At 38.1% G+C, this 144,179-nt stretch overlaps 1 protein-coding gene across 5 annotated transcripts; it reads right to left on the bottom strand.

The window, feature by feature from the left end:
- Window positions 1-30,581: 30,581 nt before the first annotated feature.
- On the bottom strand, window positions 30,582-116,789 carry POT1 (protection of telomeres 1). 5 transcript variants are annotated; one of them, XM_030015203.2, is made up of 20 exons: window positions 116,061-116,302; window positions 106,667-106,800; window positions 102,265-102,337; window positions 100,663-100,754; window positions 94,064-94,174; window positions 92,009-92,056; window positions 90,650-90,764; window positions 77,817-77,947; window positions 66,265-66,555; window positions 62,245-62,400; window positions 55,825-55,985; window positions 51,829-51,917; window positions 50,658-50,702; window positions 50,058-50,214; window positions 46,903-47,108; window positions 44,007-44,142; window positions 41,104-41,198; window positions 39,409-39,500; window positions 35,754-35,859; window positions 30,582-34,726 (listed from the first exon to the last, which is right to left on the bottom strand). In XM_030015203.2, exons 2-20 carry the CDS (start codon window positions 106,787-106,789, stop codon window positions 34,614-34,616), a joined length of 2,340 nt encoding a protein of 779 aa, XP_029871063.1. In that variant the 5' UTR covers window positions 106,790-106,800; window positions 116,061-116,302; the 3' UTR covers window positions 30,582-34,613. The 5 variants fall into 5 exon arrangements, with proteins under 5 accessions (XP_029871063.1, XP_029871064.1, XP_040979567.1 ...); XM_030015204.2 differs by having other exon boundaries at window positions 116,143-116,302; XM_041123633.1 differs by lacking the exon at window positions 116,061-116,302 and adding an exon at window positions 110,627-110,648.
- Window positions 116,790-144,179: the final 27,390 nt, after the last annotated feature.

The raw sequence follows: 144,179 nt of genomic DNA, 5'->3' as shown, positions 1-144,179 counted from the left end.
TTCCAATGCTTTTTACAAGACTGATGATATCTTGACATTGAGAGTGCGGTCATTTCCCGTACCAGAAATGGCTTCACTTTAGTGGCGGGTGAATGACTTGAATAGCGGGACAAATTTTTTGCTGTGGCTGTTATTTGCTAATCAGGCCAGCAAAGATACAGGGACAGAGTTAAAGTAAACTGTCTTTTAGCTAGTTCGATTCTAAAGGTTCTAAAAACTGCTTTGTGGTTCAGGGATGCCCACAGAAATAGTGCTCTGGGCTGTTATCTGCAGGCCTCTTTCCTCCTGAGGGGTGTCACAGAGCCATCCTAGATGATGTTTGGCAATCAGCAATTTTCTTAAATCAGGAAAATCTCACTTGCCTTGTTTTAGCTGCTTTTTAATATGTGTATTTCATAGCATAAAGGGAAGGATCCAGTCTGGTTGCTTTAAAGACCTTTAGAAATGTGTTATTGACCTCCAAAAGAATTTAATTCCATGGGAGCCTGAACAACAGAGAAAGCTATATGTTTTCCAGGAGGAAAATATATTATTGGCTGGAAGAGGTGATTAAAATTGTTTTAAAAAATAATAATTCAAAATCCACCAAATAATCTAGAATCCCCTTTTAAATAGCTATGGTCTGAAAGAAAGCTAATGGCATTTATTTTTCTCTCTAGTTTTACTTACAGGCTGTAAGTTAAGAGTTATTATAGTCTAATCATGAAATGAATGTTATCTGTTTTGATATGCTTATTTTTTTGCTCCTAGCAGCCACTGTCAAACTGGTGCTGGCAGTGTTTGGGTGCTGGCAAAATGTTAGCTTACTGTAGAGTGAAACACATACACATTTCACATGAAACATGCATGCATCATATAGCCTGAGCCTGGCTGAATCGTACCTCACTGTGAGCTAAGGCTTCTGTCATGTCCCCTGCAACATTACAAAGGTAAGGGACAGTGGGAGTGCTTTATGTGAAGAATTTTTAAAATATATTTAATTAATATTTTAAAGAGGAAAGGGCTCTGCTTTCATGTTCATGAAGATGCTTCCTTCTGTTTTTGAGACTGAGCCTCTCTGAAAAGCACTCATAGTTCAGCTCGAGCCAACCACCTGAGCATTGCTTAAAATGAGGGGCTGCTCTTTCTAACCTCTTGCAGGGAAGGCTTTAGCTGGAGCCAGGAGACAGAGCACAACCCAAGCTGCCAGCTTGTTAGCGTGAGAATCCTGCCTTCATTGAAGTCTTTGGATTAATGACTTCAGACAGACAGATGTGAGACTCGGAGGCCATGTGTGGGGGAAGGGGTTTCTCGTCGGAGGGCCCTGGAGTGTTCTTGGTGGCGAGAGTAGCCTTATTCCCTGAAAAATACAGGGTGGTGACTGAGCAACTGTGAAGGAAGGCTGGCAAAACGGAAGGAAAAATAGGAATATTGCAGGTATCTTTGTGCTGGGAAGTAATGCACAGCAGCTACCCATAGTCCATCCGAGAAAACCCCGTGCTCTCTTTATGTTCACTGTACAAATCTTAAGCTAAAATGAGTTCCCAACATCTGAATATAGTAATGTTACCAATGCATCGTTGCTAATGGAAGTGATCTGAGTCTCCCATGAGCCATCACTGCAGGAGAACTGATTTCTTTGGGGTCGAAGATTTTATAAAACACCAGATCTGTCATAGCAAATCCATCAAGATTATCCCCTGCACACTAGCTTTCCTGCTATGCTATCAAAAATAAATAATATCAAATAAAATCTAAAAGTCTTCGTCAAACACATATAAATTAGGGGATACCTTCTGGGGCACAAGTCACAGTATGTGCATTTAACAATAAAATATTTACATATTCTGTGACATCTGTATAGTACAAGAGAGTATAATCTCGAATAGTATTTGTAATGCAATTGTGCATGTAGAAGAGCAAATAGAAATGCTACGCAGTATTTCATCGAATGCTTATAAAATTATTATGGGAATATAAAAATGCATAACACTGATATCCTGAAATCCATGTAATAGATTTTTTTGTACAGATTGCATAGTCCAATTTAATATTAATTACATTTTCATAATATATATGTCACAGTTTCTATTTTGTGTTGTATGTTACTGTTAAAACCAAGAAAGTAGAGGCATATTTTCAGTCTAAATTCATAACACTGGGAATGGATAAATGGGAACAGATGTGATATAGAAGGAATTTTATTCTGGAGGGCTGTCATAACAGAATTAAGCTATCCAGCTGACTTCATATTCAGTGGTAGAAACTTTCAGCAGTGGGTGGTGTATGAGCACAGAGGCACACCAGTTTAGAGCTCAGCGAGTAGTTCTTAAATATAGCCAAAGTAAAGCCTGGCGAAAGATTTAGAAATAATAAGCAGCAGCTGATGCAAGAAATTTGCTGGGTGGACATAATGTGTCACAATAGCCCATCACATTGAGATAATGTACAGCTGCAATGACGTCAACTGCCCTATCAAGAGTCCTGTGATGGCATCTTGGAATAATGCAACTGAATAAAAATAATAGAAAAGGTTCTGTTAGCATATGCAGTGTGATGATAGGCTGGGGACTTTTGAGTACCCTCTTGAGGTGTGTGATGTCTGCCAAGAACATGGGTCTTCTTGGGTTTGGGAATGAATAACTCCTGACACATTCAGTTAACGGTATCTTTCAAAAGTTCGCATGGAGCAGGCCCTGCAGCTACAAGGCCAGGAAATATATATCTTGCATCATCAGCATAATAGTAATACCCTGTCCTGTGCTCAGTAATGATCTCACCAAGAGACTTCGTATTTACAGCATGGGAAATGGGAAAGGAAAAGAGCCTTGAAGGGTGCCACATTTCAAATTCCTTTAATCTGACACATAATTACCCAGCAGAGCCAGTTATCTCCCATTTTTTAGACAGCTGGAAAAGGAAGGATGCTCTTATGGGTAAGACCTTGGGAGATACAAGCTCAGTAGCTGGCTCTGAGAGAGCTCTTTTAGTGTGCCCTTGAGCAAGTGCTGCAACTGGCTGCTATTTGGTACCCCTTATTTACAAGAGGATCACTATTTCTGGTCTTCTAATTGTCTTGATATTTCTAGGCCCTTGGGGGTGTGACTGGGTTGCAGCAAAACACCTATAAAGTGTCAAACGCACAACGTTCCAATGCTATTTGGACCTGTGTGCACTACCAAGCTGCAAATAATGAGCCGTGAATAAGACTACGGGAGAACAGCTTTAGAAACAGCAGCCATTTCCTCTGGTTGCTAAAATGAAATATTATGGATTAGAAGTATTATTTAAAAATTCCAGGAAAAATCTAAACAATACTAAACTTTTTTTAGGGACAGAACAGCCAATGACACCTATAATTGATGCTGCCCTTCAATTTAATTCCAGAGTTTTTCCATTTTCCTAGAAATCGGCAAAACAGTAGGATTATTTGCTTCAGGCTGAATTTTTAGGCTATTTTCTTGGAAAGTTTCTGGGTAGAGTATTAAAGAAACATTCTATTGTTTTGATCACTATGAAATGCTGACACCTGTTTCGTTTGGAAGCTTTCAAGAAGAAGCTTGAAATGTATTGCAGAAGGGCAGAGAAAGAGGAGGTTCCCTTTCATTATTTCCCTGAAATGTTATTCCACTTCAGCTGCTTTTTCAGTCTGCAAGATGCCTGGTGCGCGTCCTGTTTTCACTGCAGATGCTCCAGCACTCTGACCAAGCCATACACATGCCAGCACCAGTGTTTGTGCGCTGCACTGAACACTCACCAACCCAAGGGAATAGCGTCAAATCAGGACTTTGTAATTGCTCATCCCAATTGCTGGTGCTATGGAGATGGATCTGGCTGCAAAGACAGTGAGCGAAAGGAAGGAAATACTTTCTTCTACCATTCGGGTTCTTACTAATCTCCCTGCTCTAACCAGAGATCAGAAAGGAATCAGAAAAGAATCTCAGCATCAGAAAAGAAAGGAAGCAAGACAGGAGTTTTGCAGGGGAGGCACCTAGGGGCTGGGTAACTGGGCAGAAGGGGACAGGGGTGAGGATGAGGTTGAGGGAGTGACAAATCCTGTGTCTGGAAAAGGGGGAAGTGAGGCAGGAGACTGGGAGCTGACAGATGAAAGAGGAGATAGAGAAGGCCTGGATAGGATGGGAAGAGGCTGGGCAAAAAACTCTAGAATCTGGAGCTGAGCTCAGGAATCCTAAATTTCAGCAGCCCTTTGCTGTCCAAAACATTGGTCTTAAACCCCCTTGTGATGGAAAAGCTTTACAGAGGATAACAGCCTTCTCTTACTGCCACTCACCCATCAAACCCCAGAGAACTGTGCCAGGAGCGTAGTTATCTCCCATCAAGGTTCTGTCAGTGGAATCCCCCCTCCCCACTCCGAGGATTTTAGTGTCTTAAAAATACTGTGGACAATATTCAGAGAATTTATAAGATGCGTGCTCAGAAAATATTTGAATGAAGGCTACTTCCCCACTCTTAACCACCTACCGCCTGTGCATTATTGGGCAGCTTAATGTATTTACAGAATGGGGAGCAAAACTAACGTGAATTATTTTGCCAGCAGCCTTCCACGTTTCTCAAACTCTCTGACCTAGAGATTTGAAAAGACTCCTTCCAAACTGGATGTACACTTAAATGTGCACTTTCAGAAAGGGCAAGCTACCTAAATGATGACTGCCCATCCATGGGTCTACCTGACCATATGTTCCAACAGCCCATTTCTTATGGTAGGTCACTTCTGGAGCTCAGAAGAAGAACCTTTCTAGAAGAGACTCATTTTGGATTTGAAGCTAGTTTATAGTACTCACCTAGTCTTGCTAAAACTTAGAAAACTTTGGCTGGCAGCAACCATACATGTTCATATGTTTCAGACTTTTGAAGCAGTATTTGAAGTGAACTTGTCTTTTAAGCATGAGCAAAATAGAGCTGAGTTTAGCATACCTAGCTTCAGCCACATTTCAGTCAGGCATTTCTGATCAGGAAATGATGGGACCGTAGATTTTTAGGCTTGCTTGAATCAAAACCTATTCAACTGATTTTGCTTCAACTTTCCAGACTTTCTCATGGAGACAGACCATACAGATCTGAAATGCCAAGGGAGCTTGAGATAAAGCTCAGAGCAATGCAGGGGACAAGCTTGAACAAAAGCCACATGTCATAGTTAACAAGAAGAATTGTTACAACATACACAGTACGGTGTAGCACAAATGCAAAGTGTAGTGGAGGGGCAAACACACCTACGCTGAATGGGAATATGTTCAGAAGGAAGGTATAGTGGTATAATTCATCATTTGTCTCTCACAGACAGGCAAAGCATCAGAAGATGGCAAAGAAGTGGGGCCTGGACATCACTTTCAGTCACCAACACAGGAGAAGGGAGCTGGGACACCAGGTGTAGAGGAAAAGTAAGAAAAGAAAAGAAAAGAATAATCTACTGCAGTCCCATGCAAAACTTCTACCAAACCGCAGGGGACAAATAGGACCTCCTAAGTCTTAACTCATCCTGTGCCTCTGTGGCAACTGCATCCTCACTCTCTATTCAGGTCTCTGAATTGCTCGAGGAAGGCACAAGCATTTGTGTTAAAAAGGTTCACACAGAAAATGCTCCACTTAGAAATTATTCCAGGCAAAAATAGCAGTTGCAGCCCTCCACAGATACAGAAGTATTCCAGAGGCAAATCTCCTCCTGTTTCGGATCATTTACTATCAGTGTGTCAGTGGCAAGAGCGTGGTCTGGCCTTCTACAGCACAAGGGGGGAGAGAGGAGCAAGAAGAGTTCTTGACCCGAGAGCTTCTGGGCCACGAATACCTGCCGCAGGCAGGCAGCGACAGACCCCCCCGGAGCGACTGGCAGCTGTCTCGGCGCACCAGCTATCCCCAGAGACCCTCGTCGTTAGAGCCACGCGTACGCCGCAGAGCCAGCCTGCGCCCTTCTCTCTTGCTGATGTACGGGCAGGACCTTGAGGCTCTGCAGGCTCACGGCAGGGCTGCACCTGGAGTCCTCCCCTCGCACGCACACACGGGGACGCGTGCCGTCTCGGGTACCCTGCCCCGACATACCCCGTCAGGAAATTACTCTGTGTGCCTGCTGGTAACGGCAGCAAAAGTGTCAGTCACCAAAGAGAGAGGAAGAGGGGACGCAGGTGAAGTCAGAAGAGGCGATGCCAGTGAGCACTGCAGCAGCGGTAACGTGTGGGCTGTTCTGTGCACCCTGCTGAAACTGCGACGGCTCGATTGGCAGCTTCCCCCAAAGGACTGGCAGCTCCTCTAACCCCGTACCCGCTGCATACAGTGAATACACACTGAAATGGCTTGTGAGTCATGTGAAATGTAAGATCTTGCCCCTTCTGAGCAAAATGCCTCTCCATCTCAGCCATATATGCTGCTAAAGATCTTTTTCTTGAGTCTCTATGATTGGTATTCTCGGAGTGAAAGAGAAGGGAGTGGTCTTGGCTGCCAGCACGAAGGAGAAGCAGCAGGACCTTGGCTGCAGCGAGAGGTGTTTAAAAATCTGAATGCTAACATCTCCTACAGCACTTCCCTGAAACAATGCGCTGGCTAAAATAATGGGAGCCCTGCTACTGTTTTACAGACCAGCCTGTTAAATGAGTGACCACCCTATCAATCTAATACATTATTGTGTCTGAGTATCCGTTTTTGATGTATTTCTATCCACATATTCTAGACTGCCTTTTATATCAGACTGACATGGACTAATAGCATGGTAGATTCTCAGAGCAAGCAGAAAACAATTGAGAAAATTGTTGGTGCCTATTAATACAAGAATGCTAACTATTATGATAATTGTGTATTCACAAAAGAGCCAGAGGACAAATATATGGTACCTTCACGTAACAAAGTGTTTCAGTTGATGTTATTACTGATTACATTTGAATTCATACTTTTCAGAGCACTTGTGCTTTTTTATTTATGTGCTTGACAGCAAATTTCTAAGAAGATATTTGGTATGCATCCTGGTACCAACTGTACAGGGTCTGCAGTAATTTGTTATCCTAAAGAGTCACTGTCGTGTTGGACAACACAGCTCAGTGTGGCAGGACTTCTAGGAATGGTAATGTCATTTCATTAACACGTGCCCTAGTGCTTTATTTAAGGATACTGCTGACCACACACAAACACACAGAGTCATGAATGCTGCATTGCCCCTGTAGAAATATGTCTATCATATTTCTGCTAACTGTGACATTTTGTGTCACTCATCGGTGCCGGTACATGGCTCTGTATAACTGAGACACCAAGTTCCTAGTTTTTCTTGCTGGTTTTCCCTGCTGCATATAATCACAAGAAGTGTAAGAGCAGCTTTTTTTTCTCTCCTGTCGCCAGAATATTGCTGTTTCTGACATCTTAACGTGTAGATGTTGTAAGGGAAGACTAGACAAAGCAGTCTTGTCCTAAGCTGCCATGTTGGGATACCAGTATAGCATCCTCTTCTCTAGAGCTGGGGACTGGAGAAAGACCTTTAAAAAACCTCATTTTCCAGCAATGAGGTGAGTTAAATAATGACTGTATCTAGCGGATATTTGTGTAGCATGTTTCTAAAATTCTCCAGCAAAGATCTCCCAGCCTCTGTGGGAACAGCCTCAGAAAACACAGGATTTTTGCTTTACACTGAGATTTCAAAGAAGCCTGTTCTGGATTGCTTAAAGGTAAAGACCAAGTAGGGAGAGCAGTCCTGAGAGAACATAATGCACCTGCAGAAAAGTCTTTCTACCACACATGCGTTTTTTTCTGAGGCTACAATAAGTTGAAAAGAGATGACCTCTCTTAACAAGCAATCAAGGATGTTCAAGGGCTACTGGAAGATGCTCCTACTTGCTGATCATATGCTGTTGAATTTTTTACCTGACATGATTTGGCATGATTGAAAAAAGAAGTAAAGAAAAGAAGTCTGACATAAAATCGCTGTCAAAATGCGAAAGGGCGGGCAACACATTCTTCTCTTTCCCTGGGATCACAGCAATTAATTCACAAGGGTTTTTTAAATCCCACAGCAGCTTAGTCAGAATGATAGTGAGAGTTTTTAGCCATTTCTGCTGAGATGTGCTTTAAAAAGAGAAATGATGTTTCATGGGATACCTTGGCAGTTCTAAAAAAATATACTCACCTCATTGCAAGACTGATGAAGTTTGAGTACCATTAGCAATAGCTGTCTCTGAATATCCTCTAAGGATGCTACTGTTATTACCATTGAAAACTCCACAATCCTGCTGTAGCAGCATAAAAATTAAACTGATGAGCTGCAAGTTAAGTATTTAACAATAAGATATCAAGTGAACTATTCAAATATGCTGCAGCTTAGCAATTCATAGCTGTAACTAACGGAGAATGCAACAACAAGTATTAGAGACATTAGTGAGAAGCATACATGCAGTGTGAATGCTGGGGAGGGCATAATGGATGGCAGAAGAAATGAAGCAGCAAAGATAGATAATTACTGAAGAGACAAGAGATTTTAGTAGCTCTGAAGTTGACAGGTAGTAAAGCATTAAATGTCTGATCCAAACCGATTGAAGTTGATGATACTGTAGTAGTAGCAGCCAATTTTTCTGTTAAATTCTAATGGTTAAGGTACTTGGCCAGGAAGACGACTGTTTTCAGACCAGTGCAGCTCTTTTCTTCCTTTGTGTAGTCAGGAATGTAGGAGTTACAGGAACAAAAAGGAAAGAAGAAAGAGCGGCTCCAGAAATGAGGGCTTAGACGCTCATTTTTTGCATAACAGGTTAGTGACTAGTACCTTCCGTGGGGAAATAACAACCTACGCTGGGTTCCCTCCTTGGGGTCATTCAGACACCTATCTCCTGCCTACCTCACGTCCTAGGGCTAGGACTTTCCTGAGATGCAAGGGAACACAGCCCCCGCCTCTGCTCCCCAGGGCATTTCTGCACCTCACATTGCCTACTCACTCCGAAGTAATCCGCTCAGGTGAAAACGCGCGCTGCAGGAGCCTGCTGGTGACCGAGCAGTAGCCGAGCAGCTTGCTGCCTGTCCATCCACTAGCAGGAGGAAGCGCTTCTTGAGAGCTATTGGCAACAGAAATCTTAATGTGGATGGAAGAGGAGAATTATTTGGGATGGAGCGTGTGAGATACTTTGTCAGCTGCAGTCCAAAATGGGGAGCTGCCATCCTGGCAGTCCAGAAACCCTAGGAGTGACGGAGCTCTGCTGAGCTGCTGCTGTTCTCCTGAGGACCCGAAGGCTCCATTCGAAGATTCGGGTATTCGTTTCTGGCTTGAAGTCAGGCCACTACCTCTTCACTCTAAATGGGCATTTCCCAGAACCAGAAGAACACACAAAACCAAGAAAAGGATTTGACTGATCAGACACTTAATCTGACGCTTGTTTGCTGTTGATATTATTTTTCTTTGCCTCCAGCCTGTTTTTCCTGTTTTCACTCAGTCAAATAACCATGAGCGAAATCAGAGTCAAGCTGTTCACATTTAGCCAAAAGGATGGGTTTTTGCAATCATATTTAATCATTTGTCCATCTTGTGGAAACCCAAAACTGATGTATGCATATGATTATTTATCCTATTGCTGTTATTGCTTTGACTGACAGGAGGAACAAATAAAGCTTCATACCAAGGTCAAAAAAAAGGGTCCAGACATAGGTATTAGTTGGTTTTGAAGCTCCTGAAGCTCCTTTTTCTGAGCCAATAAAAACTACAATACAAAAGTGAAATGCAGAGGAATTTGTAACAGCGTATTTGTCATAAAACTGAGTGAATTACAGTAATACTTGCAGAAAAATACTGTACCAAGGATGGCACATAAATACCACTTTTAAAATGCAAATACTGGTCATGAATCTGTCTTATAAGAATGTAACACATTTGGGTTTTTTTTACTCAGAAAAGGCCTTAAAATGTAAGGCTATATCAAAATTATTTGTATATAGGTAATAAACAGTATTAGGTGGTGAACAACATTAGTTCCAAAGCAGAAGCAAGGCATGGCTATTTCTATAGCCTGAAGAACCTCTCTGTGTAATAATAAGCACAATTCTCATGGTTTTTTTCAACACCAATGTGTTCAATATAGACACAAATTGAGCTTTAAAGAGGATTTCACAAGCAATTTATACCGGTGTTTGTAGATGTTTTTGTAGGAGGAGAATTTGCACAGAAATAAAAAGTCTGTTAACATCTGTAAGTACAATTGCCCAAGAGAGAAAAAGGATAGAGAAGAGAAGGATGCCATTCAAAATTATGACAATCACTGTAAAAATTGTTCTTTCTCTATGTTCCGTAACAACCATCAGTCAGTATGAAAGTGAATCTGTTCTTTATTACAATTCTTTTCCTCCAATTTGCATCCAAGCTGGCTTGGTGAGATGAACTGGTGGGCTTCTGGCACTCACATTTCCCCTTTGGAAGCTAAAAAGAGAAAAAAAAAAGAATTTTAAAATTATGTTAACATTACAGAGCAAAAATGAGAACAGAGGAAGTTATATTTCAGCCCTACCAGTTTCAACAGTGTCTCCCTAATTTGAAATTGCAGTGGTTCTATGAACTTGTCACGTTTGGTTTTTTGCTTGGCCTTTTGTATGAAGAGGCAGGTGTGAGGGAATATTCAGTCCCCTATGAACATGTTATACTAATGAACACAGTCTTGCGAAGGGAACGCAAGGGTGGGGGCATGCTATAAACCCTAAGAAGTTATTTTCCGTTCCCTTGTCTCCCACCCAGAGAGTGTTCAGTGTTTCTCAGAAAGTGTTTAGCCAATACAATCTATCCTATTGTGATTTTCAATTTACAGTGCAAGTGATTGACTGATGTTGCTAGTTAATGTAGTGAATATGTTTCTGTATGTGTTTCATCTCTGTGGTTTAGGCTGTGTTGAAATCACATCAATTTGCAGCGTTAACTGTTATGCAGCATAAATAGGGCTTGCACAGAAATTTGAATTGGGAACTAAATGAAAGGAGGCAGAGAGAATTCCAGCTGTCACTATCAATATTTCCAAATGTTTCTTTTTAATGCACACTTCTCCCATTTTAAATACTAGTTTGGGGCTACGTATGGAGAAAACAGGAAACCATTTTTTGACTCAGGTTTTGCTCCCCCAGACACCACACAGGTGGATGAACTGATGTACACACAGAGCACAACCAACGTTGCCCACATTCTGACTTGCACAGAAGGCACTTGCTGCCTGCCCTGCAAGAAACACCTGTAATTCGCCCAGAGTTGTGTGCTCCTGATACTACAGATAAAGGCATTACCAATATACAAACAGCTTCTCCTTCAGCACTTTTGACTTTCCAACTCATAATTTAAAGGCCCTTACTGCAGCCTGCCTGTGGGGACAGACCGGCTGAGAGGGCACAAAGCTGGGATGGAAATCTTTTGCCAGGTGCCAACAAATAGGCAGGATTTGGTAGAAGAACTATATATATTTTTTAACGTTATATTTCATTTATGTTGGCAGTAAAAGATTGTGGCATTAACACCATCAAATGTGTGCAGACGCAGTTACCTGCGAACAGACCAGAAGGCTCAGCTAAATATTCCTTCCTCCCTAGACGAGGTGGGGATGTAGAGACAAAGCAAGTGTCTGGAACATGCTGTTAGGCTGAAGGTCTGCAGGAAAGAACATTTCCTCTGTTATTATCATCTCTATTTATCTGTTTTAATCTTGGAGGCAGAACAAAACAATATATGTTTCACAGGCATCCTTAGCTTATCCAGCATAGCTGCACTAGCTGCATGTTTCTCTAGCACACTGAATGATTTTTACACATCCATATCCTAAAATATGTAGGGAATGGCTCCCTCCCCTGCAAAATAGGAGGTATTACTGCAAGCTGTAGAGAACCAATCTTGTACCTATTCCTTAAGCGTTAAAGGGAAAATCAGCCTGTTTAATTGGATTGCAGTGGTAAATTCCACTTGCTGATCCATTTGCACAGTATTTCCTGTATATAGAGCATGTACTTTGTGAATTATAATTAGACATTTAGGTTGTAAATTCATTTACAAATATAATAAGAGTCTTTAAGAAACACAATAGAAACAGCTCATTAAGGAAATTCTTCCCTAAGAATAGACAAACTTTGCATGTCTTAGACTTCTCTGACTGGAGAACTTATACATTCTTCCAATAAAAAGAAGATTAAAAAAGCATCTGTTCCATAGTCAGCATGTAGACAGCATAATAGTGTAAGAATACAAATACTAGAAGAATTGCAGATGCTGGGTCAGTCCATCTATCATAATATCTTGTCTCAAAAAGTATTTGATGTCCAATGCTTTGAGAACCATGTAAGACTAGCATAGAAAGAGCAGTCTTTTCCTAACCCCCCCCCCCCCCCCCAAACCCACTTTCCTGCAAGACCAGGGCTTGATGCTTTAGAGTTCATTTTCATGAATTCTAACATGTCACATGTTTGCAAGAAAACATATGAAATAGTTTAACAGATTATGCATCCTCTGTAAGAGGTATGGCCTAAGAAGTAATTTAATGGGTTTACCAAAGATGAGAATTGTTTTATATAAGATTTTCTGCTTGCATTTGCTTAACTGGTGTTTGGAAATATCCATACTAATTGGGACCCCTGGGTGCAACAGCAATACAAATAATAAATACAATGTGAGCACTGATCAAAGTCCCCCTCTTCCCCTAGTGCTAAGATTAGAAGTATGAAATTACAAGAAACACTAGAATGGATTTCAAAACATTTGAAATAATATATACAATAATACACCTCTGTGTTGTTATCCAGCAAATTTGTGGAGGTATTTTAATGCTCAACAAAAGGTGCCAAGGCAGATTCAGACCAGCAGCTGAGAGGAGGCTATTTCCAGTCAGAATTTGGAAATTCTTTTTCTATCTGTCCCTTAGGTCACAAGATATTTCCGCATCTGGTTTTTTAAGGTACATCTGATCCTGGAGTGCTACTGATGTTAATAAACATATCATTAAGAGTCTGTTTCTCCTCCCACATGCATTGATTACACTGTAAGTAGCCCACAGCTAAATTCAAGTCCCTGGCATGTGGTCTGGGGTGGCCAAGAGTTTGTAAGGTGCTAGTCAACTGCTTACCTAAAACCATTCTAGTTCAGTTCTATTCTTGATCCAGGCTTAGACCCTCATATCAAAGACCTTCCCAGAATTAGCAAATTAAATGAGAAGACTATAATCTTGAGTATACTCCACTGATATCTGGGGAAGTTTTGCCATTAGCTTCAAATAACACCAGAATTAACCAGCCAGAGTCCTGGTGTAAATGGGTAGGTCCAGCTGTGTGGCATAAACGCCTGCCCACCCCAGAATCAAAATGATCCCCTTCTGGTGTACAGTGGGCAGGAGGAGTGAGACACTTGGATTTTAAAACTGAACAAAGAAGTTTACATGTTGACCTTAGTTAGAAATTAATATAAGTTTGCCAGATCCTATGCATTTTGCAGGCCCACAGTTGGAGAAGAATATTAACCTTGCTATATAGCACCTACTGAAGAGTCCATTATTTTTACTCCCACTAGTATCTTTCTTTTGGTTCTGAAAGTATGATTGTAAAGAAGCATTTCTTTACCTTTAGAAATTTAAACATTGGCTTTCAAAACATCCTCCTCAGAGTTACACAAGTGGGAATTGAGTCTGCTTTATTGAAAACAGTTATTAAATGCCAATTTCAGACCCTTTTGCTTGATTTTCTAAAGTGAATCTTACAGTGTTTATATGCATCATTCTCAACATATGCTTAATAACAAATAATGTGCAACCCACTAGTACGAAAATGTAGATCCAGACATATGTTATTTTGATAAGAAGCCATTAAAACTGTCTGTCAAATATGAATGTCAATCATTTTCCAGCATTTGATCTGCAAAAAAGCAAGGCATGTTTCGAGCAAAAGCAAACTGCTAAGCTTGTTGTTTTGACCATGATATATGGCACAAGAGTCCTTGTGAAATCCTCACTTTTGCAATTGGTAAAACATGCACATTTATGGAGAAGTTAGCAGAAGGAAACTTGACTATTTTAAGAACAACAAAAAGATCATGATGAGCTAACAGGTTTCATCTCTATTCTCATTTCCATGAGAACTGGCTATTAGGCAGGGTGCAGGATATAAAGCACTTCAGGTCTCCACCTGTCACTGCTGACATGTAACATTCTCTGACTTTTCTTTGCTTCCCGACGAATCCTCCCAGATGACAAAGATGCAATAGCAATTAAGATCGGATCAGAGTCATTACCAAATTATTACTGGAATTAGAGAAGTAAACCTGGCAGAATTAGTAACATGGAGTTCTTGATGGACTTTGCTTTGTTTCCTTTTCTTTTTTCATCCAGCAAATATTTTAAAACCCACAATTACTTTTTGGTGGTGTTGGTACTATTTTAGTGGGTTGCACATCATATTTCTGGAGTCTGATTTGTTGGCCGCAATATAGGGCATAACGTTACTGAGATTGATTATGCTGTCCCAGTTTCTTTCACATGACACACTGGCCCATAGCTGAGGACAGTATGTATACATATAAATTTATCTATAGCTTGCAGTGCTGCATATCTGATCTTTCAAAGATATCCCTTTAGCAAAGACAAAATGGTGAGAATAGTTGTTCATACAAGAAGCCAAACACATTTTATAACACAAAAGAAGTCTTTTTTAAGAAGTTTGAATAGATGGATGGCCATTTAGTTTATTAACTGTTGAATAAATACACTCTAGTCCTGTAAAAAAAAAAGACAGTAATGTCTCATTAAGAATATTACCTTCTTTTGCATTATAAGAACTAGTGGTAAACTCTAATGGAATATGCTGAAACTTGTGAGGAGTGGCTGAGGTCACTTGGTTTGTTCATCTTGGAGAAGAGAGGGCTGAGGGGTGACCTCCTGGCAGTCTGCACCTTCCTCACGGGGGGCAGCGGAGGGGGAGGTGCTGATCTCCTCTCTCTGGTGACCAGCGATAGGACACGAGGAGATGGAATGAAGCTGTGTCAGGGGAAGTTCAGCTTGGACGTTAGGAAAAGGTTCTTCACTGAGAGGGTGGTTGGTCACTGGAACAGGGTCCTCGGGGAAGCGGTCACAGCACCAAGCCTGTCAGAGTTCAAGGTGCGTCTGGATAACGCTCTTAGTCATATGGTTTAATTTTAGGTAGTCCTGCGAGGAGCAGGGAGTTGGACTCGATGATCCTTATGGGTCACTTCCAACTCGAGATATTCTATGATTCTATGATTGTAAGCAATGTGAGCTAAAGGAACAATAGGTACACTCATCATAAAGTTACAAGGAGAATTGTAAACTCTCAACCTTTTTCAGTTTTCCTCCAGATGTAATTGCAAGACAATTTCAAGTCAATTAACTGTAAAAATCTGATAAGATATAGCATCTGACAAAAGCTGAGGAAGAGTATAAGAAACAGTGCTAATGAATAATGTCCTTTGATGTGCCTTAGTGGTTTAGGGATATGCCGTGCCAGAGAGTTCATATTTCTAATTAGTCAAGAATAGCCTGGAAGTAGAAACTGCTAAGCAATTAACTGTGGGCATAAATCCCACCAGGAGTTAAGCACAGGCAAGTTTTTGGTGAATTCCAGCCCTTCTTGAAATTGAAAGCAAAACACACCTATTGATTTCAGCAGCATCAGCAATGTATTGACTACATCATTTACCAGTTCATCGGCCATTTTGCTCTCAATCTGTTTGCTTTTCTCATCCTTAATGCATCCAGTGTGAAATTCACCTGCCATTTCATGTTAGAAAGGTGGCATGACCAGCGGCTTTTTTAATTCACAAGAGAAAATGTTGAGAGTTTCAACAGATGGCCTAAAATGATGGCTAAATTCATCTAGTGTCTCCTGAAGTGAAGTGGTGTGGTTGCAGTGGGGTAACACCAACCTTGGCTGCGAAGCAATCTTCATTACTTGTGGCCTTTGGAACTGAAAAAAAGTTAAAACCAAAAGGAACAGTATGAACTTAAGAACTATGTCACCTCTGGTGCGTTGCCTGAGAAATCATTCCCTGTGACACTGCGTAGACTAAGGACCCTGTGCTGGCAATAAAAGGACAGGTGGGCTTGTGTCATGACAGCATTCAACTAAAAGTTGTTGCCTTCTACTTTTTTTGTTGATGGCAACATCCAGAAAGTCCCTAAATATTTAAAGGAAAAGTGAAACGTGTTACAGATTTTTCACAGTCTTTACACTGGGAAGAGTTATGTGCAACATTAAGCTCAAACTGATTTTCAGTGTTTGAGCACTAGCCTGGACAGTGGGTCTAATTAGTATCTGCTGTTATTTAAATAACAGTATTGAATGCCTGGGTTGCAACAGTTCCCATCTTGGGTTAGAATTATGTTTTGTTATGGAAACTCTTCTTGTTCTTCTGAGAGATGAACTTAATGGGGAACTTTAAACATCAAACAAAATTTGCTTTTGTTATTTAAGCTGTGATAGTTTTGCCCAATTACTCAGCTGAGAAACAAGCAATGAAAACAGAAGCTGAGCCACAGAAAAACCCGGCTGCCATAAAACACATCTCATGGGAACCATAAATCTATATTTATAAAGGGCTTAATTTTGCCATGATCCTTTGTTAATAGACTTGGCCTTTGGATGTCTTTTTCACCAGCTTTGTGCAAAGCAGGCAGAAAACTGGCCCGAGTGGTTCCTGTGGATCATCAGGAAATGCAAATCCACTATATCCTCCATCACAACTCCTTTCTCCATCCTCTGTAAAGAAGGTATTTTGGGACAGAAAAACTGCTAAGGTGGGGCCTGGGAGGGCTGTGGGTCTCTACTTCATGTTCACCTAAGAAAACAGTCCCATGGGAGCTGGCACATGTTAAATGAACCAGTCGAATCAGAGAAGAAAGACACCTGTCTCCCCTTGTGTTGCACTCCTTAGCCACTAGTCACATTTAGAAAAAAAATTCTATGTGGCTATTCATGCTCATTTCCTTTCAGAGTGAGGAAACACGACAGATTTATAACTAAGTATGTATGACAGACTTCTCACCTAATCCTCCAGCTTCTGAGTACCCTCAGTTCCCATTGAGGGCGTGTGAAGTACAGGAGTGATAGCACTTTGCAAATGCACATTAAGAAAGAGTGTTCAGGGGTTCAAGTTCAACAGAAGCACTGACAGAGCTTTGGTACGGAGGTAACACCAGGGATGTCACACATTTTCCTTATGTTTTTGTTGCATTTACTTTCTGAATGAGTCATATTTAGATATTTTTTTTTCCTCTCCACGAGTCATTATAGAATTATAATGGTAGAAAAGTGTAATTTCAGCCTCTATGCTTTGAGTGATGCTCCTCTAATTTGCAGTCACTTAATTAAGGTCTGACATGGCTCAGCTATTCTTTACACTTACAGTGGCTGGCCATCTGGGCTTCACTAATAAATAAGCACTTTAATGGCTGAACTACTTAATAAACTTTCAGTGAGAGAAGAGGGAAATTAAGTCAATTCTTTCATTATGAAAATATGCTGTGCCATCTAATTGTTCAAAAGCAGATGTCACTCAAATTCAATTAAGCTGTTTAATGACCTGCGTGCTTATTAGTACCTTGACTGAAGGTTTGACACAGTTAAAGTAAATACAAATGGCTGGTAAAATTTTAGCTTCTCACATTTCTGCTTTTTGCTACTTCCCCAAAATAGCCACTTCAATCTGTGTTTTTTTCTTATGATACATGACAAATTTGCACTGTCTGGTCTGAAATCAGGGTTTATGCAAATTGTTAACAAACATATTTTTCTTATTTTCACTTCCAAATGTGTAGTTTTGGTCTCACAAAGAATGTGTCAAATGATTCAAATGTAGGGCAATCATGAATGTTGGTGGTTAGATAGACAGCAAAGCTCCCCAAGCAAGATCTTTGTTTAGTGATTTAGCTTTTTTTTGTTAGTGACAGACTGGGAGAGATATTAAGGCTGCTTTTTCTCTGTAAACAATTTCTTGTAATATGCCAAGTTTTAGAATATGTTCATGAAATCTATATATAAATTCCTCCTGGATTATTAAGAAAAAGACATGCAATATTCACTGATCATTAAAATGTTATTCAGCACTTCGGTTTTTCTAATGTGCTTCCCTCGTGCTTGTTTCCCTCATCCTCCTGACTTTTTTTAATTAGCTAATTATTGCTTAGTACTTATTACTTACACAAAATTCAGAATGGATTATCTCTGTTACAAACTTAAATCCCTGTTGCAGATTTCATGGACAGATATGTATTGTAAGGTGGCTCACCCAGTCTTTCCCGACAGAAATATGAAGTTGTGTTGATTAGATGCAGGTCATCCTGGCTATGCAGTGGTATAGACTTGAAGAAATTCTACAGATGCTGTGCCTCCCACAACAACGGGTACGTGTTGACTGTTGCCGTGCTGCATAACTCTACCTCACAGTATTCACTGTCCAAGTCCTTTTCTTGACCTTGCCATGGCCAGTAAGGTCAGTTACAGCTGGGCAAAGGGAACATTTGTAGGAAAGGTCTAGGCATATCAAGTCCTGCCTGGAGGTGGGAGGACTGGATGACCTTTTCAAATCTGATTTTCCACTGGATCCTATGCAAGTGTCTATTTATTATAAGCAAATGAAGTTTTTCAGATGTGCTGATATTTCCAAAATGGTGACTTAAACCCAAAAAGAAATGCTGAAGTAAACCCTACTGCTGATGCTGTGGATGGATGGCTTCCTGCTAAGGAGCGAGAAGCCTATCCTTCAGACGTTCGCCTCAGGTCAAGGCACTTTTGATTTCCAGACCCCAGGATGGGAAGCAGAAAACCTGGGAGCCCTGGAGGCCCAGAGCCTTCCACATGGTGATGCAGCCCTAAAGCAATAGACCCCGAAAAACAAGGCTCTTCAGCATCTGGTGCTGCCAGGCAGCTGGCAAGCCTCCAGCTAAGCATTGTCTACGTTCCAGCAGAACGGTTTGAATGGAAGGCGTTTCTGCAATATATTTTTGTTTAGAGTTAGTTGGCATTTTCCATTTTACTAAGCAATTCTTAGCTTACTTTTCCCACATCACAGCTCATATTTGTGTTGAGTCAACAACCCAACTTCTGTCCATTTCTCTAGCCTTGCAGGAATATGGGGCTACCTGGAAAGCACTGCTCCACCCTCTAATCCTTAAATGTGTCTGTGTGTTTCGGAAAATAGCCAAAGGTACTCCTTGGATAAGGGCTTTGCCCCATAGATTTTGAGGCCATGGCAATTATTTTTTTATTATTATTTTTTTTAACTGGCTGTAAGCTGTTTGGACTGGAATTCACCTCTTTTGTGTTTTCCTGTGTTCAGAAGTCATCCATCTCTGTTAGGAAGTAGGTACTCTTATTTCCCTATCAACATACTAAAAGCAAACTTGTAATTGTGAGGACTTTACAGTTCAGACATGGCTAAAACTTGTGATGTGGAAAATGTTTTAAGTTGCTCTGGAGGAAAATACAGATATTTTAACTTGGAAACGTGAAAGAGCATAGCCAAATCCAACTCACTTGAAGACCAAGTACCAGAGATTTGCTAGAAACCCTTCTGAACAGCTAAAAAATGCCACAAATCAAGAGCAACAAATCCAGTGACTCCATCAGTGTATAACGTTTTCCTTCACTTTGTCACCTCTGCGGCTACGATCATTGGCTGCAAGTCACAAGCTTTTTTTGGAAGGTGAATCACAAGCACATAAAATATAATGGTCTCTTTTGCTCTATCATCTCCTCTGTTTTCTCTATTTTGTACAGTTTATACTTCAGTGAGCTTCTCTGAGGTTTAGCCAATACAATCCTACTGGATTATTCTAGGACACAGATGCTCCTTAAGAAAGTTGCTTTTCTTTCCTTGTTTACATTCTCCTTATATATACTCATCTGGGTGAAATGTCGCTTATATGGACTCATCTGGATGAAATCTCACTCTGCCTTCTTCAGAGTTCAATGCAACAAGGGTCTTTCTTTTCCTAGGGCAAGGCTACCCACATCTTAAAAAAGACAATGCTTTCTGCACTAAGTGCTGTAATTGTTCAGCAGAGGAATCAGTCTTTCACTTGGGGTATTTCACAGGAAAAGGTAAAAGTGTCCTGCCAGTGCTCTGAGCTGAATGAAATCCATGTTGGCATAGTTAGTACAGTTCTGAGCTTGGTCTGATCATTCACTGTCCTAACATATTCCTGTGGCTTTTGGCCAGCTCAGAGTAAGGCTGGTGTATAGCCTGTGAAGCATTGTAAAACACTGTGTTTTTTCAGTCTGAAGAGAAGGGTTGATATTATCCAAGAATATTCTTTTTGAAAACCACTCTGAAATTAAGAGAGACAATTTTGAAACTTGAACAAATCTCCAAACGTCCTCCAATACCACAGATTTTAAGAACTAACCAGGAGTTAAAACAGAAAATTAGTACGCATGCTTTGTGGTACGCTAACCAAGGCTTGCCCTATCTACTTTGTCTTTCTAGATGCGGTTACATTTCCCTATATGCTCATCAGCCAATCCAGTTTAAGAAGTTACCTCCACTACTGCTGTTACTTACTCCTACTCCTTAGTTCTGGTAACCCAACTTTTTATGTGAGTTCCCACAGCTGCACTTGTGGAATAACATAGACTAAAGCGATCACTTCTTAACATTTCTTTTTAAGGATTTTTTTTTAAGCCAATAAATTTAAAAATTGTTTGGCAAGTTGCCATGCTCAAATCCAGAGGACATGATAAACTTTCAGAGAGGGGATATAGGAGAACACAGCTGGGTACAAATATAAATCTGGAAATGGATTTGCTGCCAATAAAATAGCAGCTTGTGTGGAGAGAAAGCTGCTTCCCCTTAGCTAGTAATTCACTGCAATTTAAAAATTGAAAATTCTCAGTTAAGCTCTCTTTTCACCAGGTTTTGATGGGGAAATTCTCAAAATTCAGAAAGAATTTGCAGAACAGAACAGTAAAGAAGAGCTGCCAGGCTCTTAATGGCCCCTGGAAGTGAGAAATAATCCAGCAGGTTCTGCTGATTAATGAACCCAAGACATTAAAGATGAAACCTCTTTCTCTGTAGATTGTCAGGGCAACCCTACTAAATATGAGTACCTAAGGAAAAAAAGTCACATTTTCTATTCAACAGTGAAGGAAAGTGCACAGATCTTCTAAGTGCTATTTTGCCCTTCACTGTGCAGCAAAGGAAAGAAGAAGAGGTAGAAAGAAAGAAGATTCAGTGTGAAGAAGCTAGAAGTCAGAGGCTAAGGACTAGGCTCAGTAAAGAACTTCAGGCCCTCAAGATTAGCTCTGTATAAACACTTGCATTCCCACAATCTCAACTCGGAATGGCTCATGGCGGGTGCACTGCTTGCAGCCAGCTGATGAGAACCAGGTTATATGTGACCTCCTGCTCTTCTAGTGCAGCACCAAAAGGGTCCTAATCTCTGCTCTCTAGACTGTTTCTGTTTTTTATGTAATAGTTGTTCAATATATATGCATGCATAGAACTAAACTCCTTATTGAACTTAGCCGTAAAATATTTGTGTTCCTGCCTGCAGGTCAACATCTGAATACAAATATTTTCTCTGATATTCAGTATCAGGTTGTCGAGAGAGTCTCTAGCACAGATTTGCTTTTGGCCTACAAGAGAACTCTCTTTTTGTATTGAACAAATTTTCTCTTTATATTGGTGATGATTTTGAGAAGGCTGTTTTTAAGGTATATTGTATATATCTTATGAGATTGTAGAAATTAATTCAGCAATTGCAGTTAGTGAATCTCTTGCAGACATCTGTCATCATCAAGAAAAACACCTTATCTAGTTATGATATCATGAATAAGCAGCTGGGACAGTAGTAAAAGGTTTGCTCTAGGTTAAAACATTCTTTGATTTTGAAAAGTGACTGTAAAACTGGAATCTTGAAGCTGTGTGTGTACTGCGAGAGGACTTTAAGAGCAGAGATGGATTTATAGGTAGCTGCTAAAGCCATTGCAGGACATGGAGTTACTGTGCAATAGCAAGGACAATGCAAGCAGAGTATTTGCCTGCCTGGTATCCTCCAAAATTTATGTTCTTCTCCTTACCTCCAAAATTAAATAGATAGATAGATAGATAATAAAGAAAAGAAAATATCTAAACTCTGTAGTTGAGAAGTGAAAGCAAGACAAATATAAAGCAGCACAAGAATTGCTCCCTCAGTTTGCAGGAAGACAACGTGAAGTAAAAGTCCTGAGACATGTAAGTTGCACTCGTCTTGGCTATGACAAGCTAATGAGAGCAATTTATGGTCATATTCTCAATGACTTTACTGTTGATCAAATCACACTAAAAGGAGAAATCATGTTGCACAGTCCACTGTGAACGGCAAATCTTTACGGCAACAAGAGGAGGCAAATCTCAGCTTTTTCCAGGAGCTCTGGAGAGCCAACCATTAGTACTATTTCTCCTACAATGGCCCCTGGCTGGACACAGTTTCATAGATTTCTTAATTGCTTAAGTCCTAAGACAGTAATGCTTCCAAAATGGATCGTTGCTCCCTGCATCTGCCTCTTCCCTCCTTTTCTGTCTCCCTGCAAAGATTAGTTTTGAGTTACATCAGGGAGCTGATGAGCCAGATCATGCAACCCTACTACTACCAGCATGAAGGATGGCTTGGGAACTTATGACCAGAGACAAATGCAGGACTCATCATTTTGGTAGCATCATGGACTTGCTGGGGCTTAAGTGATTTATGAAGTTGCATCTTCAGAAAGAATTGTGTCTGTGCACAGCCTGCTGACGCACAGGGCCTTCCGTGGAGATGTTAGAGAGGGCAGCAATTGTTTTCAGGATCCAGTGGTATTATTTCAGGGTATCAGTGGTGGTGTCTGAGAGCAAAGCAGTAAGCTGGATTCACAGAACCCTGACGAAATTCAGAGGACCTACCATCTAACGTTAAACATCAAGTAAGCACTATCAGTGTGGGATCCTTGAACCCGTGCTGTCCTTCCCAGACCAGCAAGTGACTGCTACACTTCCACCAAATCGCTTCTCAGAGTGAGGCAGCATTTCAGAATGCAGTCAGGTAAATCAGACAGGGGCAGCTCCACAGAGCTTGGTATCAAGCCAGGGCTGTCAGCTCCTCTTGCATTCAGGTGCACCAATTCCATCCATGTTCTATGTTACAGATGAAGCGATTTTAAATGAATTTCTGCAAGAGCACTAAACCTATTAAATATATACACACAAGCTCCTTTTTCTCAAAAAGGTAGAATGTAATGGATAACTTATCTGTTAAAGGGATAAATCTGTTGGATTGTTTTCCATGTACCAAACTAACACATAATAGACTAGAGGGTTTGAGATACAATAGTTGCTGTCTGTATTGGGAAGAATTGAGCTCTAGCCTTTTGCCAATGAAAAAAGTTTCAAAGTTGTTTCGTCTGTACTGGTATAATAACTATACTTACTTTCTCATTATGATTTTGGTAACTGTGCCACTCTAACAAGATTAATAATCATAATCATGAAAGCTTTTCTGTGTGTTCACATAAGGTTTTGTTTTTAAGGCCAAATGTCTAATTAGCAATCAGCTGAGGCAGTCTGAATCCAACAGTAAATCTTTGCTATAAAGTGCAATACGTTTAGCTCTTCTTTCCATTATCTAGAAAGAGCCATCCATTGGGGAATCTGATTCACATGAGTGGTCCAACCTATCTGTAGTGTAACTGCTTTAAAATTGCCATAATTACACAATGGATGAATAAGGCTCACTGAGTTTAAGGAAGCAACAAGAGGACTCATCTCCGTATTTCCAAAGATAAAATGTTAAAGATGGTGATCACTCATCAGCATTCAAAGAAGGGCTAAGTCGATCTCAACTCAAAGTCTAAGACTGCTGGCATAAAAAGGTGTTTGAAAATGAAAACCAGTACTGGACACTTTGGGCAAACTTTCAAACTGCCTCACTTGGATGTGCACAAAAAGTGATCACAAAGTTGTAAAGATCCAGTTTTTAGCTACTTTTCACACCCACACAGCATTATGCACAAGATCAAGACTCTGGTGTATAATCCCAGAAGTTAGGAGCTTTTTCTATTGCTTTTAGAAGTATTAAGTGTTGAACTTTAATCGGACTTGGTTTTCTCCACATACAATACTTTTCCTGCTATATTTTTAACACAGAGGAAAGGTCTATTTCATACTTTGTGTGTGATGCCCTGTTGCTTTAAGTCTGTTTCCGTAGGGAAAAGTAATAATTCACTAGTGTTTCAGAGCTCTGAGTGGAAGCTTTTTAACAAAGTCATTGGGCAAAACCCTTGCCACCTTTTCATAAGACAAGCTGAACAGCTCTCAAAAAAAGTGCTTCTGAAAACCTAGTTACTTTCTCAAGTGGGAGATGAGCAGTATTTGAAACCTTGATGTGTAGCAAAGCTGAGAAAGGAAACTAAATCTCTTGTACTCAGTGGACTTGAAATGGAATGACTCTCCTTCTGGGAAAATGGGCATGATGAGCTGGCCTGTAGCTGCTATGCAATTTTGTTAATTACACTGTTATCATGACATCCTTTCTTTCACATCCTCCCCCATTCATCTGTTTCATTTATGTGTTGCATCTGATCATAAACATGAACAATCTACAACAAGGACTGTCTCCATATGCCTGTCTGTGAGAGGCATAACACACATGATACCCAACTCTGGCTGTGGTCCCTTGCTTGACTGGCTTAAAAATAATGTGTATTACTCAGATGTTTTCTGTCCATGGAGATCAAATAGCAAATACTTCAGATACACTTCTAACAAGATAACATGATTGATCAGGCTGAGGTCTTACTCTTTTAAGTAAGTTAATTACAGTGAAATATGGTTGCTATTGTGATTGTCTAAAGGCAATTTTTCTGACTAATCCCTGTTCCCTTTCAGCTCATTGTGTCAACTAATTTTTTCATTCCTGTTCTGTGTTTGAATCTCACTTGATGTTCTCAGCTAAGTTTGAAGTATGACTACAGTGAATTAAAATGCTTCTCGATCACTATGCTGATGCTGGTAAAAAAAAAAGCAAGTAAAAATCTTGCTTTCCAAATAGTATTAAATCTAACACATTTTTCATTCAGAGCTGTTATTGTTTACTGCAGATATTAGCAATTTCTTCAGAAACTGAGGAATAGTTTCACCTTACTGCTCGTTTCATTTAACTGTCCTGAATGACTATCTGAATTTACTGGTATACCTTGAAGCTTCTTGTTCAGGTTCACAGAACTCTTTGTATCTCTAGTGGCTGTGAAAGATAATAGCTGAATAAATGGATTGGACTGCCCAGATGATAGCCACCGCCTTAAGAAATACTGTATAGGTTTTGTCTTTGGATTTTACCTAAGTGGACACATGGCTAGCCAAATGAATGAGTCTGTGGCAAAACTTAAAAAAAAGTCATAGTCTTGTTGGACAGTACTGCAGAAGGACTCACAAAAGGCTTACTGGAATTGTATCTATGCTTGTCTCTTCTCTTCTCTAGAGCCAACTTTCAGTCATCGTCTTCAATCTGCGTATCTTTAAAATAGGTTTCCCTTTGAAAGCATCTTGATGCAACAGAAAAATAAGAGTAAACAAGAAAAGCTTAAACATCCTCCAGATATATGCTGAAGAGATTCCCATTACAGAATAAAGGGAAGAGTAAAAGGCTCACGCTAGAGAGTTTGTCATGAAGATCTTCTTTACATGAAAAGCACTTATTATACAATATCTGCAAATAATAATAAAATCCAGATTAAGAGAAATCTGTGGAGAATTTCCCAATTCCTTCTTTTACACATTTATAAATGAAACAACATTTTCTGTCAGTGAATACATACGCCTTTGAGGCTGCAGTAGTTCCAGAACCATTAAAAGAGGAGATGTGATAATCATTTGCTCAATTATTTGAAGTCTTTTCCTTCCACTTGCATGTTGCTTAGTACTAGATGAGTTAATGGATAGTAGTGCCACTGCCTGAAGTACAGCTGGGTAGAAGTGGCAACAGATTGTCTAATTTCCAAGGGGTTGATTTAGCCTTAAAAATATCACTCTGGTTCTGCACTGTACAAGACAGATGGGTTATCTGTACGATTAGACCTTAAGTGTTAAGTTCTTCTCTTGATTAAAATGCCCGAGTCCTCTGTTGCCAACTACCATTTAAGTTGTGCGCATCTAGTACAGGGAAGAATATACCCTTAAGTGTTTAATAATGTGTTTTTCAGATAGCTGGGGAAAGAAGGGTAGAACACTGCACTTTTCTGTCCCACATTATTTCTGCTCTTCATTTGGGAAATCGAACTATTTATGGATCATAACCAAACATATTTGTGTTTACCAAAACCGCACACCTCATCAAGAGCCTGGCTCTGCTCCATCAGTGAACAGGCTAGAATTTGGGGATTAATAACTTTCCACATTATTTATTATGCTGTCAATTTTCGTGCTGTTCACTAAAATCAGGACATCTCAGCCGCCAATGGCAAGACGTCAGCGTCTTAGTGTGTGTGAGCCTGCTCCTGTGCCTACAAGGTCAGACGTTGTGCTGGGCGCAGGCGCTGGCAGCGGGGGCTGCGGGGCGGGCGGCCTCTGTGAGGAGCGGCCGGGGCTGCCCCGTGCCGGACACAGCCGGTTCCAGCCGGATCCAACCCGCCCGCCCCGGGGCACCGCTCAGCCCCGCGGCCAAGATGGCTGCGCCTCTGGGGAAATTTAGTTAAGAAAGGGCAAAACGCCGCACAACAGCGAGGGAAAAAGCGTGAGGAACAGCCCTGTGACACCACGGTCGGAGAAGGAGGGGAGGAGGTGCTCCAGGCGCCGGAGCAGAGATTCCCCCGCAGCCCGTGGAGAGACCGTGGTGGAGCAGATATCCGCAGAGGACCCCATGGCGCAGCAGGTGGGTATTTCCTGAAGGAAGTCTGGCCCCTGGAGAGCCCACGCTGGAGCAGGCTCCTGACAGGAACTGCAGCCCATGGGAGGGACCCACACTGTGGAGCAGGTTTATCCCAGAGGACTGCAGCCACACTGGAGCAGTAGGAAAGTGTGAGGAGGAAGGAGCAGCGGAGAGGAGCTGCTATGGACTGGCCCAAACCCCCATTATGCCCCTGTGCCGCTCAGGAGGGGAGGAGGTTGAGGAGCCACGAATGGAGGAGTGAAGTTGAGCCTGGGAAGAAGAGGGGGGATGTGAAGGTGTCTTAGTTTTTGTCTTTGTTTCTCATCATCCAACTCTTTTTTAAATTGGCATTAAAAATTTTTTCCAAGTCAAGTCTGTTTTGCCCATGATAAGTGACCTCCCTGTCTTTGTGTTACCTACGAGCTTTTCCATCTTTTTTTCTCCCCTGTCCTGCTGAGGAGGGGGAGTGAGAGAGCAGCTGGGGAGGGCTCTTGCAGCCAGCCAAAGCCAACCCACCGCAGCCAGGCAGGGAAATGGGAGCCCCCCACCCGTTCCACCATGACATCAGCATAGGTGTAAAGGTGTGGAAATTCATACAGACACAGATTTGGGTACTCTGTCTGCAAAGGTGAATAAACCTCTTCCTTCCTAATTTGATTTTAAAAAAGCCTCATCTTTTTAGAGTAGGGAGGCCGGGTCATCAGGACATTCACTGTGATAAAATCTCACTGTTTAAACCAAATAACTCCATCTCTCATTTCCACCAGTCTCTCCAGTCTCCATTAAGCAATAGTACCAGTCAGACTGCTGTACTGTTTTCAGGTGCCTTTGCATTTGCTGTCAGTACTATGCCTCTATGCCTTACGCACATCCACATCCACCACTCCAACTACAAGAAGCTTGAGAAACTTTGATGGGTTTTTTTGTTTGGGTTTGGGTATTATTTGTTTTTTATTTTTTTTTTAAATTTTAAGTAAAAAGGGTAACTAGTGTGAGACAGTGGGGAAGCATTTGTTCTTTCAGCCACAACATTACTGTGGGAGACAGGAAGCACTGGTCCATTCCTGGCTTGAAATAAATTTGTTAAGAAAATATGACTAAATCATAACATTGTTAGGCCTGAGTTTCACTTGTCTGCAGTGAGAACGCTGCATGTAGCCCATCCCCCCACTCCAGTCTGCAATGTAATATGGTGGGATACTGGGTAGGCTTATTGAAAATATATCTATTACCACTGATCCCACCTGTTATGGCACCTAGTTCTTTACAGTCTTCTAAAAAAATAAGCTTATCAAGACTCAAACAGTGCCAATTGGCAATTGTTTTCCTCTACTCCCTATGCAAAGATTAGAAATGTAATTTTTTAACCAAGGAAATTGGTTAAAAGTAATTTTTTACCCAAGAAATTGCTTTTACAACAAAATAACACGTGGAAGTAAGCACAAATTGAAAAGGAGGAATTATGGGCTGTATTACCACAGTACCACCTGGCATTACGCACGCTCGTCCATACATGTTTTGCAACTGTGCAGACACAGCTATTGTAAGTTGCGATTTAATCTGCTGCTGCTATTTTCAACTTGTCAGTGTTCTCTTTTCGATCAAGACCAACTGTTGCATTTTTAAATATTCAGGCTTTGTGGATGAATTTGAGGGAAAACAGGGGAGTACTGGTATGTTCTATGAAAAGTGATGGTGTTTTGCACGGAGGAGGTGCCAGTTCTTTTGGGATCTCAGTAAGAAAGGCACTGACACTCAAAGCTGGTTAGATGATTTATTAAGAATGGAAATTCTAGAAAAGGTGACAGCAATCTTACGTCTCTCTGGACGCTGGGAAGCGCAGCTGTTGCAGAACCAGACGAGCCCCTCCTTGTGGGTCACAGCATGCTGCACCGCGTTCCGGTCCACGGTGGGATTCACCAGCTCTGTGTTCACTGGCACTCTTAGGTGCAGAGTCATCAGTCACTGACAGCTGTCAGGTTTGGAATCTCGACTCAGCTGTGATGAGTCCCTTGGACAGTGCACTCCAACACTCTTGTCTCAATAAAGGTACGGTTCCCAAAGAGGTGCATATATTATTTGAAGTGCACAAGATAAGGCACTATGCATACAATTATGATTGAATACATATCAAATATATGCAAATTGCTTACTTATGCATTTATTATGTATACCTTCATCAGTTATGCTATTGTATAAAGCAGTTGCATGGTATCCACGACACAGAGGCATACACATGAGTAATCATGGATTACTCTGTTGGTAAGCACAGGCTATTCAGAGTGCACCTTTATACATGAGAGGTGTCATGGTTTAACCCCAGCCAGCAACAAGTGCCATGCAGCCGCTCGCTCACTCCTCCCCCTGCCCGGTGGGATGCGGAGGAGGATTGGAAAAAAAAGTTAAACATGTGGGTTGAGATAAGAATAGTCTAATAATTAAAATATAATATAAAATAATATTAATAGTAATGAAAATGAATACAACAAAAAAAAAGAGAGAAATAAACCCCAAGAAAAGACAAGCGATGCACAGTGCAATTGCTCACCACTTGCTGACCGATGCCCAGTTAGTTCCCAAGCAGCGACTCCTCCCAGCCCCACTCCCCCCAGTTTATATACCGGGCATGACGTCACATGGTATGGAATACCCCTTTGGCCAGTTTGGGTCAGCTGCCCTGGCTGTGTCCCCTCCCAAATTCTTGTGCCCCTCCAGCCTTCTTGCTGGCTGGGCATGAGAAGCTGAAAAATCCTTGAATTGGTATAAACACTACTTAGCAACAACTGAAAACATCAGTGTGTTATCAACATTCTTATACTGAATCCAAGACATAACGCTATATCAGCTACTAGAAAGAAAATTAACTCTATCCCAGCCAAAACCAGGACAGATATTTAAGGGGCACTCCTCATTCCTAGCTGTCCTCTCATGTGTAACTTCTGGCCTATTTGATCCCTTCAAACAAAGCTTTTCAAGCTTTCTTTTCTGCTGCTTTTTCCTGCAAGAAGGACCCAAGCCGCAGCACATTGCTAATAAATGCTTTGACTGACCTGTAGGGGAAAATCAATTCTTCGCTCTTCTCCTTACTTCTAATGCTAGTTGGCTTACCCGTGACAGAACACAGCAAATAGTGTAAAGTAGTCGTCTCCCTTGAAGACAACTGTAGCTTTATGAGCAGTGAGACCTTATGCCTATCACTATATGTACCAGGGTACCTATGCATGACGAGAAACCACAGGGCAGCATGTCAAGATGACCTTTGACATCTATTTATACTGTGGATTTATGTCAAACTCAATCACTGCAACTGCTTCACTTTTTTTCATGGGATTTTGCACCTTTAGCATAGTAAATGGTGATAGGAAAAGAGTGTCCTTCAAGATGGAGTATCATATGGATGTATGCCAGAATAACAGCATTACACACTGCTGCCTGGTGCAAGCCCCTTACCCACGCCCCTATTAAAAACAATTAAAAAAGCCCCTCTGGTAATACACATCCCGCCGATGACTGATCATATTTGTCATCTGAAACATTGCTTCAGAGGGGCTTTGAGTTTCTTAAGGGGTCATCTGTAGACAGAAGAAAAAAGAAATAAAGTCTGCACTTAAATCTGTCCCATCAGCAGATTTCAATGTTCAGTTTTGCCACTTTTAGTCACAAAATTCAAGCAGCATTCTAAACTGCCGTCATTTAGAGAATTCCTTTCAGTGAAGTAACACCTCCATAATTCAAAGCTACCTGATAGTCAGTCTTCAAAATTAGAGTTAAACACGGACTCAATTATAAAGGTATAGCTTGTACTTCACAAAACTGTATTTTTTTAACAGTAGTTGTCCACAGGCTGTACACACACAGGAGAAGGTACAGAACAAATTTATGCTCAAAGCTTTGCATGTAATAGAACAGTTCTGAGACCAAAAAAAAAAAAAAAAAATCATTTTTTCCTCTCTGGCACATATTTCCATATTAAGCATATTTCCTCCTAGTTTCCTTGCAAAAATCCAAATTAAAACAAGTTATCTCCTAAAAGTAGATTTATTCCTAGACTTTCAATTTGTTTGGTTTATGCAGACAAATTGTAATATTGGAGCAGTTTTATGGACCTACCGCTGTATGCATGTGTTGGAGTTGTAGCAGAAAACAAGAAGGAAAAACACATTGGAGCACCATTTTGGGGTGAAGTCCACCCATAGCTTTACCACAAATATGAACTCATTAATTATAGCATAGTTCTGCTCTACATTTTTCAAGCACTTTGGATCTGGTAATCCTTCATCAGATGGATGTTTCAACAAACCATAGTTCTCACTGGGAATTTCATGTATAGGAAACACTGTGAACAGCAGCTGCAGCAAACTGTCTCATAAAGACTCTCTATTACCACTTCTTGCCTTTGCTACTGTCCTCTGAAACTGTTCTTTCCCTCTCTCTCCTTCTTCTGCTGAACGTCCTTGTTTCCAATTCTTAATATTCACTGCTCAGTACACTTGGAATAATGCTTATTTGAAGTAAATTCTTATTTGAAATTTTTTCTCTCCTCTACTGAAGAAAATTTTCCGCAGTGCTCCCATTCCATCTGAAGAACTTGAACATACATATTTGCTTAATTTTTTCACAATTCCATTTCTATAGTTGGCCTTGCGCCTTATTGCAGTGCCCCAGTTCCTGCTGCTCAGTAGCCAAAGGATTAGTATTAAGCAAAGCACTTCAAAGTCTTGACTGTAAATCTCTGGATCCCGTAACAGCAAAAGCTGATTGCGAAAGTTCAGTCACCACTGAACAGCAGGTCACCTGTCAGGAATGCCTCCTTGTTTCTGCAATATATGTTATTTATTTACATTCTATCTTTCCAATTGAAGTTTCAAGAGAGTGCGAGACATCCAAGAGCTTAAATTCAACTGACTTTGGAGAGACTTCCAATCTTAAATTTTTAAACCCCCTTAAAACAAGGACTTCAAGGAGCCCAATCATACAGGCACCCCCGAAAACACTATTCCACATTGTTTTCTGTTTTGTTTTTTTTCCCCTGAAAACTCTCTTTTTTTAAATTACAATTTTACCACTTTTATGCACTTACTTGTGTAATTGGGGGTGGGTGGGCAGGTGGGTTCATGTTCCTTTATTGTTCTTTTATAGTTTTATTATTTCCCCTCACAGCTCCTCCTTTACCATCAGATATTCTTTGCCCTTGCCCATGGTGATGTTGCTGTGTGCTATGTATACTTCACATTCCATACATATTTGCCATTTAGCCCACATTTCTAGTAAAAAGCTGATGTTTTGATGCAGTTACCTGTATGCTCGGATGTATGTGGATGGAGGAAGATGAGACACCAGGATGACATGCCTGGAGTTTTCACTGGATCTGAGTACCAGTGTTAACCTGATCTACTGTTGGTTCAACTTTTGAGTGTTTTAAATACTTACGATCTATGTCAGTAATTTTTTTAAACTATTAAAATAGACATTTAACCTTTTATTAATGTTTTAGAAATTTAAATCACATACCTGGTCAAGAAACTGACCAAGGGAAATGTGACTTTTCTTTCTATTATGGAGGTTGCTAGTAATGGCTAAATGCCATTGATGCCTGAGATGCTCAGCTTTCAGAAACTGGAGCCTGTTGGTGCTGTAAGTTCAGGACACAGCAACCTCAAGATTTCCATCCATCAGTCAGCTACTCACAGGCCTCACCGTTGACCAGGACAAGTAACTAAAGGTCTGAGTCCCATCTCAGTGACTTCCATTGCTCCATAAAGGCTACCAATGAGACACACACATTTTCAACTGTCTGTGCATTAATTCCTTTCTGTACGGTGATCTTTAGTATTGCCAAACACATAATTTTAAATTACCAATTAAATTATTTCTATGAATTGTATTTAGAAAGAGAATTAAACATGTACTTTTCAATCCAACAAACTATACAAACATTCATTTGAAACATTTTGTTGGATAAAGGCTATTGATGACAAATTTTTCAGAGTCTTATGAACTAGGAACTAGAAGTCAAGTACAAGAAAAACTGTATTTGGAAAAATCTTTATTAAACATTTTAATACAATATTCAATAATAAAAAAATCAAGTGATGCATATGCAGAGTTTTCTGGCAGGGATCTCAGACAAGAGATGTAGTGAAATTGATTTATTTTACACCAAAGTTCAAAACAAATTCTTATTACTTTACAAAGACTTAATTTAGAAAAAATGTGCAATATCAATATCTGAGTTAACAAAAATCTAAAAATAAAAACATTCTATTCCAATGTTTTCATACACTATTTACAAGAAAAGCAAAAAAGATTGCCTTCAATTTAACCCCTAGCTTCTGAAATCCTCTGGATATGGCCAGTGTCTGAAGTTCTGTAATATTAATTTAACAACTTTGTACAACTATTTTTTGTTTATGCATTTATTCACAGATTCAGGCAAGCTTTCATAAGCCAGTACTGCTCTTTAGTAAACTGCTTGTTCAATTCCAAAGTTGATTTTTTTCATACTATTTAAAGGAAATATCCACTAAGCACTTTTAATGTTGGTTCTCCCTATACACCAATCAATAAAGAACATCTCCTGGTTTATGACAGATAAACCCAGTATAATTTTTTTAGAGTACCAGAAAATTATCAGAAGATATTTAGATGAAATTTTAAATGACAAATTGCATAATCTACTTAACAGCCCTGAAAAATGAATAAATAAAATGTCATCTACTATCAAAATAATAATCTATTTACAAGTATTCCATCTTGCTTCTGAACTCCCTTAAAAAACAGCTGTTGTAAATATTAAGTAATTTTGCTCTGATGGAAAGCATTTGATTTGTCGGGGATTTCTACATTAATTATCCTCGGAGAAATGTCCTGAATTTGTCCTACAGACTTCTGAATGCAAAGTAAAACCACTGAGTAATTTTTCTACTCCAGCAGTATTTTGAAGTCATGATATCACTAGATTAGTTCTGTATCTTTAAATTTAGTCATACAATCTATGTAAGACAGAAACAGCAGATCTGGGCAGTGTAATCTGACAGTAAATTTAGCCAGATACATGAGAGCCTTAGAAAAAACAGACCCAGCTAATAAGCGTGCTAACAACTTTGGTACCCAATAGAGCCACCTTAAAAATCATTACGACCTAGCGAATGTCAATACTCATTTTACAATTTTACACTACCTTACTTTCATGGTTTGACTTTAATTTTAGTGATAAACATTACATGGTCGCATGCATAAGTCCATCAAAATCTACAGTACTGGTACACATAGCAGTTACCTTGGTATGATTAACAGGAAGAGTTCTGTCTAAATGTACCTATAAGTGCAAAATCAAAGAAGTCTCTAAAAATGGACAACAACCCTGTTAAACTGGCTGAGAACAGCAACATATGCTTGCACAAAGTAGTCTGAGAGAAAGTTTACTGAAGAGCTCCTTTTCCGTATCTGCTGAGATCATTTAACACAGAAATGAACAAAGCAGCATCATTCTGACTATATTTTCTGAGTAAAACTCACCAGTTTAGAGTAACCTCATCATTGCCTTTCTGAAGGACAGATGGATACCAGATTGCTTCCATCAGCCTGAGCCAAGCAGGCTCCAGTGAAAAGCTTAGCACCTCCATTTGCACTCAGATCGTAAGGCTGTACGCCAGGAAAGTAGTAAATACATCAAAGCATAATTGCCATTCACATTAATATACAAACTAAAACTTCATACGTACAGGTCGAATTCCTAAGAAAGGAACAAAGATTTTTTTTATACAGTCTCTGATTCCCCCAAATCGTATATATACTGGATTACTTCCTATTAGCAACACATCACTATACAACATCTTCAGCAACTGTAGTGTCAAAAATTTGGTAATAAACTTGGTGTTTCATCGCATCTCTGACATTATAGGACTTGATGAAGCATTCCAGCCATGGCAAGTCATCTACAAACAAAACCCAAATTACTGTTTAATTCTAATTTCTAACTTTTATAGAAGAGAAACATAACTTGAGCAGGATCTTACCTAGGATATCTAAATGTATACAACAGTTAATGGGAAGAAAAATAAATTACTAGTTTTAAAATTCCAATTTGTATCTCAAAATTTCCCGCAGCATCTGAAATGGTGTTCAGTGACAATCTTTCAAGCCTCGCCCTCCTCACCCCAGCACCCCTCCCAAAACACCTGGTACCAGTAGTTGTACCAAGTATAGCACATATAAAGACTTTCCAATAATAAAAACTTATCTCCATGTGTCTCAACGAGACAATTTCATGGGTCTCAAAGGGAACAACCTTTACAATAGGGCCACTTTTTGTAGGCATGGTCAAGACTCCAAGTGTGGTTGTGGTGGTCACTGACAGCCATGTACTTAGAGGGAGTACACTGCAGAGGTCAGAGCTGTGGCAGAGACATATAGCTACCTTGGACGTGTGTAGTTTAGGCAGAGCTACTTCCTGCCACAACAGAACTACTGCACAAAAACCTCTGTGACTGGATTTGGATTAAGGTTTTGCTCAATTTTCATGGATGTTTCCTGTAGCAAGGGATGCTCTAAATCAGCATGTGCATTCAAAAGTAGAATCTCACCCAAAGCATGTGCCAGAAGCTGAACTCCCTTTCAGTTTTCCCTAACGTACTGTGACATTCAGTACGAGGGTGTTCTGGTTAACTTCCATATGAATACATATGACATGTTAGTGCTTGCATAGTCATGACTGTATTCACACATCACTGCATGCTACATGAGAATTTACTGAACTATTACTTTTCTTTCTCAAAAGGGAGTTCTACTATTACAGAAATGTATCAAAACAAATTAATTGGAACTCTCCTTACAGACTCCTGCATTTCTCTGTTCTGAGTTTTGCCCATGCATAAGTTGAATTCTAAGACTTTGCATGTGCAATGGCAGATTGAAAGACCCTTTCCTTTCCCACCCCCCCTTTTAAAATAATAGCAATCTGACCTAATTTTCTTCCTGGAGGACAGAGCATATTCATGGTCATCTGCATCTTTTGCTGAAGAAAATTATTAGTTAAGATTTCAGAGGCAGGAATTTGGAAAAAATTTTCCTGGAAGAGAACAGAAAAATATGAGGCACTGGAAAAGGGGTAAGAAATCATCAGCCGGAACCCTGACTGCATGTTCTTTTATCATTTAAGGAACTTAAAATTATCCAGATAGGCAACACAACAGAAGAACAATACTATTTCTAAAACTGTTCAGATACAGAAGAAAACCAAAGCTGTCTGAAAAAATTAATAGTCTGTATTTCAGTACCCCTGAGTATTCAGGGACTACAGCCACCCAGAAAGCACACATGTAGGTCTGTATACATAACTGGCAGATATTCCTCATAAACCTCCGTAACCAGACAATGTTATAGCCAGAAAGGATGGTCAGTCCTCCTCAACAGTCCCTCGCTACAGTGAGCAGAACATTTTGAGAGGAACAAAGTCACTTGAAAACAAGGGGGCACTGCAACCTGGCTTCATAGAAGTGGAACTCCCTTAGTTTGAGTTTCATTTTTTGATAGTTTTAGAAACTATGGAGAAAGGCTTATACTGTGGGATACATTTCTGAATGAAGGAGCAAAATAAAGAATGGAACACTGAAACATTAAGTAAACCTTTTCTGTGTATTTTTAAACCATATACAGTAAGCATGACTGACAAAACTCCCATTTTATTCTTTCCAAGTTTGTTACCTGATTTTGTACCTCTAACGGCTCATCATCTTACACCTTGTCAAAGTGAGCTAAAGCTTCTGATAGCTATTTCTCCTTTTTGTTAAAAGATAAAAATACAGAATAATCTGCCTTTGTATAATTTTTGTCTGATACATTTAATGGAAGTGATCAGAAGTTAGCAGATAATCCAGCAGCAAAATTGACAGAGATAACTACTTTTTCCTCTCACTCTTACAATTCCTCTTCTGACTATAGAACTTTTCAATCTTTTCCTTCAATGACTTTTCCTATAAAGAGGAGAGGAAAGAAAAGAACTGAGAGCATTCCTACAGAAGTGTGACTGGAAGCTAGTGTAAAGCTGCACTTCAAAGTAGCCCAGTTCTTTCTCAGGTGGTGCTGAAGGTCCCAAGTTAAGGCTTGGAAGGTATTGGCTTGTCTTTGAAGTACCACCAGCAGGAATGCTAGCAGCTGGCACTTCAGAAGAAATTGTGGGGTTTTTTTCTGCAGCTAAGCTGTAGTACTGAGCAGTATCTGATAAGAATCTGAGCTACCACGAAGTAGAGATTTTTGGAATTCTGCATCAAGAGATGGTTTCAAATCTTTCCCCCCACCTTCTTTTTGCAGTTTAGTTTCTTGATATAAAAAAGAAAAAGGACAGTAGAAGGAAAAGGTGACTAGCTGAAATGGGGATTGCAGCCTTTGACCTCCTTTGCTGCTAATACACCATGTATTTTAAGAAAACACACTTACATTTTTTCCAATATTGTTTTTACTTACAGTCTTAAAATTAAACACGGAAGAGTACTCCCTTCAAAGTCCCACTCAAAGTCATTAAGTACAATGGTGGAAAATATATACACATTATATACAATTGCTGTGGGGGAAAAAAAATTCCCACTGAATTGTTTCTCTGTCCCATTTTGGACAAAGTTATAACTCTGAAGTGCCACTACACTGACTATTTTCCACTGGGGTAAACAGATTACTCTGAACGTGTATTGTGAGATCCTGATATTCCCAGCCATGAACCGCTGGAATAAGAAAACACACAAATGCACTTATAGAAGGAAAAAAGGTACAATGTAATACTAATGTATTTTAGATAATAATTCTATTCTTTACCAAGTTCTTCTCACTTTGTTATTATTTTCTCTTTTCAAAACGATTGACATACCATCTCAAAATTTAGGACAGTAATTAAAATGGGTGTGTGTAAGTGTGTGTAAAAAAACAAAACAAAACCAAAAAAAACCCCCAAAGGTAAAACAAAAGGAAAAAACCCATGAAGTACATAGCAACAGATATTTCTACTGCACGCAAAAATAAATGTAAAGGAGTAAATTCACTAAGGAGGATACTAGACTTATACAATTCATATTCAGCCCTAAATTGGAGATGTAGGAAGCAATGACCAGCTCTTGTCAGCCAGAAATCCTCCACCTTCCGCATCACAAAAAATTCTTACTCAAAGCATCTTTGTGCATTAAACTGCTAATCTAATAATAAAGCTTATGAATTAGAGTAAAAAGGAAAAAAATAAAAAAAAATCCCTGAAGAGTAATTGGTAGTTTACTGTCAAAATAGGAGATGTCCAAAGTGGATTCCGCAGGTGATTGTCCAAAGTCTGGTGATTTTGAGAATTTTCAGTAGTGACATGCTTTATGGAATAGCAAATAGGCCCACTATGTTTACAGACAAAACCAAGCTGGGGGAACTGCAAGTATACAGGAGTAAAGAATTAGAATTAATTTTTGACAAACTTGAAGGCCAGTAGGACAAAAAAAAAAAAAAACAAACCCCAAAAAACCCCAAAACAAAAACCAACGAACACCCCCCCCCCCCCCCCCCCACTTTCCACCAGATACATGTATAAAATACTGCTTTTAAGCAGACCAAATCAACAGCTCAAAGAATGAGGAATAATTTCTTAAAGCTCAGGTTCTACTCAGAGATGAAGGGATTATACCATGAATCAGTAACCAAGAAATTAAGTGATCCCCATACTGGTTTATACATATAGAAGCATTATCTGGCAATGCCTCGTGCTAGGGTACTGTTTTAGCACTTTAAGGAAGATGTGGGCCACCTGGGAAGAATCCAGAAGAACAACAGTGAGGATGGTCAGAGTTTTCAAAGAACTCTGATATGGAAGAAAAAACTCTGATATGAAAAAAACTCTTATATGGAAGAAGATAGAATGAACAGGTTTTTTTTAGCCTTCAGAAGGTAAAATCATTATACAGTATGTAGTGACAGGAAAACCATCCATTCTTCAGTGTCTCAGGTAGCAGGAATGGTCTTAAGTTGCTTCAGAGAAAACTGAAGATAGGTTAATTCTAAGGTTACCAAAGTAGTTGAATAAACTGCTTCTGAAATCAAAGATAAATATCTGCATAGCTATAGTTGAGTCCTGCCTAGGTTCAGGGGAAGGAAGGCATCTTCTACCTCACGGTCGTATGAAAACAAAAATCAAGAGTTAGTGAATGGATAGATTCTACTGAGAGTTGAAAAAAAGAGGTAATAAGATTTTGAACTAATCCAGAAGCTACCTGCCTAAATCCTGAAACGTTCCCATCATTCACACAGCATTCAGGCTGCCACAATTTAACATTGCCAATAAAAGAGAAATTCAGCCATGGAAATATATAGAAAACTATGGAAATACCAAATATCTATCTATAAGCTTCAGTTTTGTCTTTATGCTTTCATATTCTGTACTCTGATATTTGATTGAAAAATTACTAAAAATTACATTCTGTGCATCTTCATTGATGGACAGTATTAATAACATCACAGCACTTGTAACTGTCCCTGCAAAACACTGCAGGTAACATAGAATGAGTATTTCTATACATACATTTGCTATTTTAAAAACAAATAAAACCCAAACCCACATAATCTGTAGAGTCTACCTTCACCTGGATTTACTTACATAATCAAAAAGGTATACGTTTAGTGCTCCTGTTGCATCAACCAGTGTAAACTTCATAATAAAAACATACTGGAGCGGCACAATACCTAAAACTGGAGAAAGAAAAAATTGATCTGTTTCTTAGAGTGAATATGCAAGACAAACCATAACAACTCAAGCTCACAATATCCCTCCTTTAATAGTAACTGACTTTGAATACTGTCATTAAAAGTAAAAATTGACAGGCCAAAATATAGAGCCTCTGAATCACAAAATGTGGTTCTATTTTGACAGCACATTGCAATCTGCCTAGAAACACTTTAATAGATGAGTCTATAAAAATGCAGAAGGATTTTTAAGTACTTATTCTCATCCTAGTAAAAGAAATGCTAATACTTGCTTAGATCTTAGATCCTACACTGGTAGGATCCTCCTACTCCTGTTCTTTTATCCATGGAAGATTAAAGGAGACTTGCTCTTAATTCAGTGATAATAAGATAGAATTCCACCTGAAAACATATCTTCTGAGGAAAACAATTTGTTTCATACGATGTAGTAAAAGCTACCAGGCAAAGTCTTACTCAGAAAAACTTTGCTGGCAGTTCTGAAAATATTTCAGCTCAAGTAAATGACTATAGTAATTCTCTCACTGGCAGCAGTAACTGTTATGCTGCAAACATAAAATATCTTAAACATACAAAGTTAATGCAACTCTGCATCAGTCTCTCTGGGGTACATTACTTAAATTGGCTAGTCATTTTATGTTCAACTGATCTGATATACTTGCAGGTTATCATTTAGTCTGAAAATACAGATGATAAAATAATAATATACATAAAATAGTTTAAATGCCAGAAAGCATTTAATGAATATTGTTTTCATTTTGAGAATTAAATGTCAATCACAGGTGTTGTAACACTGCCAGTTATATATTACTTTACATTTATTTAATAGAATATAATTATGACAGTTTATTTAGGAGAACTACTGTATCACTTGAATAGTTTTTTTCTTTTATAAAGTCTTTACCAAGCTTAGATACTGCTAGATATTCCAACTTAATGTTAGAACATGAATCGATAAACTTGAAAATATTCTTTCTCCTTAATATGTTGTGAAGTTTTAAGCTCCATTTTACCTCCAGCATTTGAACATGTTGACTACATAAAGTAAAGCAAGGAACACACAAAGCATAGAACACACATATATGTTATGGTATAATTCCTTTCATTTGAATATTATTTCTTGCAGACTCTCTGGAATATGCTTAGCATTGATAAGGCTTGCAGGAGATAAAAGTCTAACTTGTACTAGTCATTAAATAGGACTCTCTTTAGTTCAGGTCAGAAAAACTTCATCTTCAAAAGGGAAAGCAAGACTAACTTCTAGGACTGCAAGCATGTACATAGTTTAAAAATGACATCTGCAGCCAAAAATTGATCACATCTGTACTATGATAGGTGTTACTAGTGACACCTATGGTAGAAGAAACTACTCAACATATAAAATCCTTTAATTCATACTGTAATGATTTCAAAAGTAAATATGTTATTTCAACTGGTAAAAGGTGAATAAATTTTACAGCTTTATACTCAAGCATAATAATAAATTACATGCTTTCTGTACAAAACTGCAACCCAGAAACCAAACTATTTCATATAAACACTTCAGAATTAAGGCACAAAAGTATTTCAGGACAATATCATGTCAGCTGACCTTGTGCTATTTCAGTTGGTTCCCATGATGGTCGTTGCTCTGCTGCAATGGAACTTAGACTCTTGATAGGCTTTGGAGTTGAACACTGCTTGCATCTAGCATTTAAAACAAGAAAGTGAGACTAACCAAACACTGATTTATTTATACTAGAAGCTTTCTGAAAAAAAAAAAAAAAAAAAAAAAAAAAAAAAAAAAAAAAAAAAAATCTGATTTCCTTAATCAGTGTGAGTGCAAAAATATTTCTATTGCTGTTTAAAATAACTATTTTACTAGACACACAAGCTTTAGACCACATCAAAACCCTTAATGCTGCTTTTGTATTGTGCCCAAGAAGAAATAAATCATTTTGGTCTGGAAAAGACCACCTCAGTGAACAGAAAGGAGGAAAACTGTACATCAAGGCTGAGAGCTGGGGCTCTTCAGCCTGGAGAAGGGAAGGCTGCAGGGAGACCTTATTGCAGCCTTTCAATATATAAAGGGGGCTTATAAGAAAGATGGAGAGAGACTTTTTACCAAGGCCCTTAATGACAGGACAAGGGACAATGGTTTTAAACTGAAAGAGGGTTGATTTAGGTTGTACAGAAGGAAGAAATTCTGTACTGTGAGGGTGGTGAGACACTGGAACAGGTTGCCCAGAGAGGCTGTGGATGTCCCCCCATTCCTGGAAGTGTCCAGGGCCAGGTTGGATGGGGCTTTGAGCAACCTGGTCTAGTGGAAGGTGTCCCTGCCCATGGCAGGGGGGTTGGACTAGATAATCTTTAAAGGTCTCTTCCAAGCCAAACCATTCTAAGATCACTACATTGCTAAACATATATTCCTATGTCACTGCTAAACATACATTCCTATGTCACTGCTAAACATATATTCCTATTCCTTCGTTGTTTAGCAATACAAACAACATTTCACTTTGTAAAACCAGGAATGAATCTGAACTTGTAGCACACTCTAAAAACACAACAGGGTTAGAGGAGAAATTTGGCTTTATCTATGTTAAAAAATACTAACTATGAGTTATTAAAACAATCTCTTTCATTACTGGTATATTTACACCAGTAATTATAAATTTTATACGTGACATAGTAAGAAAATGCTGCAAGTGGATGAAAATATTGAAAAACTGTTTTCAAAGTTGTTCTCATTTGCCTCAAGGAATAAAATTACAGAACAACTGTTTCTTCCAAATTAAGCTTCTGTGCTAGTATATTACAATTAGAACTTAAAATAGACATTTATTGTCTTTTGGAATTACATGCAAAACATGTCATAAAAATCAATTGCACTAGTTCTGCTCAAGTGATATAAAGGAGTGAAGTTACTTTTTTCCTTTAAAAAACCCACCCAAACTCCAATAAAGTAACTTAGCTATGAACTTTGTTTTTTATATGCAAGTGTGTGTGTTTATTTTTATATATATATATATATGAATATACATGCATATGCACACACGCACATAAATATTTATACGGGTATTCAAGCTCATTCCTACAGCAAAAATAACTTTGCTTTTCATTCTACTATACAGAATTTTTTTTAGACTTTGCTAAGTATAAGCTACTGATAAAAAAGTGCATGGAACAAAGCTCTGAAATGCCAACATCCTCGTGAAGTTCCTTCCTAAATATCCTGTAAACAATCATGGAATATCTTATAGAGCATTGGCTTTTACAGTACAGCCATTTAAACAGAGAACGATGTCTGAAGGCGAGTTGTGCATAGCTGGGGAAATACATGGATTATGAAGTGCAAGGGGAAATACTCTGTACTGGTGAAGATCCAGTCCCAGTAGGAATATCCATATATTGCCTTTATTTAAAAAAACTGTGGACAGCCATATCTGGAAAGGTCAAACAATATATGACAAAGAGAAAAAATTATCTGTATTTGTTTTATCAGGCCCTTATGGGAAACTTTAGGGTTCACATGAAACATGCAATATTTCTGCACAGAATTTTTTTTACTGCCTACAGGACTGAAGTAGTGCAACACAGTGCTCTGCTTGAACTTATTAGGGCTGCTGAGAGGGAGGACTCAGCTTGCATAAAGTAGACCATTATTTCTGAGCTCAGTAACTGCATGCTGCTGCTGCGCAGTACTGGGAGAACATACTGCTGCTAGCTCTCATTGAGCAGGAACATGGTATTGCATGGCATAGCACAGATACCAGACCTAGATATGTGTACCATATTCCACAGCCTTGAAACTGTGGAATTCAGAAACCCGATGAAGTCATCTCTACGGTGACTGACATCCACAAACAGGTAAAGGCACTTTACAGTGTTGTAGATCTCAATAAATGGCAAAGGCTGAGGAAAGGCTGTCCAAAATCCCTCATTTCTTCCAAACGCCAAACTTTCCCAACACCAGGAATGAGAGAGAATGAGACATGGATTGACAGCCTGAAATTATTTTCTGGGTCTCTATTTAAATATTACCTGTGTACAAAAAAAACCAGCATACATTTTTAAAGCAACATATGTTTTGGCTTTAGTCTAATGAGTAAGACCTGAAAATGGTATTTTTCTGGCCAGAAAATGGAGGATCTGGACTAAAAGAGGAAGATTTAGGCATTTTGCAGCCTGAAGAGACTCATATGTGCACTTCCATCTCTGTAGTATATTGCCCTACCCACACACCACAGGCAAGACTGAACCTGGGGTGCTGTGTAATTAAGGGCATAAGATTTATAGAGCAAGATAAAGCCCAACTGCAGTTAAGTCCTTTGATATGAGGTAGTAGTATGGCATTTCAATCCTGATCTCAGTACTGCTGATCATATTATGTATTTTGCATCAAAGAATCTTTGGGTAAGTTATCCCTTGAGCACTGCTGTTTGAATTACTGAAGAAAATGATATCTATCTATTGCTGCAACTATGAAAATATCAACAAATACTTTGAACCTACCCATAATATTTTATGTTCCCTTGTAAAAGAAAAGGAGCTGAAGGATCTAATAATACAAGATCATCTTCTGTGGATCTCACAGGAATAACACATTTAAATCTTTTTGTAAGCTTCCAGACTTCTTTTAGTGTTCCACCTATTAAGAACAGAAAAACATGTCTTTAAACTGTAATCAAGAATAAATTGAACAGCTTGCATTTCTTGGATGATTAGATGTTGATTTCAGGATCTTCAATAAAAATTGAGACCCACTATTGAAAACTGAAAAAATGGTCCATAACCTTCTCACTCTTACTCAACAACAGACCCAATAAAGAATCAAAGATAGGCATTTATCAGAGCAGATGCCTTAATAGCTATCATAGCCAGCACTGTAACCATGAGGTTGTATTTTGTTAATATCACTTTCATTTAATTTCTCCTATGATTTTATTAGCAATTTTCTTGGGGGAAAAAAAGAACAAACTGACTTTTTGTAATTGCTCCTAAGTAAGTGTTTTTTCAGCTTTTAACCAGCAGTTTATGAAAAAGTATTCAACCACATCATAATTGACATGAGGTAGGAAATGCAGAACCACCAAACTTCATGCTAATTTGAGTGCTAGTAACTTGGGGCCATGCTAGGAACACAGCAGAAATTTAATGTATTACAGCTGGAACCCTGAGATTTTCCAATTCCAGTGACAGGAAAAAGTTTTTTCAAATTTATTATAAATCACAGGATAACTTGCCTTCAGTCTCTGTACTATGGACTGCAGAATGGATTACGGAATCTTTTTGACAGTTTACCGATTCAGTGGAAATGTGGTAAATTTATTAATTTAACACACAGAGAACAGTTATTTGGAAATAGTTCAATAAATTATATGATTTAATCAGCTTGTGAACAACAATTAAAAAAAGCGAGCAAACTGTTCTAAAATAAATATATTCCACAACTGTGTTGTTTACCACTAACTATAACTAAGATGTTTCAAAGACTTTATGACAAGTAATTACAACACTGGATTCTAAAATATTTATTGCATATGTTTGTTACTTCTATTGCAGAGGTAACTAGAGAAGAAAATAAAATCAATAAAATTGCATTATTACTGGTGATGAAAAATGCACAACATGAAACCTCCTCAATGAACTTCTAATAAAAAAAAAATAAAGAAAACAGAGGCACAGATATTTGAAATTACTTCCCAAAAAGTTAGAAAACAAAGGTCCTCCAAGTACAGTCACACAGATAACACAACTCATATACATTTCAACTATTATTCAAGGGATTAACATACAAAATTCAGGGTAGTTTTACTGACATTGCTAAAAGGTCTTCAGAATTTCAGCTTTCCTGTAATATGAAGTTACATTGAGCAAATGTATTCTGGCTTCAAAGAGACTGGCATAAAACACAGAGAATTACTAGGGGCTGACAATCAGAGTGATTTCATGCACAAATAACGAGGATATGCAAGGAGCATTAATCTACTTGTTAACTGTAACATTTCACTCTTCAGTTCAACTAATCTATAGCAATGGTTATGGAATCCTCTCACTCCCTGTCGAGGGTCACATAAAATTCTGTCCATTATCCAACTACTTCCTCAATTCCAGCCCAATAGATGCCAAATACTCAAAAAGAAGTCCTTGCTTCAGCATAATGATTATGGGGAAGAATAGAGTATTGTGTGGTAGAAGAGCAAATTGCTTGTGTTTAACAAATGAGTAGAATCTAGACCATGTCTGTCTAATAAATGCCATAACGTGTTTGGCCTTTGAAGGTTGTCTGTATTTGGAAAAGAGCTGGGAAGATTTCTAGGGAGACTTCAAAATCTCCACATCCAAAAACTTAAAGATAAAAATTAAAATAGCATGTAGCTTTGGCAAGGTTCATGATCAATGTTCTCGGAAAGAAGTGCTAAAACACTGATTATGCCTTTTCCTTGTGCTCCAACATGAAGCACATATATCCACATACACACATACTGAGCTGCTGGCACTTTAATATCTGAAAAAAGATTTATCAAGTTATATTGTTCAGTTATTTTGGGAAAATAGAGTAGAACTAGATTCTCTTTTCTTTTGTTTTCACAAAGATAAGGTTAGATTGAAAAAAAAAAATAATCCAGTTTGGAACATGTCAGAAATAAAGTAGCTATCAGAACTAGTTGAATGTAAAACAAAGCAGAAAACAGAAGGGGTTTTGTCATTGACCCTTACACAAAGGACTACCTGACTTACATTTGCTTATTCATACCACTACTGGAGCACAACTGAAGACTTTGTTTTAAACTCAGAATGGTACTACATGCAATTATTTATTACTTTTATTCTATGCAAAACATTGCTTATAAGTATTCTTGCTAAATTGCTTTGTTTAAAGTTCAGTGGCTATTTCTCTTCCCTGAGGAAATCTGATAAAAACCAAACCAAACCAAAAAATCTCATGCTGTGAGAAGCTCTATTAATCTGAAACAACACTGACATCCAGAGGCTGACAAAGTTAATTGTAGGCTTGTATTATGAGAAGCCTTCCAAAACTTTTCCACTTCAATACTAAAAATAGGGGGTTTTTAGAAGACTCCGCGCTTTTTCAAATCAGAACTGAAAAATCAGTAAGCACAGCTTGAAAAAAACATTAACAAGATGTTAATTTTAGCAGAATCAACAATAAACTTATTGGTATGGTTTTAAAATAGACAGAAGCATCTTACACGACCTTCGCAGATGACATTTTTCTGTTTGCACAACAGTAACTTAAAGTTCCAGCTGAGTTTTTCTTTTCTTTGAACACGCCTTTATGATCATCACTACTTACACTGAATAAAACTTCAACATATCTTAACTTTGTAGATACTTAGAGTGGACACTGTGACATAAGCAGTGGTATATTTGCAATTTATCTTACCTTCTATCATAAGCAAAGTATCTTCAGGTTGTTGAAGCATTTCATCATGCTTGACAAAATGGATAGCTATTTTCCTTTGTTTCTGGTCTTGTGTAGTCCACATTACAGAATCATACCAGGATGTATTGTGTAATTCTGGGTTTGGGGCAGTAACAGCAGAGCCTTGTAAAATAAAGTCAAAGTCATCTCCATCTGGAACTTCTTGCCTAAAACCATTTCCAAAATGAATAAGTAAATTCCAACAGCTTCTCCTTAGGCAATGTAGCAACAAGGACAACAGTACTCCAAATAAATATTAAAATATAGTCATGAGAGTTAAAGTATATACAGGAAAAATAACTTTGTTGTTACATCAGTTTAAACATTTGGAGCTGTATAGCCAATTACGACAAGATTATTCATTTCCATGTTAATAAATATGCTAAGTAATCTAATCTTACCTAGGAGCAGAGGCAGCCTAGTGGCTCCATCCACACATATGTAAATCCATGGAAAAACAAATATATCAGATTTATGTTATTTCAGTTGGGCCTTAAAAGGGCCACACAACTGCGTACCACTTCACCAGAGTGAAAAGACTGTATAAGCTCATATAATTTCAAGTTTTATGTTCTAACCTATTTTACTTTGCATATTTTGAGGGGGGAATAAGAAGAAAAAAGGGCAGGAACAGAATAGCTTCACGTATGTACTGTAAAGGGAAAACCTGCAACTCTGCGCTACAGTTTCTTTCCAGTCCTGCTGGAGCGCACCATTTGTGCATTTCCAGTTGTGATCCACAGAGAAGTAATGCAGGCCATTCAAATTTTACCAATACTATCAACAACAGGCAAAAAGCCAGTGGTTGGTACGCAAATTAAAAATACAGTAGAATGTCTTCTCCTAAGCAAGACAGACCTGCTGGCTTCAGGTGGAATATGAACCGCAACAAAAAGGATAATGAAAAAAAAGGCAAAAGCTTGGGCTGTTTCATAAAACACTGAAAGAAAGTAAGTGCCAAGCTTCAGAGTGGAGCTGAAGAAAAAATACCATCAACTCCTGCAGATTATTCTGATGATTTCACTTTCAAACCCAAGAGCAGCTGCTTCCACCAGTGAATAGAACAATTCCTGCCTATGAAACCAAACTTTGACATTATTCTGCTATGACTGTAGAACTGGCACACAAGAAGTCTTACTGAACATGAACTTTCATTTTAGGAACTGTTCACATTAACTCTTTCCACCTGTGTTCCTGGATTACTATTTCAAATGCAAAAGCAATGGACCTAACATAACAGGTCATCTTTCCAGACATACCCATTAAACTCTTCCAGCCCCTACAGCCTGCCTGTAGATTTCCCGCAGAGGCAGGAATGGAATGAATTGGTTTGAACTAAGCTACGCATGAGGATTGAAACTTCTGTAATGTGGATACACGAATAAAACTACATACACAATATATCAATATTTTGCTATTTACAGGAAAGCTTCCAGTTGAAGTCTAAAAACCAAAAATACATCTCTCTCAAGGATTTTATACTCCAAGCGTTATATGCATCTTACTGCATACAGTGTTAAAGGATCAAACTTGCACTGAACTTTGTTCAGTCAGGCTCTTCAGCATATGCTAAAACATGAAACAACTTCTTCTGCCACAGCAGAACATGTAGGAGAGAAGGATGCCCCTAAAGCATATTTCCTTTGTGGGCCTCTTAACCCACCCAATCCAGGCTGCAGTACAGCTCCACTATATTTCACTGATTCCATCCACCTGATGCACACAGTTGAGAAAAGAGAAGCTAAATTTCTGGGAAGCACTGCAAGCAGTCCTATCACTGCAGCAGGACAGTGGCAGTAGTAGTAGAAAATAGGCTAACTAAAGCCTCACAAATCTATCTGGTTAAAAGTCTACCCTGATTTTGTGGCAAAGAGAAGCCAGCGATATGTGAAACAGGAGAAGACTCAAATGAACAGAAATGAAGATATTAACAAGTCAAAAATATATAAAAAGGCTATAGCAGTAATGGAAAATTGTGGGATAAGGATGAATTTCATAAGCAACAAAAAATTCTATCAATTGTATCTGCTTATTACTATACAGAGTTGGCAAATATATCAATTAAGTGACAAAAGTGGCAGAGAGAGTTGGTAATTATCTCCTTTTTACACTTGGTAATAAAGACCATGTACTTGTATGTTGTGAAGATGATGAAGCACTTCCTCTTACATTAGCAACCAAGAGAATGTTATAACAACATCTGATAAGGACCACTATTTTTAAAGCTGCAAGCATGCTACTTTGCATGCAAAAGCTGTAAGAGAAGGATAGTAGGGGCATTTTCTTCTCTCAGTGATGTTTGTATCTAATAAACCTTGATTGTGCAAAAAATTTCAAAACGCCAGAATGTTAATGTGCCACCATATTAAGAAAGCAACAGTTTACACCTGTAACAATAAAGCTGTTTGCGTGGGACCGATGCTAGGCTAAGTCAGGCAAAAAAAGTGATACAGGATTCAGATGATCATGAATAAATAGCACTGTAATTCATGTCACTGAGTAGTTTAATCAAAAATAGACCCTTTCAAACAAACTTTCTTTCATTTTTAGATGAATATACACCATAAATGGTGTATGATTATTTGACTGAGCATTATTTGATACAATGACAAACTGTATTAAAGTGGAAATAACAATGCTAAAATGGTCAGCAAACTGACTCAGGTCAGAAAAAAGACAAAAATACCAACATAAATGGTGTTTCCCTGATATTTCAGGATCCAGAAAAGATGCCTTCTGTGGAAGATACACTTTAGTGAAAGATATTTTATTCATTCATTTGGAGACTATCATACCTTTTTGCTTATCTTATTTTAAAACTGCAATACAGAAACAGGTACTTAAATACAACTTTGGTATGGGAAAAAAACATACTGCTATATTTGAAAATAAAGAAAAATTATTGTTTTGAAACAAAAGGTTCTGTAAATGGAACTCTTCTGATGATTTAAAGTTTTCCTACCTATTACCAGTGAGTTTCAAATCTTTGCTCAAAATGAAATGCATTTACACTCAGCTCATTTTACACAAGAAAGGATGAAAATACACTGAAAAATCTAGGCATCCCAAAACATACAGAACAATTTGTAATTACTTTTATTGTGTGAAACACTTACAAAGAGTTGCATTTGGAACAATAAAGTTTAATAGACTGATAGAGCTTCTGGGGTTTATAAGTTCTCAGCTTTGCTCTAATGCGATACTGTTGAGGAGCCGTGCTGTTCAGAATGGTTTTCAGTTCTGTGTTATTCAAATCCTGATGATCTGTTAATACTGCAAAATAACAACACACAGAGAAAAGGCTGTGCATACCTATTAAACACCATAATATTTGAAATATGGGAAATGGCCATAGCAGGTATGCATTCTCCCTTAGTTCCCAGCTTCTCTTTCCTTCCCTGTTGCAGCCTCAGTTTTATCAATACATGTTACTGCAGTCTTTAAGATAAATCACAACAGGCTGTGGGAGCATGGTGTACTTCAGTGTACGGAAATTCAACATGTAGAAAAAAACAAATGAAAGTAGACTATATAAATATGCTCTATTCCTTTAAAAATGGAATAAAACCAAAGTCACTTTCATAAACTTATACTCTTAGAATAGCTCTTCCTATAATAAGTAGAATATATTATTTCAACCTTTGAGCTGACGTCTCAAAAATATTTTTGTTCTTTAGTAAAAATAAAATTCACCTTGATGTCAAAATGTTTCCTACCTGTAACAGGTAACTGCTGAGATCTCTGTAAGTGTGACTCAAGATCTAAAATCAAGAAGAATTTCTTAGTTATTTTCCTTCCTTCTTTTTCTTCTTTATCATGTGGACACACAAAACCAGATAGATAGGCAGATAGATACACACACAAACCCAAAAGCTGAACAAAGGAAATTGGAAATCCTAATGTATGAAAACAATATAGCAAAAGAGAAAAGCAAAGTAAGCAGAAGACAAACTTTAGATATCAAGAGTTAACATATTTAAGGAGGAATTAGTGTATACATTAAATAGCAATGCTCATCAAAATGAACACTTTTCAAATGTATACTGTGAATGATACTGCTGACATAAACCGTATTCATCCCCCTGTAATCCTTCTGGACAAGAGCGTCAATACATTATTCTAAAACCAATATGGACTGCCTGGTCCCTCCTCTGAACAACCTCTACTACATATACACAGTGCAGTAAATATGTGCAAAATTCTTTCTAAATTTGCAGTGTTATGGTCTAGACATGAAGTATTTATTTATTCTTGACTTTTGCACCCTCTTAGAAATATCCTATCAGAGTATGTTAATAATGCCTAAGTAACATAGGATTTTAAATGCTAGAAGCAAAGATGCAGACTATGTCCAGCCAGCTTTACAGTTTAATTCACTTTTAGTTATTCTTATTCTGGGCTAAAAATACCATCCAAAGAATAACATGGGATCTGTAGAACTGCCTGTAAGATACTATGTTTCCATGGCGCTGCACCTTGCAAAACTCTGCCACTGATACAACCTTCCGTCCAACGGCTTTAGAAGGGCTCCTCAGCAAGCAGCTGTTTAGTAGCGTTTTCAGTACCTGTCTCTAAGAAATTCCCCTTTAGAGGGAGGGAATTACATCACTCTGCTTTATGATCTAATATAATATGATTAAACACACAGTGTTTAATAATTTATTCACTGCCTCCTATGAAAGTATTTTTCCATGTACATGAAAGGCTTCTGCTGTGAGACAGAAGGACAGGGTAATGTCAGTTTCCAGTCTAATAATCACAGAAGAATTCTCTAAGGCTTTGTATGTGAAAGTAACATTACACACTTAAAGAAGCAGTTAACTGTGACCTTATCTTGACCATATATATGTTAGAAGAAAGAGCAAATCAGCTTTCAATTGCTCTTACCTGTAACATTGTTAAAAGTGCTGTCTAATTCCACTGACGACATGCTTTCCATATTCTGACTGTCTGCCAGATCCACAGATTCTAAGAATCTAAAAATAAATGACTAAATATTTTATAACCTAGAGAAGTCTTTCATATATACACACACACATATATATATATATGGGACTATACGTACACTTACATAAAACCTACTGTTTATCAATACACAGGTATAATGTTCAGACATAAATTTTCCAGCAGACACATAAAACTCAACTGACCCAGAAGCTGCAGGAGTGTGTACTAATGATGCAGATGAGACACTCCTCTTCAAATCACTTCTGGGACTTTAAACACAATATAGTGCCAAAAGAAGTCTGTACTACTGGAAATGGAATTCCTGATAAAGGAATGTGGACTTTGGTTACTTAGCCTTTCCTAGGAGGAAAAAAGAGACTTTATAACCTTTGGAAGAAGGGGCAGGCAACTCGGGAGGACTACAAGGATGTTGTGAGGTTATGCAGGGAGAAAATTAGAAGGGCCAAAGCCCAACAAGAAATTAATCTGGCTACTGCCATAAAAGACAATTAAAAAATGTTTCTATAAATATATTAGCAACAAAAGGAGGACTAAGGAGAATCTCCATCCTTTATTGGATGTGGGGAGAAACATAGTGACAAAGGATCAGGAAAAGGCTGAGGTACTTAATGCCACCTTTGCCTCAGTCTTTAATAGTAAGTCCAGTTGTTCTCGGGGTACCCAGCCCCCTGAGCTGGAAGACAGGGACAGGGACCAGAATGAAGCCCCCATAATCCAAGGGGAAATGGTTAGCGACCTGCTACACACCCAAGTCTATGGTGGTGGATGGGATCCACCCAAGGGTACTGAGGCAGCTGGCAGAAGTGCTCACCAAGCCACTTTCAACCATTTATCAGCAGCCCTGGCTAACTGGGGAGGTCCCAGTTGACTGGAAGTTAGCACGTGTGACACCCATCTACACTAAGGGCTGGAAGGAGGATCTGGGGAGCTACAGGCCTGCCAGTCTGACCTTGGTGCTGGGGAGGGTTATGGAGCAGATCATCTTGAGTGCCACCACATGGCACATACATGACAACTAGGCAACTGGGCCCAGTCCACATGGGTTTATGAAAGGCAGGTCCTGCTTGACTAACATGATCTCCTTCTATAAGAAGGTGACCCACTTAGTGGATGAGGCTGTGGATGTTGTCTACCTAGACTTTAGTAAAGTTTTTGACACCATTTCCCACAGCATTCTCCTGGAGAAACTGGCTGCTCATGACTTGGATGGGCCTACACTTTCCTGGGTAAAAAAATAGGCTGGATGGCTGGGCCTAAAGAGTGGCGATGAATGGAGATAAATCCAGTTGGCAGCCAGTCACAAGTGGTGTTTCCCAGGGCTCAGTATTGGGGCCAGTTCTGTTTAATATCTTTATCAATGATCTGAACGAGGGGATTGAGTGCACCCTCAGCAAGTCTGCAGATGACACCAAGTTGGGAGGGAGGGTTGATCTGCTCGTGGGTAGGAAGGCTCTACAGAGGGATCTGGACAGGCTGGATCGATGGGCCGAGGCCAATTGTATGAGGTCCAACAAGGCCAAGTGGTGGGTCCCGCACTTGGGTCACAACAACCCCATGCAACGCCACAGGCTTGGGGAAGAGTGGCTGGAAAGCTGCCCAGCAGAAAAGGACCTGGGGGTGTTGGTCGACAGCCAGCTGAATATGAGCCAGCAGTGTGCCCAGGTAGCCAAGGCCAACAACATCAGAAATAGCATGGCCAGGAGGACAAGGGAAGTGATCATCCCTCTGTGCTTGGCTGTTGTGGTTTAACCCCAGCCAGCCAACTAAGCACCACACCAGCTGCTCGCTCACTCCCCTCCAGTGGGATGGGGGAAGAGAATTGGAAGGGTAAAAGTAAGAAAACTTGTGGGTTGAGATAAAGACAGTTTAATAATTAATTAAAAGCTGCACGCAACACACAAAGCAAAACAAGGAATTCATTCACCACTTCCCACCGGCAGGCAGGTGTTCAGCCATCTCCAGGAAAGCAGGGCTCCATCACCTATAACAGTTACTTGGGAAAATAATGCCATCACTCTGAATGTCCCCCTGCCTTTCTTCTTTTCCTCATGGTTTTATATACTGAGCATGATGTCACATGATATGGAATATTCCTTTGGCCAGTTGGGGTCAGCTGTCCCAGCTGTGTCCCCTCCCAACTTTTTGGGCACCCCCAGCCTACTCACTGGTGGGGTGGTGTGAGAAGCAGAAAAGGCCTTGGCTCTGGGTAAGCACTGCTCAGCAGTAACAAAAACATCCCTGTGTTATCAACACTGTTTTCAGCACAAATCCAAAAGAGCCCCGTACTAGCTAGATGAAGAAAATTAACTCTATCCCAGCCAAAACCAGCACATCGGCACTGGTGAGGCTGCACCTTAAATACTGCATTCAGTTTTGGGCCCCTTGCTACGAGAAAGACATTGAGGTGCTGGAGCATGTCCAAAGAAGAACAACGAAGCTGGTGAAGGGTCTAGAGGACAAGTCTTATGAGGAGCGGCTGAGGGAACTGGGGCTGTTTAGCCTGGAGAAAAGGAGGCTGAGGGGAGACCTTATTGCTCTCTACAGCTACCTGAAAGGAGGTTGTAGTGAGGTGGGGGTCGGTCTCTTCTCCCAAGGTACAAGCAATAGGACAAGAGGAAACAGCCTCAAGTTGCACCAGGGGAGGTTTAATTGGATATTAGGAAAAATTTCGTCAAGTGTTGTCAAGTGTTGTCTTCAAGGGTTGTCAAGCATTGGAACAGGCTGTGCAGGGAAGTGGTTGAGTCACTGTCCCTGGACGTATTTAAAAGACGTGTAGACTTGTCACTTAGGGATATGGTTTAGTGGTGGACTTGGCAGTGTTAGGTTAATGGTTGGACTCAATGATCTTAAAGGCCCTTTCCAGCCTGAATGACTCCATGATTTCTTATGCATAACGCAGTTCAGTAAAGCATTTATATTATACGCTTCATCTTGAACATCTTTAAGTCTCATCATTTCCAAGTAACACATATGCACATGCTTAAAATGTGCTCAGTTTATTTGCTTAACCTTAGCTTTTACCTTTAAAAGATTATATGCCAGTATAAAACTGAATAAGTATGTTAATGTGGCCAGGCCTTATTATTACAGCACTATAAAAGAGAAATCTAAATCCCTACTGTATTTTAAATTTGAAAAATTAGCCTTTATTTAGCTATCCCCCCAAACACTTACTCTTCATCTTAGTGGTGCTAGAGACATATTCTGTTCCAGAGTTTCTGGTTCTTACATACTGTCCTGGTTTGGGCTGGGATAGAGTTAATTGTCTAGTAGCTGGTATGGGGCTGTGTTTTGGGTTCAGTATGAGAAGAATGTTCATAACACTGATGTTTTCAGTTGTTGCTAAGTAGTCTTTAGACTAAGTCAAGGATTTTTCAGCTTCTCATGCCCAGCCAGCAAGAAGGCTGGAGGGGCACAAGAATTCGGGAGGGGACACAGCCAGGGCAGCTGACCCAAAGTGGCCAACAGGGTATTCCACACCATGTGACATCATACCCAGTATATAAACTGGGGGGGGTGTAGGGCTGGGGGGAACTGCTGCTTGGGAACTAACTGGGCATTGGTCAGCAGGTGGTGAGCAATTGCACTGTGCATCACTTATATATTCCAATCCTTTTATTATTATTATTATTGTCATTTTAATGTTGTTATTATTATCATTATTAGTTTCTCCCTTTCTGTTCTATTAAACTGTTCTTATTTTAAGCCATGAGTTTTACTTTTTTTTCCCCCGATTTTCTGCCCCACCCCACTGGGTGGGCAAGGGGGGGAGTGAGTGAGCGGCTGCATGGTGCTTAGTTGCTGGCTGGGGTTAAATCACGACACATACGTTTACAATTCTAAACTGTACAGTTGTTACATTAGCCTAGAGTTTTCCAGAATCATCTAGGAAAAAAACCTACACACAGAACTTACGCTTTTAGTTCCTTAACATCCAGGTTACTTTCTGGTAAGACTCCTATTCCTCGACCATAACAGGTGCCACCATGAAGATGAAATTCTATATGTGAGACATCTTCATCGACAGCACTTGCTTGTTTCGTATGAATACTGTAAATTCTCAGAAAACTTCCAACCTTAAAGAAAAAAAAAAACAAAAAAACACAAAATTAGCTATTTACTTGGAAAAATCTAGGCCTCATAAAGGTTCTTCACTGGTTTCACTGAATCACAGAATAGCTGACATTGTCAGCGACCTCCGGAGACTGCCTAGTCCAACCCCCGTGCGCAAAGCAAAGTCAACTAGAGCAGGTTTCTTAGGGCTGTCTCCAGCTGGGTTTCGATATTTTCAGAGATGGACTCCAAAACCTCTATGGGTGACCTGTTTGTTTTGCTTTATCAGACAACATTACTGGCAGCAAAGGCTGATTCAGAACCAGCACAAGCCTTCTTTATTAAATCTGATTCTCAAGCAGACTTCAGAAGACAGATCAAACGAGCTAATATATTCCTTTCCTGAGGGCACAATTTGTCTTCTATATTCACAACACAGCCCTCCAGAGACTGACATGCTGTGATTTGTCCATGTATGATTGCACTCAGCAATTGACCTCATGTCCATCATCATGCATGGCATATTATCTGTTTATGTACACACATAAACACATCTGCTTACCCAGATTTGTTTATCATATCTTACTCTTACATTACAGTTAGCATTTTTTCAGCACTAGGACAAAAGGCAATGCGTGTTAGAAATTCAAAGATTTTGGCACTGTTCCTAAGTCTGTTAGATTTTCTCCTCAGGTACATGGAAGATATGCTTCTTGTTTTGCTTAGAATTATTTTGTGTTCTCTGAAATGGTTTTGTCCAGTTACACAAATGGACTTAAGCTAACTTATACAAGCACCTATTAAGAAAGAAGTTATGGAGTGCTGAACATCGAACACATCCTTTAACTTTGCTTTTATTTCAAAATACCACTCCTATTATCCCTTCCCCCCACCGCCCCAAAAACCCCAAACTAAAACCAAGGTTCTAAAGGTAGATAATCTGGAGACTTAATTATATAGTTAATTTCCCTTTGATGTGTTTTAAAGGCCTTTCAATCAAATTAACTAACACCCAAATATTTTTTTTAAAGTATAATCTAAGATCCAGCTGATAGCTGGCAAGCTACACACATTCAATAACCTGGATTTATGTTCACACTAAGTATCTTTTAAATAGCCCTATATAAATGATAAATTATTTTAAACTGACTTCAATTAACATTAATATTACAGCAGCCAGTCTGTTAAGTCTTATTTCAGCTTCAGCTCCTGCTTTAACCAGTAGAAACCTAAATCCTATTAGACTAGATTGGGCAGGTCTTAGTACAACACTTATAAATGTATCTATATGTGTAGAAAAGCAGATAGAGCAGCATCCTTATTCTAGAATCCTCCTCTGTATCAAGGAACAGACTACAATTATATAATGCGGGTATCAAACTGCTCTTTTAAACAATAATCACACATGGAAAAAGGCAGTGTATTTTCAAATTCAGGCACCAGGGACATAAAAAGTGCACTTCAGGCTGCACCTATTTTGCTCCTGGCATGGAGTTCACACCAGAGTTTTAATTGATCTGCACCGTTAGAGGGCTGCTCATTTTGCTCATTTAAAGCATATCAACAGGACAGCTTGTGCATTTAGATGGCAGTTAAGAGGCTCATCAGGAGGCTTTTTTTCTTCTTTCCAGATGCTAAATTTCACTTAGTTATGTTGAATATCCAAAAATACAAGGGACAGTCATATTATAAAACTAAACTAATGACTATGACAAATGCTTTTGGAGAAAGTTTTTTTAGAAGTTCTTAGCTAAGTTCTGCTTATCGAATTACCTTATATAAATATAATGGTGCCAAACCACTTTTTTTTTTTTCCCTGAGAGTAATTTGTATATAAGCAGGAAAAGGTTGATTATAATTGAAGATTTTCTTTCTTTCGAAAACAATGTATGAAAAAACTAAGTATTTGCTATAAGTACAAACATGAAACATTAAACATAGGAAAGGAGAGCCCAGAAGCCAAGAATACAAAATGCTGGTTTTGCATTCTAAACTTGTGTGCTGAAATTCATGCAAAACTCAACTGAATTACATGTTTTAGTGCAACACTCAACTTCCCAACATTTATGATCACTATCTTCCTATATATGCATTTTATTAGATGCCTTTTCTGAAAATGTTATTATTTTATATATTTTAATATCACTTAGAACTATACTAAAAAGGTCCATTATAATCGGCATTGCCAAATACTGAAAAAGTACGGAAGGTTATGAACGTCACCATAGACATCAGACCTGACTGTGCAAGACGGAGTGCAATTTCCGTGAATTCCTTTGGGAGGCAGCATTGCTTACTGTTAACAGTGGCAAGCAAATGTGGCTGTTACGGCTAAAAGTGTTACTGCTGTATTTCCGTTGTTTACAGAAAGCCTGCAGACCGAGCACACTTTATATACTTGATTGAGAAGAAATTATAATCTAAATTAAAGTAAACACCATGATTTACAGAGCCATCACTAAAATCTCGTACAAAACCAACTCCTTTCTTGACTTTACAGCAGTTTTGTTTATGAGCTACCTACCTCATTCAGAGCAAGTTCATTCAAAATGAAATTAAAGCAGTAAGAACACGTCTTGCAGTAATATAAAATATACTAATAACCTATTTGCAGTCTAAATCAAATATGACTATTTAAAAATACATATTAAGGCTAAAAAGAATTAAAATGAAGTTACTTATGCAGTTCCCTGGAACCAGCCAACTAAAACAACTTTTTAACATAGCAAATTCTCATAGTTATTTCAAAACATATAGGACTGTGTTCGCATTTAAGACACTAATGAATTCAGAACAGTCGTTTATCATAGCAGTTAAACGTTCACGTTTGGCCAGAAAGACACTCCTGACAAGAGGCTGTCTTGACCTACAGGAATCACTTAAAATCATCTGTACTGATTTTATGCATATTTTATGGCTGATGATACTGAAAATGAGATTTCTTTGTCATCATTTTATCACATCAACAGTCTAATTTTACTGAGTAAATTGTGTACAACTTTTTGCAAATGAGAGGAAGCATATACACAACATTTGGGTGTGGTCCTTTGCAATAAAAAATACCAACTTAAATCCGTTAAAGGGTTTGGAGGACTTGGGGTGGGATGGGGGGGGTGTTGTGGTTTGTGGTTTTTTTTTTTCCTTTTAATGAGTACAAAGACAGAAGTGGGGAAAATACCACTGACACGTCAAAGGAATGCTGGCCAGGCCTGAAAAATATAAGGCTAGATCTTACAGTCATGTAACTCATTTATGTTGCAGGTTGGAAATATGACTCAGACACTAGAAAAGCAAGCAAGACTTCTCAGTCCAAACTACTATCAAAAAAGACAGGACATTGTATACAGCCGGAGGAACAGCTGAAAATATTCAAATTCTGCATCTGAAGATACATAATGCAAAACAAATACTGTGAAACTATGGACCAGGACTTGTATGCACGCTCAAGGTTAATTGTTTTTATTGTAAAATCCAGAAAATGCATGGCAAAACAAAATTGATGGTATCAAGCCACAGGAGGAATGCACAGTACCATATATTCAATGAATGACAGTACATAAGGAAATCTCCAACCAGCTGTGGACAGCTGGACCCCTACCGTGCACTGACTGACCACTGATGCTCTCTCACCTTGATGCTTACCATCTAGCAAAATACCCCAGATGGAGAAACCCATGTCACAGACCTATTCCTGAGTTGTACGGCAAGGTCTGAGTGAATCCTGAGAACCTCTGGAAAAACTGGAATAAGAAGGGCTGAAGAATAACAAACTATAACCTATGGGGAGCAACTGTACTCTGGAGAGTTAGTTGCAGGCTGGGGTTCCTAGAGTAATGAGAAAGCCTCATGCACCCCAGGTAGCCAGAGGAAGAGGGAAATTCGAGAAAAAGCAGTAAACACAATTGTCTTTGCTTAGTTGTAGCTCTTGCTTGTGTCTTTATGCCCCAGGAAATAATCTACTTCAGAGATTAGACTTTTGAAAATTCAGTTTGTGTCCTGCTAAGGTAGCAAATGATGAAAAGCCACAATCTTACCCAGCAGGAAATAGAGGCCAGTAAATATAGGGGACAGAAAGTCTAGCTATGGTATCAACTGTAGCATACCTTCAATATTACTGAAGTTCTCTCCATTGGAAATTGTAAATAATATTTGACTGTCTTGGAAAATGGGATAGAATGCTCATATCTTCAGAGTTCTCTGGACAGAAAACCCAAACAAGGAGCTTTTAACAAACTTTGCAGGAATATCCCCAACACTGTGCTCCAGGATTTGCTAAAAATTCACTGTAATACATTACCCACTTTCTCCAGAATGTAGTGCTTACTCAGAGCTTCCTTGTCTGAACATGTGCCTACAGATACAATTTTAAAATAAGAACAAATATTTCAGGGTTTTTTTTGATCTGCCCTTCTTGGTATCAAGGCCATGTAAAACAGATTGTTCCTACATAAAACATCATTTCAGAGCTGCAACTGTCATTGCAAATGGTACATGACAACATGGGTGAGTATAACCTAACAATTCCATGACAATTTACATTAAAAAAGGCAATTCTAAGCTACTGTCAAATGCAGAAGAGATGGCTGAAAACTAGTGCACTTTTTTTGTTTCTGAAACCACAAACTGGCAAAACATCTAGTACAGTTTCTGTCCACACTGTTCTCCTGTTCACACTCAGGAAGGTGCACATGCATACACTAAACGCTCTCCAGTTTTATAAGTCTACATAAATGATTTTTTTAAAAAATTCTTTGCATAACAAGACCCTGAACTAAATAAAATATTATACAGATTAATATAGAGTATTTCAATTATACTTTCTTATGATATGACATGATTTCCACTAGTATTTAAAAACAAACCTTTTTTTAAATCTTCCATTTTAGGAAGAGTCCCACAAAATTTTATTGTCTTTAGATTATTCTCTGAAATAAAATTAATTGCATGTATTGCAACCTGAACTTAACAAATCCTCCTGAAGTTTAATTGTTAGGATATCAGCACTTTTTCTTCAATAACTCCACTAAGACAATCCACTAAAAAGCAGTGTTCAAAAATGATCTAACTTAAAACTTCTACAGCTTGCCTGAGTTAAACTACTGCAACTTTGGACATAGCCAGAAGGAAAAAACCAGCCCATGTTGCTCAGTAGGTCAAATCAGGCTTCCTCACAGTTTCCTTTGACGTTAGAGCTTCTGCTACACAGTGCAGTACCCAGCAAAGGCACAGATGCTTTAGAGATAAGAAAGGAAGGGCTTATAGGAAGGACAAAAAAAATTGAGAGTTGATGAAGACATCCAGTGTACCACATATTCAATAGGAATTCCTGAATATAAATAGGAGTAATAAAGGGAGGGAGTATCATCAGCTACTCAAGAAAATATGTTTTATTAAAATATATTTTTCCCTTAATTTTCAAAACATACTGCTTCACTGGAACTTCAGCAGTTATTTATATCAATAGATTACACCAGTTAGCAAGAGAAAAATTCTGGAAGAAAACCTGTAAGTAATTAAATACTTCCATGAGTAAGTTTTGTTATGAATTCTTACACAAAGGCAAGTTATTTTGCTATCTGCCATTTACTTATGAGCGGGCATTAATACATCAAATTGATTTCATGTCTGCTGATAGCCTCAGCCTAACAAATGGCTATCACTTACCTTTATTTTCTGGTAAACACTTTCTTAAAAACGACACTTGGGTATAGAGGGCAAGGCATAAAATGAAAGATGTATTCTTTGCTAATTTACTGTATTCAGAAGCAAGATGGCAGTATTGCTGAAGATCAAATGTTTAATTATGTTGTTGTTTTCTCTATCTAAGCATAATCAACATTACTGACCCACTAAATGAAGATTGCACTGCAAATTGTAGAAGTTTATACAACAGAAAATCTTTTATCGACTTTAGAATTACGAGCCTTTAATGGGACTACAAGTTTAACCCCACTTTATGTAATTTAAAAAATAATTCTGAAGTATAGAATACATTTTCTGAGTGCATAATTTTCACAGGATTATATATGATATTACAGTGTCTGGAAAGAACTGCTTAATTTGGAAGAATTTTTTTGTGGCAATTTTAGGGTAATGAGGCTGTTTTACATGTGTTGAAGGAGTTTTGCTTTCAAATAAAAGGTATGGGAAGTACAATGAAAGATAAAGAGGAACATTTGAAACTAATTAAGAGCAGAACTGAATTGATACATTCTCTGCAGTGAGTTCTAAGCAGACAATAGGCCACAAAACGAGAGTTAGAAATACCAAACTGTGCATTACCTTAAGTGATTTTGCCAGTTGTACATGGTTATCATAGACTAGAACGTCCACCGTTAGATTTCGCAGCTGATGAAGAACAACTTTTTCTCCTTCCAGGTCTCTTGCTTCCACAGGCACCTTCCATGTTGGGTAGGGACATTTTGTGCCATCCCATACCTGCAATGCAAATGAACTATTTCAATATGCTCAGAATACTTTAGATTGAGATTTTAAATAACTTTTATTTCTTTAACAAATTTGTTGTTTATTTAAAAATCTTAATTGGAATCTCAGTCTTAAAGTCCTTAATCCCTTTTTTGGGATTTTTTTTTTTTTTTAATTATTATTCCTTACAGAGTATAAAATAACCTCTATAGAGAATATGTTCAAGTGTTAAAACCTGGGTTTTGTTAATATTTAAAAAAAAAAAAAAAAAAAAAATCAGCGCTAGCAATACCTCAACTCTTTATCCAGCAGTTACAACTATTAGAATTCACCATATGCAGAACTGTCTATATTTAATATTTTAATCCTGCTATAGGTCCTTTTAACATTCCAGCTACAGTATTTGAAGACTGAGTACACAGCATATACTCCCTTAATTACTGATGATCTCCTACATCAGTATACACTGCTAGTTATCCAGAACGTATATGCTAAATACTGATGTTTTTCTAATACTTAAATAATGAGTATTCTAAAAATTGTTTGCCTAAAGCTAAAGTTCTTGATACATTTAAGTACTGAAATATCAATAGAGTTATTTTTGAGCTATCAAAGTTATTGTGAAAAAGTAACATTACCAACAGACTTAGCACTTTGGAACCAAAATCTTACTACTGAAACAAAACATTAAAATTTCAGTAATAGCTGCTTACAATATATTCTGTAAACTATGGTTTCCTGAGTTCCTGAAGATACACTCAAACACAACAGAAATAATGGTCTCAAATACTGGCAGAGAAAAAGAAAAATCTAGAGGCATTTCGACTATAAGACTGAAATGCTGCATTTCATAGGATTTCATGCATATAGGTTCAACAGAAGCTAATTTTCAGAAAGTTTGTCATACCAAGGCATTTTGTCCCAAGTTAGGCACTGCAGAGGGGGAGAAAAAAAAAAGACACCAAAGCTTAATTTTTAAAGGGTTTCCACCCCTTATGCTTAACAGCCGTGGATCAAAGGACGCTCAAGAAAAGATCTAAGAATCAGCAAAGCCATGTGTAAATACACTGAGAATAACTCATGGTTGAAATACTCATCTCAAATCAAGAGATAAAGGGAAAAACTGTTCACAGTGAAAATGACCCATAACATCAAATTAATGTTCCCAAATAAGAGTGTATTCTGAAGGACCCAGATAATGACGTGGTACATGCTGCCACAGATTGAAAAAAAAAAGCCTATTATCTTCCGATCCTGTACCATGAAATACTTAAAACCACCTTTGAAAGAGAGGTTGCCCATTGCTTGAATTATCAAACCTTTTCCAGACCTGAGCTTGAGAAACATAGATTTAGTGCATATATATTATGAATTTAGCCACTTTATTTTGTCAAAGGACCTAAAGTTTGCCAAGTTTCCCATTATTTTTCAACTGGCTTTACTTGGGATACGTTGGTAGTTCTACACTTAAGAGATGGCTCTGACAAATGGATTGAAATAACCTGAATGCTCCCTGTCAGATACAAGGATGACTACTTAGCTTTAAAATGTCCTTTGCCAGAGGAACTAATGGGACTAGCGTCAGGGCAGCTTTTGGAGGAATTTGTAAGCCAGTAAGCTTTCTTTACAAGAAAAAAAAAAATCCTTAGAAGTGTAGTTGCTTTTGTTTTTCATATGCACAAATATGAAAACAGATCAAGCTCTCTACCTCAGGAGCTTGCCAGCTCCACTTTACTCAGATGAAAACACAGAAGCCCTGGTTTCAAAAGCCAACACTGGTCTAAAAAACAACACTGATTAAATTAATTCTGGATAAGAAACAGCAAATGGTTCCATTACTAGTCACGAACAGACTGGAGCTAAGGGTTAGTAGCAACCTTTGATCACAATGGTCAGCAAAACACTGAAATGGGAGAGACACAATGAAACCTGTTCCTCTCTTCAGCAGAGTATGGCACTTGTGTGACATAGCTTAACATAGACAATTTAACTAACAGACAGAAGGAAATAAAAGAATAATAGTAAAACTCCTGTGAAAGGCATAAATGACAGAAAAACTTCTAGTGTTTTTTAGTGTCCATCAATTTGAATAACAAAATTATCAGAAAAAGGTAAGCACTAACAAGTTAGTGATACTGTCTTTATGTCATGTCAGCCTCAAGTGCTGTACATATCCCAATTAATTTATCAAGTGTAATATTAAAAGTTATGCTATGGGTGATGCACAAAATCACTGAAATTCATTTTACTTGTCTTTAAGCAATCCCCATTAGTTACATGAGCTCGACACTTAAAATAATCATTATATTTTATATTATAACCAACCATTAATATAACTAATACACTTGGAATGACATGATTCATTTAAATTATTATTATAAAACATATAACCAAAATATCATAATCACCATCACTCCATTTGAGCTGGTATTGAATTGTTTGTTTAGTGGATCAACAAAATAATCAGAGATCTGTCTACAAACTTTTGAAAAGGCTTCTCTTCTATCATGACCAACTTTTCATATGAGAAAGGGATTGTGCCATGCTTGTAAAATGGAGGAAATTAGCAACAGCATATCAATGTTAATCTACCATTTTTAAGCTTGTCCGTTGTATTTTAATACAGATTTAAGTATTTAGTATTTTATACTACTAAAAAAAAATACACAAAGGAATTACATATCAGAAAAATTGATCTACCCTTATTTGATTTCAAACTTTTACCTTCCTAAATCTATCCTAAATTTCCCCCCCCCAAGTCATTATCTTTACTATACAAAACTGACAAAATCGACTTTGGACCTTAAAACACAGAAAAGAGTGTAAAGAAATATTAATAATTTAAGAAAGCACTTGTCTCTGTCCTTGCAAAGGGTCCTTCAATGCTGAACATATACTTATTAATGAACAACTTAATTACAGTCCACAAAGTTCTGAAATTTTACTGGGTGTCATTTGACATCTATTTCACAAGGGATAATTAAATGGAAATATTTGTAAGAGCTGCAAAGTATATTATCGGATGACAGTTAAGGTTTGTTTCTGTGCAGTGCATGCATTGTTCTGCACAAGAAAAATCTTTGCTGCTTTAATGAAGGAATAATGCAGTGTGCTGTTTCTAAAAATGTTGTACCAATACAGTTTAATACAGTAGAACCAATAAATAATTTTATGAAGTCATAAAATGGAAAATAACAGACTGTTCATCACTCACATTTTAACAATCAACTTATAAAAGAAAGAAAAAAAAAACCAGAGGAGTTTCAGAATAATACCAGACTGATACATCTGGAGCTAAAACCAGGAGAATTATGCAGACCTCCTTTTTATTTAGCTGATGTTAAGGATCACCCTTGGAAAGTACTCTCCTGTTGTGTGGCACTATGCATTTTGTACTTCCAGTGAGCACTGATCCCCAGAGCGCTTGTGTATAACTAAAATAAGCTACCTAAAATCCATCAAGATAGATAAAATAATTCATTCACTCATTTTCTAGATAGTGCTACTTACTGCATTAATTATATCCAGTAGATATAGAACTAAAAAACAAGGTTAAAATTTCAAACTAACAATATTTTTCAACTTAAGAAATCTTGCAATATTTAATCTACAATTGTTTGTGAAACGATGATCCATACCAATGCCATCTTATAAATCTTCTCTAAAGAAATAAATCAGATGAACAACTTTAAAGAGAACTGGGATTTCTGTTTTGTTTTCATAGAAATAATTTGGTAAAGGATCATAGATTTGCTTAACCTCAAAATATTTACCTACATAACATTATTTAAATCAATGAATATGTTTCAGCAAAAACTGAATCACAATGTCTTAATAAATAAATCTAAGAAATTACTTTAAAAAAAAGAAATCTACCTTTAGAAGAAAAGAAGATCCATCCACTTTTGCTTTTCCTACCAGCTGGCAAGTGAGATCAAAGAACAGCATTGGCCTAACACCAGACAATTTTGCTGCTGGTCCAGAGATGGAAAGATTACTGGCTGCCCAAACACGCAATTCTTCTATTGTTTTCTGTTCTTCATCCATGAAAGTGTACACTTTGCTAGAGGATCGAGGAACTACTGGCGTTCCCACAGTTCCATCAAATGTCAAGGATGCAAATCCCACACCGGTAATTCCCTGCATCTGTCCATTGTATTCCCTGATCTGTAACAAAAAATGACGGGAAAAAAAAAAAATAGTTGCACTGCATCAAAATACACATACATTTCTGTTTTAACATATGCATGAAGAATGGACCATTTATCATTTTTGTTCCTGGTGCTATTAGGAGAACAGAGTCAAAATAAAAACAACAAAAAAAAGGAAATTAACATTAACAAGAAAACAAAGTGAATAAGCACAAAATATAATGCAACACAAAAATTTTTAAAGAGGCAGACTAGTACCTACCTGTAAATATACAGCATCAGTGCAGAGTATTTTATTCACAAAACTCAAAATGTTTGTGTGGGGAACACATCAGGATTGCTTTTACAGATGGGGAAACTGAGGCACAAGAGAAATTAATTTTTAGGGGTCACACAGCAGGGCTATGGCAGAGCAAAGTTATTATGGATTCCTGTTTTCTGCCTCTCAATAGCCTCATTTCCTGATATGGAACTTAAAAAGAAATTATCAGTTCTAGGAGGTATTTTTTTTTTTTCCTATAAAGCAACAGTGACCAGCTTTCATCCCTTGAATTATGAATACAGCTTTCATAATTACTCTTGTGTCTGCTGCCCTGCACGTGGCAGGTCCCCTGTATCCTGCTGATTTAGCTGCGTATCTGCTACTATATAAAACACAGTATTCAAAGTCTGAAGTATTCCTTCAAGGATGTAGTCTAGTCTTACTGTTCCCTGCACTTTATATATATATATTTATATCAAAGCACTGCATGACTCATTATCCAGAAATCCCAAACTGTCTGCTTTAATCCATCCTTTTTAATTAAGATTTGCTTAGAAAAAAAGCAACAAGACTTCTGAATATAGTGTTTGTGAGACGATCTAGTTTAGGATTCCCAGTGCTCAGTTTTCAAATGGTTAAAAATCCTACTGATTTAAAAGTGCAGAAGCTGAAAGATGTGACAGAAGTTCTAAACAGCAACATTTTTTTATGAAAATATTGCCAACGGTTTAGGCCTATATTTTATAAACACACTGAAATTTAAAAAGCACACAAATCAAGTATTCCTTGGAAATTCATAAACAAGGCAGTTCAATCTTGGTGACAGGAACTCCTTTAATCCCTGGTACTTTGACATACTGCATAAATGCACTAAGGATCATCTCTAGGATAAACTTTCATCTACTTAAACATTCTCCAGACCTGATCAACAGAGCACATCAATTCACGATGTAGTTGTTCTTCATCGTAACACTGAAAAGCTTTAGTCTTTTAACGTTTAGGCTTAAATATTGAAAATACAAGAAAACCCAATGGACAAATCAGGAGAATACATAGTTTTATAATCAATTTGTGCCCATTACCCATGATCTGGAAAGAAATGTTCCACTATGACACTAATATGTTATTTAATATAAATACATAGATTTACTTCAGGTGCTGCTACTGGCATTGTAGTCCACACCTTCTCAAAATAGGTAACATCCAGAGAGGAGAAAACCTTACTTATTCATCCGCTATCAAAAGATACTTCAAGCATATTTTTAAGTATCTTGTCCGATGTCAAACATTTCTCAAAGTGTTTTAATTTCCAATTTACCTATTTATTTATTTCTCCACTAATTCTTTTAAATCATCATCAGAATATCTTGACTTCTTCCTTACTAAAGATTCTGTCCTAGACCTATAGCCTATTTATGACGGCTCTAAACCTTTCAAGAAACCAGTTCAAGAAACTACTTTGTCTCCATGGGCTTCTACTAATATTTCACCAAAGACTATTTTCCCCATTTCCCAAATCCTTTATGTCATGTTTTAAGCATTCATGGGGCTGTGCTTGAACATGCTGTACTTCCGTCATCTCTTAGTACCCTCATTTAGTGGATTTGAAATCAGCCTTAATGCAGTGAAAGGCAGTTATAAAATAACAAAAGAAATAAAACACATAAAGAAGGTAAACCTGAAGTGTCATGATGAGAAAATTACCAATGATCTTGAAGCAAAACCAAATGTCCTTAGGCATAAGTATGTGGAGAAGCCACTGAGTGGTCTCAAAGGTAAACAGCATTCAACAACATTATTTAGTGAACAACAGAACAAACAGGAGAACTAAATGTAGAATAGGTTATAGAACAAAATATTTCATACCTGGAAAATTGTTTGTGTCAGACCCATAGAACAGATGATGGTCAACAGAAATTCCCTGGGCTTGTTCTTTAAAAACAAATCATTACTAAAGTGATAAGGAATCACTGGAGTGTAAAATGAACAAAATCCATGGGCAAATGTTCTTTCATTATGGCACTCTTAAGTAGATCTCAGATCAAGTTAAGCAGTGATACTGTAAACTAGTTATATTTTCCACACACAAATGATTTTGAAATTGAATTAAACTTAGGGAAAAGAGCTAATCTGAGACTTCTGTATATGATGACAATTCCCCCTCAGTAGATTTTGTGTCATTTCTAGAGGCCTTGGGGATTTTTTTAAAAAAATCAGCCTGGGGCAGGGGGGGAGAACAGGGAAGGGGGGCAGATGGCTATCACTTCAAAAATTCCCTGAGAATTTTAAATAAATTCAATAAATAATGGTTGCTAAACAAAAATATATTCTGGGACAAACACAAAGCAGATACAATACATTTGGCTTGTTCTAAGCAGGCAAGTAAACTCCAATACATATTGCAGCAGCCTTTGGCACAGTTTTTATAAAATAAAGAACAAAAGGTGAAATGCCACCTCAACAAACTGTGTGGACAATAAACTCTAGTGATTTCTATGGGGTACAACTCTATCTTGAATATGCTCATTGAAAAGAAGCTAATCCTGAAATATTTATAAATAGATTTACAAGAACCTAAACCACCTGAATTTTTTTTTTTTTTGTTAACTGAAGCTGGTGTTATTCACCTCGCTCAATGGAAAAGTGCGATAGTAAGTAGTGTATAAAGCTGGAATAATAGCATCTCCAAGGTAGTTTTCCATCAAACCTGATTGTTAAATTACAGAAGGAAAGGACTATTATGAAACCACTGCAGTCACAGATCATCTTAGAATATAAAAAAATGCCTTGTAAAACAACATATAATAAGCTAATGTACATGTTCTTATACTAAGAAGGAAGATTTCCTAAAATAAATTTAACTATTGATTTGTGGAAGGATCAGGAATTCAAGATAATATTTTGAAACATGAATACATTAAGCTTAAAACTTCTTCATTATTTATACATATAAAATTATGTCAAGACATCAAGTTGTGTTGTGGTTTGTTTTTTTGTTACTTGAATTATTGCATCATCTGAAATGTACTGTCCAAACTTCTATTTCAATTTGAGTATACATTCAGCTGAAGACCTCATTGTAAGGTATCTTTTACCTAAGCAGAAGTCAAAAACTTATGATCCCTCTGATTCATGGTTGACAACAAAAATAATAGAAGATCAATGTTCACATGCTGCTACCCAGTCTTCCCTTAACTGCAGAAATGTAGTATATGTGAGATGCTAGTGAAAACAAAAGAAAGAGTGCAAAATTGTCTACAGGCAATGTATCTGCAAAAATTAGTTACTGTGGTGAGCAATCTATTCCCCTCAGTTAAACACATGTATATAAGCACATGCCACTCTGTATGACACAAACAGGGTTCAGCTGACACAGCAGCAGTGACAAAAAAATCCCCTCCTCCTCAAACACAGAATCTGATCACAAGCCTCCAGGAGCAAAAAACTTTATGAAGGTATAGACGGGGTTACAACTGGCTGTCACAGAACCGTAGGAATTTTGGTTGGCAGGGACCTCAGGAGATCATGAAGTTCCATCTCTTCCTCAGGTCAGGGCTGTTGTCAGCACTGTGTCACATCAGGCTTTGGCTAGTTGAGCCTTGAAAAATTCCGAGCATGGAGATTCCAGAACCTCCCCAGGTAACCTCTTTCAATAACACACTACTCTTAGTCCACAACCGTCCATGGAAATACCCCCTTTGCCATACTAAGTGTTACCACATCTAGAAGCATAAGGTTCCCCAGCACTGATTACCAAGTATTTTGATTGTATTGAACGTTTAAAAAGATCTGTAGGAATTTGGGGAGAATACCGAATACATGGATTATATTTCAAGTGAAACTCCATGCAAAAACCTAGACAAGAACTTGGGACAGTGCCAAAAAAAGAACACAATATACTAGGTGCCACACACTCTTCTAATTTGTTCTTATAAATGATGGCTATGAAAAAGGATCTTCTTCTAGAAGCTGGATAAAAAATTTACCTTATGCTAGGGGATGGGGGGTTCCAAGTCACAAAGGGATGCCCTTTAATTCTTCCCATTCGCTCACCACCTTACACAAAGTTTTAGAGACAGATTACTGCAATTTAACTTGAAAAATGGTCTAGAATTAGCTGGACCAGACACTTGATGGAAAAACACAAACAAATAAAACATAGGTTTTCCATTGTGTCAAGACAAAAAATTAGTTCACTTAGGTATTCAGCTTATTTCCTTGGGTTCTTTCTTTTCTATTTTTGGCTGCGCAGGTAGCCAACACAGAATGGAATAGCATCTAGGAGCCACTGGTCCAAGACAGCATGGGTTTCAGACCTGTCTGAACTGAACCACAGAGCTTTTAAAACTTGGCAACACTCCACAAGTATTGTTTGCCATCTGAGCAGTGATGGGTTATAAACAAAGGTTGCTTTCTCCTGTTAAATGCTATTACTTTATCAGTGGTTCTGACATTTTAAATAAGAAACAAAGCAGAAGCAGGTTGAGAAGGTGTCTTGTTAAGAAATTATGTTTATATGCCTCAAACTAGCTGAAAAAAATCCCAAAAGAACTGTCCTGAAGTCTTACGGTATGAAAAGCCTCAACAATTTCATTCCTAAACATCCTTTCTATTAAATGGGAGTTGCTCCTTTGTGTTATGGACTTCTTAGAGAAAAATCAAAGTCCTGGATTTATGATGATTTGTCCATCTCAGAGACTGTAGCCACTGAATACAATACACTGTATGTCCAGCATCACCTACAAGGATATTAGTAACCAATCCCCTTAATTTGTCCCTGTTCTACTGCTGCTGAAACTCTTGAGGTTTATTAGGAATTGCACAGGGCTAAGAAGAGGCTAAAAGTTAGAGTAAGACCTTTGGCGATGTTTCTCACTACCCCTCTTCAGACTTGGCAACACGAGAACAACTTTAGTCCTACAATCTGGAAACCTACATTTTTAAAACTAATCTGGAAACAGGAAATGCTTGTTTTCCATTCTGAGTGTCATGCAGTGCACGAGGGTAGGATGGGATGGAAGGCAAAAAACCCATCATAAACACTGATGACATACTTCCAAGCTAAAACAAAGTTGCAGATCAAGCATTTGAATGATATACACATCCCATAACAGAACATGCAAACAAATACTCCCAATACCAGAAAAAAAATGACCATGATTTGTTAAAATTGTTATTAATTTAATAACTTATTGCTAAAAAATATGCTAGACAACTGAACTTGAGCCTTAACACTGTATCAGATGCAAAGATTAATTTCTTTGTAAAAGTTTGATGACTGTCACTGATGCTGTTTATATGAAGAAAAAAAAGTTTCCTGTCAAAAAAACAAAGTCACTTGGTATATTTCCTTATATCTTGTAAATGTTTTCTCACATTAAAGTAAATCACAGTCTAAACAACTTTGGATAATATGGTATGCTGATTATATTTTCTTGTATTTAATAATGTAATCCTAGTGTATGTGTACCTCCAGCTGTATGAACAGAGAGGTAATAATGAAATAGAGAAGCAATTTCAAGTAACTTAGTAACTCTCTGTCCTTATATAAATTAAACCATTTTGAACATGTTTAAATATAACAAGAAAACTGAACTACAAAAATTATCTGCAGGCACCTTCCAAAAGAAAGTTAACAAGGCTAGTCATATGGAAGTCAAATTAATTTTTATGAAGACATGAAAAATACACCTAGATACTAGGACTGTAAATTATAGCTTATCCTCTACTATTCCTGAGAATTGCTGCCTGCAAAATAAGATTATCAGAAACATCTGCAGCAATAGAAATACAAATTAAAGAAGAAAATGAACAACACATTGTACATTTCATTTACCAGTTCACCTGAACATATTATAACTATTTTGTGGAAAAAAAAATTGTATGCAAAAAGTGTATATAATTAAACCAGCTGAAATAATTTGTTTTGATAATAGTTTAAAAAAAGCCAGCAGGCATCGTAGCACTGCTTTAGAAATATTCCTCAGAAAAAGTGGCATAGTATATTTGAGAAAATTCTAGTAAAGTAAAAAAATACTATTTTGGAGTATTTCCTACATATTTAAGACATGATCAGGTAACTTAACCACAAGTACTCAGATGAAAATTTCAGAAAACATATGTGCAAAATTCTAAGACTTTGAATTACGGAGAAACTCTATCACTGTCTACAGTCAGTATTTCCTGACATTATTTACTTTAGGACAAATACGTGTTTTTAATTTAAATTCCATCAAAACTTCAAAGTGAGTTGCATGCCTTACATAATTTTTCAAGGGAAGCCAAAAGCAATAGTAATATTGATATCTCTGAGAAAAATGTTGGTTTCTCTGTGTTAAAAAGAATCTCATAATTGTTTAGTAAAAAAATTTTAATTGCCTCCACTCTTCAGAGCAAGAATTGGAAAACAGGGTTGCAATGCTGCAGACAACATGTTCTTTGACATCCTTTTTAGCAAAAAGTCTCAAACCTAACTTTGGCCAAGTTTTTATATTTTGGATGACATTTACTCAGAGGACACTAGAAGTCTGGCAGCTAAATTCTGCCAAAGTTTAATGTTCACTCAGTATGTTCCGTATCTAAGCTCCAGACTTTCCCCTCTCATCCTTATCAACCTGACAGCTATGGCCAGAGCTGCCTAGGAATAAGAAGTGAGCAGATACTTCTCCTGTGTCTCTCTCTCAGTGCCTTCCATACTGCATCAAGTAGAAAGAAAGAGAAGGAATCCACTTTCATGGGACAAATTGGATTAAACTAAAGGAAGGAATACACAGAGACAAGGAAACCACTAGCAAAGTGCAGAAGAGTGCTCCTAGAAGTAACAGCAGACTGGTTTAAAGATCAGAGTAGGTAACCTAGTGGAACAAATGCTAGGTTAAGTATTACTAGGTTAAGGAGAGTGATGCACAAAAAGAGAGACAGGACAGAACTGGTAAGGGTAACAAAAAAGGGAGTGTGATTGAGCCTTCTATGTTTTTATGATGCCACGTTCCATATGCTTGATATTCAGATTCCCACTCCTCTGTGGACAGGCAAACAGCTTAGAAACTCACTAGCAAAACATATATCCTATACTTGTCAACTGACTGATCTATGGAGGGAATAACCATCTATCATGACTATAAAGTACTTATGCTCAAAGCAGCAATGCATTTCTATTGTAAATCTAAAGAGTTTGAAGCAGATGAATATGCAATTGATAGCATGCAAGAAATTTGTTTTCTTTTCTTGCTGTTTTTCTCCATTTTGTTATTCTAAAGGTCTAGGATGCTGCATCTAACTGCAAAGCTAAAACACTAGAATTATAAACCGTAATTATTCCAGAGTTAGATGACACAGTTACTGTTGTCTGTGCAAACACAGTTCAGCTCACGGTGCATTTCTATCATGATACCCCATTCCATTACCCTGTTTTTCTACAGGACATTTTCCTATGCAGTGCACGACTTGAGAAGCGCAGTGGTGATGAATTAGTGCTGTGTAACAAAGAAGCTGTCATCTTTAAGACTCCTACTTAATTTGTTACAGCAACTGGAGCCTATGTAAGGAAGGAGTTAAGGCATGAAAGTAAGAGAGGAGAATAGCATCAAGATTACTATGACAAAAAGCTAGAGAATTAAGACTTTGTAATTGCTACAGAGATTGCATTATGCTGATGAAGTCATATAAGTAAATTTTACGAGAGGTCACTCCTTTGCTCTTCATTCTCCAAGTGTTCCACATGAGTCACACAGCTCTATAATGCTGTGTATTCAGGAAAAAAGACCCATCAAAACACATCCTAGACAGTGATTGTATCAGACAACTAGAGTACACTGAACAAGACAAACACCTAAATAAGAAAGTGCTTCACTTTTCTCCAATTCTCAAACATTAAAATGGAAATCAAATACCAATTCATTTCACTGGGAATGAGGAAATAAATTCTTGTTTGCAAATCACTAAGAGGTAATCAGGAATACTAGAGAAAAGCCAATGAAGAAATTAACAATCCTGTCATCGTGCAGGGTTTGAGTAATACAAGAAAGGCAGAATACATGCCAAAACTCCTAAGTCAAGTGAGGATAAAATATTGCAGATTCAGTCAGTACCAGCAGGTTGCCTCTTCCCTCTCTTTAACAGCTTAAACATTAGGCATTAAGTCTTAAGATATTAAGAGCATCCACAGTGAACCATAAAAAAAAGTTCCAAGAAAACTCCACTTGAGATAACTCCTTCTTTGCCATGACGATAGAGGGAGGCTAGACAATTAGGCCTAGCTTTTATATTGGGGGGTGGGAGGATCTCCCCCGTCATCTCTGCAGAGCAGTGACTGCAGTTGAAGGCCCAAATACAGTACTGCAAATCCCTAAGTACTATAACTCATGAGAAATCATCATAAGAAGTCATAAAAATGCACTTCAAGAAATATTAACAGAAATGTAATTAAAACTGGATAATCTTTCAGTTCTGTTCCTAAGACACTTAAAATTTTCATTCTCTGCAACAAATACTGAGCAAATAAAATTATTCTCTATGCAGAGTAATCCCAACAGAATCCTCTCCATTAAGTTATTACTCCTGAACCATCAGACCTTGCCAACACCTGTGTTACTATGAAGAGAAGTTATTCATTAGCAGCTGAGAGTGTAGCTGGGAGCAGTCATTTTTAAAATGTGTTTGCTATCAATGTCAACTGGACATTGGAAGCCTCTCAAAAGCATATTTGGGACAGGGAAATGTGAATACACACTTTAAGGACTATGCATATCTGTCATCATTGGTAAGCACAGCTCTGACAGACTATGGCCTCTGCTACTCTCAATTGCTTTCCATTCAGCAAACTAAGAGAAGGTGGTAAGGCCTGAAGACAAAAGGAGAAGAGAGTGAAGGAGGAACTGCAGACAGTGTAAGTTGAACTCTAATTAGAGCTGATTTCTTTTTTTAATTGAAAACTGTGTGCTCAGCAATCACACACACTATGCTGGTTGCAGGTGAAAGAGATGAAGAGGTCACACCCCTCCCAGTTCACTCCCAGCAGTTGGCAACAGGCTTCTATGTCAGATTTTTACCTGCTCAGATCAGATAAGAAAACTTCCAAAGTAACTGTTTGTTAGTAACTCTTTGGGGTAGTCAAAACATTCCCATGCAGAAAAAAGACAACTTAGTGACTCTAGATCATTCTGACTTAGAAAGTAATTAAACAAGCTGTCAGCTTATGCATCTGAGGAGATATGGATTGTGAGCAGCTGGAGGTCAGTTAGGGCTGGAAACCACTTAAAACAGCTCAGCTGTGGTAAAAAAAAAAAAAAAAAGTGTATTTGAGGAGGGAATTAACAGACCCTATCTTTAAATACTGAAACATCATCTTGGAGAATGATGAAAAAACAATTGACAAGGATTTTAGAATTATCTCCTCAAAAATTTGATGCCAAATCAGGAGAATGGTGAGGTTCCTTACATGTGATATATAAATAGGTTTCCTTAATAAGTTTACATTAAAGATAAATAGTGGAGCTGAGACACTATTATGTTTGCATAAAGTGAATACATAACTTCCCTGACAGTGGTCTTGCTTGTTTTTTTTAACCTGTATCTCCCACATCTCAAAAAAATTCCAATATTAACCTACCACAGATGTGCAACTTCTCAATTCTTTTATTTTGACCAGGCTCCTTTCTACTTTCTCCTTTTTCACACATATATTATAAAATATGTATTTTGATTTCAGAAGCAATAAACATGTTTCTACCTCCACTGAATTTCAGAAATGGGTATATATATCTGTGTAACACCCACCCTGCTGGATTAAGAGAGAAGTTAAAATATAGCATAAGACTATCCCATCTGAAGTCAAATCAATGAACTTCCAAGACTAACAACACATTTCAGGTATTGATTAGCAACACAAGCTTCAAAATCGAAATACATTTTCATTCCACTCTAATTATACATACAGATGACCTTATGGAAGCTTTATACTAACCTAGAATAGGTTAGCTAATTTCTCCCTCAGTTGTAAATATTTTTACTATACAGGAATAACTGAAGAGTGTTTCTGAATCTTAACAAGTTCTTTCTTAATAATCTCAGTGGTACAAATTTCAATTACTGGATAAATCTTACCACTTTTTACATTTGTTGTCATAGGTTTTTTTTATTTTGTTCTCCTGCTACAGTGTATCAAAACATATATGCTTAGTACTACTCATCTTTATCCCTTTCATCATCCTTTTGTACAATCCTAAATTTCCTAGATCTCTCAAGAGTGTTCAAATATGCAAATAGTTTTTTTTAATTGGCCTCTTTCATGACATTTACTTATTTCTGCTCTAATTATTTTAAGCAAAAAAAAAATTATGTATGGTTATCTTGCAAATTAATATGTAACATGGTATAATTATGTCTTTGGTACTATTCTGTACCTCTTTAAGCATGGCATAATAAAAACATCCAGCAAAACCAGTACCAAAGCTATAAACACTGTTTCCTTCGTGGCCTTTGATACAGATAAATATGGGGTAAGGCAGGAAAACATCAAAGAAGCAGCTAGAGCATATTGCACACTAACAACTCCAGGTAGATTACATTTATTTGAGTAACTCTCCAGCTGATCTAAACTGCTCCACAACAGAAGGTCTAAAGTAATCCCTCAATTCTATTAGTTTGAAGAGGAATAAATTGTGCACATTTATGTCTGTTAAATTCTGTTCATCCAGAAGTATTACCACGTGATTTTTGCCAACTATTTTAACAAATATTCCAAAAAAATAATGCTGTTCTGGAGTTGTCATAACCACATCTAACACTTTTTTAAACAGAGATATCAGCTTAGTGCTCTGTTTTTGTTTAAAACATTTGATAGTTTATTTCCACTTTTGGTCCATACCATACCATCACCATAGCTGTTTTATCAATCAACTGCTTTATCCAATGTCTCCACGTGTTAATTTCAGTACATGAAGAATTCAATTATTCCTACAGTCCTCTCACTGCAAAAGAGCAAGCACATAAACCACCCACATTGTAGTACATACCTTTATTCTATGAAATCGAACAATATCTCCGACTTTGTAAATTTTTGGTAGGGAATCTACATTTCCATTAAAAAGAGTGCACGTTAACCTCACATTTGATGGATCCACAAGTGTTACAACTGAGCAATAATCTGTAAAATATAAAAGTGAATGAATAATAGGCATTATGGAGTCATTAATACACAGATATTAAACTTGGGATGAACAACCATATGGCCAATTTTTTTCTGCTATGATGTGTGTAACTCTTCCAAAGTCTATTTAGTAACAGCAGCATAACAACTGAAGCGTGGCCCATCTTGCTGATAATTAGCCCAAATAACTGAAAATGAAATGGGTGATTAAGCACAGGTCTGTGAGCCAGGAACACACAAAACTTTCTTTCGTCTGCAACAGGCATGCTATTTTTTCAGGTTTCAATTACTTCCTCTATAAAATGGGGACCATATGTACAATCTTGTACAATCCTTTCCTAAGATTTATTTTCGCACTGTCTTCTGAAGAGGTAAAGAGTTCTACAAGTTCTAAAAGGAAATTAAAGCATAAACTGCTTATCTTTCACTTCAACACAATATGCAAGATATATACTGCAAGGATACAGTCACACAGTGGTAGTTAGAAAAAATAGTAAGAATCCAAAATGTGCCTTTTTGAAGTTAAACTTCATTAATAGAATTTTGCTTCTATTAATGACCTAAAAAGTAAACTCAAAACAAGACACAAATATGACAGAGCAAACCAGCCCAGAATAGAGCAGTATTTGCAGATGACATAAATGAAACCTGTGTTTTCCATTTCAGCTTACAGAAGCACATGTGCTCAGATACCTTACAAACGTAAAAATGGAGTGAGAGTAAACTTGCTCTTTCACAGCATGGTAGCTGGCTAACCTGCCTGACAACTTTTCAAATACCCAATATCAACTTGGTTGTATGTTTAGAACCTCAAACATCCACACATCTTGTCCTAGTTGCTTTTAATCAAGATAGAGAGCTTCTGTGTTCTACACTAATTATGCTAGCATTTACTGAAAATTAAAGTTCAAGGCTGAATTACAACTTTTTCAGCAGATCAGTAGAGCAATGACATCATAACCTATTATTTTTACCTTGATGACAACCTTGATAAATTTACATACACAAAATTTTAGCTTTTAGAAAGAGTTAGCAAGATCCTCAAGCAAAAAGCACAATTTTTAGGCATTAAATTAACAGTACTCAATGATTTATAATTTAAAATTTCTAAAGTTTGAACTCTTGCAATGGTGAACTCTCCGTTGGTTTTCCATTTGAGCACACCATTCTTAAATGTCAGAATGAGAAAGCACAAAACCAGTACTGGTAAGAGTGGCAAAAAATTTTAAACCAAATAGTTTTGTACTTTTCCCCACTAGTATAACACTGATTTACTATTTCTCTTAGCATTTTTCTGTACTCTGAAAAGAGTGGATATATCTAAACTGTTTGCAATGCGCACAGTGCTTTCAGACTGGAATCATGAATTAAATGATTCTGCTATTATTCATTCTGACTAAAAAAGTATAAATCGCTAGATCTGAATTACCAAAAATGCTTCAGCAACTCTCCAATCTTCTAATGCCATCTACTTTAACTCACATTTTTGCTTTCACAATCCAATTTTAAGAATGTAAGTTTTCATTGTAAAAGTTATTCACTGCATATAAAATGCAGACATACAGTCTAGAAGCAGGAACAGTTCCTCTATGTACAGAACCCATTTACTCCCGCTATAATCTCACTATTGTGGACCCCCATTTAAACCAAAAGTTTTTGCATTGCATTTTGGTAACAGCCAACAACAGAATCTCAACTCTGTAAAAAGAGAGCAGTTGTAATTCTTAGAAACAAAGCTGCATGAAGACTTACACCCATTCTCTTGAGGTACCAAGAATGGGGACACTGTTCAAGATATAAAACTCTCAAAGTAACAAGCAAAGACATGATCATAATGCAGCAGGCATCGAGTCAACAGTAAAGCAGCAAAATTAACAAACAACAAATAAACCTGTTTATTAATTGTATTGCTGATATTTGAACAAACTACAGAAACTGACTATATAAAACTGAAATTTGAAACAACTGACCAGAACCTTCTTGTTTGACAGTGTGAGCTTTCTCAACCAGTGAAATTAAACACTGGAAGTCTATAAATGAAGGTCAAGGTCGAAATGACTGTGGCTTGTGGGTAAGCCCATGCCACAGCAGATATGCCCACAGAAGGACTAAGGCCCATGGAGGAACCCACACTGGAGCAGAGGACACCACTAAGAAGGAAGGTACAGTGGGGGAAGGAAGGAGAAAACAACAACAACAACAACAAAAACCCAGTAAGGAACAAGTAGCAGCAAAAAGAAACTGCTACCTACTACCTACCCCAGTGTCCTGTGCCACCCTTTGCCCCCCTAAGAGACACAGCGTAACCTGCAACAATAACAAGGGGAGTGGAGACCTGGAAGGGGGAAGGAGAGGTGTCTGGAGTGAAGCTGAGCCTGGGAAAGGTGAAGAAAAGGTGTTTTCCCTAAGCATTTAAATGTTTCTCTTCTTTATTTCTCAATACTTGAAACAGTTACTAAATGTTTATGTTAACTGGCAATGAATTAAATTCCCCAAGTCAAATCGGTTTTGCCCGTGACAGACAACTTCTCAACTCTCAAAAGTAAAACCCCAAACAAAAAAGCAAAAAAATCCAAACAAATCAAAAACCCCAAATTCCCTTAGCTATAATTCTACAAGGCAGTTAGTGATAATGACACTAAACCAGAGTTTACATGTCTGGGAACTGAACAAAGGTGTCATAGCGCTAAACCAAAGTCAATAAAATCTCCATCATGCATTTTATAAACATACAGACACATAAATCGTTGCTAGACAGCTTTGAAAGAGAATACTATCGGTCTACTAAAACTGACAGATTTGCCTTACATAAAAACTACAGGAAGGCAGTCAAAAGAAGACAATCGTCATATGTAAACTCTGTGAACAGATTCTCACCCAAACATGAAGACAAATACATTAGACTGGATTAAAATCCATGCTTCTACGTGCAACTGCCTATGCCCTCAAAAGAAATATTCTGCTGTTTCCAGCAAACACAGCCTTAAATTTAACTATCATTTAAACTTAAAAGTTTAAATTCTTTAACGATTTGAGTGACTGAAGTGTTGAAAAGAAATCCATTGATGGCTTACCAAGAAAAATAAAACTACTTTTCCTACAGATATAAAAACCTATAGTATTTCTATAAAACCACCACTCTTCTTCCTCCCCAAGATTTTTACACAACCTCAATAATGATAAATTCTCATCTACTGCACTCAGAAGTTACTAAGCATCATTCTTTTGCACACTCCCACCAAAGGCACAAGGTCAAGTGTTGTATAACACCTATTCTGACATTCTATGCTAGGATAAGCAGAGGTGAATAAAGTCTAGTCAGCGGCTGACAAAACTGCAATTATTTACTACTGTAATCCAAAGACGGACTGTTGTATTTCTTTGGGTATGAATTCTAGAGGTTAACTTAACAGCTCAGCTGCAAAGCAATATGAGCAAAATGAGCAATTAAGAGGAAAAAACCATATGGTTCAGTTACAATCCTTTCAGGATATAGGATGACATGTTACAGTGCATTGATATAATCCAATATAGGAATCAAGAGTCAAATAACAAAAACATTCCACATTAAAATTGTGGTTAATCTTTGAGGCTGTGATTATATAACCTAGTCAGCTTTATGCATGTGCAGCTGCCTATTTATGGGGAAAAAGTTAACACACTCCCTCCATTTTCTGTGCAACTAGCATACTCAGAAGACTAATAATCATCCTACTCAAAGTAGTATAAAATATTATACTTACTTTATATAGTCGGGGAACACTTTCTACATAATATAGATTCTCTGTCTGTGATTTTAGACTTCCATTCTTAACTATCACCTCAAAACATCACTTCTACAATAAACCTAATTAAAATATAGCTTTTCAAGAACAAAGCATAAAGACTGATTTTCTTTTAAAGAAGTCTTCATCCAGCAAGTCGTTTTTGAAGGTAAAAAATAAAAAGCCACCTGTCTTTACTTCTCTGGCTGGAATGTGAAAATTGCTTTCTGCTTTCCATAGCTGCATTATAGTTCAGTGATTGAATTCACTTTTCTGTACAAATCACAAGTCAAACTCTAAACAGAATTGCTGAATTTAAATAATGTCCCAGTGTTATAGGAAACAATATAATAAATGTCATTGCTCAAAGTTTTGATTTTTCACAATATACTTTCCAATGAAGCAAAATCCCTCAGTTACCAAGCTAAAAAAATTAATGAAAGTTTACATATTGGAGTAAATTTTCTTTTACTAGATAAATTTACTCCACTGATTAACATTTCTTAAAGAAGAGAAATTTTACCACTGATAATTTTTACTTGTAATACTCTGGATTAAAAATATGACATAATGGATGCATAGTTCAGCAAATTTATATACTATAAAAGAAAGTTTTTAATTACAAACTAGATTGACTCAGTAAAAGCACTGGTTTTAGGCTGATACTACACAGAACTCTGAACTGCACCTTTTTTTTTTTTTTTAACATACTTTATTATTACTATTATGAAGAGTCTCAGGCTTAACATCATGAGAGGGACCACCAGCAATGGACAGCTATCTGTAAGGATGCTTGTAACACCTCAGAATTGGTGCTCATGAAAACAAGCAGAGAGAAGTGACATCTGGTTTAAATGGAAGTATGGAGTGATGTATCTGTCTTACATGCTTCTTATATCCTTTCAGACTAGTCTTTACTGTTCTTTAAAAATAAAATTACTTTAACTTGTTACTTGTTTTTTTATTTCATCTCATAAAAACACCACAACTATTTGTTGAAGCAGCTTTTTAGAAAAGAAATTAATGCAACAAAAGGAATTCATTATTATTGCAAGGACTGTATTATAATCAGTAAAATTCCAAGTCAAGATCAGTAGAAGGCTACATTAACTACATGGAGAACGCTGATCTCCAAGATTCTAGATCCTGACTTTAAATAGTTTGAAATATGAATGTTTTGTAGCCCTGTAACAGTCACTGAAAAGCTAAAGTTACCTCCACTGTGATGACAGCTTAGGTTCATTCTTCAGGTTATAGCTTTCTTTTTGTAAATGGCATAGCATTTCCGCTCTTTTATGGACTGTTACATCAGTCATTAGCATGCTCAGAAAGTCATCGTCTCTCCACAGTGTACAGATATATATAAAAAAACCAACAAAACCCCCCAAACCCACAGCTTCACTTACAAATTCAGTTTTCAGTCATCATAAGAAAACCAGAATTACTACAAAAGCTTTCTAGATTAGTAGTTAGTGATGTCGTAGGAAGGCATTTAGTACTTAATGATTAAACATTTATTTTAGTTTTACTGAGGACTTCAGCAGTTCCTAACGAATATGCTTGTATAAATTCTTTTGGCAGAAAGCACCAATCTAATTACAAATCTCCTTTTGGGCAATCACATATGTATTCCTGACTAACATTTAAGTGGAAAACCCACTATCCTGAATCAATAACTTCCCCCTGCAAAGAGATAAAGAGGTTTTTGGCAATGCTGTTGGCAATGAGGGGCTCTAATTAGAGATTGCCTTCTGTTTCTTACATTTCAATACACACAAAAAAAGATTGTAGCAGATTATTCTCTCTTCAAAACTACACCAAACATTAACACTGTTTTCAAGAATTACCGAGGCCATTCAATAGACAAGTGTCTTTGTACTAAAACCAAGCAGTTGAACCAGCTATCTTACCAAATATGTTCAACAAAACACAGGAAGAAAAATAATACAAAGGTACACACACTCCTATGTGTGTGTGTATATGTATATGTACATATAAACACAGATATTGCAGAAGCCCAAACCAAAACCTCTAAAAAAATCAAACTGAAGAAGTTTTATTACAGCTTGTTATTTCTAGCATGGCAATACACTTAAGAGGTACAAACATTCAGTAACTACCAGAAGCATCTGGCTAAACAGATGCTTTAATGCCATCATTTGTAAATTGTAGATCAAAGTAACCATCCTGAGATTTCTTTCTATTAACTATTTATTCAACTGTTTAATTTTTCATTTCCTTTTAAATTTTTTTAAACTTTTATTTATCTTCAGTATTAGATGATAGGAAACGGCGATTATTTCAAAAAGAAACACATACAGAAGGGAAAAGAACATTACTCCCATCTTTAGGCTTCAGAAATTAAATCACTATCTTTACCTCTACAACAGTTTTTATTCTGTTGTGCAAAATTTAAATACACCCTCAATATTTTGATTTGGAAAAAAACAAAACAGAACACAATACTTTAAAGAACAGAACTACTGCAGACTTAACTCTGAGTCTGCTTCCTCCCAAACAGACCATCAGAAACCACAACAGCCTGTGATTGGTTTGTTTTGCACTCTAAAGTTGGTTTGATATTACTTACTAAAAATTGACTTTTAATTGAAGTTGCCCACATGCTATAGTTTAAAGTAATGTTTTTTCAGCTACATAGTTTTAAACAAATTCAGGGCTAAGAACGTTGATGAACTTGGCTCAAGATCAAATAAAAATTGAAAATAAAAATAAAACTTAGGGCCTCAAAATACCTTTAAGAATCTGACTTATGGTTCTTAAACTGTATTTTGGGCATGAAGAACTGCTGACCTGGAACTGCTCAAGGTTTTTAGAAGTGTATTTTCTGAAAATGCTACCCTTTATTAATTTTGATTCTAAGAAATATTTTGCAAAAATAAAACAGTTATGCATGTCTAGGTAGGCTAAACATGCATGTCTAGGTAGGCTAAAATAAGATTTTAATTCAACACATAACATATGAATATACTGCATATATCTAAGAGAACAAGCTAGGTGGAGGTTTCCCCAGGAAAACAGGGCATTGCTCTTATGCCTTATTGTTAACCAGCAGCAAGGATTCTTCTTGCCATAATTCTTCGCTGCACTATGGAAAACACTAACTAATATCTGCAGGAAAAAAAGAGAAAGACTTGGGGAAGCAGTAGCATCACATTGTAATGTCCCAAAACTTTCATGGTCAAGCACATAATCTCTGTAATTGGACACTACAAAGACAGAGGCTCTTTTTCTTTTATATTTACTGTTTTTACTCAGGCTAAATACTTGAGATGTCCTTGGGCTTAAGGGAGGGGAGAGAGAAGAGAAACATCTTTGTTAAAAAATTTAAAATATCTAAGACTCTTAAACTATTCAGGAAAGAAAGCTAGAATATAATTTTGAACACTTCCAACAGACCTTCCAGCAGACAGAAAACCCATCTGCCTGTTGTACCAAGCAGGACCTAAAGTACTTCCCTGAACAGTTTTCACAACACATAGAATTTTCATGGATAGGCATTCCAAACTACACACCCTGAGCTGAGGCATGCTCAGTTAAAACAACTTTCTCTGGAATAAATAGTAATTTATGATCATACTGAAAACCCACTTCATTCATCAGTGTTTTAACATACGTCTAATGCAGTAATCAAAATGATGAACATTTAATTATAGATTATATAAACTGACAAGGCTAAATTAGGTACCAATTGCTTTCAGTGCGAACACAGTGCAAAGCTTCAGCCTTAAGCTTTAACATATGTAAGAATGAGCGGTATCTCATATCTAGGGGCCGATCTATATAGTAAATAAAGACCCATATGGATTAAATACAGTGGCTCCACTACCCATGCTTGCAGCAGGTACCAGCTTAAAGCTATATGATTCTATTAACACAGTGTCAGAAAGAGAATGTATTAGTGTAGCATTGTGCCAGATCTAACGCAACTACAGAATTTTCTGACAAGAGCCATTTCATGCCCTGGCAATTCAGAGCAATCATTGAGCATTTTGCACCCTCTCAAGCAGACATAACTCTGGATTGTGTAAAAAAAAATCAAAACCCAACACTGAAATATTTAACTGAGTAGTGAATATTTTTACACTAAAACCCAAATCAATTAAAACTGTTCCAGAGATTTTCATGATAAAGTAGCAAGTGAATCACAACTATCTTCATAAATAAGAAACTTTTCAAATTGTGTCCCTGATCTCCACTGATATTAAGGGGTTTTTTTGGGGGTTTTTTTGGTTTTTTTTTTTTTATATTTCCAACTGAAAATATATAGGGAAGATACATTAGGAAGTTATTAATGACATCTAGGCAAGGACTCATTAAGTGAATCATCATTTTCCCTACTAAATTTCTACTATTTATGACACTGAAGTGATTAACTTGACAAATAACTCAGTTGCAAAAATCTGTCCTAGTTGTTTCAGAGACATATTACCTTGAAAGTCAGTGCATTTAACTTTATTGTTTTTACATATCTGGAAAGAATGGCTGTCTTAGACAAACACTGATTGCTGGAAATTAAGTATGATGTTCAAAGTCCCCAGGTGCCCAAAGTCTTGTTAAAGCAGCTGGACAAATGACAAATCAAGAACTGGCCTTTCATGATTTACTCAAACAGTAAAAGTAGTACTTTCTACATTTGATTCATTTCCTTCTTACCCTTTTTGTTGTCATCAACGTGAACAAAAGAAACAAAACCTTTAAAAGATTTATGGGGTTTGTCTTGCTTGTTTCTTTGCTTTTAAGCCTGAGTTTTAAACCTACATTAGCTTTCAAGAGGAAAGTACCTCCATTCACCACCGGCAATATCCTGAATTATTACAGATAAAGCTAATCTTTTCAGTTCCTTATAAACACAGCTAAGAAATCTATTACAATTGCTGGCTGAGAATATCGGTGAGAGCCTGACTTTTCAAATAAATATATATGTCTATATACTATACGGATATTGTCAGACTGATAGCTTTTGACCAGGTCTAGCATAAGCAAGCAATCACCAGACACCACCACAAAATGAAGAGTTTGAGAAGCTCACTACAGTGACAGACAGATGTTGTTTGGCAGCCTGTGAAGAGAAGACCAAATAGGGTAAGTCAATATTGAAATAATTTATCTTTTACGTTAAAAACAAAATACTGTTCTCTGCTCTGTACAGGTCTAGATTATACTTGCACCTTTACAATGAAGTCTTTTACAGATTTTAGTGGCACATCAAGCAGGAAAGAATATCAGTGATGAGATCTCCCACTTGAAGGAAGTGTTTTGTAAACTTTTTAATTTGGTCCTTCCATTCGAGAAAGCATAAAGGCTATGTGTTATTATTGTTCTTCTTTTCAAGCTAAAGAGATTTTTCATTCTCCTGAGATTCTTATCTTCAAAGGAAACTTGTTTCTCAAGGTCCCTTCTCCAGATTTATCCTCATTTTATTATAACCCAAAGAACAGGAAAGTCTGAAAAACCTGGAGAGTTCCAGCATTTGTGCTGGGTTGACCTTGGCTGGCTACCAGGCACTCACCCAGCCACTCTCTCACTCCCCTTCCTCAACAGGACAGGGAAGAAAACAAGGTGGAAAAGCTCATGGATTGAGATAAAGACAAGGAGATCACTTACCAGTTACCATCATGGGCAAAACAGATTCAACTTGGGGAAGATTAATTTAATTTATTGCCAATAAAAATAGGGTAGGATGGTGAGAAACAAAGACTAAAACACCTGTCCCACCTGCTCCTTTTTCCCAGGCTCAACTTCACTTCTTCATTCCCCACATCTCTACCTTCCTTCTTCTTCCCTCGAGCAGCACAGGGGGATGGGGAATGGGGGGCTGTGGTCAGTTCATAACAGCTCCTCTTCTCTCCTGCTCCTTCCTTGCCACACTTTTTTCCTGCTGCAGCGTAGGTCCTTCCATGGGCTGCAGTCCTTTGGGATAACCCTGCTCAAGTGCGAGTCCCCCATGGGCTGCAGTGTAGATCAACCTGCTCCACCACGGTCTCTCCAGGGCTGCGGGGGAATCTCTGCTCCGGCGCCTGGAGCACCTCCTCCCCTCCTTCTCCGACCGTGGTGTCGCAGGGCTGTTTCTCACGCTTTCTTTCCCCCTCACTCCTCACTGCCGTGCAGCATTTTGCCCTTTCTTAAATACGTTTTCACTCCGTGCCCCGGGGCGGGCGGCTTGGATCCGGCTGGAACCGGCTGTGTCCGGCACGGGGCAGCCCCGGCCGCTCCTCACAGAGGCCGCCCGCCCCGCAGCCCCCGCTGCCAGCGCCTGCGCACCTGCACCCAGCACAGCTTGCTTTCCCATTTTCAATCCTTTTTTATGCCTGGCAGCCCCAAATCTTCTCCTTAAGCCCCCAGCAACCTAACACCACCCATTCACTACTGTCTGGGAATCTATCTCCAACCTTTGAAGAGCCCCTTCTGGAGTCCTTCTCTGAATTAATACTTTTTAAATATTAACTGTAGCTAAATCACTCAACAGTTCCATAAGTATTCAGCTCTAGGGGCAGAATAATTTTTATTACTGTTACTTCTAAGCTGGCAGTATAACTTGATTTGCTATACACACAGCAACCACGCACACACTTAATTTAGTATTTTATGAATGTTTGCATTTCTAATTAGATGCCAGAACATTTTTCTGTTTCTAGTCTAAATGCATTGAGTTCCTGCAGATACTTTCACTTACTATTACTCCTCATCTACATCTAGGAGTATCTGTTATGTTGTAACATTCATAATGTAAAAGAATTGGAATTTGTACTTCTCCACTCTTACTGGGGTACAGTATTATCAAAACCCAATTATTTTCTGAAAAAACAGTGACATCCAACTTTTCCACAGCTTTCTCTAACAACTACCACTTGCTTTTTCCTATATAAAACAATATTTCATCTTAAAGATTTGCAATTCGTTGTTTAGCAAAATAACTTTAGTGTATCAATGACTACGTAGAATATGATAATATTAATTTTAACTTAGTCTCAAGAGGAAAAAAAAAAACCAAACACGCACTATATTTGCTATAAAACCAGATGGACCATTACTGGCTCAGTTCCCAACTTAATGACTATATCTATTTTTAAATGTTAACATTTGAATTAGATTATCCCATATTCTTCAGACTTATTTTTTTGTTTATGTTTCAGAGTTCTTTTGAAGAATGCTACTGCCTTCTCAACATTGAGTAAGAACATAGAGCAGAAAGGTTTTCTAGGAGCAAGCCTTGTCACCTGCTATAATAAACACCAAGGGGAATACATTGCGACAACTAACTGCGTGGGAAGCACAGAACTGCTCTCCTGCAGGCACCAGGTCACTGAGCCCTAGTGCTGCAGATACCTTGTTTCTTCTGTTGACACTGTCAAGAGTGTGTAAAAATGCTACTGAATTCCCAAAAGCTGTCCATTAGCTTGTAGACTCAGTTAATCTAATATATTCTTGAAAAATCCTACTTTGCTCTGCATAACTTAACTATGACTGCCAAGTGGGATGGTGGCTGCCTTTAGTACAGCTGACACTTAGTGTATGATAGCCCAGAGAACAGCACACAAATCTTCTCTTTTCCGTGGGCAAGCGTTAGACCACACTTCAGCTACAAGTACAGTGAAGCCACACTTGTAGCTACAAGCAAGAGCAAAAATTTCCTGTCAATAGGGTCTTTCATACCAGTATGTTTATCTAGAAGAATACTACACGCACCACATGGAAGTAACTAAGCATGCCCACAATACAGATTATATCAGTATGGTTCAGTTGAACATACCGAAACTAGCATACACACATTTGCACAGACCTCCCAGATGTTCCTCCCACTCATACACTCTAAACTGATTCGAACAGAGGCTGAAGACTGCTTGGTCTTCAAAAAGTGAACCCATTAGTTGAACCTTAGTTGGACTTGGAACTTTTTTTGGGTGTGCCACCATGTTTGCACAGCTTTCAGCTATTTCACTTATGTTTCAAGCTACCTAACTGTAAACAAACCTCATTCTGGAAGCCATGGTACTGCGGGTATAGCGCTGTGCTCTCACAAAGGCATTTACTGCCTTGTCTTGGGTGCATCACCTTCAGACTGCTGCTGGCAGTTTTTGAGCGAGTAAGATCATACAGATCCGTTTGCAAAAGGTTTTGCTGACAAGCCACTAACTCTTGTTTCTGATTTAATGCTCACTTCTTAAATTTCTGTATTTAGAAGCCAAAAATCATGGCTATTGACATTATTCAGGAAACTTGCATGCATAATTAAGACCACAAAAATCAGTCACCATCATAATCTTTTCCTTTTTGTTCGAGTAAGAATACATTTAGAAGGGGAAAAAACCCCCAGACTTTAAAATGCACAGTAAATTTATAATAAGCAGAAAATACCTTGATTAACTCTGAATCAGAGAAGAAATTCTACTTAATCAAATTCAGTAGGAGTATCACCTAGCTGTATACTTACTAAGCGCCTAGTGAAATGGTACAATCTTCTAGCGAAACTAGCACAATCAGTAAGTGTTCACCTCACAGACAGAAAAAATTATTCAGTTGTTGCACACTTTCTACAACTAACAAATATGCTGTCACCGCATTTATAGCGTATCATAACACTTATTGTCAAAATCTCAAGGAAGAATTGCACGCAGGAACACAACAACCCTTTCCCACAAGGACAGGTGCAGGGCTTTTGTAATTTTTTTTTTTTTGTACAGGTCCTTCTCCTTGTTTTGTACTGACAGTATTAGCTTGATAAATACTTTCTTCATTTGCTATCTCCACCAGTCTGCCTAAACCGACTCTGATACCCCTTACCTATTAGTTGTTCTGATGTTAGCTGAGAACTATGGTCAAAGAACCACCTGATTTTGTTGTTCTCATTGATTTTTAACAAACATAGTAAGAACAGTTCTGTTTGGAAGAGGAATCCCTTGAATAAAGTACATACCAGTTCCTTTGCTTACATACGGAGGCTTGAAGAATTTCACAACGCCATACAAATTCACTACAGTTCCATCTTTAAGATGATTCAGAGGAGTATACACATATTTTGGTGCAACAGGCTGGAAAGGCATGATAAAATTAGGGAACAGAAGAAAAATTATTCAAACATTCACCCAGAATTTTGTCTTTTAACACCATCCACCCTCAGATATGTTTTATTTCATCTTAAAAAAAAAAAAAAGTTACCTATTTGTCTTATTCACTTTAGACTCTAAAGCTAAATACATATACATATATTCACAGACAATAAAGCGCAGAAGACTTATTTCCATTTCTTTTTGTGATTGCATCTTCCTTACGATAAACTAACCAGCCCGTTCAAGTAAGTTTCAATACATGAAATAGGTGAATAAAAGTCATTATAATAAAGAATGATGGAAAGTCATTCCATCATTCCAAAAATTCCAAAAATGAATTTTTCTACTGATTGATTTTAACATGTCCATCCAAAGGGCTTTTGAAAGCACATACATAAATAATTTTGTAATTCTTACTGGCAGTGTCACTGCACAGAATCACTGTCTTGGGGGGGGGGGGGGTACCTCTTACAGCCATTGTGTAAGTCTTCCTATTAAAATACCACACTTGTTGAAGTATTAGAGAAATTAAGGACTACCTTCTACTGTTTAAGGACTACTCTCCTCTTATCTCTAAGGTTACATTATAGGCTGATTAGTCTCTTTTAAAGAATACAAGTTCTGCCAAACTGACTGAAAACTGTGGTTTTCAATTGCTATATCAGGGAAAAAAAAAAAAATTGAAACTCTTCATAAAATTAACATGAAGCCAAGCTGTATCATCTTTGATACTAAATATTTAACCTTATGATAAAGAACAATAAAATTTCATACCAATTTCTATGCCTTTAATATACTGTTTCCTGTAGAATTTTAATTTAGATGCATAAAAGCTTATTTCAAAGAGTCATCAAAAGAAATGTTAAGACCAGTACATAAAGTCTGATTTTAAATCAAAGGGACATTCATATTTCCATTTTTTTAAAGCACAAGCATACAACCTTCTTTAGAACAACAGTTACCTTTCTAGTTCATATTTCCTAAACCAACATGCAGCCTATTTTGAGATCAAGATGAGAACTATATGGCAAGTATAGAAAAAGTACTACTTTTTAATATTTTATCCTGTTTTGCGGGAATATTATTTGCAAAATTAAAAGCTAAACAAATGACTGCAGGGATGAGAGTATGGAAGTAAAATAAACAGGAAAGAAAAAGAATTCCACACATTCTTATTTACATGCAGTTAGTCTCACATGGTTTAAAAACATCCCAAACAAACTCACCAAAGATGCAGTTTCTGAAGCAGCAGTTGTTCTTGGTTTAGCATAAATCTGAGGACAAAAAACCAGCAAACTTTCTGATTACAAAATCGAAGGCACTGCAAATATAACAACATTTGATAACTCTAAAGCAAACATAACTCTATAAGCAAATACAAAACAGCACTATAGACACTTTTGCTATGTGAATCACCTCTGAAACTAGTAAAATTTTATCCTACAGAAAAAAAAAAAAAATCATATTTACTCCAATTACACTCAGACAAAAGCTACTTAAAATCACACACACATTTTCTAAAGTAGAAATGCACTTAGTTGAATGTAAGTCAGGTCACATTAGTAGAGTCAGCATTTGAAAGTCAAAGGCCACAAATTTAAAACTGTACTTGCTTAACAGAGAACTTAAATGGGTTTAGGTTGTGTACATGTTAATGCTTAGAGCAGATCTACTTTCAGTGACTCATTACTCTCCTTTGGTGTAAAAAAAAAAAAAATTTTAAAAAAAAAAAGGTCAAGGCAAATTCACCAGAATGGGATAAATTCTATTTAAAGGTAGTTCCTAAGCTTTTAGAGCCATACCTACCAAGCCAGACTTATCTTCAGTGTAAGGTCTTTTAAAGAACTAATCATGGTGATTTGACATAATACCAACAACATACCCACCTTATCAACAGATAACGTCATGAAACAGTCTGCACTATAATTTTAATTCATTTTGTTTCTCATTGAGGTGCATGTCAATCTTTAATTATCTATAGAGGTCAATTCTGGAAAAAAATGCCTTTCTGAAATAAAAAAGCATATTTTCTTAAATTTAAAATTATTGTCAGACAAAATTATATAGACAAAAGTTCAAAACTTGTCATTGGCACAGAATTTATTTTAGTAAGTCTCTTTTATATGTGATTTTGTGTTTAAGTTTTCATAATTATTTCTAAGTTTGTTTCAAAATCTGACTGATAGGTTCAAAGCAATCACCATATTGTATAAAGTTATATTGTTGTCCATGGAGATGCCTTTTCCTTTTCACTGACTACAGAATGGAGTTTACAGCATCGTCACTGAGAGTTCAGTTCAAAGCTATCATCCTTTGTTTTAACAGTAGCAGACAATTACAGTGATCAAAAATGTACAACATTTTCTCACCAGATGCCCATAACTGTTGGGATGACTTTCATAAGAAATATTAGAAATATTCCACTGAAATGTCCAATGAAGTTTTTGAAAGCTTAGTTTCATTCCACACCCAGCCCTTCTCCCCACCCAACTACAGGTTTCCAAATGTAGAATAATATCTTAAATCCTTAGGTATTTAAACTTCTGGAATTTTTGTTAGTCCTATAACTTCTAAAATACTAATGCTTAGGCTTAAAAAGGGTAGCAAATGTTTCTTGAAGCAAAGACACAGTGGCTTCAACAAACATGTACTGCTGATGCATTACCACAGACAAATAGGAGCAGCAGCAGAACAGGTTATCTCCACTCCCATACCTCAACAGATGGAAGCATTTAAGATGAACAGTATTGATGGGAGAATAGTACAAAAGAACAAAGGAAAACCCCTCAGAAAAAAAGGGGTGTAATTCTCTTTTAAAAATTAAGAATCTAGGAGTCCATGTATTTTAAAGGCAAAGTGTAATGATGTGAATTAAAGCAGTGCAAAGTCATAGACCAGAGAAAAGTAAAAATGATAGACCTAAGACCACTCATGCACCCTCTACCTTGTCTGCATTATTGCATTGTGTTATGCATGAGAATGGTTTAAACAGCTCTAGGGATCTATCTAACGCCAGCTAAGGTCAAACTTCTGCACTCAATAAGTAGAAATTTACCTGGGAGGCCTGACATAATTTGGGTCTTGCATGGTTAGGGTTATTATAAAATTGTATGCACACAGACAAACGTGTCCTAATTGTTTCCTGATGAATGTGCGAAAATTATCTGTAGCACTCCAGATTCTAAAAGATTTTATTGTTTTTTCTGCTGTAAAGCAAAATTTTAATTGGAGATTTGATTTGGAGAAAAAAAAAAGGTAAATAAAGTTGGGTACCCACGTACATAAATGGCTGATCCAGCTTCTTCAGACAGCTCTAGGTGGCAACCATGTCTACCATCCAGTCCCGCTGTAGGTGATTTTGCCAACTTAAATCCTGCAACTATGAAGGTGTCCTATGGAGACAGGGTGATAAACAGATGATTACATAGGCTGTATCATGTACTCTATTTTAAGAGTATGTGATGTGAAATTTCATCCTAAAGTCTCAAGACTTTCAAGAAACAAAAATCCTGAACAAATTCTAAGCACTGCCTTTAAGTTTCTCTTTTTAGTTTTTCTACCCCTGGAATTCATATTTCCAACCAATGCCAGCAAGCATTTTTTTTTTCAAATTCCGCTAAAATTGTCACACTCTTGATGCTGCTGTGATGGAGTGCTAATTTTGAGAAGGGCTAGAGGGGAAGAGTCACATTGAATAAAGCAAAAGAATCATTACCCTTCAAATATCCTGAAGACTGACTCCTTTCTGGGTAAGCTTAACTAAGCTAGAAAAGGAATCACACATCGGATCAGCAGTGACAAAACAATCTTTTCTCAGAGCTTATTTCTTATGGAGTTACAATTGCACTTTGAAGAGACTCTCCTCGTAGATACTTTCTGTTTTGGTTGGATCAACATCTTCCAGTTTCTTCCTTAAGGGTCAAATAGGTAAGTCAATCAATAGGTAGGTTTCTGGTAGCAAAAGAGACATTACAAACTTCCCTGGAGTCACTCCTGAGATTCTGGCACAGGAAGCAATTGCATTCGCAACTGCACTTTTACTTTGGTATAAAGTTCCTCAGACACCAGAAAGTGAACAAGCAAAGGATTATGTAAGGGGTAAATGATTTAAGTCCCTGCAGCAGCTCACCTTTTTAGTAGTAACCTTACAAAAAAAAAAAAAAGGGGGGGGGGGAGAAGATAGAAAATACATATAGGAGATAGATATGATAATAAAAACAAAGATAATGCTGGGAACTCTGATACAACATAAAGCTCCTTTATAGTCAGCTCCTTTGGTATCAGAACTGTATAGCAGGGCTGTACCAATGTGATCCATTCCAATAAACATATTAGACTCGGAACCCTACTTCTATTCAACCTTCTACCAAAGGCATTTCCATAAGCTTTTACTGAATGACTTTTGTTCATGTGTGGATTTGATTACAACAAATAAAGACTCTTCTGATTAAAGTTGACAGTTTTAGCCAAATATTGCACTATGATGGCTCTTTTTTGCTATTTCAGCAATATAACAATGCTACTCTAAATGATTTAAGATCCAAAATCTTAATGTTTTGTGCAAGAAAAAGAACGGCTGCTAGCTTAAGTGACAGTGATATATTTAGTTATTAAAGGATTTGCCAAAAAAAAAAAAAAAAAAAAAATTACTGCAGAAAACATGAGTTTGATCAGACAGTTTAATACACAGCAAAACTACTTAGGTCATCATGATTTTCAGGTAGTGTCATAAATGGGAATAAAACGTATATGTTGACTAAAAGATAATATATTAAGTCACCTACCTGTAAGCCATACCCAGAGCTAAGTTAAAATGGGTCAAAACGATTAGACAACTGAGTATTCCTTGCACCTGGAACCCACTGCCCTGCTAACATACATTAAAGTTGTTTCAGTCTTTCCAGATACAAACACATGCTTCAGGAAACTCAGCTATTTTGCAGAAGCCATGTGTTAGCACGTGTCTTTCCTTTCACTGTTGCTGATGCTACTCATGGTGTTCCTTCAACAGTGCAATTAACCTTCAGCTAAAAATCTATGCCCTACTATGCATTATTCCCATTTCAGCATTTTATGATTGCAGGCTGCACACAACTCTGGGACTTGGTTGCTGAGTCAGGATTGGAGCTCTGTACAGGTGACTTGACTTGTCCTGTTCTCCTGTGTCAGAAGGAACTTTAGAATTACACAAACTAAAACCTTTACACAGGTTGATAACAAATGGAAACTTTTTTTGTGAATAATATTAGATCACTGGTGATTACTCTCATGTAATATGCAATGCGTAACATGGCACTCAAAAAACACCTGTGAAAGGACTATGTAATTTCAATGAGGAAAGAAGACAGCACTAACCTCAAAATCTAGTTTTACATGTAGAAAGAACAGGTATATTCTCAGATTTGTTACAAATCATAGTCAACTTTGACAGGTTGTGATCACAGTTTCTAAACATGCAAAAAATCTAAATAAGGTTTACACATGCTATATTAGTTTTCAAAATAGATTAGTTTCCATTTCACCTTTAGGTTAGAGTAATTATTAGAAGTTCTCTTATAATTGGCTTGGGAATCAAAGCCATTTACATAAATTGGTGGATTTTCACGTCAACAGACATGTATTATATTGCATACATACACAAACTACAAGAATCGACCAACAATTTTAAACAGCAAAAAGAAATCCTACTCCCCTCATTGAAAAGAAGTAAGAAATAAAGGAAAGAATATTTTCCCTATGGTTATTTTGTTACAGAACCAGAAGACTCTCAGGAGATAACAACAACATCGTTATTCACATTTTTGGGAATAGCCTGCTCCTCCCCCCTGGCTAATTAGCTAAAGTTGTTACAGTATGGGAAGTACGATACGGAAATCTACAAAACTGTGAAGTTTGAAATTGCAAGCAGCAAACAAAAAGTATTGGACCTTACTGAAGTAATTCTTTAATGGCTAAAACTTTGTTTTTTTAAAAATTAAATCTACTTCATAACTGCCAAATTGCAACTCTGCTAGTTCCAGAAATCATTCTGTTCCCTCAGATTCTTCCAAAATTAAAATCTCATTTGAGACATGTGGAAAGTACCATGAAGGTTCAGTTCACTGGGGAAGACCAAACACTGGTTTTAGCCCACTCTAGCTGCCTAAGGGTTGTTGTCTGTGGGTTGTGGTTTCCTGCTCAGCTCGTTAGTACTGATCTTTCTACCTTCTAATTGCTGCTCGGGGCCTTGTTCAAGACTTGTATTTTTATCAGGACAATAAAACTGGTTTGTTCTTTGATTCTGCAGCTTGCATATTTAGCAAATTAGTTCAGGAACTTCCCATCCTGGATTTGCTGTCAAAATTCTGTGGAATCGAGAAATTTGTATACTGTCACTTCTTATTTTATACATCTCTGACAGTTGTAAAAGATATTTCTGCCCTAAACAGACTGAACAGATTTTACTGATCTTCAAGACATGTTTCTGTCTTTAACATGGCATACGACAAACACTAAAACAAGGCTTTGATACACAGCAGAATCCAATATAAAATGGAATACTCTCTGACCTGCACACCTTACCACCCAGTCCAAAGCCCCTCCGTGTTCTTCCCTCAAGTTCACACATATCAAAGAGCTGAAAAAGGCCATGCACCAATTTCGAGGCCAAATTAATAGCACAATCTCTAAACCGTCTCTACTAAAAGGATCTAGGTAATTTTTATTCCTTATGGCTAAATTAATTTGAAAGAATTCTGTGAAACCTTTCCTTCATGGTCAGGAGGTGTTACTGACCTTTCCTTCACATAAGCTATGCCGGTTGGAGGAGACACTAGATGTAAATAGAGGAAGATGTCCCATAGAATTTCTTTTTCCTCTTACCCAGACTTCTATTTAATAGACTACACACCACAGATAATGTATACTTCCCAAGACCTACCACCATGCTATCTGTCAGAGCCAGCACCTTTTGCTAGAAAATGTTTCTTAGACTCAGTGATTTCTTCAAAAACAAAGTTTTAACCTGTTCAGTTCATGACACATCTGCTGATGGAAGCCATGTGGTAAATGATGCCAGAAAAAAATCCTCAAAGTACACGGAATCACATTGCTAAGGAAGACTCTGAAGTATTTTACATATTCATTAAAAATATAGTATGCATTTTTAATATGTATTTAAATTTAATTATTATTGTTAATATTATTTATCATTATTAATTCAATATTTAACAAAACAAATTATGTGACTGGAAAAAAGGCAGGGTAAGAGTGACAAGAGAGAAGGGTCTACAAAGATATATCCCAGCATCTTTTATTTCCATGGGAAGTTTTCAGCTCTACATGATCCTGCATTTTTTTTTTTTTTTAAATGCTGCACTAGGTGACAACTATACCTTCAAATAAATTTCTTCAACTATTCACTAAACATTTATAAAACTGGTATTTTTTTAGCCTTGCTTTTTAGGAATAAATTTCAGTGTCAGTCAGTCTGTCCAACATGTTCTGTAACTTCCAAACCTCTTTACTGACTTTAATTAAAATTTGCAAAGTGATAAAAATCTCAAAACAGTTCATGTGTTGAAAAAAGAGAAACATTAAACTTTTTTTTGGGCAAGATTACCCATTTGAAGAGGCAGCCAGTGTATGTCACCTGCTGTTTGAGGATTGTCTACATGGTAAAAGCAATAATTAAACATTCAGTTCCTTCTCTCTCACTTATACATATTCATCAAATCCATATTAATTTAGTCAGATTAACAATGTTGAAAACACAGGGACACGAAAGTTTTCAGTGTCTGAATATTTATAAGCACAGAATTATATAAAAACTATAATATAGGTCACTATACATTATATAAATGCCTCAGCTCTGATTACAGGTGTAATTCTTGAAATTAGCAGCTTTGGTCCCATATACCTCATGAACTGATGCATGCATCTTTGAAGCTGATACAATTCAGGGTGTAAGCTAATATCCAGAAACAGCAAGATCACTCTCAAGGAATATAAATAGATCTTTCCCTCTAAAAAAAAAAAACCCCAAAGAGCTGGGAACCAAGCAAAAGTCATTTAACCTTAGGTAGAATTACATAAAAAGAATACACGTCTCTGAACTGAAATTAAAAAGTTCCATAAATTCAGAGCAACTTGGACTTTAAGTGATATTTTGATGACACGCCCTGAGGTCTGCTATAATTTTTACCTTTTTTCAACATATAGATCACCAGAGTTCAGGTGTACTAGTCCATTTGAGCTGAAAAATCCTGACAGAATTCTAACTAAGCCATTGCTATTTCCGTATTTAAGAAAGCCTTTAACTTTTGTACATAACAAATAATTCTAATTACATGAAAACAAAGGCCTATTTTCTCCACTAAATAACTTTCCATCTTTTTCATGGAGAAACACTTTTTACCAAGGCCCATAGTGACAAGACAAGGGGCAATGGTTTTAAACTGAAAGAGGGTAGAGTTTAGATTAGACATAAGGAAGAAATTCTTTATGTTGAGGGTGGTGAGACACTAGAACAAGTTGCCCAGAGAAGTTGTGGATGCCCCCTCCCTGGAAGTGTTCAAAGTCAGGTTGGATGGGGCTTTGGAGCAACCTGATGTAGTGAAAGATGTCCCCCTGCCCATGGCAGGGGGGTTGGAACTGGATGATATTTAAAGGTCCCTTCCAGCCCAAACCATTATATGATTCAGTGTGAATTTATATCGCAAATGAAAAAGCACTAACATGAGCTCATAACGTATTCTACACTAACTTTAATTTGATATCTGGCTAATATTAAAATGTCAGCAAACTGACAGGCAATCTAATAAAAAATATTAAGCTGAGGTAATTGTTTTCAGCTTGTTTTCCTTCTTTAGTTGCAACGCACTGTCTCACAAACTTGTAGGGTGACTTGTTAATGTCCTTTACCCTGGAGCTAATCAAACCAAGCTTTTATCTCTGATGAAGCAAGATGCCAGCACCCAGCCAATAAGGAAGACGGTATAGGTAGTTTTGAATTAATATTTTCATTTTTTTAATTAAAAAATGCTTTTAGTGTAACTTTTTAAAATCAGGTTAATTCTAAAATCTATCTTATCAAATGGCAATAGACATTCAAATTATGAACATAAATGGATGACACCTTGTCCTGGTTTCAGCTGGGATAGAGTCAATTGTCTTCCTAGTAGCTGGTACAGTGCTGTTTTGGGTTCAGTATGCGAAGAATGTTGATAACACACTGATGTTTTCAGTTGTTGCTAAGTAGTGTTCAGACTAAAGTCAAGGATTTTTCAACTTCTCATGCCCAGCCAGCGAGAAAGCTGGAGTGGCACAAGAAGCTGGGAGGGGACACAGCCAGGGCAGCTGACCCAAACTGGCCAACGGGGTATTCCATACCATGGGACGTCACATCTAGTGTAGGAACTGGGGGGAGTGGGGGCGGAGGATCGACGCTCGGGGACTAATTAGGTGTCGATCAGCAGGTGGTGAGCAATTGCACTGCGCATCATTTGTACATTCCAATCCTTTTATCATTACTGCTGTCATTTTATTAGTGTTATCATTATTAGTTTCTTCTTCTCTGTTCTATTAAACCATTCTTATCTCAACCCACGAGTTTTACTTCTTTTCCTGATTTTGTCCCCCATCCCACTGGGCGGGGGGGGAGTGAGTGAGCGGCTGCGTGGTGCTTAGTTGCTGGCTGGGGTTAAACCACAACACACCTCTATCATCGAGATTCATACATAAGCAAATACTTTTTGGTTTTTTCTAGTTCATATTTATAGATTTGAACTGAATGAATAGGCTACTTCTAATTTTGGTGATAGTTATACAAAGACAAGATAAGAAGTCAAAATACATCCGTGGAAAACAATTCCTGAAATAAGAAAATATAGATATATTTTACCCCATGGTGTAAAACTTTTGCACAATCTTCTGCCATTTTTCCATGTATTAAAATATTGATGCTGTTGGTCCGTGAATACAAGTTATCCAAATCTAGAGGAAAAAAAGCAGAAGCGATTCCAATCACCATACCTTCTCCAAAACAATACAGCAATGGGAACAGATTTCCAAAATAAATTTATCTACGGAGTCTAACACTTTTCATTCCAATTAATCTACAAAGAGAAAATCTTTTCAAATAGTTATACAACTGCTTTTACGTGCTAACTATAGGTATATCAAGCAGAATATTCTTCATAAGAGGACCATTTAAGATGTGCACATCATACATCAGTGTACATTAAAAAGAAATTACAAAGTTTTCCACTTGGACAATTCAGTGTATAGTGTTAGAGAGGAAATATTATCCAGTCATATTTGATTTTTCACCTTAACACAGATCATATTGTAGAACTACATAAACTGGAGATACTACAGTACATAGACATATCAATAAATAGCCTTCCAGGAGGACTGAAGCAGAAATTATTTTGTTATTTTAAAAAAGTTTTCTACCTTTTACTGTTTCAGAAACCATGCTAATGATTTAGATGCGCAAACTATTTTTTGAGGCTGTGGAGAATGTGCAGAAACTCTCAGCCCTCCTTAATAGCCACATGAAATTAGCAAGACTCAAGGAAGTTTTGCATCGCTCTTTGGGAACCCTGAAACCAGCAGGGAAACTGACTCGGGTCCCATCAACTTCATTCATCTGTGCTAACACCAGTCACAAGCAGTATCCTCAGGTAGGATCTGTATCTCCCCAGCCTGCTATTTGGTCACAGTCACAGAACTTGTAGAATCAGGAAGGCTCAGAGGGAGCAAGTGATGATTCTCTAACCAGTGTAAGGAAGGAGCTGAGAAGAAAATGGAAAGAAATAGAAAGTTCCTCAAATCCAGCATAGATTCCTGATTAGTGACATCCTCCTCCTTCCTGGCTGGAGGGGGTGATGAACTTTGGACTTAAAAGGGACATATTATTTTTTTGTATCACTTATTACATGATGAACAACTTAAGTCTTTCAATGCGTGTCCACTGATACTCAAATACCTGAGCAATCAGGTGAAATTCCATTTTTTAACTGCTTAGATTAAAACAGAATGAAATACGAATATTTTGCTCCTAATCAAGATATTGACCTATATGAAATGTCCACGTACACAGGAAGTGTATATACTATGTATATTATATGTATATACTGTGTATATTATATGGTAACTATAAAGTGTGCATTTTTCTTAGTCCTTCTTTATGACAAGCAGTTTAAAAATGCACTATTAAAGCTGTACATATAGCTAATGCATTTCCAGGACAGTATTTTAAAAGATTCTGCAACAAGAAGTCTACTGAAATATAAAGACTGTATTGTTTCCATTAACTTACCTGGCATAATTCTAAAATGATCTATTTTTGTAGAGAATGAACACTTTTAAAGAGTATTTTAAACATAACCTTTTACTGAACACTAAAAAAGCAGGTACTAGTGACGTAATAGCATGATGTCAGAAAAAGTGTCAAGAAGTTCAACAGAATAAATTTAAAATGTATACTTAAATGCAGTACCTTGAAGAACAACCTTGAAAAAGTCTGTCCCATCTCCAAGCTTTGTTAGTGGGTAGGAAAGAACAACTATTCCCTAAAAAGTAAAAAAAAAAAATTAAAAAATAATGTGAACTAAGACTACACACCTCTATGTTACTAAAACACTGATAACAGCTAAAACATCTGTAAGCTAAAAAAAATGTAGAATTGAAGTGATAAGTGCAAATTACCATCTGAATTCTTAAAAAAACCCAAAACCCAAAAAACCCAACCAAAACTGCTAAAGACAGCATTGAAGAGCAATATTCTTAGGATATAATAAAGGAAATATTACATGTCAATACTACTTAGATGCTACTGACTAGACGTTGAGCTTAAACAGTGAAATAGTAGTTACAGAAGTACCTTTTGCTAGTTACAATAATAGCACAAAGGCTACAGTTTTAGCACAAAACCTGAAAGGCAGCTAAAAAGGTAGGGTAATCAAAATCTTAAAAGATGCAGCAATTTCTCCAAAAATATTGGCAAAGGATTACAACATAAATATCAAAACAAAATCATAGTCAAGAGATAAAAGATGTATATGAAGATAAATAATCTGCTGTGAAAATAAAGAAACTGTACAGCTGGGAGAACTGTATTACAAAGTTTTGAAACTGTAGTAACCTGTTAGTTTGTCAATAATACAAATGGTCTAAAAGATGGAAAGGTTCTATTAATTATGTAAAAATACTCTCTTTACAGTGAAGTTCAAGTTACAATGAAGCAAAAATCACAGGCCAGCACCTTCAGTTATGTTAACACCTCTTTGGTACAAATGTGTTTTGTTAGAATGATGATATCTCATCAAAGAAGGTTCTCCTTCAACAGTAGCAAAAATGTCAGTCAAATATATTCTTCCACAGTATGGCAGGTAAAGCACTGTATCCTTCTCAAGGATAAAAACACAGAAAATGGTTCAATAAAGAAAAATACAAAAATTTGAAAACAGACTCTATAAAGTTGTTTAAGAGTACTACACAAACAGCACAGAAAACAAAAGGTTTCTTGTAAAAAGACAGCAGGGACAATCTGTCTATAAATGCCCAAAAGCAACATTAAGAGGATTGTCAGGTAAATCATAATGATTTTACAGTACACTATTCAGTGGGAAGCTTGACTTAAATGTTAGTAAATGCTTCTTAAACCAAATTAGGATAAAATACACAGCAGTGAATTGTTACTGTAGAGAATTTTCAGAGTAAAATTAGTCCTAAAACATGTTAACTGAGAAGGAATCTAAATCAAATTCAACAATTTATTTTACTATCTGTTTTATAAAGAAATACTAATAGTCCACAAATCATCCTTTTCCAACCCAAAGTATATTTTAATTTTATTACACTAAACAAATAGCCATGTTGAATTAAATTTAACATGTGCCATATTGCTTTATTGCTTTCGAGACAAATGCTTCATTTAAGACCAAAATGAAGGTCAAAAATCTACAACGATATGTTTTTAACAGGTAAGTTCCTACTTCTCACAGGGAAGACTAATGAGTTTTGTAAGGAGACTTAAGTATCAAAGACTTATTTTAACAATCAGCATCTGCAGAATAATGTTCTGAGATTTGTCCATGAATATTTACAGAAAGGTTTGTTTTCAAAATCATAACTTTGTTTAAAATTTCAAGTATTATCTACAATTATTATTGATGAGATTGTTTGTCTAGAACTGTATTCACAGGTAAATCAAATACTCCAGAATTTTTCTTGTAATAAAGTCTTTGCAATGAAACAGTTACCTCTGTATTTACATATATATTTCTTCCTACTAAAGAAATTTCAATCTGCACAAGTATGCTATTTAAAAACAGAATACACTGATGAGGTAGAGACTCTGCTTTCTGACTACTTTTACTTTTTATTTTTCCTTTTACATCCTGCTATCTTCCAATGAGTTTTCAAATTCTTCACTGTAACTGTCTGGCCCCATCACTTTCCTTTGTATCCCAAAAACCTACGCTCTAGTTCTCTTCCTCAGCAGAAATACTACCCACTGCTTTCTCAACATACCTGAAACTCTTGGGCTCCAAACTTCAACAAAACCCACCTTAGCAAAACCTGCTCACATTCACTCTTCCCCCAGAAATCCTGCACTGCTTATTGAGCCCATAGACAAACTTCTTCCAAAACCCTCCCCATTCCATATGCCACTAGACTCACTCTAAAACTGACTATGTGGAATTCCTCTGGTGAATCTGTCTCCTTCCCTGCCACAGCCTCATTCCTCAGTCTGGTCCAACAGCTGATTTGACAGCTGATTTTCAGATTTGGTTGAGTCTTGCCACGGCAAAATCCAGAGGATGATGAATTAATGGGAGAAGGCATCAAGGTCAGTTAATGGACATCATGACTGAGGATGTACGGACATTGCTTGTGCTGTGCTCCCACAAATTTAAATTAAAATTTGTATTGTTCAGAGGGATGCTAGAAAGCAAGTAATTTCAGAAGAATGAAAGGACTGAGGCACACAAGCCAGACAGAAGCGTCCTGGATGTTTTTTGTTGCTTCTTCCCAGAACCCACTTCAGAAAAATCCTCCTCTCCCCTTCCTCCCTCCTAAGAGTAGGACCTGATCCCTATTTTGGCAGGTCTAGAGTGACCAGTGTGCTGTGCCACCGCTAAGATAACCTAACAGCAGTGCATTCTAAGGTTCACTTCAAGCTCAGCCTGCAGAACTGGATTTTCCTACATATTTAATGGTGCATTAACACCAGCTTTATCAGCTCTCCAGTCACGCTGCTTTTATGCCAAGCTGTTTTAGTCACCTACTAATCCATGTCAGCAGCAGCATGAAGCTCTCTTAACATAAGGCAGAAGTCTGAGAAAGAGATTCTATGCACTTTCTCTTTCAGCAGTCAGGTATAAAACTGCATGGATGCTTTAAATCATAGCCTGGTGATAATTGTTCCACTTTCCTAATGGAAACATTTATTTTGGCAGAAACATTTTCTAATTTATAATCCATTTTTGTCTGCTTCAACATTTCCTTTGTGAACAAGAAGCCCTGTTCTTCCATGTCGGGGGTGCTTGCAGACATAGCTCTGAAAAGCCTATATGCCCTGCAGGTGAATGGGGACAGAAAACTACACCCTGAGGAATAAAACCTCTGTTTACTAGCAGCATTGGTTATTGATGTTTTCATTTGTTCCTTTGCAAGACCTAAGGGAGGCTGGATCATTCTCAATCAAATCACCTCCTATCACACTCTACTGCTGCCTGCTTCCAAAAAGGGCAGTTTTGCTCCTTCGCTTTACCTAATTGCACTACTCCTGGCATCTCTTTGACACCATAATGAGCCAGTTCAGAGAGTGAGAGCAGCAGAAAGCTACCCTCTCTCCATCAATATGGATAGTCTTCTGCCAGTTTATTTCTCATGAATGGACTCAATCGCAGGGTCAGATAAGCACTAGAGCTGGAACTGGGAATATACAGCTGGGGGAAGCAAAAATGTTTTTGGGATACAGAAAATAATTAGGCCTTTCAGCTCATATTTTTAAAATATTTGTGCCATTTTTTAAGGATTCAAGCCACCTAATGTTTTCTACAGAATTAGGTTCCCTTTCCTCCCCCCCCCCCGCCTTTTTTTTTTTTTTTTTGTTACAGACTGAAGGCAAGACTGGGATGATGTTCATTTCCTGCCACTTAAGTGTCAGGATGATTAAAAGGATTTTCAGAACCATTCACAAAAAAAGTTAAACAGGTTAAAAAAGAAAACCCTCAAGAACTGACACTGCATTTTACAGAGTATACTTATTTTAGGGATGAAAAAATATTTCCGCATTTCACTAGTACACTAGGATTGTACTTCCAATCTGAAATATATTTGGGACACTACAGTAAAATATAAACGCACACTTGGTAATGACAAAAACCTAACTGTATCCTGATGCAGGTAGTTGCTACAGAGTCCTCTTTTCATAAAACTGGATACTGCATTGCTTCATACAAGAAAGAAAAACTGCTTTAGAAGTCATTACTCTGAAATCTGATCCTTATCAGAATGGTGGTGCTTATTACTATTTTTTTGAAAACAAAATACCACTTAACCTCCCCCAATCCTTCCATCTTCAGCAGAGCCTTCTGCATATTAATGTGTTTATAAATGGGTCCACAGTTTAGAAATTAAGAACAGAAAACCTCTTATAAAATTTAAGTCTGGCAATGTAAGAGGAAGGGGCAGAACTGTCAATCAATGAAGTCAATAGCAACATGCAACAAAGTTCAACAGGGTCATAATTCTGTGTTGCTTAAAGATATGCAACAGATGCACAAACACAGCTGCAGCAAGTCACCAACTGAGCTAGAATATGGAGGTCCCTTATAAATATACCATGAGCTATTTCAAAGTAAGCCAAAATTCTTTTATTAGTAAGTTACCTGAAAGTATTTGTTGGTATGATCAAAGCCTTCTTGCAAATGCTTCAAATTCTCCTTCTGCAAATGTCTTGGTAGTAGAGTCTCAGAATTTCCTTTACCAATCTTCAGCAATTGAACAGGCATAGCTGCCTTATCTAAACAAAAATGATAAATAGAGTCCTGAAGCTACTGATCTTGTTGAAATTAAGAGTTACTAGAAGTTGCAATTTACTCAGAAGGGCAGTATTCATCTATCTATTTCATAATAAGAAAATTTAATTACGCAAGACTAAAAATTTTCAGAGGGATTGGCCTCATCTCTTAGTACCATGAATAGCAGGAAGACAGAAAGTAACATTTCCTTGGCAATAGACAACCATCCAAATGAATGCAAACATTCCAAAACACTGCAAATGTCAACAAAATATTACTTTATATATGAATGCAAAGGGTAATGCAAACAATGTGAATATTATATGTACAGAAATGCACATTAAAAACCAAGCAGAGACTTTGAATGACTCCTTCCCCAGCATAGGTCATGGATAAACAATCTCTATATTCAGCTGTTTTCCCTATAAGACAACTTGACTGCATCAAAGTAAAACATCTGCCATTTTGACTTATAATGAACAAAAAATGCTTATGTACAGATTAAAAAATCTGGATTGATATGTCAAGTAAGGAAAAAATAATAAAAATAAGATGGGCATCTACAAATGCTAAACACTGAATGTACTGGAAAAAAGCTAAGAAATGTATGACTGTTGTCTACTGTTTGTTGTCACTGTGCTAAAAGTCAATGAAATAAATCCTTGGTGATATCTGTTATATTGAGAACTGGAGACAGGAAGAGTGAGATGGGGAGCCAAAGGAACCTTAGTAGATATAGCAGATATATGGATGTAGATAGGAACTGTTTAATAATTATCTAGCTTATAATGACGTTAAAAGAAATTTCAACAGAGGTAGACATGGCCCAAGGGGATGAGAGGTGATGTTTAACGTTTGCATTGTTGAGGCTGGCTGGGGCAAGAGAGTCCCTGATAAGAAGCAGAAGTCGACCCCAAGAACCAGCCAAGACCGGCCTTGTGATTTGGATAAATGCCAAGGAGCGACTGCGCAGGGACAGAAGGTTAAGAGTTCACCGCGAAGAAGACATCATACAGCCTTCTTCTTCACGACCCCCGACAACCACCAGAAGGAGGCACTGCGCAGGCGCAGCTGCGAAGAACTTAGGGAAATTACTTCTTGGAACTAATTTTAATATGAAGTGGGGATAGGTCATGCCTATGTATAGGCATACTGCAAAACTCTATGTATATGTAACGCTTGACTGTATAAATTTGAAGCGAACTGCTGAGTCAGGCGCGCACGACTTTGGTGGGACTACCCCCCGTGCTGCCCAGCGCTGAATGAACATACCTACCTTACAATCTCACTGACTGTGGAGTCTGTTTCTGCACGTCAAGAGTAGTCTATTATAGTGAAGTTACACACATGAGAAATATAAGTGATCCAGCCATAAGTAGTTATTGCTATATTTTTTCATTACATGGTCATCTCATTCTTCTTTGGGTATCTTTTTGTTTGCTGTACAATTTTTATTTAAAGTAGGTATCTACAGAATAGTCACAGCATTATCAATCTTCTGGTTTCAGTAAGTTTTAATAAAATAAGCAAAAAATGCTTTCTATTTTCTAAAAACCCAGCTGGCAGTATTACAGCCACAGTCCTAATTTCACACAGGTTTAGCAATTTTTATATGACAGTTAAGAACAACAACATAAAAAAAAGTATTTCCTATACTTTTGGGTAGACATAAGGACATAAAAACTTGGTATTCTACTAACTAAAAGCTTAAACTGTGATTTCATTTCAGTTCAGAAGTGCTTTTTTAGTGCTAGGCAGACCGAATTCTTACAAAATATTCACTCACAATTAAACGCAAATGGGAAGCCACTGCAAAATGGAAAGACCACTGACCATAAGTTATGATTATAAGTCAATGCATATAGGTGCAGACACTCAGCAATATTATAGATATTCTTTAAAAAAAAAAATTATTCTTCAGAAAAAGCAAAATTCCACCTTACTGTCACTCCAGTATCCAAAGATATCCGACTTCACTTAGTAGTCATGACTATTTCTCTAGTTGTGAATGACCATTGTTTCTTCTTCCCCATATTCCAGGAAACTGCCCAGTGATGTTATTCTCGTCTAACAGACATTGTCAAGAATTCACATTCACTAATGAGAATTCTATAAAATAATATACTTTGGTTCAAGGATCTTCTCAGCCAAAAGGACTATACGTAGGATGACTGGCTTTTGTTTTTCTCCTAGTTTCCAATGTACATACCTCTCTCTTATCACTTGTCCCAGACTGCACCTTTTACTTTGTCATATACAGTAGCAAGTGAAAAGTTGGCCATAATATACATTAATTTTAAATCTCCAATTCTTAGCAGAGTAGTTAACCTTTCACTAGCAATATGAGCTTTTTCTCTTAGCATTTAAGAGTTAAAAAGCAGTAATAGCAAAAGAACCTCTGGGTTCTTAAGCTATTGTATCTAGGCAGTAAAGTGTGCATTTGAAAGCAAAATATATTCCAGCAAGCCTGATAAATATCATATCCCAAACAGGAAAAACACTAGTGCCTGACTTGAGGGTCTTATTTTAAATTGCAGCTTAGACTTTGAAAGCCAGTCCCCGTCTACTCCAAAATACTAAGCAGCCCCAAGAATTCAGGAGACTCAGGAGCAGGAGAGTAACAAGGCAACATTGCCATGCATCTTGCCTGCTTACAATGAATATTCCCCTTCTTTACAATGTAAGTCAACAAGCAACTTGTTTCTCTGTAACTTCCTCCCCAGTATGCATGAAATAAGGAGGCCTTACGACTTTCAGAAGACACAGGGGCTCCAGGAGGCACTGTTACTCAAAACACCATAGATTTTGAGCAACAGACATAGCTTACCAAATACTGATTAATAAATTTAAGAGCTTGACTACTAAGAAGAGACAACTCAAAAAGTTTATTACCTGGGATAGGTGCAGAAAGAACTTATATAGGGACAGGTAACTGGACAAGAATTAGCTACAGTTACAAATTATCAACCGTCACCTCAGCAATTACCTGTGTACCATGTTAACCTGTCCCAACTGCAGAGTAGAACACGTTAGCTTACACCTCGAACAAATGACAAGCTTACACCTCAAACAAACAACAAATTTAAGCCTAATTACTTAAGCTTTTGAGAGTCTTTTGCCTCACTGAGAATTTTACTCTTCTGAAACAAACCCAGAACACACAAACAAGATCAATAACTACCTGGAATGGACAACAGGGCAGGGAGCTTCAACACATCATAAAACAGAAACAAAATCTCACTCTTTTACTAGGGTAAAACTGAAGTATTATCAAACGTCAGTTACTTGATATGAAACAATAGATACTAAATTCTTACAAGGGTTCACAAATCTCTAACTGGAATCTCAATACCCTTCTCCTTCATAACATCCAATGGCCAAGGAGCTAGAAAGACATAACATCATCCACAAAATTCACCAGTAATGGTGTTGACCAAATTTGGTCTCCATGCTGGTACTTTTGGGTTTTTTTGGCCAGGGGGGCCTGGGGGACACAACACATTAATCAAGGGTGAAGCATCAACATGCATGACACATTCTTCAGTCCTGCCATAACCTCACCAGTGAGCTGTAGAGCTCCTGTCCAGTGCTTTATACCTTCTGACTGCCTGTGCTATTGTGGTGGGTTGACCCTGGCCAGCCCATAGGCACCCACAGAGCTACTCACCCATCTAACCACAGCAGGACAGGGGAGAGAATGGGAATAGTAAAAACAAAAAAATTCATCGGTCAAGTTAAAGATGGTTTAGTAAGTGAAGGAAAGATGAGGGGGAATAAAATACCCCCCTCGAAAACAGAAAAAAAAGCAATGCAAAGGCAATCTCTCACCACCTCCCACAAGCAGACCCTGACAGTCTCTGACCAATGGCTCCCCTGGAAGACAAAATAAAAAAACCCCTGTTTTTATTGTTCAGCATGACTCTATATGGTATGGAATGTCCTTTTGGCCAATTCATGTCAGCTGTCCCAGCTGTGTCACCTCCAAACTTCTTGTCCAACCTCAGCTTACTCACTGGGGGAAAGAGAGGGAGAAAGAGAGAAAGCCTTGGTGCTGTGCTAGCACTGTTCAGCCACAGCTGAAATACTGGTCTGTTATCAACACTGGTTTAGTCACAAATCCAAAACACAGCACCACGTATGCTGCTATGAAGACAGTCAACTCCATCCCAGACAGACCCAGTCTATATCTTTAAAACATATCCAATAGGATACAGCGACACCTCACATACATACTGGAGCAGCGTGCGAAGAACTGCAGCCTGTGGGAAGAACCAACATCAGAGAAGTTTGTGAAGGACTGTCTACTGTGGGTGGGACCCCATGCTGGAGCAGGGAAATAGCATGAGGATGAAGGAGTGGCAGAAGCAAAGTGTTATGAACTGACCACAACTCCCACTCACCATCCCCCTGCACTGCTGAGGGGGAGGAGGTATAGAACTCAGGAGTAAAGATAAGCCCAGGAAGATGGGAGGGGTGGGGGAAAGGTGGTTTCAGATTTGTTCTTATTTCTCATTATCCTACTCTGATTTTGTCAGCAATAAATTAAATTCATTTCCCCAAGTTTCAGTCTCTTTTCCCTGTGATGGTAATTGGTGAGTGATCTCCCTCTCCTTATCTCGACCCATGAGCTTTTCGTTGTATTTTCTCCCCCTGTCCAGTTGAGCAGGGGGTGACAGAGCAGCTTTGGTGGGCACCTGGCATCCAGCCAGGGTCAACCCACCACAGCACAGAGCTGGGAGGTACAACACGAGACAGATTTCGATTTCTACTTGAGCTGAAGGAGAAGCAAAAGCCTGGTGCGGAGATGCAGATGCTGTTCCGTCTCTGTTGACTGCTTTAACTAGTGAAATATTAGGAGTTAGAATTTCTATAAAATATCACTAACTGATGCTAAAAATGATGCCTTTATCTGTATGTTTTCAAACACGAAGCAGGAGAGCATTGTCATTAGCTTACTAGGATTTCAAGCCTCTAGTGAAAAGAGCAACTAGAAGTCTCACAAAGCTTTTCACAGTATCTACTTCACAGTATATTCTAGCAGGATGAGAAGCTGATCTATTCCACCTACAAACAGTCAACTTTCAAAGTTAATCAGCAATATTGATCTTCATCCAGCAACACTATAATCAGCTAGGGAGATGTACAACAACGGATTAACACTTTTTTTTTTTTTTTTTTTTTTTTTTTTGTTAATTTCTGTCTGTTACAGTACTTGAGCAATTAAATAGACTTTTCTGGGATATTTTTTTTCCCCACAAAGATGTCTAACAGCAAGATGCATTTTGTTACAATTCAAGCATCATTGTTAAAACAAAACAAAGGAAGGAACTGGGGTTTAAAAACTCATCTTTCTCTGATAACTACCCACAAATCATGCAGCTCCCTTGCTTTCATTTAAAAAGAACCTCTGCCATTTATTTCAATGGGACAAATATTCCACATGTGCCTTCAAGGTTACAAAGGAAAATTTCTAAAAGAGCCATAAGTAGGCTGATGCAGTGGGATCTGCCCATATTACTTACTTACTGACTGTATAATCCTACAATTTAGGACATTTATGTAAATAACATTCAGGTAGGAAACAAGGGGTTTTTTTAGGGGTTTTTTTTTTTTTCAGATCTTAAACTTCTGTACATACAAAACTAAGGTCATGCATTTTAACTGCTAACCACTGAAGCTCCCAGATTCTCGTTCTCTGCAATTAAAAAACAAAGACATGAGTATCCAGCTCTCAGAGCTATAAAAGTAAATTTTCAAAACCAAACTGATACAGCACTGGCTTCCCAAATGTACATGAAGATATCTTTAGTGCTGTCCTTGGTGTTCACAGCTCTCCCGAATAGCAGCTAAGCGAAAATAAGTCTGTCAAGTATCTTTGTTGTTCTCAAAAGGCTGACTTCATAACACTGACAAGAGTCATTCCAACTTGAGTCTGCTGCTCAAGAAGTCTGTATGTGGCGTAAACAGAAGGATGGGTGGTTAAAAAATAAAGAGGCTGCAAGAAAGCTAGACAGCATCATGGGACACTCCTGGAACAGGAGGGACACACAACACACACACACAGTAGAACAAGAAGGTAGTGAACTACAAACACCTTTTGCCTTCCAGCAGCTGAAAGTGACAACAATATGGAGATTGACCAAAAAGCTTAATAATTTTAACAAGAAAAAAATTATATGAAAGGATGTACGCTGTATGAGAACCCATGTATGAGAACCCACAAGTAACACCCTGGAAGAGAAGGCGATATATATCACTTGCTTAAGCAAGTGAAATATAACACTGAGGATGACTATAGGCTGAACTTTTATGTGCTGCTCTGCCCTATCCTTGATTTTCTACCTATGAATTTTCTAGGCCTTAAATTTCTGACAGTGGAACAATCTACTACAACACACTAGTTTTATCTTTATTGCCTACAGAATATTAACATGTATTCCAAAAGCATAAAAACCATCTTAAACCACAGTACACCAGAAGACAATTGCCTAGTAGAAATGGTTTTGAGCAAGGGTTAACATTCAACAGAAATAAGCAGTCATTGTATATTTTTTTGCTCTGGAATGAGGACTTTATTCCATCAAAATATTGCAGTCACAGAATGCCTCTATCTCTAGGTCCAGAAACAAGACAAAAATTCCTATAATATATCTGAAGGACTTTACCTCATCCTTCTCACTTGCAGCTTGAGAGTTTAAACATCCACAGACCTGAATTGGGCAGCTAGGTATGGTCTGTGGTGCATGCACAAGAAACAAGAAAAGCTTTCAGGCTCACAGTCTTTTCATCAGCTCACACAGAAAGCAAAATAATTAGCATTTCCTTTTAGGTGCAGCACACCCCAGATACAAGCTCTGAGAGCCTGGTAACTTCAGTGTTTAAGACAAAGTATACACCCAAAGCCTTATGCACTTACAGAATCAGACAGTGGCTCTACAAGAGGTTTAAAGACTGTAATTATTGAGCTTTGCACTGAAAAATAGGGTAGTAGGAAGAATCTGACCATTAAAGTCTTTTTGTGAAAGCCTTGCATCTTTTTTCTCTAGGTTTTTTAAACTTTCGTTATAATTAAAAAAATCTTAAATTATGTTTGGAAAAACACCAGAATTTAAACTCTCCGATTAGTTATATCACCCTTCAGTGCACACTGAAAATCATGAAGAAACCAGAGGCTGCAGTTGCAAGTGAAGTTAACACCACACAGCCACAAACAATACAGAACTGTTGACACGAACACCAGCGCAACGTGACTGAAAGACAGGAAGAAAAGAAAAATAAGCCACATAGGAAAGACAAATTTGTTCTTATCATCAAGACAATTGATCACTGTTCCTCCCCTTCCTCCATGCTTCTCTAAGCAACATTAAATAGCCAAATTTTGTATGGCAATTAACATAGTAAAGCAGTACAAAGTTTCTAAAAGATTTCAGTACAAAAAGCTGCAGATAGCAAGCTCAGTATGCAAAACTGTTCTCACAGGCTGTCAATGTTAAACTAAAAATACCAACATGACTTATAATAGTCTAAAGCCCCAGGGAACGTTCTAGCTGTGGAAAACATCTTATTAGCCATGACTGACGGACCAAGTCAGCCTCCTGTTAGAACCAGAAATCACACCACGTACATTCTGAATATACAAGTTGCTGAATTCTTTTGAGCAAGGAGAACCTCTAGGATTCAGTGAAGATCAACTGAACTTTCACAGATTATAACAAATCAGAAAACTCATTTCACTAGTAATGGAATGATGTCCCATAGACCTCATATATCTGAGGCCACACGAGAAAAAGTAATATAAGGAAAACAGGGTAATGACAGTGAGAGTTAATATCTTGGGGTTTTTCCTCCCAGATCAAGAGAAACAAGCATTTTCTGGAAAAGGACAAAGAGATCATAAAGCAAGACTTTTCCCCATTGTCTTTATTTGATGGATAAGTCCACCATATTTTTCTTCCATCATGTCTAGTTCTCTAAAACATTACAATTCTGCTATTTCCTTCCGAAGAAATTCGAGACATATGTAAAAGACAAAAATAAAAAAAATTTTAAAAACCCCACAACCAAACTGAGCCCCTAATAGCACCCTAAATTACAAGTAAGATGCAAGACAAGCTTTACCACTTTTAGTTCATACTGCCAAAAATTCAAAATATGAATGAACTACTCTAGTTCTCACTACAACAAATGGACTATTCTTCTGTAGCCTCCTCTAAAACACAACTTTTCTTCAAGAACTAATGAGAGATTAGTTTTAGAGCAGAAAAGCAAAGAAAACACAAGAAGTGAGGGCTAAATTGGAAAGATTACTCCTTTCTCTACAACCCAGAAATACTTCAGTGACACATGAAAATGACATAAAGGGGATTAATGTCAGTTTGGGAAAAGGAAGCTGCAGCAGTCAGAGACATGAGGAGATTCCTTATCTATCAAAGCAGATGCTACTTGAAGAGACATATAAACTCATTCTCCAGATCAGGGAATAAAACACATGATTGTGTAGACCTCTGGAGGAAACCTCATCAAAGTTTCATGAAGAATGAAGGAATAGCCAAAAGCATCAGGACCTTATTGATTAAGTCAGTCAAAATGGTAAATAACTGAAGCCCCTGTAAACACAAATACTAGGCAGTGCAATATTTGGGCTAACTGTGCAAGTTAAAACAATCATGAAATAGGTAATGCCTCACTTTAAATGCACACACATACATAGATACAGCCATACACTCTTTGTATAGTTTATGCGAAATTTTCTCATAAGAATAAACATTCACACCATTGAACATAGCAGACAGTACAGAACTACCGCAAACTCAACCTGCAATCATTCACAAGAGAAATCTTTTGTCATACAGCAGTCTTAATGAAATCAAGAGGGCCATTCATAAAGAACAAGGCCTGTAGTCTACAATTTTTGTAATAGTCTAATCTTGTAACTTGTGATTTTCTTGAGAATTCTCAGGAGGAGAAAACACCATGTCAGCTAACTAAAACAGAAGGAGAAACTGAGTCAGCAGTGTGACACATCTTATTCCCTTAGCTGCAAGGCTTCAGCTTGCTTTTGCTGCAGATCTTCAGGCACTTATCTTCTAGAAATAAGTCATAGGCTATTCGTACTCTTAATACCACAGCTGGTACTTATTTTCACTAGAACACAACTAGAAGTCTCAAAAAACCCCAACCCAACCCAAAATCTCCTTCACTAATTTCAGGTTAAAATTTACTAACCTGATATTATGCAAAGGAGGCCACAATCAAGTGTTACCTGAGGAAAATGGATTCTTACACTGCCATTATCTCAACCATATTTCAGCTCTAGAAAGCAGTCACCCACAGCAAAACAAGACCTCAGGAAGAGAGGGCTACAAAGCAGATCCTTTCAGGATGCAATCACTTCAGAGAGCCAATCCAGCAATTACAAGAAGCCGAAACCTTTAAAACTAAGAGCTTAGATGTGTTAGCACAGGCGTATTAACAACAAAAATTTCTTTTCAGTACACTCAGTGCCTACAAAGGAAAAAAAAGGGAAGGGAAGGTCACTTCTAATGCGTAAAGCACTGTGTTTGTCAAAGCGGGGACTCAATTCCCGTAGCAGAGACCATGCGCAGGGTAGCTCAGGGAGGGAAGGACGGTGCAAGGCACGACTGCAGGTCTCACAGTGGAAAGCACAGCCTAGCAAAGCGCCGGGGCGGCCCAAGGCAATGGCACGGGCTCAGTTCGCCGGGGCGGCGGCGACGGCCCGGAGGCCAAGTGGAGGCGGCGGGGTCTCCGGGCTACGAGAGACCCCCCTCTTCCACAGCCGGACCGTCCGCCCGCTTCCCTCAGCCCTGCGGAAGGGGCAGAGCATCCCGCGACGCCTCGCTCCTGTACAGCGGCCGCCGGGGCCGCGCAGAGCGGCCCTCAGGCCCGCCGGTACCTGTCTCCGAGCGAGGGGAGTGGAGCGGCCGCCGCCAAACTCACTTCCGCCCGCACTGCACGCCTGCCGCCCACTGAGCATGCCCGGGCGGCCCGCGCATGCGCACGGGCGGCACCAGCCACCGCTCCCGCCCGGCCGCCCGGCCGTTGGCTCTGCCAGAGGGCGGAGCGAGCATGCGCTCTGCGGGGGTGGAAGGCGCCACCCTCACCGGCTGCGCGGGCAGAGGCCGGGCAGGGGGCGGGGCGGGAGGGGACGGCGGGGGAAGGAGCGCGGCCCCTCGGCCGGGGCCCGCTGGCCTGGCCCCGTGCCCCGCGGGGGGGCGGCGAGGCCCGCCAGCCGGCACGCCGGTGCAGGCCCTGAGGGCGGCTTCCTCCCGGCCTTCCCCCACCTCCGCTCGGGTCGCCGCCGGCGAGCTGGGGGGGAAGGCGCGGGGCAGCGCCGTCCCCCAGCCCTCTGGGAAGGGGGTGCCCCGTGTCGGCAGGGCCCGGTCCGGCGCTGGGCAGCCGGCAAAACGGGGATGCCGCGACCCGGTTGGGGCGCACTTAAAAGCTGTCACCTGTAGAAGGTTAAAAAATACGGGGCGGGGGGCGGAACCTGCTGCCTGCCGGTGTGTGTTTGCTGTTTCCATGGCAGGAGGCATCAGGCCAGGCTTTGAAAACCAGCATTCATCGCTGTCAGAGAGACGGGGTCCCTCAGGCTTGCTGATGTTTGGATGCTGCAAGCTGACGCATGCCGAGATGCCGCTTGCAGTGCTTGCCAACTCAGAATTGCAGCATACATGGCTCAACATCGCGACAGCAAGGCTTCTTCCTTTAGAGATTTCAGCTTTCTCTCTCCGGTACCTCAGAGATAAGTCTTCTGCCAGCCTACGCTCGCTCTCTCCCCTTTCTCACCTCTGCAGTCCTGGATATCTGGGACAGCTTTCCTTTTCTTGTTTCTCATCACTTAGTGACTTTTTTAAAAGTCCCACTGGAAATAATTTTTCTCCTTCCTCTACCTTTAAATCTTTTCCTTCACAACCCTCCCCCTATTTCGGAACTATTTAGTTAAGTCTCTGAAGTGTTTTAGTTACACTTTGAATTCAATTAAAAAATTGGAACTTAAATCCATCCACGTTCAGGAAGCCTCTGGAGGGGAATTCACTGACATTTATGTTTTCTACTCATTTTCATTGTAGACGACCTTTTCTGGAACAGGTTTCTTTTCTTTGATCATCACTGTTGTCAACAAATTTTAATCCTATACCTTCCATTGGGTATTAATGTAGCATGCTTGGTTATAAGCAAAAATATTATTAAGACCTTGTTATACAGGCATGATAAAAATAGCCCACGGTCAGAGCTAAGATGGAGCTGGCAATTTAAGCACACCTCGTTACCTGGAGGACTGATGATGTGGCCATCTGAAGAGCCAACTACAGCAGAGCAGATAGGCTGAGGAGATTGGTGTCACTTGCCCATGTCCTTTGTTTCCATCAAAAGGTTTGGAGAAATCAACCTTATTTTAGACTATTAAGTTCCGTCAAGCAAGCATTTCTGTTCGAATATTGTCTGTCCTCTCTTACAACCTCTATTTTTAAATCTACATTTTGAAAACAACAGTTTTGATCACAATTAAAAATTTATCATCAGCAAAAAAAGTTGATAAAGCGGTGAAGGGTACAATCAGGAATTAAACATTTTTAGAGCCCCTTATTGACTAAAAAAAACCTCTGGAAGATTTGAAAGAGTGCAAAGTGAGGGAATTCTGCTTTAACCCGCTGATGGGCTTTTATGCTTCTTTTTTCATGTCTGTAAAAGATCTGCTTAGCAATTGTAATTATGGTGAAGTGAAATCATGGAAAGCTTATACATTATAGATGAATTAAATTAAAATCTGCACTCCTGAGTAATTTAAATGGTTACTTGATCTTCTCATCTTACTTCTCTCATCTTTTGCTGCCTCTGTTCCCAGATACCTTTTCTAAATTTACTATTAAATTTTTTTATAAAGTCATCTCAAACCTAGAGGACTTTGAGTTTTGTATGTGCTGTCCTGTATGTAATCAAAAGAGAAGAATGAAAGCGAAGCTGTATTTAAGCAGAATTTTGATAAAAGAAGATAGATCCCAGTTTTATGTGTTGACAGAACAGTTGTTGGGTCTGTCAGAAATTTAGCCTGAAATACGGTTTTCTTTAATTTCTAATACTGGTTTTTTTAATGATAGTCATCTTCCTCTTCAGTTATTCATTTTTCTTCAAGAAATTATCCAGTTTTTGCCAGTAGAATATTACAGTCAATATGAGAAGTTCGATGAACAATACATCAGAAGGTGATTTTTAATGTTCAGTAAGTATATACTGTATGTTCTCATGCTACTTGCAGTAATCTTGAAATGTGCTGCAATTTGTACGTATCATAGTAGAAAATACCTCTGCAGAGGAAAAAAGAAACCAACCACCCCCCCAAAAAACCAGAATCCCGATCTTAACATTGTTTTGCTGTGTGACTTTCAATAAATCCTGTTTAAAGCTTTTACTGCTACATGAAAGTTCATAAATAAATAACAACATGGTAGCCTTAATTCTTGAACTTGTGTTTTGAAATGGGGAGGTTGCAAAGAAGGTCTACAGGTAGCGGTTGCCAGTGCTTCTAACCAGTTTGAAAGTCCCAAATACAACTGAAATTCTGATCCCACTGAAAATAATTAAAATGTTCCATTCACTTCAACAAGACCAAAACTTCCCCCTGTGCACTGAAAATACATGTAACGTAAGACATTGAATTAAAGTTTTCAGAAATAGAAGCCTTATACATTAAATCAATACCTAGTCACAGGAGCTCCTGAAGACTGTTCTCTTAATGAGGCAGGAAACTAAATAGGGGTTCAGGAAACTAGCCTCAAGCTCATGTTTTTTTCAAATTTTTGGAGCCGTTTGAAAATACTGGGCAAGATTTTCAAATGTGTTTCAAAAAACACACGTTGCAATGGCAGTCAAGTCCATAAGCAATACTGAAAACTCTATCTGTTCAACCTTATTTTCCTCTGATATCTTAGTGAACAACAGCAGGAGAATTGTCCTATAGGAATACAGGCTATCTATGTTAGCAGCTGTCTTAGTATAAGGTTTTCCAAGTTCAGCAGGAGACATTTCACAGGCTGCTGATACAATGTTAAATATGAAGTATATACTCAGATTCTAAATCATGCAGCTCTCAAAAAGGATCAGCTTTCATGTGAGAGCTATTGTAAAACTATTTCCAAATACCTCCACAGCTAAAGGCAGCCCTTTTCTACTCCTTTAAGTTTGCTTTGATGACAGTACTTGATTCTTTAGTAGACTTTTATGGGTACAGTCCAAATTCAGTCAGTTATGGGGCAGAGATCCTTTGCAGTATATCCAAAATGATGTGTTGCTTGTTAGAGTTGATAGGCTAATAGAAGTTAAAAATCCAGATTTATTAAATTACTGAAATTATTACAGTATATATGTTTAATAATTTCTAGATGCTTTCCAAGAATGCATTTTGACTAATGGCATCTTTATAAACATAGTTCAGGTGCAATGAATCAATAAGAAATCATATGATTATAGCATGCTTCTCACTACAAAGTGCTGTGCTTAAATGATTTTCCTTCTGTAAAGGACAGTCAGATCCATGAGTTTTTGTTATCACTGCTGGCAAACCTGAAATGCAGAGGCCAGAATTAGAGTTTTTTTAAATAAGTATATATGAAGTACTAAAATAAGTAATTCTCCATTATTTGTATTATATTAGTGTTCTATGTATTTGAAGCTCACTTACATGGATATAGCTTATGTAAAAATAAAAATAACATACATTTGATAAGTATTTAATGGGTACATTATGATAATTTAAGAAGCAAGATTTGCAGGGGAGGATAAACCTTTTATGAGACCAAATTTTATAGGTTATAGATTGTACAAGTTATATGATAGCAGTGGAACACTTTCACAGACTATTGCTGGTATTTCAGTAGCTTGCTCACAGAGCAGATTCATGACTGACTCCCTGACCAGAAGAAGCCTGCTTTAAATAAATCACTAAAGGAGTAGTGGGTGAAGAAAGATTCATTCTGGGCAAGAGACATTTTTTTCCTATATTTAGAGGATAAGGAAAAGAAATGGGAGAGGATCCTGGGAAAAGCAAGAGACTGAATGTAGGCAAGGGAGTGCAGAAGGTCTCCACTATTGTGATTCTGGAGACACCTCTGCTTGTGGTGGTTCAGCAACTCTAAAATATGTCTGAAAATATCCAAGTTTTCTTGTAAAAGAAGTTGATATATGTTACGTGGAGTCTCTCACAAAGGAACAGTTCTTGTGCCTACTGGCTACTTCCAAAACTTACTGGGGTTTTGAGCAGTAATAAGACAGATGTTAATAGAATATAAAGAGTTATTACAGTCAGTGTAAATTTTGGAACCTGACACAAAGCTGTTTGAAGTCAATGTTAGTCTTTCCATTGGTTTCAGGGGTTTCCTATTCATTGAATCATCACAGATACTGCAGATAGGTTTTTATTTGCCAGTATTAAGTCTGCTTCTTTGTTTAAAACAAGACATTTTTCTTTTCTAAATTTAATATGCTCAATAAGTGTGCTTGCTCTGTGGTTATGTTCTTAGCTAATTTGCTTAGCAATAGGATTTTATTTTCTAATGAGGCAGCTACCCAAAAGCCTTCTGTAGAAATCAACAATAATGGATTTTTGTTATCTTTTTGCGTAGTAGTTTTTCTATATTTTAAATGAAGTACTCCCTAGTTCTAAGAATGTTGAAATACTGTTCTTTATTATAAAACCTTAGCTGTCTGACTAGCTATAGAATTTTGTGCTTCCTTCACCGATGCTGATAAGCTTATACTGGCTAAGAAGGCTACTGCAAAAATAAATCTAATTTATATAATTTCCCAAGGAGTTGATGTGTTAGTGTGACACATATCCTGGGAGTAAGATAATGAAAAGAAACCCCAAGACTTCAGAAGCACTGGATCTTTTCTTTTATTGCAAATACAGGAATAAAAACAGGAAAATCTTAAGATATTTCTGTAAGAAAAGTACAACATTCATAGGTACATGGTAATTAAAACCAAAATGGCATCACTGAGGTGTTTAATCTTTTAAGTGCTTGTACTTAATGTTGGAGCGTTTGTTTGTATGTCCATTCATTGCATGTGAATTTTGGTAAGTGTGCTGCAGTTGTAGACAACAGTGGACAAGAACCTAGCCATATATTTTCAAGAAAGTCATTAAAAGAGCTTATTAAAGCGTGCAATTGTGTGAGGACAGATAAATAGAACTATTTCTATAAGAGTTATTTAAGTATTACTTGTAAAATGGTAAAGTGTTTCTTGCTCTGTTATTTTCATTAACTGAAGCAATTGCTTTTCTATGATATATACTAAAAACTGAGAAATTTTTTTCTGATTTTTTAAATAGAATTCTTTATGAACCAGTTTATTTGGAAAATTCAAGTTCTTCAGTTTCAGGAATGAAAGTCTAACTATGGTTATTATCACAGGCATCATTGTCCTCCCAGTGAAATCTATAGATGCCAACATGAACTGGAATCCTTTCCTGTTTAACAATGCCATGGCAAACAAAAAAGCCAGTCACCACCCTGGTAGGTTTACAGTCAAAATACACTGAGACAATTAGAGCTGGAGTTAATTTATAATGTAGTGAGATACTTTGAAACCAAACAATACATCAGGAAGCAAGAGGAGACTTGGGAAGAGGTGTTACTGGAGAGCCGCACTTAGCTTTCACTGGTGTGATAATGGTGCCAGTTTTCTAGACATCATTGCATTCTCCAACCTGGAGAAAACTTCAATGCATAGAATGAATTATAATTTAAGAAAACCCAGACTTTTTGGTACATATCAGATACCCCAAAAGCACAAAAAGCATTTGTTCTTTTTCTTGAAAAAACTTTAGCTCTTAGGGCTCAATTCTGATAATTCGATCTTCATGGACTGTGGTGGGATTATTCAATATATATATATATCTTTTTTTTCCTGCCTTTTTATATTTAATTCTCACTTTGACTTTGCATCAATGTATTTTTTTTTAATTCTATGTTTCTTTTGGCTTTCAGTAAGATAAAAGTAAAACGAAAATTAAATGAAAATCAAAACTAAGTAAATAAAGGAGGGGAAAGACCTGCGGCTTAAATAGGATGACTTTATCACCAGTCATGTTCACCTCCTATCCTGAGATATCCTGAATATTTTCTAAGAGGTCCTTAATTCAGGTTTTAACTCAAAAGGCCTTAAGTCTTTTTCGGTACCCTGAAGCTAAAGCATCGGGCATCCAGTGCTCTTAACCTCTTTAGCTTCAGTGTTCTGTGAAAAACTGAACAGAAGTTGTTCTACCATGAATGACAGACCACCTTATTTCAAAACTTTTATAACTTTGAAGATGGTTGTCTTTAATCTTCCAAACATTTTCATTTGTTTATTTTATTAGGCTAGATGATTATTTTTTGAAGCTTCTGTATTACAGAAAAACAGAAGCAGCATTTTCCATAACATGGTAAACATAAACATTTTTTACATTTGGAAACAGCCAAAATATTCAAACTTAAGCAAAATATGCCATTTGTTTTTTGACCATGACTGAAATGAAAAAGTGTCCTTCAGTAACTGAATAAGGGGGAAGCACAGGAAAAACTTCTGATCTCTGTGATACTATTTGATATAACAGTTTAGTGATGATTTTGCACTCATCTTTACTTCTAGAGTTTGCTTAACTCAAGAGTGCTTGTGATTTCATCCATTACTGGCCATGTTTTTTTGAGTGTACCTGTGTGGTACTTGATGTCTGGCATTCTTGTGGACTTCAATGGGACTTAAAGCTACATGGAATTTTGTGGAAGTAGCTGTTCTTCAGCTGTGTTAAGACCTTATTTAACAAACTACTGAGCTCTGGATAGGTACTGCATGAGCAAAATTTCCATAAAAGTGTTACAACAGATATTCAGGACCTCCAGAATTATGAGGATATGCTGGTATGTTCCTACAGCCTTGGCAATGGAGTTGTTGCTGTGGTCTCTAAAATATAGCACACCTGGGAAACACAGTAGTCTAAAGAAAGACTCTTAAATAATATCAGATACTGAGGGTGTTGATTCTTTGTTGTACTACAAAAATATTCTGTCAAACTGAAGAAAATGGTTTTAAAAAAATAAGATGCAGTCAACAGGGACAAGCAAAAGATACTGCACTTAAGCAAAAGTAGTCAACTGCATAAATACATGAGGGTAAACAGTGGGCTAAGTGGCAGGTCTTCAGAGAAAAAATGAATGACTCACAAGCTGATTGTGAGTCAGCCATGTCATTCTGTTCTGAACAAGAACAAATGACATAACCTGTGAGATACATAAAATAACCTTTCTGTTCAAGAGCTCTGATAAGCTGAAGTAATGTGTTCAGTTTCTGTCATTAAACTTCAAGAAAAACAGAGGTCAGTTGGAGAGGTTCTGAAGGACATCAGCAAGAATGATGAAAGGCTTAGGGAACATGACCTCCAAAGATGGATGGAAAGACCTGGGGTTATTTAGCCTAAAGTCAAGAGTATGTTTTTCTCATGTGGAGTCACGTGGTATATAAAAAACAGAAGCAAAGAAGAAATAATTGTTTCTGTGTGTCCATGGTACATAGGAGAAGAAGTAATAAGCTTAAATTCCGAAATGAATTATTCTTATTAGACAATAGGACAGACTTTCTGAACAAAACAGAAAAAATGTTGAGGCATGGAATAATTTTTCTGAAATCTGCATTACTGAATGGATTTTTTTGGACCAGGTTAATAAAATATTTAGTTTAACTAGCTGATCTGTCTCAGAGTAGATGGATGGATAAGATATGTTCTGAAGGTCATTTCAACTCTATTTTTCTATGGTTCTATAAGATTTGGTATGAAACTTTTACTTAGTTTAAATTTATTCACTTCTTAAAGCTGTAGTATTCTCAGTTAGACAGCATTATTCTAAGCTGTTTATGTGAACCCAAAGCAATCACTACCCAAGGATGGAAGTCTGTTCATATGCAGACTGTGAAATAAATATTTACAATTTGTTGCTTTTTTGTGGCTTAGTATATGTTCATTTTATTTGATTGGATGTGGTTAATACATGCTTAAAAGCTGTCATTTAGTTTCATTTTACACAATCTTGCATGATTGTTCATTGCCACATTTTCATGCCGCATTAGTTCTTTGTTCTTTTTTGTATATTGACAGTTTCATTCAGTTCTGTGGTTTGCGTGTTTTAGTGTTATTGGTTTAATTGTCATCTTTTAGATAACTCATAAAAATCTAAGAAGTCCTAAGTGGTGTCAAAAATAAATTTTAAAATTTATTTGATAATTTGATTAGTAGCAAAAAGGAATAAACATTGTAAACACTGTTTTCTGATATATCATAATTACACGTGCGTTCAACTGAATTGACTAAAACTAGGTGCTCCACCAAGCATCTAATTATTTTGAAAAATTGCAGTTGGATGCTGCATTTGAACTGAATATAGACAAGGGTTCCCGATACTGATTTCTGCATCTTTAAGAAAGCAGTCAAGCATGAAGGAGCATAATAGCACACCAAATTTGGAGCTTGCAACTCTTGCTAATACAAATAGTCTTTTCTTAGAGGACAAGGTCAATTTATTTGCATATGATTATTAATGTTGCTATAATTTATAGCTGTAGAGAGGATGTCCAAGATGGCATTTTTTAAGAAAACAGGACATTTTTCCAAGAGGACACGTTAGGAAGAGTCATGTAGATCACATTTTTTCTCAACCTTCGTGAATATGAGTATATCTTTGCTAGTTTTGTGTGAATCTTTTGTGTGATTCTGTTCACAGGATGACGTTACAATTGATCAAACGCTACATACCTGAATATGTCTTCTCAAATGTGAATCTTTCTCTGAAGTATTTACAACAGTGAGGATTTCAGGAGTTTTAGCTTCTCTGTCTATTCAACAGATACTGCTATGCACTGATGAAGATAATTTATCATTTGTATTGTCATCTAGCTCTAAATTTCTCTCAGGGTAGGCAAATTTTATTCTTATTTATTAGGTTTATTACTGTAGCAAGAGGAGCTTTATCAAACACTAATACCACATTGTCCTGAAGAGAACAGGTGCTGACAGTAAGTGCTTTCAACCAGTAGAAGACAAGAGAAGGCCAGCAAGGTAATAAGCTCAGCTTGATGAGAGGTAGTTTTAGCACAGCAGCTAATTAAGCATTGCCAAGGTCAGCAGTCCGATTTCGTGGTGATTCATCTGTCCGTTTTCCTGTTGGTCTGACAGAAGCCAGTCTCTATGTGTGAGAAAAAGTCAAGAGGGAAAAAAAGCCAGAAGGCATGAACTGTGGTGGACAAGATTTTAAAAAAAGGATCATAATGAACAGTGTAGATCATTACCTTCACTGGAGAAATATTCAATAACCATGCCAGAGGATTCAAATATCCTGCAGCTAATGTATTTGGCTAAATGATAGTAGAAATGACAAACAGAGATAATTAAAAAAAAGGGGGGGGGGGCAAAAAAAGGCTACAGTAGTGATTAAATATAATTACTTTGTACATCTCTTAAACTCTGAAAATGCCATCACTACCTATTAACTCTGCCTTTTTTCTCATCTACCCTTCTTCATAGTAGTTTCGTGAAACTCTTGGGATCAGAAGAAGAAAACAAGGAGATGAGGGTTTCTGTATTCTGTGGGTCAGCACCTCTGGCCCCTGTGGAGAGGGCTTTCTACAGAGTTTTCTTAGGACAGTGGTACTGCAGTTTGGCACATATCACAAATGGAAAGATACAGAGATGACAATCATGAAGGTCATAGGCAACATAGTAGTAAGACATTGATTAACTCTAAAGTTAATAATCACTGAAATATAGAGTAATTTCCCACATGATGTGCTTGCAAAACAAAGTATCACACACTGCTCAAAATATTAAAAATCTTCCTTTCTTATATTGATGTCAGGAGTCAGATTGTTCTGGAAATGTTTATCAGGTGGTACTGGTAAAATGGAAATTTTATCAGCACTGCCTCAAATGATAATGTATGACAGAGCACAGCTTCCACTGATATCAATAGGTGTTGCATGCAACCATCTCAGAATTGATGGGGACTCTCTATGTAGAGTGATACTTCAGAAATTAATGGATATTTATGGAATGTCATGAACATCCTTATATGAATTATTTAACTGTCATAGGCATATCTACGTAGAAAACCAGGGAAAGGTGATATGAAGAACTGAAATGGAAAGCAAGATAGAAAAGGAACAGAACAAGAAAAAAGAAGGCTATAAACCCAATAAAAGTTACATTTACCATTTTACTATCTGTCCAGACATCTATAACTTACTGTAAATCTATACCATCTCCCTTAGGGCATAAACTAGGATGATTAAGAACTCCAAGAAAGGGGAGACTAACAATTAGGTCTTAGTTTTCTTGATAGCTAAGGAGAAGTATCCCTACAGTAGACTTTAAAATTTTATAAGGCTCTTATAAAAGCCAAAGGATGTCAGCTATTGGTGGGTCTTGTGAAACACCAGAGCTCATCAGGTGGGTCTATGACTCTGACATAATGCTTGTCCTTTAAATCAATGCAGTAATAATTATACTCTTTTCAAATACTGCTGAAAACTGTTCACAATTTTCCACAAAAAGCGGAAACATCCTCAGAAAGTAAGAATCAGTAACTGCCATTGGCTGTTCTAACTGTAAGAACAGGAAAACAGTCTGCAAAAATAAAAATTGGTCTGAGAGAGTAGAAAACATGATCATCTGTTGGCTGTTCCAGGTGAAAAATAAAAATAAACTGCACCTATTGGCTGCTCGAAGTGGGGGTGTCCTATGCCCTCTTACGTTTTTATGATATAAAAATGAGTTAATGTTTACCCAAAATGGAGCCTCTCTCTGAGAACTTCCCGTGCTGCACATACTTTTCCTTTCCTAAACAGGCTGAATTTTCCACACAAACTTTCTACAAGATCTTGGACTCTCACTGGGGATGCCTGGCTGACTCCAGACTCTATGACAGGGATCGTCTTTGCAGTGAGACTCTGTCTGTTACTCTGTTGGTCCCCCTCGGGGCTCACACTTTTGGGGTCGGTTCAGTTTGTCCTCCCATCTCTGGGATGGTTGGTTCCCCCTCTGGGGTGGTTTGCCCCCTTCTGAAATCTGTCCTATTTGCTTGATACAGGTATTATATACCCATATAAGTAATCTTTCATAAGTACATGAGCATGAATGTTATATTGTTGGTAAGTTTGCTTCACTAATGATGTTTCTAGTAACCTGTAATAGTACATACCTACTTGGTTGTTGCTGTTAATGGTTGTTGCTATTATATTGGTTGTTGCTATTTTATTGATTGTTGCTATACAATTAATTGTTGCTATACTGTTGATTGCTGCTATTATTGATTGTTACTATTATTGATTGGTGCCATACCATTGATTGATACTGTATTACTGATTGCTGAAAATAATTTGTAACGGCTCAATATCTCTCTCTATATTTTTTCTTTATTAATCACAGGTATACTGGCTAGTGGTGATTTTTGTGGTACGTGTGGTAATCCATAATAAAGTAGAGAAATTTAGAGGAAAAAGCCTCCATGTCCTTGTCTATTACAGACTCCTAAGAACCCACGGTCACGATCTCTACACACCCACAGACTGGGTAACCCTTTAGGTTGTGACAGATGACTGGCTTGGAGGATGAGGGGAGAGCAGTTTATCTCAATTTTCGTAAGGCTATCAACTCTATTTCTTGTAACAGCTTGTCTCTGAGGACAAGTTGATTAAGTACAGACTAGAAAAGTGGATAGTGAAGTAGACTAAAGACTGGCTGAAGGGCTGGGCTTAAAGGGTTGCAGTCATCAGGACGAAGTCCTGCTGGAGGACAGTTGCTAACGGTGTGCCCCAGGAGTTGATACTGGGACTGATACCTCTTCGTTAATGGCCTGGACAACGAGACAGAGTGCAACCTCGGTCCGTTTGAATATGATGCAAAACTGGGAGGAGCGGCCAATGGCTGTGCTACCTACCTTTTGGAGAGACCTCGACAAGCTGGAAAAGTGGGTCGACAAGAACCCAGGAGACAAGCCATTTTAGAGTGAATTCATGAAAGGAGACACGTGTGGTCTCTGAAGGAGTCTGTGGAAGAGCCTGTCTGTCACCCCTGGCTGGGAAAGGAGGAACCTGCATAGTTTAGGCTCTCTTGCCTGAAGTTACACTTTGTGAATGTGCACCATTTAAGCAGCCAGCTTGTAGAGCCCTAGCACATAAAATCAATTTGACAGGAAGGATATTTTCTATCATATGACAACTGGTTCTCAAGAAGTGGAATACAGAGCTGAAATGACATGAGTTTCCTCACCATTGTCACTGTTTCACTCCTGAGTAGTGCTACCCGGTGCTTGTCCAACCAATGTCCTGACAGCTTGTCAAAAGGCTCCTTGGAAATTGCTTTCACATGATTTACTGCATCAAACAAGCTGTCTTTACATTCCAGTTCAGGCTTGACAAATTTGTCAGTTTCTCCAATCTTTTCACAGTTCATAAAGTCAACATTTCTGTGAAGCAACCTATTCTGAGAGATCTGCAAGGAAACCCCTGGTGATTGCTTCAAGTGTGACTAATTTAGAAATAGTGTAAGATATTTTTAAATCTCAACAAAAGAAAGGAGCTTGGAAGGTAGCAGAAGGGCTTCGTTAAAAATTGTCTAACAACATCTGAGAGTTTGCCGTGCAGCAAAGATTTATTTCAGAAAATTCTCACTGGTCTATGAAAACTCAGTGCTTCCCTCGAGGAAGTGTTTGGTCCATATTTGTAAGCTCTTAGAGTGTGTGTTACAAAAATGATGAGGATACAACCTTTAAGCACTTGGATGAGCAAAAAAACCCAGTTATTTTGCTGGCTGGATAAACAATTTGAGTCCTGTATTCCTCAAATATTGTAATCCTTTTGAAGTTGTGTTTGCAAAGAAGTTTTCCACATAATAGTTTTGCTATTTTTATTTCCCTATTGGAGAGAAGAGCAGGGTATTAAGCTGTTACAATACAGATGGCAGTAAAACAAAAAAAGGTCAGTTAGATCTTAATAGTTCTCTCTCCTGCTTCCTTTTCACACATGTGATTTATGTCATTCTAGTGAAATTCATTTTTGCCATGTTTTAACAGATGCCACAAGTTAAAAGAAGTAAAACTATCTAAATTACTAGGGCAAAAGAGAGTGAAGAGGGAAAATAAAAATGCAAACATATAAAACAATTTTGACTGTATGGAGTTTTAAGCTGGAATTAAGTTTCATTCACATCATTGTACTTTACAAATTATATAGCCTATTCACAGTAGCATTGCATGATGTGATGTAGAAATTTTGAGGGATTCAATTTTTTTACTGTTTTCTGTACTGATTTAATCTCTTGCGTGAAGTGGCAAGATTAGTTCAGATTTTTGAAAACTGCATTGGCTTTTTCTGAGTAACAATAGCAGGCTCTGATCAAAGACACAGCAGATTTGTTACTTAGCAGAGCAACGTATATGGTGTTGCTTCAGAGGACAAGAAGTGGTCTTTCAGTGCCGGCCAAAGCAGCAGGACTCTTTCAGTTGTTAGCAGAAGTATGAGCTCGAGATTACTTGAATGTGTGGGCAGAGATGTGTAATTGATATTCACAAAATCACAAAAGTCCTTGGAGGATTTATGGCACAAGCAGGACTAGAAATGTGACTTTCAATCTTGTATACAATTGCTTCTGCCTCACAGTCTCAGCACTAACCAGCGTGCTTAGCTCTGCTGTGACAGTTACATGTCAGAGAGCCCAGGGTAGTAACAAACCCCTTTTGTTCTTGTTACATGCATGAAAACATTACTTGAGGTAGTTTGATTTGTGCTACCGCACCTGACATTTTCTCTGTCAGCAGAGAGAACTACCAAATTTGACAAATAGAACGACTCCTGCTCGAAACACTTTTCTGGAAATCAATTTGACTGTTTCACCTGGCAGGTTTGTAAATTCCCCAAACCTGATGTTCCGTCCTCGAGATGAAAAATGCTTCAAAATACGAGGATGGTTTTTGACTTTCTTTGGGTCCAAGACATTTGTCGCAGCCTGCAATATGTGAAGCAGTTTGTTCACAAAGCCTTCAAGAATTTCTTGTGCCTTGAGACAGTGTTCACTCTGTTAATCTGGAAACAGCTACAGGAGATGATCATGGCTGAGTTTGGCCAACAAGAGCCAAGTTCTCCAGAAGCCAGTGTTCTCCTTTCTATTTTCTGTTACCAAGAAGGAGTGTTTGGTAGTCTCCTGCAATAAATTTCCTCTGCTTGAGGTCATGATCTGTGCACTCAAAATACCTTCCAGAGGCTGGACATAATAGAATAGCTCAACTGCAAGTAGCCAGTGCAGCTACATAGTTCAAGGCAGGTTGGATTTGGTTGAAGCTGCATGGGAACAGTTTTATTTGTCTAGTCCAGCTGTGCTCCTTGCATACATTTTTTTGCTAACTTTACACCAACAGAGTTTTCCTAGACAGGGGAAATTCCCTGTTTCTTTATGTCATTGTAGCTTATACTTATTGTGGAGCCTGTTAATAGCTACTGGTCATCAGCTCCGTATATTCCAGCCTTGCTCATGTAAGGTGCTGTTCTACTGAATGGCAGAAGGGTCAGCTGAACCAGCTTGTGCGTGCACTGTGATCATGACACAATGAGTTAGAGGATTTTCTGAAAGCATGGCAGAGCTATAAGCAATGTCAGAAGATACGTGACAAAAGGAATGTGTGCACTGCAGGCATCTTGTGTTTCGCCTCCGCGCTGTGCTCTGTGGGTTGTTTCAGTGAAAATGCAACATGTTCCCTTGCCAGGGGACTGTTAGCTGTAACTTGGGGCAGAAGAGCAATGCCTGAGATCAATAGTGAATAAGAAAACTTAGCATTAGATTAACCCAATGTAAGGACATGATGTAAAGTAGAATCAGTGATGATGTAAAATTGAATCAGTGTGACTAGACATAGTGTTTGCAACTGTAACATATGCAGAAAGCCACAGGAGCTGTTGTCCCATTATATGGCTGTTATAGCATTTATTTTTTATATGTTTATTTTATGTATATCTAAAATTTTATATATATATATTTCATGCAATCCTAATACTGGACACAAACTACTAGCTCTTTATGCAATGTATAGTGCTCTTTCTGAGTGTTGGAATGCAACTGTCTATGCTAGTAAGCTTTTAGCTTTTTAGCTAGTGTTTTTGGCATGATTTTTTCATGTGCCTTGAGTAACTTATCCAAAGAATTCCTGCTGGAGTTGGAAAGTTCCAGTGCGGGCTGCCAATAGACAGTTTGCATGCAACCACCCAATTTCCCAGGATAACAGTGATTACTAGCATAGTAACCAGCTTTTCTGTGTCAGCTGGTTTCAAGACCCAGGAATACTCTCAGTAAATTTAATTTACTAGCATAATTCTCAGGTGTCTCATCTTTCTTTTCCCTTCATTTTTACTTGATCTCCATAAAACTCCCTCTGATCTCTTACAACCCAGAGTTACTGAGACTGCATTCAGAAAAAGTAAGTTAGGTCTTTCATACTTAGGAAACCAACTGAAAGGTTGAATAAGAAAATAACTTCAGGTTTCTTTTATTGCTTCAAGTTACCATAGGTGTCATATCTCTGATGTTCAAACTTTTCTCTGCAACTAACTAGGTCTAGGAATTTAATATTTTTGCCCCTCAGGAATCACCAGAATCCATACACTGAAGCTTTGGGAAAAAAACCTGTCAATAGACTTTCCTGTAAATGCAATATGCAACAAAACATCATAAAATGCAAGAAGTGCATAAAATTAACTGCAGAAGTGCTTAAAGGCATACAGTAATTCATCTACTACATTATTTTAAACTCTCTGTTGTAATAAATGCATGCATTTAATATTACTGACATAACTAATCTTTGTGAAATCAGTAGGACATCTCACAATGGCTGGTATTAAGGACAAACATTGGTAATTGCAACAGCATCACATATAGGTAAAATAAAACTTTTTTTTTTTTTTTTAAATTCCATCATCAGATGGAGCAGGCTTAGTAAAAAAATTCAGAAATTTTCATGACCACAAAATAAAAAAAACCCCAAGGGTCAGCTCTCTTAAAAGGTAGTAACGACTTTGGCTTCTCTCTTCCAGTGGAAGTTCATATAAGAAAGAAAAAACTATCCCCTCAGAATTTTACCTGAGGTTTTTAAAATGTAATTTATGGATTCTCATACTGTAAAACTGTAATTTCCCTCAAGGGAAAATATCAGGATTTTATTAAGGAGCAGAGGTAAGTTATTACAAGCCCTTCTGGCTAGCCTGGTGGTTTTATCTTTTTTTTTTACTATACCAGATTTCCTGATGGAAAAGTAATTGGCAGGTATTCAGAGAGATGTGGATCCAGCTTACAACATCCAAAGTTAAAGCTAGCAATTGAAATAGAAGAACCTATCCTTTCTCCATGGGACATTTACTTTTTAAAAATTCTGTATAGCTGTATTCAGTAATACTCAGACACTAAGCCAACACCAATGAGTAACTGTTTGAGCCCAAACAGCTTCCCCTGAGTTCTGGTGAACTATGCTTAAAGCCAGATTTCTGTTTCTATGATCCTGGTAAGCCAAGAGCCAGTTCAACTTTTCTTATGAATAAGAGTAGCTTGAGGTTATCCAAATTTACACAGCAAATCCACTACTCCAGCACTCAAACTGTTTTGCCAATACTAAGGCTGCTCTAGTGACCTTCTTTCACTGTTCGTAATACTACTGTAGCCACAGTAGTAAAAAGATAAATGAAATATAAGATAAATAGAGAGAGGCAACAGTCAGATAGTTGAAAAAAAATGGCAGAGCTGGAGGAAAGAGGATTCTTTCAAATGTTATTCCATTATTGGGCAAGTATTAGCAAGTCTTTACCACAGACTGGAGAAAAGCTGGGGGAAGGGATAGAAAATGAAGCAAAACTGACAAAAAATAAATCACTATATAGTTTGAACTATCTTGAATTTTTATCAGGTGGAGATTCCCTTTACCACAATTACTTGCAACACTTCAGTGCTGTATGGATGTCAAGTGAAGCTGTTAATTCTGGTCAGATAATTTATTCAACTTGTTTGATAAACACATTTGAGAGAGGCTCAGTGTTATTTCTGAGAAAACTGCAATGATCTGATGATCCATCCCTGCCCTGCAGGACAGGACCCTGTTTACTTATCAACTGTGTAATGGTTTTTCCTCTTCCATTCACAGATCCAGTGAAGAATAAGAATTGATCAATTTTTGTTGATAAAATACATAACTTGATACTGCCAGTCGTAGAATTAGCCATTTCTTTTTAAAATCTGTCAGGAACATTTGAGTGTAAGACCTACTAGTGTTGACAGTTGCACATCCTGACTACAGGGTATGCAAAGAAACAGCTTGGAGTAGCCTTCAAAAACAACCAGTGATGGCAAAACCACCGATTACTTCAAATACCAAGCTTGGTCATTTATTAATTGTATTATAGAACAGAAATTAGGGGGCTAGAATCAGAGAGCAAGAACGTCTCTTTTAATCTATACTTCTAGGGTTTTATTCATTTTAAATTTAACTAACACTAATCATGGGTGAAACAGGCAGGATGGGCGATGCTGTTGCATCAGGAGGGATATGTGAAATAGACGGTTTGTGTACTTTCTGCCTTCCCACGAACCAGTTGGCATCATAATCCAAGCACTACTTTTTAGGATACCAGGATCAATACTGAAAATGGGAGAAGTAATAAGCAGCTTTAATTCTTCCCATAAAGTCGGAATACCATCTACCAAATAATAAATAGGCTCAACCATTGCTCTGTTTTCTGGAATGCTACTTATCCACAAGGACCTATTTAATTATTTCTTTGGTTTTATAGGTCTGTCTACAGTCATTTACTTTTTCTTCACAGTCGGTTACCCAAGGTAATTCTAACTCTAATGAGACTGGGATGTTTTGCTACAGAAGTAGGAGGACAGATTAGAGGCCCTGCTGAGAGCATTTTCCTCCTGCTAACAGCGAAAGCCTCTTCTGCCGAGGCTTCTGAATCCCTCTGTGAAACGGCCTCGGTGCCCTGAGACGCCTCACCTGAGACCCCCACCCATCCACTCCGTCCGTGGCCCCGAGCCCCACTTCACCTCAAGCCGGGGCCCCTACTCCTTGCCTCACCTGCCTCTCTCCAGCCCTGTCCAGTGCGTTCCTGAGCTGTGGATTGGGTTTCCTGGACTGGTATTAGACGTGACTCGTTCCCTCAGCTTTGTCTGGCCTGAGGGTGGGACCGGCTGTGGCGGGCACCCTGCTCCGATGCGCCGGGTCCGTGCCCCGCTGGCGAGGACGCGCTGATGCCTGTGCTGTGCGTGCCCTCAGCTGGGATTTGCCCTCCCTGCGGAGCAGCCTGCCTCCTGCTGCTCCTCAGCAATACTTTTAGCAAGGAATGGGACTTAGTCTTGGGGACCTTTGTCAATCCAGTGGCTGTTCCAGCTTTGCAAAGACTAAATTCAAGAGGCTGCGGGGCCTACAGCCACCTGGCAGAGCTGCTCATACCCGCGGAGCATCTGGGTTGCCCGTGCACCCTTCAGCCACATCACGAGGGCTGAGGGATCTGGACTGGAACACATCCCAAATCCCACTTCTGTCATTTCATTTTAAGATGAAAACCCTGCTGAATTCTGTTCCAATGGCCTGTTATTCCTGTGATTTATCATTACAAAATTATTTATCTTAACCACCAAATGCCTCAAAAAAGGCATCTCTATCAAGTTAGCACCCACTGATATCCATGATAAATACCTGTTGTTTCAACGGGAACATAAGCTAAAGTTTTGTGTGCTGTTGAAGACTTCATCTGTACTAGCAGTCATGTAATCCGTTAGTTTAAATTATCAGCTAGATGGTAGTGGTACCACAGAGGGGGCTGAAACAGAGTTTTTTGAATAATCTGCCCTGGATCTGAAGAAGAACCTTAATTTGGATGACGTAAGTGCAAGGGTGAATGTGTATGTGTGTCCTTTAACCAGACTGTCTATGTGCAACTATTTCTGTAGCATGACAAACAAAAAAATATGCTCAGCGTAAAAGCTAAGCATGGAATCATCCTTCAACAGACCTATTTTTAAAAGATAAAATCAAACAGGCAACGCTAATGGAAGGAGCAAGCAGACTTTAAGACAGGCGTTATATTGCATTTCTTTGTTGAAAGGCAAGAACAAATATGTAAGTTTCACACATTGTCCTTTTGCTTTGATTATATTTTTGTGTTTCAGCCCTTTCAGTTTAAATACTTCGACATCACTTCCGTCTCAGCATCATTCCTGTTTGCTGTTGGCTTAAATATCCTCCTTTGAGACAATAAACTGATAAGTTCTAAAGTGAATCAATGATCCTAGGCAGGCTGTATGGGAGAATGATTAATCATAACTAATAATTATATTTTGAGAGAAGTAGCTCTCCTCAGACTAGGGGCTGGAAATTGTTGGTACTAATGTTGTTCGATTGTTGCTTTGTTTCTTAATTACCTCTGAAAAAATAGGCAAATCTTTCTTGTTGCCAGGAAGCTCTCTCATCATAAGCATATTGCACATAGGGGCCCACTTCACTCAAAGCATGAGAATACAAAATTAGCATTTTAAACTCCATTCTTTAACTATTTTATTATAGTCTCTGCCTATTACACCGTAAAATATTGCAGCGTCTGTTCGGAAATGTAGTAGTAACACGTAGGAAGAAAATATGTTAAAGCTTCCATCATCTGGCTTAAGAGGGCTAGCTAAAGCTTTAGATGTTATTTAAACATATATTTTCATGACTTCATTTGATTTTTATTGTTATATTTTAGAACATTACCAATAATGCTGTCAGCCATTTTTATATGAGTAAATGACACAGGTTTGTGTTTTTTCCTTTATTTTGTTCCTGATTCCTTTCCGTGAGTTTCAGCAATCAGCCTAAAATTCTTAGTCCAAATTTTCAGAGGGATCATGTTAAAGAAGGCTGTGTTAGACTATTGGATTTTTTTGTTGAAAGAAATAGAAACTCTGACTCTGAACCCTATAGCACTGACTGGAAGCATCTCAAAAAATCAAATCACAGCAGTCCATTCCTCTCTTCTTGGTTTTTGGAAAGGAAAGAATAAACAAAACAGATGCAAAAGAATGTCACAGTCTGAGGAGGCAGAAAGGGTATTTGAACAAGGAGAATGTCTCAGCCTTGCCCTAATCCAGCTAACAAGTTTCAGTTTCCTTAAACTGTTGTTTCAGTTTCCTATTTCTGTTGTTCCTTAAATATCCTTCCCAACCCATCTCATCTCAGCCCCATGGGGATGAGGATGGCTAGCTAGAAGGATTGGATTGTTTAATTTTTTATTGTGTCAGCATATTTTTTCCTTTAGTAATGTCAGAAGTTATTTTCTTTAATTAAAAGAATTACTCAAAAGAGGAGAAAATTTTGAAGGTGACCATCATTTTAAATGTTTTGTTATTAAGCAGTTATAATTGCCCAGTTTGTGTACTTCAGTACAAGAGAAACATCAACGAACTGGAGAGAATCCAGTGGAGGGCCACTAAAGTGTTTATGGGCCTGGAGCATATAATGTAGGAAGAGGGACTGCGAAGCTGAATTTTTTTAGGCTGATGGGGTCTTCCCCGACTGAAATGGGGTTAGAGAAGATGAAGCTAGACTCTTCTTGGAGGTGCACAAAAAAGTCTTTGCAGTGAGAGCAGTTAAGCACAGGAACAGGTTGCACAGAGAGGCTGCAGAATATCGACCCGGCAAGTCCTTGAGCAGCCTGCTCCAACCTTGGAAGTTAGCTCTGTGCCAGGGAGCAGCATGAGCGGGCTGCTCTGCAAAAGTTGCTGGCTGATCATGCAGGGATGGGGTTAAGGAAGCCAAGGCTGACCTGGAATTGAATCTGGCAAGGGATATGAAGGACAAAAAGAAAGGATTATGCAAGTACGTAAACAGCAAAAGGAATAGTAGGGAAAACCCGTGCTGAATAGGGGACAGGAACTGCTGACAAAGGCATGGAACAGACCAAGGTACTCAGTGCTGCCTTTGCTTCAGGCTTTACTGGTAAGACCAGCCTTCAGAAATCACAAGCTCCTGGGACCAGAGGAAAGTCTGGAGCAAGGAAGAATTACCCTAGATGGAGGAGGACCACGTTAGGGAGAACTTAAACTGAACATCCAGAAATCCATGCAGCCTGGTGGGTTACAGCCACAAGTGCTGTGTCACTAGAAGCACAAGAAGGTAAAGCATAAGAAGGTGATCAGGAGTAGTCAGCATGGATTTATGAAAGGGAAATCATGCTTAACCAACCTGACAGCATTATACAATGAGGTGACTAGATTGGTGGATGAGGGGAGAACAGTGAGTATTGTTTAACTTGACTTTAGTAAGGCTTTTGACACTATCTTCCATAACATCCTCACAGATTAGCTGACAAAATATGGGTTGCATAAATGGGCAGTGAGGTGGATTAAAAACTAGCTGAATCCCGAGGTTGTGATCAGTGGCACAAAGTCCATTTGGAAGAAAGCCACTAGTGGTGTACCTCAGGGGCTCATACTGGGGCCAATAGTATTTAACCTCTTCATTAATGACTTGGATGATGGGACAGTGTTAACCAGTTTGAATATGACACAAAACTGGGAGGAATGGCTGGTACACCAGATGGTTCTGCTGCCGTTCAGAGACCTGGACTTCCTGGAGAATTGGGATGAGAGATTTCCCATGAAGTTCAACAAAGGGAGTGCAAAGACCTGCATCTGAAGAGGAATAACCCCATGTACCAACCGGTACAAACAGGGGCTGGCCGGCTAGAAAACAGCTCTGTAGAGAAAGGTGTTGGGGTTCTGGTGACCAAAGAGCTGACCATGAGGTAGCAGTGCACTCCTGTAACAAAGGCGGCCAACAGCATCCTGGACTACATTAGTGTGCTGGGTTGGCCCCGGCTAGCAGCAGAGCTGCTTGCTCACTCCTCCCATACATACACACACAGAGGGAGAACAGGGGAGAAAAATAAGAAAAAACAGAGTGAGAAAATTCATGAATCAAAATAAAGACAGGGAAATCACTCACTCATTACTGTCATGGACAAAACAGGCTTGACTTGGGAGGTTTAACTCAATTTAAAAACATTTAATTACTAATCCAGTATTGGGAAGCAAAGAAGACAAACATTTAAACGCTTAAAGAAAACACCTTTTCTCCTCCTGTCCATGCTCAACTTCACTCCAGACACGTCTCCTTCCCTTTTCCTAGTCTCCACTCCCCTCAGTCCCTTTGTTGAGGCAATGGGCATTGAAGGAGGTTGGGGTCACTACATAGGGGTTTCTTTCTGCAGCTACTTGTTCCTTACTCTTTTTTTTTCCACTCTGCTTTCCTTCTTAGTGGTGACTGTTCTGGTGGTGGTCCTCCACAGGCTGCCATCCCTTCAGTGATGTACCTGCTTTGGCATGGGTCCTTTATGGTCCACAGGCTCCTCAGGGTTTTACCTGCTCGATCATGGGCTTATCTATGGGCTGAAATCCCTCTGGGTTGTTACCACCTCCACTGTGGAGCACCTTCTACTGCTCTGGCCTTGTTCCTTTATGTGCTGGTTTTGGCTGGGGTAGAGTTAATTTTCTTCACAGTAGCTAGTATGGGGCTATGTTTTGATTTGTGCTGAAAACAGTGTTGATAACCCAGAGATGTTTTAGTTGTTGCTGAGCAGTGCTTACCCAGAGCCAAGGCCTTTTCTGCTTCTCCCCCCACCCCACCAGCGAGGAGGCTGGGGGGGCGCAAGGAGCTGGGAGGGGACACAGCCGGGACAACTGACCCAAGGGGTATCCCAGACCATAGGACGTCATGCTCAGCATGTAAAGCTGGGGGAAGAAGAAGGAAGGGGGGACGTTCGGAGTGATGGCGTTTGTCTTCCCAAGTCACCGTCACACATGATGGAGCCCTGCTGTCCTGGAGATGGCTGAACACCTGCCTGCCCATGGGAAGTGGGGAGTGAATTCCTCATTTTGCTTTGCTTGTGTGCGCGGCTTCTGCTTTACCTATTCAACTGTCTTTATCTGAGGCCACGGGTTTTCTCACTTTTACTCTTCTGATTCTCTCCCCATCTCGCCGTGGGGGGAGTGAGTGATCGGCTGTGTGGTTCTTAGTTGCCTGCTGGGGTTAAACCGCAACACTTTGTCTTGGTGTTTACTTCCCTTTCTTAAATACGTTGGCAGAGAGGCACCAGCAGCTTCACTGATGGCCTCAGCTGTGTCCTGTGGTGGGTCTGGTGTGGAGCCAGCTGGAACCAGCTGCAAGTGGCACAGGGAGCCCCTTACCTCCTCTCACAGAGACTACACATGCAGCCCTTCCTGCTCCTAAAACCTTGGCTTTTATCCAACACAGTTAGAAAGAGTGTTGCCAGCAGGTCAAGGGACGTGATCCTTCCCCTCCGCTCAGCACTAGTAAAGCCACAGCTGGACTACTGTGTCTAGTTCTGGGCTCCCCAGTGTTAGACAGAGATGGACATACTGGAGCAAGTCCAGCACAGGGTCATGAAGATGATTAAGGAACTGGAGCATCTCTCCTGTGAAGAAAGGCTGAGAGGGCTGGGACCATTCAGCCTGGAGAGGAGAAATCACAGGGGGAATCTTATCAGTGTTTGTAAATACCTGATGGGAGAGATCCAAAGACAGAGCCAGACTCTTGTGAGTGGTGCCCACTGACAGGACAAAAGGCAATGCACACAAATTGCCTCTGGCAGACAAATTGTTCCCTTGCAGACAGGGGACACCATTCCACAGAACTGAAATGAGAAGAGGAGAGCAGATCTGGTGATGGTAACCAGGTTCATTGAGTGGTCACCAGAGACGTGTGTAGTGACAAAACACATTTGAAGTCAAGCCAACAAGGCCAGTATCAACAAGATACAAGGCCATGCACAGCTTGCATACATTATAGCTCAAGGAAAGATGTAAAGCAAGGGCCTGAGGTTAAATGCAGCTTGTGAGGCAATGTGCACGGAGTGCATGGTTAGAAAAGCCAGATGAGGCTTCTCACTGCTCTTCTTCACTACTTAGTTGTCTTCACAGAAGTCTGAACCAAGGTGTCACAGCTGTGCTATATCATAGCTGACTTTGATCCAGGCAGCTGATCCTTGGGCAAAGAGGTTACAGAGAATGACAGTTACAGAGTGGTCAGGGCAATTAGAGTCTGCCGGTGCACATATGTACCTGCTTGGAGGAGGCACTTGGACTAGATGATGTCCAAAGGTCCTTCCCAACCTGAATTATGTTATGATTCCATGACTGATAAGTCAAATCCTGTTTCTTCTTCTTCAGATGGATTATTTATTTTTGTTAAAGTACATTCACAGTCTGTCCTTGTTGATGATGGTTTATTTGCTGGAAGATCAGAAGATGAAAAACGATGTGCCATTTCTGAGTGGTAAATTCTCTTCAATTCTGGGAAGCGGAATCTGGGGTCTAGGAGATATGCCTCATAGACAATATGCCTGAAAGGACCAAGGCCATGTAATTCATTTGCTACCATCTTCAATGCAGGATCAATTAAAGCTAAAGCATTTCTGACAGTGACTTGATTGACCACTTAAAAACCTCTAGCAATGAAGACACCTGAGCTTACACTGGCAGTACTTCATCATCTTTATTGTTATAAAGTGTTTCCTTACTGTCTACCCTAAACGTGTCTTGCTGCAACTGGAGCCCATTATTCCTATCCACTGTAGAAATGGAAAATAAATTACTTCCTTTCTCTTCTCAACAGTGTTTGATGTTTTTAAAGACTGCAAGTATGTCTGTTCCTTTTTTTATTCTTAGTTATTTTTAGTCTAAGTAATCCTATGTCCTTCAGACTTTTTTCACGTGGCATGTTTCTAGATGTTCTCATTATTCTCCTCTCACGTCTTTGTCTGGTCTGCATCTTTTTTTGAAGTGCAGTGCTCAAAGCAGAACATCACACTATGGCTGATGGAAGGCTTAATTCCCATATTTTGGAAGTTATACTTCTGTTTACTTGAAAAAGAGGTGCTAGAAATTGACAATGAAGTATCAGAAGCTTTTAAAAACCACGTTCATACTAATGGAATTGCAGAAAATCACTCAGCATGAACCAGTGTTCATGTGGTGAAAGTGTGTGCTTCCTAAAATAAGTATGTTTTCTATTTCTTGCTTTCTCACACGCATATGTGTGCACATACCACTCATTTCTGTTGTATTTGGAGCTAGAATTCATCACATTCTCTTTAGGTACATTTATAATGTAGATATTCCACAGCAGGTATCCCATTACCATCAAAGGAAAACACAAGAATTATTAATCTGATTTATTTTAAGATACCTTCTCTAACATGAGCCATACCACAATCTAGAATTCCCATTTTTTCACCACTGCTTATAAAATGAGTCTAAATTTCTAGCTTACATATAGACGGTGAAGGAGTTTACACATGGTCAGATGCATCCCATCTCCTATGCTTCTGATTATTTCCAGTACACCAGTAACTTAACAGTAATACTTGTCCATAAAGGTCAAGGTAATCAATAAGCTTCTTTCCCCTAAAGGCAGTATTTATTTGACTCACAGGCCATTTAGTAGTCATACTGCAATGCTGTTACTAGATGCTGTTTATTTTGAATAGCTTATGTAAACTAGTGCTACTGCTGTTGTCCTAGGCCTCTTTCTCACATCTACAATTAAAATGATTTTTATGTATACTGTTTACTAGTTTCCTATTGACACTGTAATATATTTCATGTATCCAAAAAGACATAGGTCAAATTCTCTTTACATTCATATATTGCACAGCATCATTCAGTCCTAAGACTTCTCCATAAAATGTAAATAAGGAGTCCTAAGAAGATGAAACAGTGTTCTGCTTTAAATCTTTTTCCCCTGGTGTTAGAAATGTCTGGATAATTAGTGAAACATGTCTTTGAGCTTAGATTAGTTATGTCATGCTTCTTTATTGGACAAAAAGGTATGTTTTGATATGATAGACAGCTTTTCTGTTCACGTTTCTGTCTCTATCATTGCAATTCCAAAATGAAGAGGCTTTTAATTGATAGCTTGCATCCTCTCACCCTCAGCACAGCTGTTGCTGGTTTGCCAGCTTGCTGCCTTTCTCAGTCATTTTGTCAATACCTTTCCTACCAAGTCTGTTAACAACCGACTAAACAGCACAAAGTCAGAGGGGTTAATATTCTCTCTTGCATTCATAACAACATGTACCTTAACATCTAGTACAACTGAAAGGCACAGAAACTGAACTATAAAGCATGGGCTGTCAATAAAATACTGTCACCTTATACTTACTATACACTCTTACTCTTTGTAAGATCCCAAGTTTCTAAAAAATCACTCTGCGTGGAGGGTTTTTTTTTTCCAAACATAATATAATTTCTATCTTTTTAATTTAGTCCTCTTCAGTAACTACTGTATTTCATCATTTAACTCCGAAATTGGATGCCTTAGGGCTTGACTTTATCATGCACTGATAAAATGAAGAGAAACAGACCTTTAAAAATAATTGCCAAAATAGAGTCTGTCAGCAAGCATTAGGCTCAGCTGTGGCACTGGCTTGAAAAGGTTATTTTGCTTTAGAATACATTAAACATTTATTAGCTTCACCTCAGGTAAACATGCAGTTGTTTACATATCTGCAAATTTGTATAGACACACTTGTAAATGAATTTAGAAAGGAGTACCACATCCATAAATGTATACCTTCGTTATCTATGGTTTGAAAAATAAATAATCGGTGTTCCATTAGCAATTGCCCAGGGGTAGAAAGGTAGGGTATTTGGGGAGCAGGACCCATTTCCTTAATCCGTCTAGTAAAATGTGCTACTACTCGTTTGATTCGTTTTGTCTTCCTTCTGCCTCAAACTTCCTCTCCACAAGTCGTGCAGATTGGCTTAGGGCAACAGTACATGAAAGTAAAAATGAATTCTGGCTTTCTTCATACTTACCAGTAAGAGAAGATGACCTAAACCCATAAGAAATGTCTCTGCTGTGATCAAAAGAGATTTGTGAAACTGAAGGTCTCAACAAACTGTTTTTAAAATCTTGCTGAGGCCAGGTAACATTCAAAGGGTTTTCTTTGGCACCTGGGATAGGTTTTTGGTGGAATGTGGACATGTTGCTGGACCATACAACACAGTTATTAAGAAAACTTACTCTCCAGAACTCGTCACTTAATTCGGTGTCAACATTTTGAACTTCAGAGTTCCTCAGGTCTGTGAACTTAGACTCCTGCTTATGTAGAGAAGTCCAGTCTGGGGAAAACAGCACCTAGCTCATGGCCAGAGTCCCCGGATTAAGCAGTAGACAGAAAGCCTCAGAGCATAGCAAATGCACAAAAAAAGTGAATGAGAAAGAATTGAATGCTCGAATGC

This window comes from Aquila chrysaetos, chromosome 5 (genome assembly GCF_900496995.4).
Source record: "Aquila chrysaetos chrysaetos chromosome 5, bAquChr1.4, whole genome shotgun sequence".
NCBI classification, from domain to species: Eukaryota; Metazoa; Chordata; class Aves; order Accipitriformes; family Accipitridae; genus Aquila; species Aquila chrysaetos.
The sequence above is the reverse complement of the archived record's forward strand: the minus strand, read 5'-3'. Positions and strand labels throughout refer to the sequence as shown.

What these genes read in the sequence shown, in the direction of transcription:
- POT1 (XM_030015202.2), bottom strand. Translation starts at nt 106,789, where the DNA reads ATGCCTGTTCAATTGCTGAAGATTGGTAAAGGAAATTCTGAGACTCTA. An exon ending in AAGCTGGATCAGCCATTTAT is followed by an intron (nt 92,057 to 94,063) that starts GTACGTGGGTAC and finishes TTTTGTCCTCAG; the next exon opens with ATTTATGCTAAACCAAGAAC. An exon ending in ACGTATACCTTTTTGATTAT is followed by an intron (nt 35,860 to 39,408) that starts GTAAGTAAATCC and finishes GTTCTCTTCCAG; the next exon opens with GAAAATTTTTTCCAAATTCC.